Source organism: Dasypus novemcinctus, chromosome 13 (assembly GCF_030445035.2).
Source record: "Dasypus novemcinctus isolate mDasNov1 chromosome 13, mDasNov1.1.hap2, whole genome shotgun sequence".
In the NCBI taxonomy this organism is placed as follows: Eukaryota; Metazoa; Chordata; class Mammalia; order Cingulata; family Dasypodidae; genus Dasypus; species Dasypus novemcinctus.
This window is the reverse complement of record NC_080685.1, coordinates 24088318-24204259: the sequence shown is the minus strand read 5'-3', so window position 1 is coordinate 24204259 and position 115942 is coordinate 24088318. Positions and strand designations below refer to the sequence as shown.

General features: G+C 41.2%; 3 protein-coding genes across 20 annotated transcripts; all 3 read left to right on the top strand.

The window, feature by feature from the left end:
• Positions 1–27469: 27469 nt before the first annotated feature.
• Positions 27470–97396, top strand: OTUD7B (OTU deubiquitinase 7B). 16 transcript variants are annotated; one of them, XM_071207401.1, is made up of 14 exons: positions 33293–33426; positions 36852–36909; positions 60816–61056; positions 68381–68530; positions 70846–71034; positions 72923–73016; positions 80912–81013; positions 81794–81921; positions 87732–87844; positions 89863–89990; positions 90299–90448; positions 91034–91148; positions 92088–92172; positions 93163–97396. In XM_071207401.1, exons 5-14 carry the CDS (start codon positions 70903–70905, stop codon positions 94363–94365), a joined length of 2250 nt encoding a protein of 749 aa, XP_071063502.1. In that variant the 5' UTR covers positions 33293–33426; positions 36852–36909; positions 60816–61056; positions 68381–68530; positions 70846–70902; the 3' UTR covers positions 94366–97396. The 16 variants fall into 16 exon arrangements, with proteins under 16 accessions (XP_058165606.1, XP_071063508.1, XP_058165605.1 ...); XM_058309619.2 differs by having other exon boundaries at positions 72789–73016; XM_071207404.1 differs by lacking the exon at positions 33293–33426 and adding an exon at positions 34475–34587.
• A 3258-nt stretch (positions 97397–100654) lies between these two features.
• Positions 100655–108509, top strand: MTMR11 (myotubularin related protein 11). 3 transcript variants are annotated; one of them, XR_009188538.2, is made up of 18 exons: positions 100655–100948; positions 101302–101392; positions 101807–101928; positions 102131–102191; positions 102364–102506; positions 102972–103050; positions 103182–103317; positions 103566–103653; positions 103813–103901; positions 103987–104111; positions 104766–104832; positions 105061–105131; positions 105672–105838; positions 106140–106313; positions 106573–106755; positions 107244–107537; positions 107837–107999; positions 108262–108397. XR_009188538.2 is itself a non-coding variant. In XM_004461632.5 (18 exons), the coding sequence occupies exons 1-17, from the start codon at positions 100883–100885 to the stop codon at positions 107968–107970; spliced, it is 2094 nt and encodes a 697-aa protein (XP_004461689.2). In that variant the 5' UTR covers positions 100655–100882; the 3' UTR covers positions 107971–107999; positions 108262–108509. The 3 variants fall into 3 exon arrangements, 2 of the variants coding, with proteins under 2 accessions (XP_004461689.2, XP_023445479.1); XM_004461632.5 differs by having other exon boundaries at positions 107833–107999; positions 108262–108509; XM_023589711.3 differs by lacking the exon at positions 107244–107537 and having other exon boundaries at positions 107833–107999.
• A 730-nt stretch (positions 108510–109239) lies between these two features.
• Positions 109240–114080, top strand: SF3B4 (splicing factor 3b subunit 4). The gene is made up of 6 exons (XM_058309626.2): positions 109240–109346; positions 109792–109920; positions 110156–110698; positions 111227–111433; positions 113314–113487; positions 113666–114080. The coding sequence occupies exons 1-6, from the start codon at positions 109313–109315 to the stop codon at positions 113851–113853; spliced, it is 1275 nt and encodes a 424-aa protein (XP_058165609.1). The 5' UTR covers positions 109240–109312; the 3' UTR covers positions 113854–114080.
• The last annotated feature ends 1862 nt before the right edge of the window (positions 114081–115942 follow it).

The window sequence follows — 115942 nt, the reverse complement described above, 5'->3', positions numbered from 1 at the left end:
TCTTTGAGAATAGAGATTTTTTAAAAACCTTTTTAACTAATGCGGTGTCCTGCACACAGTAGATACCCGATGAATATTTAATGTTGCCGATACTCGTTACTAGGCAAACTGCAACGATGGCATGTTACAGTATAGAGTTTTACATGGAAAGAACGGAGATCAATGAACTTATTATGTATTCATGCCAGTAATTTAAGTGAGTAATATGAAATAATTGTGGAAAAATATCATGAGTTTTCTTTTTTAACTCCTAGGTAAGTGACAGATGTAGATTCAACCTCAATACACTAATGGGGAGGGAACTCAAAACTGGTCAGAAAAAAATCAGTTCTGTGCCAAATACATACATTTGTTTTGTTTTGTTTTTCTGACTATCTGCCAGCAGAAATTAAAGAGGGAATCAATTTCATAGAATTGTTGATTAAGAATTTACTCGAGAAAGCATGAGCTCTTAACGTCATTTACTTTGGTTTTAGAGCTTTTTCAGTACTCAGACAGAGGGCGCCTTTGAACCACTAAGAAAGTACCAATAAAAGGCCCTTGGTAATATTGGATGCTAAGCCACTGAGTAGCGATCACGTGAATGAGGGAAAATGCATTGTTTTGGCAAAAAAAAAAGATTATAAAATGTTTGTTTAATATTGATTTTAATCCTTTTTTGGCTTGAAGTTTTTATTGAGTTTTTTGCATGCATTACTTTATTTTTTTATTTCTTAAAAACATGATAAAAGTAACTGTTATAAGGTCAAATCAACAAACATTCTAATTTGGGAGATAGTTTAACAAATATAAAGTCAATTAGTTAAAAATTGAAGGGTGGGGATCTGATCATAGCTTCTATTCATGCTTGGTTGCAATCATTGTCAGTAGATGTGTCAATATGTATAGATATAGATAGAGATTTATAGACATAAGTGCTATAGGCAATATGCTAAGTGCTTTCTAGCATAATTTTTACAGCTCAATGACATAAATAGTGCTGTTACCCTCTTTTTAAAAAATGGGAAAATTAAATCTTATGGAAATTCAGAAGCTTTTCCAAGGTGGGGCAGTTTGATATTATTTATGAAGTTTGAAAAGAGATATTGATTATGCTTGTAAACTGGTCTGTTCCTCTGGGCCTGATACCATGTGATTGTATTAAATTCAAATATTAAATAAAATCATTTACTTGATTATGTTAAGATTAGAGCTTTTATTCAACTACATCATTAGGGCATGCAGGGTTGAGTCCCCGCCCCCTTGGTGGGCTATAGAAATGGACGCTCACTCAGGGATAACTCAGAGATAGACACACAGTAGAAGGTAACAGAGAAAGGAGCTCCACAGACATGGAAGAGGATCCTGCGGCCTCGGAAAGAGAGATGAGTAGTTTGCCTGATAGTTTGTGGCTGAAGAGAACAGAGGAGCTGAGTCCTATGCCCGCCTACAGCTGAGATCGGAAGAAGCTAGACTCCTAGAGCCTTAAGAGGAAAGAGGAAAGTTGAACCCTCAAGACCTTGCTCACCATCTTGCTTCAACACACGGCAACAGTTTGGTGAGGAAGTAACCTTGAGTTGGACTCTTTGGGGCCTTACAACTGTAAGATTTTACCCCAAATAAATACCCTTTATAAAAGCCGACAGATTTCTGGTACTTAGCATCAGCACCTCTTTGGCTGACTAATACACAAGGTCAATAATTAACTGACAAAACTGGGATTTGAACCCAGAGGTGTGAGCACCAGAATGCATGCTTTTACTGAGAATAATATACTGCAAATGACAAGTTCCTCTGTTCATGGTGAAACATACACAATTAGTAGTGAATTTGTGTTTTTTTTTTTCCTTTTAATTTCCAGTTACAGGCATACCTTATTTTATTACACTTTGCTTTATTGTGCTTTGCATATATTGTGTTTTTCACAAATTGAAAGTTTTGAAGCAAATCTATCAGCATCATTTTTCCAACAGCACGTGCTCACTTCATGGCTCTGTGTCAAATTTTGGTAATTCTCACAATATTTCAAACTTTTTCATTATTATTATATCCATTATGGTGATCTGTGATCAGTCATCTTTTATGTTACTATTGTAATCGTTTTGGGGTGACACAAACTGCACCCATATAAGATGACAAATGTAATTGAGAAATGTTGTGTGTTCTGGCTGCTTTACTAATTGGCTGTTCCCATCTCTTTCCCTCTCCATGGGTTTCCCTATTCCCTGAGACAAAACAATATTGAAATTAGGTCAATTAATAATCCTACAAGGTCCTCTAAAGTGTTCAAGTGAAAGGAAAAGTCACTCATCTCTCACTTTAAATAAAAAACTAGAAATGATTAAGTTTAGTGAGGAGGGCATGTCAAAAGCCAAGATAGGCTGACAGCTAGGCTTCTTGTACCAACCAGTTAACCAAGTTGTGAATGCAAAGGAAAAGTTCTTGAAGGAAATTATTATAAAAGCGCTTTCCAGTGAACACAAGTGATAAAGCAAAACAGCCTTATTGCTTATATGGAGAAAGTTTTAGTGATCTGGATAGAAGATCAAATCAGCTACAACCTTCCCTTAAGCCAAAGCCTACCAGAGCAAGACCCTAACTCTTCAATTTTGTGAAGGTTGAGAGAGGTGAGGTAGCTGCAGAAGAAAAGTTTGAAGCTAAAAAATGTTGACTCATGAGGTATAAGGAAAGAAGCCATCTCCATAACATAAAAGAGCATGGTGACATTGCAAGTGCTGATGCAGAATCTGTACCAAATTATCCAGAAGATCTGGCTAAAATCATTGATGAAGGTAGTTACACTAAACAACAGATTTTCAGCGTAGAGGAACCAGCCTTCTATTGGAAGAAGATGCCGTCTAGGATTTCCTAGTTAGAGAGAAGTCAATGCCTGGCTTCAAAGATTTAAAGGACAGGTTGATTCTCTTGTAAGGGCTAATGCAGCCGGTTACTTCAAGCTGAAGCCAGTGCTCATTTACCACGCCAAGAACCCTAGGGCTCTTAAGAATTATGCTAAATCTGCTCTGCCTGTGCTCTATAAATGGAACAACAAAGCCTGAGTGACAGCACATCGGTTTATAATATGGTTTATTGAATATTTTAAGCCCACTGTTCCGATATACTGCTCAGTAAAAGATTATTTTCAAAATACTACTATTCATTGACAATATACTACTATTCATTGACTGCTATTCATTGACTCCTGGTCACCCAAGAGCTCTGGTGGAGAGGTACAATAATATCAGTGTTATTTTCATACCTGCTAGCACAACATCCATTCTGCAGCCCATGAATCAAGGAGTAATTTCAACTTTCAAGTCTTATTATTTAAGAAATACATTTTGTAAGGCTATAGCTGCCATAGATAGTAATTCCTCTGGTGGATCTAGTTCGCTATTCTAGATGTCACGGAGAACATTTGTGATTGATGGTAGGAGTTCAGAGTAACAGCATTAACAAGAGTTTGGGAGAAGTTGATTCCAACCTTCATGGATGACTTTGAGAGGTTCAAGACTTCAGTGGAGGAAGTAACTGTAGGTGTGGTGGAAACAGCAAGAGAACTAGAATTAGGGTGGAGCCTAAAGATGTGACTGAATTGCTGAAGTCTCATGATAAAATTTGAACAGATGAAGAGTTGCTTCCTTTGGATGAGCAAAGCAAGTGTTTTCTGGAGATGGAATCTATTCCTGGTGAAGATGATATGAACATTGTTGAAATGATAACACAAGATTTAGAATATTACATAAACTTAATTGGTAAAACAGTGGCAAGATTTGAGAGGAATGACTTCAATTTTGAAAGAAGTTCTTCTATGGGTAAAATGCTATGAAACAGGATTGCATACCATAGAGAAATCTTTCATGAGAGGAAGAGTCAACTGATGCAGAAACTTCATTTTTGTCTTATTTTAAGAAATGGCCATAGCCATTCCAACCTTCAGTAACCATCAGTTAGCAGCAATCAACTTTGAGGCAAGACCCTCCGTCAGCAAAAATATGACAATTCACTGAATGCTCAGATGATGTTTAGCATTTTTAGCTATAAAATATTTTAAAATTAAGGTATGGACATTGTTTTTTTTAGATATAATTCTATTATACACTTAATAGACTACAATATAATATAAATCTAACTTTTATATGCACATGGAAACCAAAAATAATGTGTGACATTTGCTTTATTGATATTTGCTTTATTGTAGTGGTCTGGAACTTAACCCTCAATATCTCTAAGGTATGACTGTATTATTGAAAGTATAAAGCAACATCCAGACTAACCACAACTTACTTTAGGAATAATATGGAAAAATTTGACTTTTTAAAAAAAGGTTTATTTTATTTATTTCTCTCCCCTTTCCCCTGTTGTCTGCTCTCTGTGTCCATTCACTGCAGGTTCTTCTGTGTCCACTTGCATTATCCAGCAGGCATTGGGAAACTGCATCTCTTTTTTGTTGCGTCATTTTGCTGTATCAGCTCTCCGTGTATGTGGCAACACTCTTGGGCAGCATTGTGTGTGGGCCAGCTCACCACGTGGGCCAGGAGGCCCTGGATTGAACCCTGGACCTCCTATATGGTAGGTGGATGCTCTATCAGTTGAGCCACGTCCGCTTCCCTTATATGACATTTTGTTTCTCTCTTGCAGATTTCAGAATTCTCCCTTTATCTTTGGCATTGAACAGTTTGATTATAATATGCTGCATCATGGGTATATTTGGGTTTATCCTGTTCGGAGTTCATTGAGCATCTTGGATGTATGTTCATGTCTATAGTTAAATTTGGGAAGTTTCCAGCTAAAATTTCTTTAAATATTCTCTCTGTCCTTTTGTTTTTTCTCCTTTTGGAGATGCTAATTTTTGCCTAGAGCTATTCTTCAAATTCACTGTATGGCTAAGAAAGAGAGCACTCACAAAGGCCAATCTGCAAAGACTAGAAAAAGTGTTTGTTTTTTTTAAATCCTTGAATTCAAGGAAATCTCTGTCATAAGACTAACTGGATATAAACTTAAGGAACAGAGGTCCCAGAGTCTCAAGTCCAGCAATACCATATTAAAATAACAAAAACGCCTTGGATTCAACAAAAGATTACAAAACATACAAAGAAACAGAGAGTGATTGTCCAAGCAAAGGAGAATATTAAAGCATTAGAAACTATCAACAAGGAGAACCCAGCTTGGGATATACCAAGGAAAGACTTTTTTAAAAGTTCCTAAATATGCTCAAAGTGTTAAAGGAAAATATCAACAAAGAACTAAAGGACTTTAGGAAAACAATAGGGAATATAAAAAGGAATCAAAAAGGAGAAGGAATGATGAAAAGGAAACAAACAGAGCTGAAGGCCACAGCAACAGAAATTTAAAATTCCCTAGAGGTGTTCAGTAGCAGATTGGAACTGGCAGAAGAAAGAATCAATGAACTTGAGGATAAAGCAATTGAAATAATCCCATATGAGCAGAAAGAGGAAAGAATGAAGTAAACAGGGCCTGAGAAACCTGTAAGAAATGGAAGTGTACCAATACATACATTATGGGATGTCCAAAAGGATCTCACAAAATGTTACATTAAAAAACATAAGAGGTTCCCATATACCCCACTCCCCTCCCCCATCATTTTTTAATTGTATTTTTTGAAGATACATAGATCACAAAAATGTTACATTAAAAAATATACGGGAAACGGACTTGACCCAGTGGTTAGGGCATCCGTCTCCCACATGGGAGGTCCGCGGTTCAAACCCCGGGCCTCCTTGACCCGCGTGGAGCTGGCCCATGCACAGTGCTGATGTGCACCAGGAGTGCCGTGCCACGCAGGGGTGTCCCCCGCGTAGGGGAGCCCCATGCGCAAGGAGTGCGCCCCGTAAGGAGAACCGCCCAGTGCGAAAGAGGATGCAGCCTGCCCAGGAATGGCACTGCCCACACTTCCCATGCTGCTGACGACAACAGAAGAGGACAAAGAAACAAAACGCAGCAAATAGACACAGAGAACTGACAACCGGGGGAGCGGGGGATTTAAATAAATAAATAAATAAATCTTAAAAAATATATATATATAAGAGATTCCCATATACCCCACACACCCCCACCCCACTCCTCCCACATGAACAACCTCTTTCATCATTGTGGCACATTTGGTGAATACATTTTGGAGCACTGCTGCAGCACATGGATAATAGCAGCTACAGTTACAAACGACAACTGAGGGAGCGCTGAGTTCCTACCCAGGGCAGTTCTATCACATTCCCTAATGGAACAGCAACAATCCCCCAAGTGCAACAGCAAAGACCAATGAAGAAGGATGGTCCAATGATGAGCCCTTGGTACTGATGACTATGTTTATGAGACTGCGTGCCTGCAATATGAACTAGGCCTGGAGCTTCAGGCTGCCTAAGAGTTACCTCCTGAGCCTCCATGTTGCTCAAATGTGGCCACTCTCTAAGTCAAACTCAGCATATAAATGCATTACTTTCCCCCCAGCATGGGACATGACTCCCAGGGATGAGCCTCCCTGGCACTGAGGGATTACTTCCAATCACTAACTGGTGATGCAACTAGAAAGAGACCTTGGGGAAGTGGATTTGGCTCAATGGATAGAGCATCTGCCTACCACATGGGGGGTCCAGGGTTCAAACCCAGGGCCTCCTGACCTGTGTGATGAGCTGGCCCACATGCAGTGCAGATGCATGCAAGGAGAGCCATGACACGCAGGGGTGTCCCCCACCTAGGGAAGCCCCATGTGCAAGAAGTGCGTCCCATAAGGAGAGCCGCCCAGTGTGAAATAAGTGCAGCCTGCCCAGGAGTGGCGCCATACACATGGAGACCCAACGCAGCAAGATGGCGCAACAAAAAGAGACACAGATTCCCAGTGCCACTGACAAGAATACAAGTAGACACAGAAGAACACACAGCGAATGGACACAGAGTGCAGACATGGGGGGGGGCAGGGAAGGGGGGAGAAATAAAAATAAATAAATAAATAAATCTTTAAAAAAGAAAGAAAGAAAGAGACCTTGAATAAAAGGGTCAACTCAGACCAGTAGACTATCTCAGCCTACATGTAGGATCATGTTTTAAAAACTGCTTTTTGACCTTGAATAAAAGGGGGAAATGGCAAAGACAAATGAGTTTATTTAGCTAAGAGTCTTCAAAAAAGACTCGGGAGGTCATCAGAGGGGATGTGTTTATGCATGCCTCAGCAGGATCCCAGAGACAGCCAACATAGATACAACCCCAGGTACTGATGCTCCTGAGGGCTATGGAGACACAGAGGTTCTATGGTCATAGCAGATGGCTCTGGAGTTCAGTACCATGTCAGTGGGCCCTACTTTGGAATTTGTATTCCTGAGTGTGGAGTTGGACTCAGATGTGACCTTTCTACACATGCCTCTTCTGTCACTTTTACTGAACCTGTGGTTGGCACTAGGGTTGGTGTATAATCAGGAGACTTGAATCTCTGGACTGCCCATGTGCCAGCTGGGCCCTGAGCATCAGCAGAGTTGCAACTCCTACCCTCTGGTTCATTGAACTTGCCCAGGTCAGCTTACAGGAAGGTGAAGATGATCAACCATCACACCAGGGAACCGAGAGTGCCTACAACGGCAAGCAGGAGAATTGCATCCATCATCCATGTGGGACCTAAGCCCCCTCTCGATATAGAGGTGGAGTGGACATCACCATCCCAGGGTCCACAGGATAGAGGAATAAAATATGGATTAGAGTGGACTTACTAACATTCTACTATAGAACTATTGTGACTAGTAATGGAAGAAATTATAGCATTGATATGGAGAAAGTGGCCACAGTAGTTGCTTATCAGATATATGATTTGCAAGTATTTACTGCCATTATAAATGTTGTCTTTTCACTATTTAGATAAAGTGTTTTGATGCACAAAAGCATTAATTTTGATGAGGTCCAATTTATCTATTTTTCTTTAATTTGTCATACTTTTGATGCAAAGTCTAAGACTCCATTGTCTAATAAAATTTCCTGAAGATTTTCCCTTATGTTTTCCTGTAAGAGTTTTATGGATTTAGCTTTTATATTTAGATCACTGATCTATTTTGAGCTAATTTTTGTATATGATGTGAGATAGGGGTCCAATTTCGTTCTTTTGCACATAGATATCGAATTTTCCCAGCCCCATTTTTTGAAGAGACCGTTCTTTCCCCATTGAGTGGACTTGGCACTCTTGTTAAAAATCAGTTGGCTGGGAAACGGACTTTGGCCCAGTGGTTAGGGCATCCGTCTACCACATGGGAGGTCCGCGGTTTTCAAGCCCCGGGCCTCCTTGACCCGTGTGGAGCTGGCCCATGCACAGTGCTGATGCGCGCAAGGAGTGCCCTGCCACACAGGGGTGTCCCCCGCGTGGGGCGGGGAGCCCCACGCGCAAGGAGTGCACCCATAAGGAGAGCCGCCCAGCGCGAAGGAGGGAGCAGCCTGCCGAGGAATGGTGCCGCCCACACTTCCCGTGCCGCTGACAAGACGCAGCAAAAAGACACAGAAAACAGACAACCGGGGGAGGGGAGGGGAATTAAATAAATAAAAATAAATCTTTTTAAAAAAAATCAGTTGGCCATAGAGGTGTGGCTTATTTTTCAATGCTCAATTCTATTCCATTAGGCCTTTATGTCTGTTCTTATGCAATATCACACAGTTTCGATTACTGTAGCTTTGTAGTACATTTTGAAATTGCAAAGTGTGCCCTCCAACTTTGTTCTTTTTGAAGATGTTTTTGGCTATTTGGGACCTCTTGCCATACCATATGTATTTGATGATTGGTATTTCATATTCTTTTTAAAAAAAGCTGCTGCAATTTTAATAAGGATTGCATTCAATCTGAAGATCACTTTGAGTGGTGCTGACACTTTAACAATATCAAGTCTTCCAATTCATGAACAGTGTATGTCTTTCCATTTATTTAGGTTTTCTTTAATTTCTTTCAGCAATGTTTTGTAATCTTCAGTGTATTAATCATTTTCAGTCTTGGTTAAATTTATTCCTAGATATTTTATTCTTTTAGTTGCTATTACAAATGGAATTGTTTTCTTGATTTCCTTTTTTGGATTGTTCATTGCTGGTTCTGTCATATTTTAAATTCTTATTTTTCTAACTTTATGAAGATGGAATGAATAGAGTTATTTTACAGACAGATCATAATATTGAATTGTTATAAATCATTTTCTTTGCCACGTAGCCTTTATTCTGAATTGATTACATTGGATTTTAAATTTGGGTCTGGGTGGAGACACAATGGGAAAAGGAACCTATACTGCATGAGAAAAAATAGTTTGTTATGGGTTCCAAAGAGAGGAGGGTGCCATGAGGTGTCAACAGGGGACAGATCTGGGGGTAGGATTCCTGAACCCTGAGCCCCATTCCTGAAATGGGACTCAGGAAACTATATTTTTTTTCTTTTTTTTTTTTTTTTTGAGGTACCAAGGCTGGGGATTGAACTTGGGACCTCATCTGTGGGAAGCTGGTGCTCAACCACTGAGCCACATTGGCTCCCTGTTTTTTTTTCTTTTTTTTTGGAGACACTGGGAACCCAACTGGGACCTCCCATGTGGGAAGTAGGCACTTAAGTGCTTGAGCCATATCTGCTCCCCGAAGCTATACTTTTAATGACTATCATTGATGATTTCGATGTAAATGGTCTATGGACCTCACTTTGAGAAACACTTTTTCAAAATCTATTACTAACAGGTCTCAATGTGGAAGGAAAAACTAATTCCTATAAGGCAGAGCAGGATGAAATGAGTGTTGGGGAATTGCAGGCTGAAGAGGGTGTGCTGCTCTCTAGCCCAGTGACGGGTTAGGCTTGCGGGTGGTCTGCTCTGAAGCTGAGGGGCCTGACTCTCTGCATGGAAATGAGCTTGAGGGGTAGGGTGGGAAGAGAAGAACTAGAGTGCCAATAAGTTGCTTAAAAAATGACTGTCTTCTTGTAAATTAAAAAGAACTCTTTTTAATTTCTAAATAAGTTTTGTGTTCAAGGGTAAATGAAAACTGAAATTAAAGACAACCTAAAACCGATCAATACTGAGAACATTACATAGCAAAACCTATAGCATTCAGAAAGTGATATTCAAAACAAACTGCATAGCTTTAGAAATGCTAAAAAAAAAACATAAAAGATTGAAAATCAATGACAAGAATTGAACTCAATAAGCTAGGCAAAAAAACATGACTAGCAACTCTTTAAAAAAAAAGTTGAAGGGTGAAATTTAAAACGATAAAAGCTGGGAAGCAGATGTGGCTCAGGTGACTGGGCCTACCACATGGAGGCTGCTGGTTCGGATCCTGATGCCTCCTAAAGAAGACAGCGAGCTGACCTGCGATGGAGCTGATGCAACAAGACGATGCAATACGAGACATGCGGGGGAAAAACAGAATGAGAGACACTACAAAGCAGAGAGTGGAGGTGGTTCAAACAATTAGGTACCTCCCTCCCACATCGGAGGTCCCAGGTCCAGCTCCCAATGCCTCCTAAAGAAACAAGACGAACAGACACAGCAAGTGAAAAACGACAAGGGGGTGGGGAGAAATAAATGCAATAAAATCTTTTAAAAAACAAAACAATAAAAGCATAAATTAATGAAGTAGAAAAAAATAAAAACCATTACTGATTAGTATATCCAAAATCTGACTCTTTGAAAGACCAATAAAATAGAAAATCTTTGACAGGTCTGATAAAAAGACAAAAGAAAAGGGTAAAAGAGAGAAAATAAGAGAAACAATATTTGGGAATGAAAAATGTAATGTGATCACAGAAATAGTGATGATGGAAAAAAGAATAAGATTATATTATACACAACTTAATAGCAATAAACTTAAAAACTGGGCAAAACAGGAATTTCTAGGAAAATACAAACCAAAATTGACTAGAAGTGAGGTAGAAAATCTAATAGTCCAATTATCATAAAAAATCATAAAAGCAATTTAAAAGGTAGTCAAAATATATTTTAAAAAGAAAAGGCCCTAGGTCGAGGTGATTTTATGGGCAAGTTATAGAAAATCTTTAAGGAAGAGATAAATTCATTTATTATTAAAACATTCTTAAAGCATAAAAAATAATGAAACACTTGCAATATAATTCTATTAAGTTAACCTAACCTTGATAAGGAAAGCAGACAAGGATAGCACAAAAAAGAAAAAAATTTATGTCAATCTCATTTATAAATGTAAAGGCAAAATCCTAAACCAAATATTAGTAATTTAAATCCAGGAAAGTATTAAAGGAAAAGTTGAGATTTTTAGCCAACTGCCAGCATGAATATAAGCTTCACGAGGGTAGGAAGCATTGTTCGTTCTCTGCTATATGCTATGGTGGTTTGGTGTTGTTCTTAATTCATTCCTATGGGTGTGAGCCCATTGTGAACAGGACCTTTTGATTAGGTTACTTCATTAAGGTAAGGCCCAACTCAGTCAGGACGGGTCTTAATGCTATTACTGGAGGCTTCCATAAGAAGGCAATGGAGGGAAGTGGATGTGGCTCAGGTGAAAGGGCCTCTGCCTGCCATATGGAAGAACCCGGGTTTGATCCCTGGGACCACCTGGTGAAAAAGAAGAAGAGAAGGTGTGCCTGCGTGATGAGCCAAGAGCCCGTGCAGTGAGCTGAGTGCCCGTGTGGTGAGCTGAGTGCCCACTGGTGAGCTGAGTGCCTGCGTGGTGAGCTGAGTGCCCATCCAGTGAGCTGAGTGCCCGCGTGGTGAGCTGCGTGCCCACGTGGTGAGCTGAGTGCCCGCGTGGTGAGCTGAGTGCCCATCTAGTGAGCTGAGTGCCCGCGTGGTGAGCTGCGTGCCCATGTGGCAAACCAAGTACCTGTGTGGCAAGCCAGTGCCTGAGCAGTTAGCCAGTGCCCACGTGGCAAGCCAAGTGCCTGTGTGGTGAGCCAGTGCCTACACACGTGAGTCACGCAGCAAGATGACGATGCAACGAAAGAGAGATGAAGGGGAGAGTCAAAGTGAAGCACAGCAGAGACCAGGAACTGAGGTAGCACAATTGACAGGGAACCTCTCTCTACATCAAAGGTCCCCAGGATCGAATCCTGGTGAATCCTGGAGGAGAAAGATGAGAAGAGAAGACAAAAAGAGAAAGAGATACAAAGATCACACAGTGAATGGACACAGACAACAAAAACAGCAGGGCGGGCGAGGGAAGGGGGAGGGGAGGGGAAAAGAAAACTGAAAAAAAGAAGGCAATGGAGAGACAAGCCATGGAGAGCAGTTCGAAGCTGGAAGTCAACAGAACTGGGAAAAGAGAGAAGACACTGCCATGTCCATTGCCATGTGATGAAAAAATCAAGGAACTTCAAATATCATCAGCCAGCCAAAAGGCACCCACCCCAGAAGCAAGCCAGCCTTTAGCCTCTGAAACCATGAATCAATAAATTCCTCTTATTAAGCCAACCTGTTGACACAGGTATAGTTTCCAAGTATTTTTTTTTCTGTTGGTTGACTTTTCACTTTCTTGATAATGTCCTTTGATGCACAAGTCTTAGCAGCCAAGAAATGAAAACACATGCCAAGTGCCTAGAAAAGTGCCTGGCATATATTAGGTACATAAATGCTTTTTGAATTGAATGAATTGAATTAATCAACTAGGGTTAATCCAAGTAACTGAATGCAGAAGCAGATATAAGAGAAAATGTAGTTATCTTCTATTAGGCCATATCATAAAGAAATTTGAAAAATGGAGAACAATGCCATCTTCTCACTAATTTTTTGTTTTGGAAAATACAGTTATTTTTCTTTAAAATGTTATGTTAACATAATTTAACTTGTAATGGGTTTACTTTAAAATGAAATAAATATATTTAAGTATCTCAGTTTTAATTTCTAACATGGTTAAGTATTGATGGATAAAACCCACATAATAAAAAAAAATCTTTGGGATCTCAATAATTTCTTTAAGAATGCAAAAGATTCTTGAGACTAAAATGTTTGAGAACTACTGAAATAGAGACTTAATATGGCATTTTATTGTGTCCAGATTTTATTAAGAAAGCTGCTAAAATTAATTTTATCAAGCAATAAACTTTATTAGTACTTTAAATCATATTGAAGTTTTAAAAAAGGCCCATTAGTCAACATAAAATAACAAAATATCCTATTTTACCATTGATTGTGCACTTTGGATGGATTTATGCTTTATTAATATATATCAATAAAATTTATTTGTTAAAAAATATGCTATTTTGAACAAGTCACAGTCTATATTTACATTTATATTTTTGGCATAATATAATGCCATAACAACTCCCTCCCTCCAAAACTTATACTAATAATCTGTCTAAATTATTCTGACAGAGTCCTATTCTGCTAAAAGCCAGAGGGATGGGCTACTGCAAATATTTGCAGAAATAACTTCTTTTTTAAAAGTAGCTCTGTCAGCTAGAGAGCAGAAACAGAAAAAGAGCAAACTTGCTGAATGAGGATGGGTTGGAGTAGGCCAGAACTGCTGTCATAATTCTGTAATTGGCATTCCTGCTGCAACGGGGAGAAGCCTAAGTGTGTGGGAAAGCGAGAGGGCAGGGCTTTTACCTACATGTAACTCAAAGTGCTTATACGAGTGATTTTTAAATTCTAACTATAAGTATGGTATTGGTTATCACTCTAATGGGTAGCAAAGGATGGGTGAAATTTTCTGTGTTTATCAGTATACTGCAACAGACTTTGCCTGAGTTACCTAATCTATGAATTGATCAGAATCCTTCTTCATTCTTTCCCACAGACTTACATAAGAACCAAACTCTGTATATGAAAGCCTTTTGAGGAATTAAAGGCACTTAATGAAAGAGGTTTATTAGTAATAATATCATCTTTGGGGGCATTTCAGTACAGTGGGTTTGGAGTTAGACTAACCTGGGCTTGAATTCTGGCTTTCCTAGAATTATAGCTTTGCTACTTACTATCATGTAACTTTTATAAAAGTTTCTTTATCCCGTGTGATCCTCAGTTTTGTTTTGTCTGTTATAATACATATAATAATAGTTTCTCGTTATACTTTAATGATAGCATTAGGAGAGCCTAGAGATGTCCCAGGCCTTACTCCTGATACAAGTTTTTTGAGGCACAGAGACACTTGGGTAATATATTGATGTCATTTAAGGACACGACTGAGATTCTTATCTTTCCCCAACTATCCCCTTAGTAGTCTGGGCAGCAGGGAAAAGAATGAGGTTGGGCGGGTGGAGTCTATATTCAGAAGATGCATATTACTATAGTAATAGATCTCTTCTTGGCAAAATTTAAAAGGTGATACCAAAGTCAGTGACTATTTAGGGAAGTGGACCAGTGGAAATGTAAAGTGGTAAGATCTTTTGACAATTTAGCAATATGTATTAATAATCTTAAAAATATTCAAACCTTGATCCAGCAATTCTATTTTTAGTAATTCTTTTCAAAGGAAAAGAAGCAAAGATGTATAAAAAAGGTTTGTGTTTATGGGTATTCTTGACAGTATTACTTACGACAATAAATTGGAAGTAAGTTAAATGCCTAACAATAGAAATTGGTGAAGTAAAGTATGGCCTGGTCATAGAAAGAAAGAATATGCAACTATTAAAAATGATGTTGTTGATTGAGAGTAAAAAACCCTTCAGGTGCTTAGCAAGTAAAAGAACTATGTGAAACATCTGAGTTTAAGACACTACAGAGGGAAGTGGATTTGGCCCAACGGATAGGGCGTCTGCCTACCACATGGGAGGTCCAAGGTTCAAACCCAGGGCCTCCTGACCTGTGTGATGAGCTGGCCCATGCGCAGTGCTGATGTGCACAAGGAGTGCCGTGCCACGCAGGGGTGTCCCCTGCATGGGGAGCCCCATGGGCAAGGAGTGCACCTTGTAAGGAGAGCTGCCCAGCATGAAAAAAAGTGCAGCCTGCCCAGGAGTGGCACCAAACATACGGAGAGCTGATGCAGCAAGATGACACAACAAAATGAGACACAGATTCCAGGTGCCGCTGACAAGAATACAGAAGAACACACAGTGAATGGACACAGAGAGTAGTCAACTGGGGGCAGGAGGAAGGAGAAGGGGTAGGGGAGAGAAATAAATAAAAAATAAATAAAATAAAAAAAAGACATTAGGGAGTGGTGGGACTGTGGTGAACTGGAGCTTTCGTGATCTACCTAAAGGTAAAATTCACATTACAAAACAGCATTGCTGAAGTTTAAGGCTTTGGAGCCAAACAGAACTGTCTCCACTGCAACTTCCTGGTTATATGACCTGGAGTGAGTTACTGAAATTTCTCTGATCTTCTGTTTCTTTATCTGAAAACTGTGAATCCAGGAGAAAGTTACCATCAAATTGTTTGTCCTTAGGACTGTGGAGCCTAAAAGAGTAAACAACTTCTCCTGGAGGTAATTGCACATAAATGTGTTCTTAGAACTTTCTTTGTGTTCATCTGCCTGAAACTCCTCCTCGACTCTTTAGTAAGTTCATTCTTGAACTACTGGTAGTACAAATTTAAAGCAACCTTTAGCAATAGGATCATAAGTGCAGTTATGAGCTGTAATTACTTATCTGCTGAAATAAGTCTTCAAAGTATTGGGAATGACCTCACTTAAGTAACAATTTAAATATAGGCACACTTGTTGGCACTTCACAGGCTGCTGGTGTGAGTCCTAGGAAAGAGGTTTAAATCAATCAAAAGTTTGTGGGTGGATGGTCTCACTCTTAACATACCATGGTGGTGTTTGTTATTTTACCACTGAAAATTTCTTGTTAAACTTGTTACACTTTCAACAAAAATCATTGATGTAACAATCTGCATAGACAAATACATTTCTTCTTTTATCTTTATGGGACTTGGAAAAATAAGCTCGGTTTCCTGACTCATCATCCATTTAATTATTTTTCCCCTAGTTGATACTAGAGTTTATTAATACATAATATTAATTCATAAAAACAGTACAGTCCTTAATTTTTCTTCCACCTTGACATTTCTCCTAATCAAGCTTTGCTCAGATTCTCCTAGGAATTACAAAGTCGTATAGTAGGCCAAATTATCTTGATGGGATTTAGCCCAGTGTTTACTAAGTTTAAGCAGGGTTCCATAGAGCTTGCTAATTCCTGTTTGGCTCTGTGTTCTTAGTTTCACATTGTCTGTTGTCTTAAGGATAATATTGACAACTACAGCATATAGCCTTGCCAAACCTGTTTGGATTAAACAGTTAACTCTTAAGAGCAGAATAGTTATGTACAAGTGATCTGGTGAAAACACAAACATCATCGAATATCACCTACTATCTAATAAATTAATTTTTCTAAGGGAATTCAGATTAAAATTACAGTTTTGTGATTTGGATATTAATATATTATTTTGATTATTTCAGAGGGTTTTTCCTTTTATTTATTTATTTTTGTATTAAAATGTCTGGGAAATTCTTCTGGTGTTGGCTAGTTAGTCATCTCAATAATTTGAACATACCAAGTTAGCTGAATTTCTTTACTTTTCTACTTGAAATCTCTCATGATAGAATAGAAAAGAACTTGTATATTTTTCATAGGGAAGTAACAAGGAAAATAAATATTTCCAATTTGGAATTTTCAGAAAATGCCTTTAGCACTAAGTGTTCTAGTAGAGTAGCCCATTAATTATTAAAAGGGATCTTCTTTGGTAAATAGAGTTGGAAGTTTCGAGGTCATGGCTCCTACCTTCGTCCTGCTGCTTGCCTTTTACATATATCTATAGTATTGTAAATATTTGTTACCTCTCTGCCTACCCTAGAGAGGATGAGCACTTTGAAGTTGGGATAGTGGCATAATTTTGAATCCCCAGAATCCAGCAAATAGGGTGCCTCACACATACATTCATATGGTATTGTAAGCGCTCAGTACAATACAATAAAGTAAATTTGATTTATGTTATCTGAAGCCTGAAAGTTAAATATTTTTAAGTGGAAGATATCACATGATTAATGGCATCCGTTGGTTATGTATATAGCATAGTTTTGCTTAGAAATTTTAAATATAAGCTATGTTAGTCAGAATATTTTTTATTGCAAATTACAAAAATAAAAAAAACAGATGGAATGATCTTAAGAAAGCAGGACTATTGGCTCACATAGCCAAACTGCAGAAAGGGAAGGGTGGAGTTGTTCTCAAGGATGATTGTCTCCAAGGGCTTAAATATCATCCAGAATCTCCTCATTTCTTTTTCTTCTCATCTCTGCTTCTCTCTTTGTGTTGGCATTAGTCTTTTAAGTTTCTGTCACCATGTTTCAACCTTGGTTTTAAATAGCCCTTTTATTATTATATCCTATAACTTCATACCCTGAGAAAAATCCAGTTAGAAAATCCCAGGGGAGGGCTCTGATAAGTCAGTTTGAGTTATGTGTCATCTTTAGACCAATCGCTGAGGTCAAGGAAGATGGGGATGTCATAGTTGAAACAATCTGGGTCAGGAGCTCATTTCTGAAACCAGGAAAATGGGATACTGTTATTGGCAAGTTCCTACAAAATCACATGATTGCAGTAGAAGAGAACTATTCCCCTAAAAGAGAGATGTACTAGTATGGTCCGACAAAATAATAAAACTTCATTTCATGGCCTGTGGCCTATGTTGCTAGTTTTTTTTTTTTTTTTTAAGATTTATTTATTTTTCTCCCCTCCCCCCCACCCAGGTTGTCTGTTCTCTGTGTCTATTTGCTGCGTCTTCTTCGTCTGCTTCTGTTGTCGTCAGCGGCATGGGAATCTGTGTTTCTTTTTGTTGCGTCATCTTGTTGTGTCAGCTCTCCGTGTGTGTGGCAACGTTCCTGGGCAGGCTGCACTTTCTTTCACGCTGGGTGGCTCTCCTGATGGGGCGCACTCCTTGTGCGTGGGGCTCCCCTGCGCGGGGACATCCCTGCGTGGCAGGGTACTCCTTGCGTGCATCAGCACTGCGCATGGTCCAGCTCCACACGGGTCAAGGAGGCCCAGGGTTTGAACCGCGGACCTCCCATGTGGTAGACGGACACCCTAACAACTGGGCAAAGTCCGCCGCCTAGTTTTCTTTTACTATGCATTTTAGTGTTCTTTCTTCCACAACTCCCTCTCCAATCATGTGATTCATCTAGGGGCTTCCATCTTCTTTATGACTCTATTTCTCTGGCCACTGTCATCTGCCTAGGGCTGGACATCTGATCCAATCATAATACTTCACCATCCCCCAGACTGGACATATTTTGTTGGTCTGAGGATGGGCACCTGACTCGATGTGGTCTAGTCAGAGCCCATCTTCCAGGTTGTTGAACGAGAGCAGTGAAAACTGGTCTCAGGTCCTTTCTGGAAGTGAACACTGTGAGACGCGATGTTATTCCCTCTTGTGTAGAAGAAGCCAATCTTTAGTGGGAGGGAGCAAAGCTTACATGCAGAAAGTGGTCCAGATGAAGGCTCTAGAGAATCCAGGAACATTTGAGTCCTTTGTTTCAGTCTTTTCTCAAGTCTACCACACATTTTGCTTTCCTTGACTCAGCTCAGATCAGGTTCTTGTGTTTAACAAAACTTCACTAAAGTCTTATGGTTAAAGGAACAGTTGCTGAGAGGATTAAGTGAGAAAACTATTAGCAACCCGTTAGCTTTATGTGCACCTGGCGTATAACATAAACTCCAAAATGGTACTATTATCGCTATTTATTGAGGGTTTGTTCTCATATTTATAATAATGTCTTTACAATTCTTGTTAAATTTCTTAGATTAACTTCCTAATAGATCAGGAATACTTTCTCTAGCTTTTGTGAAGAATATTGAAAATACCAAACCCTCTTCAGCATATTTCATCAAGCCATCCACCCTTAGACTTTATCACCTTGAACTCAAATCCCTTATCCTTTTTATTTTTCTCTTCCTGTTTCAACTACTGTCCCCACATAAGCCTGTGTGCTCCTTTATTTCCCTGAAGGCAGAGACAATAACCCAGATCTAGATCCTTCCAGGAAGCCTGTTGCCTCGGGTATTGTTATATGCCCTGGTTTCATCCCTAAGAACAAAAATGAAATGGTCTATCTGAAGGAACTTTTACTTTGTCACCTAAAATAGATCATAGGCTCTTAGAAAAGCTATGTGGGGACTAGATTTACCTTGTGGAGTGGGGGTATTTATTCCACTGTCTTGTGCAGATAAGTGAAGTGAAAAGGCCTTTTGTCACTATGTGCTCCACTGAGGGAAAAAAAAATGCCTTTCATGTCCCTAGCGCTGATACTATCTGATGTGTCAAAACAATGAAGGAAATAGTATTGCTGTCGGTTAAGGTAGGTAAATTCTGTCCTGGCTCACTAACTCGTGTAGGAGGAAGCAGGAAGTGCCGACTCCTCTGTCAGAAGTTTATGCCTCTGCACTTCCTGATTCTGCCTTCGGGGCATAAACCAGGTAATAGGAGTTTCCCTTTCTTTTCTGGTCCCCAGTGCCTCCTGCCAGGCTATCCTTTGATTGCAATAAACCTCTTGCCACAGCTGTAGCAAGCAGTACAATCTGACTGGATGCCGATGTTGTAAGCTGTTGCAGCTAGTGGGAATGGTTATGTTCAGGTCTTTCAGTGATGACAATCCTTGGACTCTTTATTAACAGGTCACTTTGAGATGTTTCTTTTCTTTCCCCTGGGTTCTTGAAAATATATACCACTGGACACACGGCGAATCAGGTGAGATACTAGAGAGTTCAACAAAACTGTGTGGGTAAACAGAGTGACTCCTAACTGATTCACCTAGAGGACAGACTTCCACCAGTTGTTACTGATTTGCAGAAGCCTGCCTTAGCGACTTGGTGATAAGTTGTCATGATATGACCGGTAGTATCTCTTTATGCCCTTGATCCTACAGTTTGTGATGGTCTCAGACCCTGGAACATGAGAGTTTATGGTATTAGTCACAGGTGAAAATTGTAAAACTAACCCCATGCATTATTTCTGTTCCCCCCTTTTTTTTCCAGCAGTTTTATTGAGATATATTTGCATACTATACAATTTATCCAAAGTGTATAATCAATGGCTTTTAGTATAATCACAATGTTTCATTACTTCGATTTTGAGTTCCAGACTTTGGGGCTGGGAAAAGGGAAGAATGGTAAATAGAGATGATAGGTTTTTCTACATTTTGGAATAAGAAACAGCTTTGTTTCTAAATGACTAGTTAGATATTCAGTTTGGTGGCAAGAGAGTCCAGGGTAACTACTGCATCTGTAATGTAAGTGAATTTTAAATGTCCATATTCACACCTTTTCCTCCCTTCTGCCTCTCTCCAAGAAAGCTGCTGAAATTAGCTGCTTTTAATAAATCTTATATAGTCTCCATAAATATTGTTTTTTTTAAGTTTCTTACAGTGAAGTCTATATTCACATACTAGTATATTATTTTTTAAGATTTATTTTATTTCTTTCTTTCCCCTCCCTTCTCACCATTGTCTGCTCTCGTGTCCACTCGCTGTATGTTCTTCTGCGTCCACTTGTATTATCAGGGGGCACTGGGAAACTGCGTCTCTTTTTTGTTTCATCATCTTGCTGTGTCAGTTCTCCGTGTGTGTGGTGCCACTCCTGGGTGGGCTGCACTTTTTTCACGTGGGGAGGCTCTCCTTGCAGAGCGCACTCCTTGCACGTGGGGTTCCCCTACATGGGGGCGCTCCTGTGTGGCATGGCACTCCTTGCACGTGGCAGCACTATTCATGGGTCAGCTCACTACACGGGTCAGGAGGCCCTGAGTATAGAGTCCTGGACCCTCCATATGGTAGGTGGACGCTCTGTCAGTTGAGCCACATCCGCTTCCCAGCCATAAATATTGCTGACTGATTAATAAACTGATTTCATCCTCCCCACCCACAAAAAAAAAAGAAAAAAAAAGAATCACTGAGCACTAGAGTCTGGATTCCATTGGGCTATCCTATCTTCTTTCATTAGATCTGAACGGGGCATAGTCCAAGTTGGGTTCTGGGACCCCGCCCATCTCACCCTGGATCCCTGGACCCTATCACCTCATACCTGCCTGAATCATTGTGCTTGAGCTTATTGAATTTCTGATTTCTGACTTCATCTCCTATTTTTAGCTCTGAATTTGCCCCGGTGGACTTGATGACAAGATTTTGCTTCTCCAAATTAATACTTAATCCCTGCCATACCTCCCCAAATATATATAGGTTTTGTACTCACCCTCTGGCTTTGTTTCCTCCCAGCTGCTCTCAGTCAATATTTTACTCAATTCCTCCCAGCCTTTAGGACCCACCCAAGAGCCTGGCCTGCCTCCTCATCCCCCTTCCAGAAAGGCCAGACATCAGAAACCTTAACAATAGGCTATCTGCTAGAGTAAAAGGAACATGTTTCTTACTAAAAACCATATGACCCAAAGGGGGAAAAGTTTTGACAGTCTTATTTTTTAAAGTTTTGCTTTGTTTTTTCTTTTGAAGGAAAAGAATATAAAAAGGTCAGTTCATTTGCTGTCGGAAAAAAGAACATGACAAGTATATGACTCTCATTTCAGAAGAAGGCTGGCGAATAGAAGTGGGGGAGGGAGGCTCTAGGCCCCACAGAGGTGGGCGGGGCAGCATTCTTGAGGCCCTTCCAGCAGCGTCCAGAGCAGTGTCGGGTAGAGCAGATGGGCGAGGACCCACTTCCTGTTTGAAAATTAAGAAGTAAATGAGTGCCGATAATTATTTAATTATGCCAAAGAGTTTTGGGGCAAGTGTCATTTCCAATTATTTGATAAGGGCCTCCTTGGCTTTCAAAGAAAATGTTCACGGCAAAATCAGTGGCTTTAAACAAATATCTAGGCTCATGATAAAGGCTTCTAATCCAAAGCAGAGAAACATATTTTCCCTTATAAAATATATAGTTCTCTAGTCCCAAGCACTATTTTTTTATTTTTTAAAGATCTATTTATTTATTTATTTATTTATTTATTTATTTATTTATTTATTTATTTCTCTCCCCTTATCTCCAACCCCCTGCCCTGGTTGTCTGTTCTCTGTGTCTATTTGCTGCATCTTCTTCTTTGGCTGCTTCTGTTGTTGTTGTCAGTGGCAGGGGAATCTGTGTTTCTTTTTGTTGTGTCATCTTGTTGTGTCAGCTCTCCGTGTGTGCGGCGCCATTCCTGGGCAGGCTGCACTTTCTTTTGCGCTGGGCAGCTCTCCTTATGGGGCACACTCCTTGTGCGTGGGGCTCCCCTACGTGGGGGACACCCCTGCGTGGCAGAGCACTCCTTGTGCGCATCAGCACTGCACATGGGCCAGCTGTACACGGGTCAAGGAGGCCCGGGGTTTGAACCACGGACCTCCCATGTGGTAGACGGATGCCCTAACCACTGGGCCAACTCCACTTCCCACTGTTTATTTTAACAGGCCCACTCCTTACATTTGTGGGGTTTGGGGCAAGAATGCAAATAGAAACCCCTATATCGTATGCCCCCAAGTTTCACACTCATAAATAAAGCTAACAAATTGTTAAAGAAAATACATTCCGGAGGCAGACTTGGCCCAGTGGTTAGGGCATCTGTCTACCACATGGGAGGTCCGTGGTTCAAACCCCGGGCCTCCTTGACCCTTGTGGAGCTGGCCTATGAGCAGTGCTGATGCGCGCAAGGAGTGCCCTGCCACGCAGGAGTGTCCCCCGCGTAGGGGAGCCCCACGTACAAGGAGTGCACCCCATAAGGAGAGCCGCCCAGCGCAAAAGAAAGTGCAGCCTGCCTAAGAATTGTGCCACCCACACGGAGAGCTGACACAACAAGATGATGCAATAAAAAGAGACACTGATTCCTGAGCCACTGACAACAACAGAAGCGGACAAAGAAGACGCAGCAAATAGACACGGAGAACAGACAACCAGGGTGGGGGGGAGGGGAAGTAAATTAAAAAAAAAAATACATTCCATCCTCTTCCCTTGTCAAATATATCTTCACAACAAGTTGGAAGGCCAGGTTCAAATGTAGAATTATTAAACTCCTTGGGGTTGCAGGCTAGAACGAGGCAGTGTGCTGTGGACCCAGGGAAGAGGACACCCAGGCCGTGGCAGTGGGCTCAGGGCACCCGGAGAGTGGTCTAGGAGGGGGTCCCAGGCTCCAGCTATGTATGTCTCCTGATCCATGGGGACAGACATGGCCAGAGGAAGGCCAGAATGGGGCCTTTCCAAGTTCAGGGCTCAGAGCAGGGATGCCCCTTGTGTGAGCTCAAGGGCAGTACTGATGTGTTATCTAGGAATCCCCCTTTATTATTTCTACTCTCCTACTAATACCCTGTCCTTGTCTTTTGCCTCTTTTCCTGCCTACTCTTTTCTTTCTGACCAGAAAGAGGCTAACTATTGCTCTGCTCAGATACTAATTTTACTAAATAGGACACCAAGAGAGTGTCTTCCGTTATTTCTCTCTTTGGTTCCAATTCCCTCTGCTAATTATCTGGGACCTTTTTTATTAGCAATGTTTATCCATGGGAGGCCTGTCAGGGAAAAAAGAGTGTGGGTGGCAATAAGTCTGGGGAGGAGAAATGATGCTTTCTTTTCACTTCGGAGAAGGCCTTAAGAATATGATTCTTCTTAGGGTTTGTGGCAGACTCCACCCCTTGGGGAGAGAGGGAATGGCCCGAGCAGCATTCACACTGGAAAGGAGGGAACACTGCTAACTGCAGAGGAACAGAAAACACGTGACTGGCCAGGCCTCTGAGCACACCAGTCTACATGAAAGAGAGTGGGAAATGAAGGTCAACACCATCGTCACATAAATGTGGATTTAGGGCTCATATGGTGGGCACTGCACACCACACAGGAGCCCTTTAGTACCATAAGGACAGGGAGTGAAAAGGGGGTTCACCCCTCTCATCCCATTGTAGCCCAAGTTTCTGTGAAGGTACCCGGTATTTTGAGACTCAGATAAAATTGTTGTGAGCTCATTTCTCTGTGCGGTAGGAGTCTATCAATTTCTCCAGGGGTTCTAGAGGTGGGGGTGTACCTTATGCGTGCCTTCATTATAGTTGCTGCTTCTGTTGGGTGGTTCACTGGATGGATCATTTCATTGTCTCCAGAGTGTTTTGCTGTTTCACACCACATCGTACCTCTATACGAGATATTTGTGTATTAGGTTTTGCTAAAGATTGGGGGCAATGGAGAGGTCTAATATTGCCATGTTGCTTGGTCCTTTCTCTTTCTTTAAAGACTCCCCATTTTCTTGGCCTCCTTCCATACTTTGATTTTCCTCATTTTATTTTAGCCAAGGACTCGTTAATGGGTCCTGCTAAATAATGGATCACATGTTCCAGTTCCTGTTCTGAGGCCCAGAGAGCTAGCAGTGCCTTGCAATGGCAACCATCCCTCCCTCTTCCAATTCTGTGTGTGCGGGGGAAGGAGGCTATATCAAGAATGATTTCCTTACTATGTGAATTATGTCACCTCCCTTAGGAGGTTTTTGGTTTTTTTTTAAAGATTTTTTTCTTCCCCTCTCCCTGCCCCGCCCTGCTGTTTTTGCTGTCTTTGTCCATTCGCTGTATGATTTTCTGTATCTTTTTCTTTTTTTGTCTTCTAGTCTCGTCTTTCTCTTCTAGGATTCACCGGGATTTGATCCTGGGACCTTTGATGTGGAGAGAGGTTCCCTGTCAATTGCACCACCTCAGTTCACCTTGACTCTCCCCTTCCTCTCTCTTTTGTTTTGTCATCATCTTGCTCTGTGATTCACTTGTGCAGGCACTGGGTCACCACGCGGGCACTGGCTTGCCACGTGAGCACTCAGCTCGCCACGTGAGCACTGGCTTGCCACATTGGCACTGGCTCACCACATGGGCACTCAGCTCTCCAAGCAGGCACTTGCATGGGCACTAGCTCACTGTGCGGGCACTGGCTCACCACGTGGGCACTCAAGTGGGCACTCATCTCTCCACGCAGGCACTCATGCAGGCACTTGGCTTACCACATGGGCACTCAGCTCACCATGTGGGCACCCACATGGGCACTTGGCTCACTGCACAGGCATTTGGCTCACTTGGCTCACTGCGTGGGCACTTGGCTCACCACACGGGCATTCAGCTTGCCATGCAGGCATGCTTTCTCTTTTTCTTTTTCACAAGGAGGCCCCAGGGATGGAACCCAAGTCCTCCCATATGGTAGGCAGAGCCCTTATCACTTGAGCCACAGCCGCTTCTCCACTTTTTGTTTTAAATATTTTCTTTCTCGGTTACACGATGATCCCAAAGCAATCTATGACTCTCTCAATTCTTTCAGTTCCTCAGGAATGTATAGTGCTAATCACATTATTATTGTTGTTGTTAGCAGTAGGTGCATTTCCCTTCAAGAGCTATTGTACACTTTTGAGCAGGGAATTACAAAATCAGATCTTAGTTTTAGGCAGAGCATGAAGGACAGATAAGGGAGAAATTAAAGCAAGAGACCAGTTGTGGAGTTATTTGACAATAGTTAAGGTCAGAGGTAATGAACTAAAATTGTGGCAGTAGGAATTGGGAGAAAGGGATAGATACAATGATTCAATGTATATGCATTAACAATCATGGTTTGCAGACTACAAAAAAGGAACCTAGATTTAAGCAGGGACTCCAGTATGGCGCCTGCGGGGTTACCTAACTGTAGATGTGTGTGTGCGGGTGCTGGGGGAGCCCCACAGGCACGTAGGCTAGAGCAACACCAAGTCACTGCCTGGCTTCAGTTCTAAGAAGTAACCACAGTACTCTCTGACTGAGTGTTAGAAGCTGTTTGTTGCGTAGAGACCTGTAAATGCTATTCATCTAGAGAAGGAGGAAAGGAGGAAATTAAAGATCAAAAGGAAAATTTGGTAGGAAGCAGGAAATCAAGACAGAACGTACTGTAGAGACAGTAAGAATCGGAGCTCTCAGGTTCTTTCAGCAATGAATGTCTTGGTCAAAGGCCAAATGGAACTTTTACAGGCTTCATCACCTTTCATGTTTCATCCTGGATAAGGTAAAGGGCACATGTCAGGCAGAGAAGGATTTGGACTCTGAATGCCTAGTCTTGCTCATGGAAGCTCCTTGAGTGCACTGGTCACATCTTCACATGCCTTCCATACCTTCCATGCATTATTTACTGGCCAGTAAGAGGTGAGCTGTCACTAGTGTGAGATCCATGGCCCAGGGAAAGGCTGTTAGGGAAGGGGGCCCACTTAAAGGCTGGCAGGGCCGGGCTCCTGGTTAGCACTTGTGACCGCCTTCTATCAGTTCTCATTATTCTGTCCTGCAGGTTTTCTTACTCTTCCCATGTCAGTGTTTTCTTTTTCTTTTCTGTCTTTCTTTTTTTTTCTCGAAAAGTTGTGGGTTTACAAAACAATCGTGTATACCATACAGGATTCTCTTATATCACCCCACCACCAGCTCCTAACATTGCTGTGACACGTTTGTTATAAATGATGAAAGAACATCATTACGACATTACTGCTATCTATGGTCCACAGCTTATATTCAGTGTATTTTCCCCTCAAACCATTCTATTATTAACACCATGTATTAGTACTGTATATTTGTTACAGTTCATGAGAGAATATTCTCGTTTTGCACTGTTAATCGCCATCCATCATTCACCATGGGGCCCTCTGCCTTGTACAGTCCATCTAAAGTGTACACTCATTGGCTCTCAGTTTCATCATAGAATTGTGCTGTCATCAGCTCAGTCCATTTCAGAACATGTTCATTTCTCCAAAAGGAAAAATCCCATATCTTCTTATAACAACCCCCCATTATTAACCCTTTGCATTGATATAGTACCTTGTCATTGCTGTGAAAATACTACCCTATTACTGTTAACTTAGTCTACACATTACATTAGTTGTATTTTCCCCATTTATCTCCATATCGTAACACCTTGTAATAGAGGAACATTCCTGGATTTTTACTATTTAACTGTGGTCATCATCCACCACCAAAATCATGATGTTGTACAGCTCCTAGATTATCTTCTAGCTTTCTTTCAATTGAATGTTTTCTTTTTAAATTCCCTCAGTGCTTAAACTTTCCCCTGGGGCGCCCCAAGAATACTTCACTTTTCATTGAATTTCTCCTAGTTCTTGATCTTGGTCCACTAATTTCTTCTGACCTCAGGACTTCATCTCTTCTTAAACTAGGAAGGTTACCTAAATAATGGTAACACTTTACAATTCCATTTTTTTTTTCTTCCAGATTTGCAGGCTTGGCTTGCCCAAAGGCCATAAGCAGCATGGGAATAGCCAGAATGCTGATGAGTTCAGTAATCTGGAAAGCAATAGTCAGAGGATACAACATGAAGAGATATTCTAGTGAATACCAATTGGATATAGTCACTCAACCCAAGAGATCTGATGCAGGAAAAGAAGCATACATTTATAATTTAGGAAAGCATTTTTAGTGCAGAGTAGCCATAGAGGTCAAAGTTGGGCCATGAGACGCATTAAAAAGAGGAGGTGAGAAGACGGTTCAAGTGAATGCCCCAAAGCAGTAGTCAGAGCTCGGTTCAGTCTCACATCTTCTATCCCCTGAATGCACAGACAGTTTCCAGTAGCTCGAGTTTTGGCCTGCCTCCCAGTGCTGACCTAGTCAGCAAGCGCAGTGACTTTGTCATTCCGTTTTCAGGCCTCTCCTCAATGCCTCAGTCAATGTGTTGGCAGTCTTAATTACTGCTTCCCCCAAGCCTGGGGTGTGTCACCTGTGAGGTGCAGATGAAGCTGACCCATCTGGCTGGCATTCCAATCAGGTAAGGTAGCACTTGTTCTCTCTGCAGCCTCAGGAATTGGCTTCTCTTCCTTACCTACCTGCTGAGAGGCCTCTGAGGGCCTTAGAAGCCCATTCTTACATCCTCAGGGGATTTGTCAGGACCAGAATAGGAACATGCCCAATCTTGCCAAGAGCCTTTTAGTTAATGTCCTGACATAACTCTCCTGGGGACTGGGAGCTGATAAATCCTATTTACAATAAGTTACCTCCTGTGATCTTTAGTGTTCATAGGACCTGGAGACAAGGAATTTTTTCCTAAGAGTTCCCCTAATGCCTACTCTAGAAACCCTTTAGGAGGCACAGGAAGGTGTGGTATCATTGAACACTTCTCTGTTTTGCTGTTTTTATTTTTCCTAGGTTTTTCCATTAATGGACGAAATATTTAACTTATAAACAAATACTGTGAAAATTTAATAGATCATGGCAACTGTTAAATTCCAATTGACTAGTAAAGACATTTATAGATTAGTAATTTACAGGAAGACTCTGAAAGGAGGTGATACAGGTTGGTCCTTGAACTATCCAGAGAAAATTTAAAGGCAGAGGAAAGAACGTTGGGTGGTAACAGCAGTCTTTTCCTGTCTTGCTAGAGCTATTTTGCACATCTCTTCCCAATGTTTAATGACATCACATTGGTAGCCTGAAATTGCCAGTGGTAGGAATATTTGCACCAAAGAAATTGGTATATACTACAAACAAACCAGGGATTTTTCCTCCTGGAGAGCTCTTTGTTAGTATTTGCCAGCAAATCAATGGTGGTAAAGTAAGTAGAACAAAATGTAGATGTGGAAATTAGTCAGCCAGATTCTGGAATCAGGTAAAGACGGGGTTTACACAGCAGAAAAGGAATTTTGACTTTGATCTATAGATATCAAGGAGGCATTGATGGCTTTTTATTAGTTAAGATGCTTTTGGCTACAAGTAAGAGAAAAATGGCTTAAACAATTAAGGAAGATACATTATCTCATATAACAAGAATTTCAGGTAGGACCATACCAGAGTTGGTTAATTCAGCAGTTCACCAAAGACCCAAATTCTTTTAATCTTTCTGCTCTGCCATAACTTAGTATGTCAGCTTATCCTCAGACCAGAAGAGTAGTTCCAAACCTAACAAAAGAAGATAAAAATTTCTTCTTCTTTTCCTTTATAAGAGCAAGGAAATCTTTCCCAGAAGCTTCTGACAGATTTCTTTGCATCTCAGATTGATCAGAACCATATCACATGCACACACCTAAACCAATCACTGGCAAGGGGAATGGAACCCCATGATTAGCTTAGATCAGTGTTTCACTCATTTCCCCCACCCCATCTCCTGTGAAGCCCATAGACATTAGAGAAGAATGGCTATTTAGCATAATCAGGATTCTATAAGCAAGGAGGAAGAAGGGGGTGGATGGTTTAGCATGTCTGCTATAGCTTTTGAAAAGGGAGAGAAGAGAGTGATGCAATATTTTAGGAAACATAATCTAGCCATGGTGGGCAAGCAGATAGAAGGCCTGGGAATAGAGAGACCCAGTAATACTATTATAAAGGTCTGGGTGAAATCATAAGCTACCAAAGCAATGGTTCTCAGCCTTGGCTGCCAGTTCATTCATTTATTCAGCAGATATTGAATGAATGCCTGCCATTGGCCCGACATTATGCTAGGCACTATAGATAAAATGGTGACTTTACCTCATGGAGTTTCACAATCTAGTGGGTGAAGCAAATATTAATCAAATAATCCCACAAGTAAATGTAAATTTACAACCTGCTTAAGTGTTACGAAGGAGACCTGGATATTTTTTTTCTTATTTTCAAATTGAGGTAAAATCACATACAGTGAAATGCACAGACCTTAAGTGTACAATTTGATGTTCATGTGTAATCACAGCCCCAATCAAGAAAGAGAACATTTTTATCACCCCAGAAAGTTCCCTCCTGCCCCAGTCCATTCAGTCTCCACCTTCCCCCATAGGCAACCACGGTTCTATCAACAGAGATTATGTTTGCATGTTCTTGAATTTCATATAAATGGTTTCTTTTGCTCAACAAATGTTTTCGCAATTCATCAATGTTGTGTTTAAAGGTAGTTCACTTTTAAAAATTGCATTCTGCTGTATGAATATACCACAGTTTTTAAATATATTTTTCTTCTGGTGACATGTGAAATTTTTCCAGCTTGGGGCTATTATGAATAAAGCTGTTATGAACATTCTTTTTTTTTAATTTTTATTTTTTATTGAAGTATATCATTCATACATAAACACAGATAAACAATAAATGTATAGTAAAGATTGCAAACTTACAAAATAAACATATATAACATTACACATGGGTCTCATACATCACCCTTCCACCAACTCTTTGCATTGGTGTGAAATATTGGTACAAACTCTGCAAGAGCATTATGAACATTCATTGTTAAGTTTTTTTGGTGGACATATATTTTCATTTCTACTGGGTAAATACCTAAGAGTAGAATTGTTGGGTCAAAGAGTAGAAATGTGTTTAAGAATCCTGGATATTTTTAAAAATTGTAGATTCATGAGCCTCACTCCTAAAAATTCTGAATCAGTCAGTCTGAGGTTCCTAGGCATATACATAGTTTCTAAAACTCCACAGAACCACTGGACTAAATTATAGTGGTGGTAGTGAAAAGGAAGTTATTTTGTTGTGGTTCTCTTTTCTACCACAAAAGCACATAAATGCCAATAATTTTTTTTTTCTTAGCTGCCTGCAAATTAGGTTTCTCTGAACATTTCTCTATCCTCTTTTCTTTAGCCCCAGTGTTGAAATAGTCTCTCCTTTTAGTTTCTCTGGTGAAATGGCAAAGTTCTGGATTTTCTGCTCTTGCTTAAGTTGAAGAGAAAGTTTAGTGAGCTCCTTGGAGAAGCCCTTAGAATTGCTAAGACAAGTAAACAAAAGCAGGCCTTTAGGGTGGCAGAGAGCTATGTACTGAATGGCATTTGAGAGTGTGTGGCCCTGGGTGCACTGGTAGAGTTTTCTCTGCTGCTTTTCTTTCCTTACTCTTCTACCTGGCAGCAAAACATGTAGTCAGTTGTGTTTCTGACTAGTTCTGGGCATCCAACATAATGACAGCCAAAATGGCTACATATCATTAGAGAAGAAGTCCCCAATTTCTAGTCAGAGAAACTGACATATAGGAATAGGGAGTCACTTAATGTTCTGGGGGTTGGCTGAGCTGGAACCAGAACCCAGGTGGCCTGGCATGCAGCCTGGCTGACCACACTGCTACCCACACAGGCTGGGCTGACAGAAAACAAGCAACCCATTGAGCAATTACACAAACAACAATGAGTGATGGATGTTCAGAGCAAGAAACAGTCACAAAGCAACTGCAACTCCATCCCTTCCTGACCCCTGTGTTTCCAGGTAAGCCTGTAAAGTGTGGTCACAATTGAATTTGATACAACCTGGCCCAGCTTTCAAATTTGGAAACATTTGGGGGTCAATGCCAGAAGAAAAAGACTGCCTTGTACTAAGGATGGAGAGTGCCTTTGAATGACATACCTGGTGCTAATACGTTTTTGATCAGGGAGTTTAAGGCTAGAAAGACATAGTTAGCAGCCAGTCATAACTTGGCTCTCAGCTTTTGGATTTTTGAGGCTCCTTATTAGGGGAACTGTACTCCAACCTCAGATTTAGCTAGCAAGTGGTGGGTATGAGCAAAGGACTTGAGTTAGCAGCAGTTTAGGAGACCAAATCTCATCCTACTTTCCTATTCAAATTTGCCACTGAATAGTATCCAAATTTTGTGGCCCTGCATGCTTGAAACCCAGGCCAAATGGCTCTACTGGCCAACCAGAGTTGTAGGTCCTGGCATGCTTCACACAAGGCGCTCTGACCTGCTTGGCCTTGCTGTGGTTCCAGGCCTAGTCCCAAATTCTCGACTCTAAACTCTAGCATATTCCCAAGAGATACAGCTGTATAAGAAGTTATCTGGGGAAACGGACTTTGGCCCAGTGGTTAGGGCGTCCGTCTACCATATGGGAGGTCCTCGGTTCAAACCCCGGGAGGTCCGCGGTTCAAACCCCGGGCCTCCTTGACCTGTGTGGAGCTGGCCATGCGCAGTGCTGATGCGCGCAAGGAGTGCCATGCCACGCAAGGGTGTCCCCCGCGTGGGGGAGCCCCATGCGCAAGGAGTGCGCCCGTGAGGAGAGCCGCCCAGCGTGAAAAGAAAGAGCAGCCTGCCCAGGAATGGCGCCACCCACACTTCCCATGCTGCTGAGGACTACAGAAGCGGACAAAGAAACAAGATGCAGCAAATAGACACCAAGAACAGACAACCAGGGGAGGGGGGGAAATTAAATAAATAAATAAATCTTAAAAAAAAAAAAAGAAGTTATCTGTTTTAGGTGTCAGTTTCCTATATGAGCTGGTTAATTCTAATATCTATGTTCCCTTTAGAAACTGAGGACTTAACAAAGTTGTGAGATGACAGCAAAGTTGACTGCAGCAACACATGCCTGACAGGCACAAGTCAAAGATTACTTTGAATATGCAGAACAAATGCCACAATATTAGGAATCTGAATTAAAATTTAGAACTTCTTTAGGCAAACTATAACAGGGACTGACTCCATTTTGTGCTTGTTTTAAAGTAGCATTTATTAAATGGCTCTTCTTACTTGAAATATTCCACATTCTCCTAATATTCATTCATTCAGCAAATATTGAAGTCCTACGATGTGCATGGCTATGCTCTCATAGCCATAGCACACTGTAATATACATAGCATATCTGTGAGTTCTGCTTTATAAGATAGCTTTAAATATTTTACTAAATTGTAAGATCCTTGATGCCTGGGATTATGTCTTGTTCATTTCTGTATCCTGGATACCACTGGACACAGTGCCTTGCAGATACTAGGGACTCAATAATTCTTTGTAGAATTGAATTATGCTGTAACGTAAAAAACACCACAGAAAAGAGCTGCATAACTTTTTTTTTTGTTTACTAACAGTCTAAGGCAGGTGTGTCAATAGTAAATAAAAATTGTTTATAATACAGAAAGGTATGTTCACTTCAAGAATGAAGGAACAAGGGAAGTGTATAACTGGGTAGAGATCGGTCTGGAAGAAGCGTTAATTTTCCTCTGGTGAATTGAGAGTGATTGCGTAGAAGAACTAGAATTTTAGTCTTCTCGTTCTAAAGTGTTTTCATCCCTCTCACCTTTCTAGAACTATCCCGCCCCTTCTACTTCTTTCCAAAGGGCTGTAGCCTACCGACTCTAACCGAAAGTCTCAAGAGTCCACCCTGTACCCTTCGGGCTCTGGTTCAAGAACCCTCTAGACCAGGGGCTTCAGGAACGTGGGCCAGGAACCCACAGGGTCAGGGGCCCCGCCAGCGCCAAACCGGCCGCCGGCGGGGGCGTGGCGCTAAAGGCGGGGCTGCTATGGGGTGGGGCGGGGCGGGGAGGGGCGGGAGGAGGTCCGGGGGCCGTTTGGGTGTCACCACCAACCCGCTCCGGCCGGAAACTGGCTCTTGTTTCCGGCCGGACGGCCGAAATTCACCGATCCTGAACCAGCCGCCGGAGTCGGAGTGGCGACCCGGGTGGAGCAGACAAAAAGCCACTGGGGAAGGCCTGTCCTGCTCAGTCCCGTCTGACTCCAGCTCCTGATCCTGTGCGGAACAGCAGCCACGGCCGCGGACTCCGCCACCGCCACCGCCTCCGCCTCCGCCTCCGCCTCCATCGACGTCGGGGGAGGGGCCGGCCGGACCCCGGGGTCACTGCTGAGGAATGAGGAGAGGCGGCCGGGCCGCGCGCTCCGCCCCGGCCTAGGGCCTGGCCCCGGGAGCTGTGAGGGTAACGGAGCCCCTCGCCCTGACATCCTCTCCCTGTCTACTCCCGCCTCTTCAACCTCCTAGACTCTGACCCTCTAGCTCCCCTGTCTCCCTTTTCCTTTCTGATTGAAAGGAAAAGGGAGACTATCTCCGGGAGCCATCTCTCTGGGCACCCCCTCCCTTCTTGTCCTGCCTCCTCCTTGCTTCAATCCAACCTTTTTCCCCTTTACTCCTCCCTTTCAGTGGCGTCTCACGTTCCTACCCCTTCTCCCTCATTCCTGGCCGCTCTCTCCAAACTGCGCTGGACAGTTTGGAACTTCTTCCCTTGTCAGCTATACTTTCGGAAACGAATGGTAGAGTTTTAGGGTGGAAGGCTTGTTAAGAGTGCAAGCTACTCGCCCCGAGTAGGATAAAGTTTATTTTAAAGTCTCAATATGATAGTAAAATGAAACAAAACAAGCGTGTATTTCCCCAGTGATAGCCAAAATGATGTGCTACCAGTATGGAGAAAGAGAGCGAAAAAGAGACCTGTGTGTTTGTGATTCTAGAGCAGGCTTATGAACTTTAGAAAAGAGAAAAGTTGCCATGAGCCGATGGAAACTTTAGATGCTCATGATGAGTAAGCCGGGGACTGCCTGATCTCACTCCTCTTCTCGTAATTACTAGGTTAACGGTGTGGCTCTAGTGGGATGGAATGGGATTTGTTTACTGGGCCGACGTATTTTTAGCTTGTCGGTTCACGGGGACCAGCGCTCTGAGGCTTTCTCTTGTCTTTCGCTGTCTCCCTCCCTCCGTCTCTTGCAGCCGCACCCTGCCCCCCCCCCTTCCTGCTAGTCTGTCTATTTAATCTAACTGGCTCTATTGGGCACAATACAGGTATAAAAATTAAGTTGAAAGAAGCTGGCTGGTGATTAATTTTATGTAAGAGATACCCCCCCCCCCGCCCCCGCCCAACTCTTCAGGGAGTTTTCTTTTCATGAATGCAAAGCTAAGAATTAATAGGACTTTTCTTTTTATAAGTAATTTATAAGGTGCTTTATTTAGAAAGTCAAAATCTGGTTATTTTTCAGTCTTCGGTTTCTCACACTGCTCATTTTGAAGATCTGTGAGGAGTCTGGATCCCTTTGTCTTTCATAGCCTATCCCAAAGATAGGAAAGAACAAAGTAGAAAGAAGAGGTGGTGGTAAGGCTAGCTGCACCTTGTCCTTTAAAAACATTTTCTGTACTATTTAACTTTTTAAAACATTTAAAGTACTTTTCTTTCTAGTAAAGGAGTTTGCATTCCTGATGAGGTGGAGGGAAGAAGACTGCAGGGGGTTACTATGTACTTAAAGATTGCCTATGAATACAAATATTAGCTCATGCTAGGAATAATTGAGAAGGTAAATAAGCTGAACGCATATATTCCAAAACCAAAAGAGATTGTTTTTCAGCCCCCACCTCATTTTGGATTATCAGCTCCTTTCTGCCAATAATTATCCATTAACATGAATAATTTACAGTGAAACAGATACCCATTTTGGACATTATGCATTCAAGCAGGAAGGAAAGATGGAAGACCATAATTCCCAAACTACTGCTATTTTTTTTTTTTTGCCTGATCTGACTTATCCTTTTCATTAAATGCCAAAGACTCAGAAAAAAATGTAAAGCTTTGCCAAAGAAAGGGCAGTCTGCTGACTTGTGAGGCAGGGTGACCAGTAACAGATGCTGATTTTTAATTTGACTTTGGGTGGTGGTATGTCACCAACAACTTGGAAATTTCCCTAAAGCTTTATTTCCTTAATCTTTTTCCTTTGAGACTTCTATTGAAGAAAAAAAAGATTTAATTTGGAGAGAATATCTAATTTTTAAAAAATCACACGTAACTGCCCCCCCCAGGCTGTTGACTATCAGTAATTGCTTTAATTTTTCTGAGTTGGTTGGTGCCAATATTGTCGTTCTATTTATATCTGTGTTTAGCAACTTCCCCTAGTTGAACTGCATATAATATTTCAGGGGGTGGGGACTGAAGGTGTTGAATAAACATAGGAATACGTGAGGGGTAGTTCCATAGCCCACCACTATTCCCAGTTCTCAGAAAGCTTTGTTTGGAATTTTGAGATTAAGCATGTATTTCATTAGTCAAGGGAATTATGATGGAATAACTCAGTATTACAAATAAATTTGTAGATTGTTATGGGAGCACTCAGTGCCAGTTGTTACGTTGGGGAGCCCCTGGATATCTTAAGCATGCTAAGGAATCGGTCAGAGATCATTCTAAGGGCCCCTTTCCTTACCCCTAACACTTGTTCCACCAAGGGGAAAATCCTGAAACAGTGCCTTGCGATGTGACCTCAAAACTATCTTTACTAAGAGTAGAATAGTATACTGTGGAATCCTCCCAACAGCCCTAACAAATTAAAAATTTGTATAACTGGAATGTAGATATAGGGCAGTTTTATTGTGAATGCCTGATTTCAGTAGGTTTTTAATATGATAGAAGGGATTTTATTATTATATTTTTAAAAATAAGAGGTAATTGCTGAATAATGATTGAACACTCCTGTGGTAAAAGCAGCCTCCAGGCTACAGTGACAGGCCTTGGGAAGATATAAAAGATGTAAAGACAGGTGTCCTTGATATTAGGAGTGGAGATGGGGTATATGATATAAATGGGAAGGCAGATTATTATACTTTAACATTTAGGAAACAACATAAACAAAACCAAGTTTAATGTGCTATAAATGGAGTATGCAAGAGCTGAGAAAATCTGAAGAAACAAAGTTAAGAACCAGTGAGATAAGTTAGGGAAGATTTCTGCATTAGTAAATTTTGAAATGTGGAAGGCTATGGATTAGAGTTATAGAGAGGCATGGGCTATGGAGTTAAGACTGCTTCAAATCTTGGTTCTACCTTTTATGATGTAACCTTAGAGAAATTATTTTGCTATCCTCTATAAAATAAGCATGCACATTCAAGTAAATGAAGTGGTATAGGGCACATAATAGTCATTCAGTGTTAGAAATAAAAGGAAGGATCTTCCAGGCAGAAAGTATAGAATATACAGTGTACAATGATGGTATGAATGACTAATTTGTGCTTGTGGGGGAATAAATGAGTGTGACTGGAGAGAATGTGGGTTGGTCAAGTCATGGGTAGAGCAGGCAAGAGTTATGGTTGGTGGAGAGGACTCAGAGGCCAGACTCTGTTGGATGTTGATAGAAAGGTCAATAGAGTCATTGTAGGTCCTTGAACAAAGGGTGGATTTAATGAGAAGTACTGACCCTCTGGTCCAGGAATTCAGGGACAAGGAGTCAGGCAGGCACCGGTACATTGTGACCTTTCAGCTGCTTTTCTGGACCATCATGGCCTAAAGAGATAGTCAGGAGCCATAAGATTTCTTGTAGAAGTTTATGTATTCAAGCAGCCTTATTATGCTAAATTCTGCTTGTTCCTGTCACACAGTGCACCAACCTGTGGGGAAATCTTAAGACTATGGCTGGAGTCTCCTCAAGTGCTTATGGTAAGGTCAGCATCATGTTTCACATGCATTTAATCCTCAGATTATCTGTCTTTAATGCAGGGAGCTTAATATAGAAATTTCTTGGTTTGAAAATATAGTAGTATTTTTACTAGATTTGTTTTTGCTTGGGTTTATTATTATTATTACTACTACTATTGGCCTTTCTAAGTTTGAATTACCTGATGGTAAGGAGAATATACAGAATGACACTAAACAATCAATCTTGGATGAAAAGTTTTGCTCCAGAAATCAAAAAAGAATAATCCATTTGGGGATAATTAAGACTGGACTGTTCTGGGTACATTAATGAAGACCAATTTCTTTACAGACTCTGTGGGTCTAGTGTGGCATGAGGCGGTCTATCTTACATCTAAGAGTGGTTGATAGGGCCAGAATGAGTCTCCACTCACGATATCAGGAGGAATCCCACCGTATTACGTTGCATTGTTGAAGATTCAGCTGGCTTTCTCAAAGGACTTAGGCTTTGTGGAAGCTCTTCCAGATACCAGCTCCACTGAAAATATGTCATATGTTTTCTTCCTGAAGGAGATTTGTTTGAGAATATGACAAACTTATTAAAAAAAGGGAGAATGGGGTGAGGAGGGGGCATAGGAAGAATTATCTGTGTTTTAAAAATAAATAAAATCACACAGCTGTTCTTCCACCCTTTTTCTTTCAGTTGACATGCACACTGGAATTCTTGCTTTCCTTCATCCCTGCTCCCCTCCCCCATCTGCTCATAATCATTACCAAAGCTATGTGCTTGTGATGTCAGCACATGATTATTATTTACCTCTTGAGTCTGGTGATTGTAGTCTTTCTGAACTGGAAGAGGTGGAAGAGTCAGGAATCTTATACAAAACTTAGTTCAACTTTTTTTTTTTTTGTATTATGTCTTATCCCTATCCCTCTTTTTCCTCTAAGAAATAGTTTTGGATGGGAGAAATTACTAAACTCTTATATTTAGTGGTATACCATGAGTTTCCATCTCTCCTAGGTGTGATAGAAGATTAAGAAAAATGACAACCTTGGCCTTACATAAAGCTTACAGTCCAGTTGGGAGTGAGAGGAATAGGAAGGAATGAATACTTTCTGAGCCTCTGTTATTAAGCCAAACAAATAAAATTTAAAAATAAGAAAGTATATTGTTAGTTGCATAGTAGAGACTCCATACCTTAGGGATTGAGCAAAAAGCCTGGGAATAGGAATGTACCTGGGATGTTCTTCGGGCAGTGATGAGACAGACCTGGGAAGCAGTGAGTGGTAAAATGAAATTGGGTAGGTAAGTTTGGAGCTATGTTTATAGAGTCTTTAAAGCCAGGCTTATAAGTTTAGATTTTAAGTGACAGAAAATAGGGAACCACTGAAGAATTTTGATTAGGATAGTAATGTGGCAGTATGACACAGGTCAGCTTGGAGGGAAGGGAGACTGGCACCAAGGTGTGTGAGGTGATGAATCCCAAGGTGGAGTTGTGGAGGTTGGGATGAAGAAAAAGTAAAAAAAATATGTATTGTGAAGGGAAAATAGAATTTAGTAAGGATTAGATGTGGAAGATGAAGGAGACTAATAAGTCAAGTATGACTGACATTTTAAGCCTGAGTGTCCTAGACATTGACTAAGATAAAGAAGTTAGGAAGGGTTCCTCATTTTGTAGGGACATATAACATGTTTATTTGGGATGTGTTGGATTTAAAGTGGCAAGGAAATGTCCAAGGGAAAGCTCTTTCACTTGTTGGAGATATAAGCCTAAAGCTAGAGTTGAAATGGGGTTTAATGAGTTTTGGAATGCTGTTTTGCAGCTCATCGGCATAGATGTGGTAGCTGTAGCCAAGGGAATGAATAAGTTCTCTGAAAACTAGAGTTTATAGGGAAAGAATAAAATGCCAAAGATAATGGTACCAGTAAACTTGAACCCGCTATATTCCCCACTCTTCAGGCCTCCTACTCTTTTCCCTCGTCTTTCTCTTCTGTCCTGCCCCCCAATTAAATATCTGTTGAATGTTTCCTGTCTTGTAAGCACTGTCCTAGACACTGAGGGAACAGACGAGGCAGAGAAGTTCTCTACCACAAGAGCTTATGGATCTAGAGGGAGGATGTATAAATGTATACATGTATACATTATACAGATGTATAAATAAATACATGGAATGAAGTATGATACATGTAATGATAGAAGTATGTAGGGAGGAAAGTGGGGGCTCAAAGATCAATTCTGCTTTGGGTATACAGAGATTAGAAAGTGCCTCCCAGTGGAGATGACATTTGATCTGAGTCCTGAAAGATAACGCTGAGAGTGTACCTTATACATGAAGGGGAGATGCACATTCCAGGCTGAGGAAATAGCATGAACAAAAACTTAAAGGAATCAAACAGCCAAACTTCTTCAAGTAACTTTTAAGTAATTGTGACTAGGGGGCAGGGTTGGAGGGGCAGGGATGTGGATGGAGAAGTAGGCAAAGCCGAATCATGGATAACTTTATCTTGTATTGCAGTAAATGATGAGCCATTGACAGGTTTTAAGCATCGGATGATAAAATTTTTCACATCTAGAAATATTACTATGTTAGTGATATATAGGGTAGAGTGGAGAGGGACAAAGCAAAAGACTTTTAAACTTCATTATACTTAACCTTAACACATTGGTTGTTGAGATCATCTTGTTTGTAGTAACATGAAATTAGAAGCTGGAGGGACTGTTATAGTTTCTTAGTCTCCCTCATTCACTTTTAGACAAAATCCTTGAGGTTTATTCAGGATCACAGAAGTAGTTTAGCGATAGCTTTGGCTGTAATTCAGTCTTCAGTGTCTAGCATGTGGGAGGTAATAAATGTTCACCTCTTTATTCCCTCCCATGTCCTGTTCTAGTGTTTGTTTCATTCTACAACATTATATTGTGCTAGAAGATGGAAGGACTTCTGTCATTCCATTCCACTTTCCTTTCTTCCAGTCCAAAATGAACAGTGACTGAGGAAGGGCTGCCTGAAGGTACAATGGGGAAGGGACCTCTTTTCGGCCTGGGGGAATTGGGTGCCCTGGAGTGGTGTGAATAGGGTTCTACATCTTTGATGATTCAGATATATAATGTCAAGGTGTTTGTTTTATTCAATGTGTAGATGTATTTATTGCTTCTGCCAAGGTCCCTGCAAGCTGTTTTCTTTTAGACTTGGTTTTAAGGTGTACAAATGAAACTTTTGTTAAAAGCAATGACTATGATAAACAGGACATTGACAAAAACATTCAAAAAACAAGATTTTTCATTATGCTTGGATTCTAAATCTTTCCTGTGTTTTTTAATTTCATTGAGTTTTGTGTGTGAAGAGAAATTGGTTTTGAAGTGAGAATTTGGATTTTTTGTTTTAATCATTTTTGCTGGAGAACAACAGATCCCTGTGGATAGTATACAGTACACTTTAGAGGTTTTTAGATTCCCCTGGGAAGAGTTGGGACACAGGGAAAATGGATACCTTCTATTGATATGCCTTCCTCTAAACTTCACTCAGTTGTGGTTTCTTTACTCAATATTGTGGGCCCTATCAGCATCTTCACCAGAGAAGGGCCTTGGTTTGGAAGCTGTCTATTTCAGCAAAGCTGCCAATTCTTAATTCTTTCTTAAGTGGGCAAGAGTACATGTTGTTTTTGTTTTTGAGTGTTTGGGAGCAGGGAAGGGAGAAAAGAGTCACAGAATAACTACTCACAATGGGTCCTTATCTGAATTCCTATGTAACTGAAAGTTTCCTTGGCTTCGTTTTTGGGGAAATAACTTATTTATACCAGCATTTAGATTATGTGGAAAGGTGATTCTCACTCCCCTCAGATATCTGATTTAGGATGGCAATAAAAACTTCCTTCTTGTCCATTTTCAACAGCCTCCACCCCATATTTTTTTTTAAGATTTTTTTTTTTTATTCCCCCCATTTGTCTGCTCTCTGTGTCCATTTGCTGTGTGTTCTTCTGTGACTGCTTCTATCCTTATCAGCAGCCCCAAGAATCTGTGTTTCTTTTTGTTGCATCATCTTGTGTCAGCTCTCTGTGTGTGTGGCGCCATTCCTGGGCAGGCTGTACTTTCTTTCGCACTGGGCAGCTCTCCTTATGGGGTGCACTGCGCATGGGGCTCTCCTACGCGGGGACACCCCTGCATGGCAGGGCACTCCTTGTACGCATCAGCACTGCGCAGTGGGGCCAGCTCCACACGGGTCAAGGAAACCCGGGGTTTGAACCGCGGACTTCCCATGTGGTAGATTGACGCCCTATCCATTGGGCCAAGTCCACTTCCCTTTTTTTTTTTTTGAGGTACTGGTATGTGGGAAGTCCGTGTTCAACCACTGGGCCACGTCGGCTCCCCCCCACCTTCTCAGTATCTTTTGTGCACACTGTGTGAGCGATGTGAAGGATTCTCTTCAATTTAAAACTGAACTGATCAAATATTTCCCTAAAGGTTGGAGGAACCATTGTATTATTTTGTGTTAATGACTCCACTATTCTCCCAGTGGAGAATTTAACTGATTACTTCATTTAAAATTTTTAAAATAATGAGCTATTTCTAAGACTTAGAAGTTTAGGGAAAAAACCCTTGCAACAGATAACTTTGAGCCCATATCCAAATTTAATGGATATTAACATATCGTCATGCTTATTTTTGATATCTCTCTCTTTAAGATATAAAATGTTATAGATAACTAAAGTCCTACCTTGCAGTTCTTCCTCCTTCCTCTTTCTAGGGAAGTGACTAATGGCCTGAATTGATATATAACGTTGTATTTCCTATTTTATCCTTTTTAAAAAACATTTATACAAAGAGCATGTAATTTTGTTTTGAAATTTTTCATAAGAACTATTGTACTGTACTTATCCTTTGGAACTTTTCCCCTCAACATTACTCTTTAGATGTGTCACATGTAGCTCTAATTCATTTAATCACCCAGTTTTTAAATGTGTTTACTCTGTTGCCCTCTCCATGTTCCCTGTGTAAAAAAAAAACCTACTGATTCTTAAAATCAGTTCAAACCATCAGTTTTATGAAAATTTTCCTGATTTTTTTTTCAATCCAGCAGGCTATCATTTTTCCCACTTCTGAATCCTCCTTGTGATGTGGTACTTGTCATGTCATAGTTGTGTATTCTTATATTTTTGTTTATTTGCCCCCTTGGCATGCCTCTCTCTAATGCTGTAAGCTCCTTGAAAGCAGATAATGTAGTCTGTTTTATCTTTGTGTCCCTCGTGGGACTTGCTATGATAACTTTTACATAAAAGACATTTGGTAATTATTATTAATTATTAAGGAACTAAATGTTAAATAAATAAAAAAGAAGACAATCTTTACGTTGGTGAATTGTCAGCTTAATTATGAATATTGGAGTATGATATTAATGAAAAATAAAACTTGTAAAGAAATATTCAGCACAGAAATTATATGAAAATGCATCTAAATGGTGAGAGCAGTTAGAACTAACTTCCTGCAGAGGTGAGAGCCAACATTTGGTAGGAAATTAAATGGGGAATTGATAGGTGATATAGCAGTGGGAAAACTCCTGGGAATTGATCTGGCTGATTTTTGAGGCAATATGCACCTGGGCCCAAACTCATTTCACTAGCTATCCAATTCTGTTGTCATCAACGTCTTGACACCTTCACTGGAGACTTAATATTGGTGTAGAGAAAAAGCAGCTGTCTGTTCATTTAATAAACGCTGCTGAAGATTAGGAATTCCTTGGCTCCTAAAGAGGAAAACTTCATGATATATATATATATATATATATATATATATATATATATATGCATACACACACACATACATACATACACTTTTTTTTTTTTTAAGATTTATTTTTATTTATTTATTTAATTCCCCCCCTTCCCCGGTTGTCGGTTCTCTGTATCTATTTGCTGCGTCTTGTTTCTTTGTCCTCTTCTGTTGTCCTTAGCAGCACGGGAAGTGTGGGTGGCGCCATTCCTGGGCAGGCTGCACTTTCTTTCGCGCTGGGCGGCTCTTTATGCAGGGCACTCCTTGCGCGCATCAGCACTGCGCATGGGCCAGCTCCACACGGGTCAAGGAGGCCCGGGGTTTGAACCGCGGACCTCCCATATGGTAGACGGACGCCCTAACCACTGGGCCAAGTCCGTTTCCGCATACATACACTTTTAACTGCACTTTCATTTTTTATTGGTGAAGCTAGATTGTATCTTAATATACTATTTTGAAGTTTTAAGTTCTGGATTGTATAGCTCCAGTCTAGCATTGTTTTGCCCTCACAGAAGCTAAGGAATAAATTAAATATTATGCTGAACTATATGAAATTGCCATTTTCAGGGTAAAAAGTCAAATATTGGCAATTTCATATGGTTTAGCCTAATATATTAGGTCTTGGTTTCTTCTTGGGATTCTTAGGAGCAATATCATGGATCTTTTTAAGGTGGAAAATCCCAAGAACCTTTAAACTTCTAAAATGCATTTCTGAACTTTAATTTGCTACAGGTTTTCTTCTGCAGTTATCTTTTGCTCAAATTCAGGATCAAGTCTTTTATTTCTGAGGACATATTTAGTATACTTAGGAAGGTTGGGGGGGGGGGATGTGTGAGGGTTGTAGGCTCTGGAAAATAAACCTGAGATGAAAACTTTTGCTGTAAATATCTACATATGATTGATTGAGTTGGCTTTAATGAGCATACAGTTCCTGTGAGTAAATGACTCATTCCCACCCCCCCATATTTGCTACTACCTCCATGTCTCCTCTCCATTCTTGATAAGAGAGATTTGGTGGTTGATAAGAGAGATTTGGTGGTTGGGAAACCATGGAAGAGAAATTTGATTCCATGACTTTATATATGGGGACATGACAGGGAAGAGGACAAGAACCCTAGCTCCTAGCACCAGACTATTACCTTGTGGTTGTGTGTGTGAGTGCATGTGCATATGTATACATGAAGCAAAGTCAGGGAAAAAGTAATAAACAGAGTCCAAAGCAGAAATTAACAGATATTGTAGGATAGAATTGAGGAACAGGAGTTGAAAAAGGGGAATAGGTATGAACATTTAAAGAGGTTCTATTCTCATTCTTCAAAACCTGACTCAGAAATCTTTATAAACCTTGTACCTTAACCATATCAAAGTTTTTTACATATAGAATGTAGCTTTGACTATCAGTTTTGTGTTCTAAAATAGTTCTTTGAAAAGTCAGGGTCATTTTAAATGAGTTGGTCTATTAGTGCTTTTTTAAAAAAAAATCTTTAACAACTGACATCAAAGGAAAGGGAGAAGAGAATTCCTCTGAAGCTTTAGTATTAGAAAATCCTAATTGATATTTATAGAAAGATAGTCTCATGTGAGTAATTGAGGCAGGACAACAGGAAAATACAATGCTGCTTACAAATATATATTTTAGATAGCAAGTTTTCATTTGTTTTAAAATTGTTTTGCTTTTATGCATTCCTTTGTGAGTATTTTTTTTTTTTTTAATTTTTTGTCTCCTTTGAACTGGAGCTCCCTGGCTGTTAATTTTTTGAAATTTTCTTTTGGTAGTAAGAACGAAAATCTAACATGAGCGAGAAGCCTTGCTCCATCTCGTTTACTAACCAGTGATAGAGACTTCGCATATCTCTTTGAGAGTTAGACTTCAAATTTGCTTCATCCTAGCTTCTTTGGTTGCCTAAAATTAATTCCTGGGTCTTTGATACAAGGTAACTGCTCATTTGAACAATGTTAAATTCCTTCTTTCTCATTTCATTTTTGTAATTTTTTGTAATACGCAGTTCAGGAGTTTTTAACCTTTTTTTTTCCATGGACCCATTTGCCAGTCAGGTGAAATGAATACTACTGTAATTTATTTATTGAATATATTCATAAGTGAAGGAAATGCTATATTTCAGTTGGAGATCAGAAAAAATAAAGGTAATAAGTTGATATTTTTCAATTCAAACTCAACAGACTCCCTGAACTAATTAAGGGGCTAAGAACCCCTGTACTAGTTCATTATGAAAATTAATTTTAAAAATTTATATATGCATATTTCCTCTGATGTTTGCTTCCTTGTTGAGACTATAAATTCCTTTCTTCTGAACATCTACTGTATACTAGAATTAGGGCAGGATGCTACCAAGAAAGAGTTACCCAATAAATAAACTTAACTATAGGAGAATTGGTCCCTCGGGAATTTACCTATAAATAAATATATATAGAAAAAAGAAAGATAAAAAACAAACACAGGCTGTGTAGCAGTATGTATACCATGATACATTTTAGAGCTAGAAGGAAATGTGTATGTTGTCATCATTTTCTGGGTGTGGAAAATAGACCTATAAAGTTTAAACGACTTGTCCAAAGTAGTAGTTACCATCAACAACAAATATTTTATTGGATATCTACTCTGACAAGTTAAACCCCAGGTATATGAAGAGTTATAAGTCATCAAGACACTTAGTAGTTAGTTGTAAAGACCAAATATTTACATAAAAAGATAAAGAGTAATACAAAATAATGGGTACTAAGAGCCACGTCAATAAAATAGAGTTATATAAAAGTTTAGAGGTAGTATATAGGGAAACTTTTCTGGAGCCTTTAAGGAAATCTAGGCCTTGGAGAAGAGAGAAGACGGGAAACATTCAAGGCAGGATAACAGTGAGCTGAGCCCAAGTTACTCTTCTGCAGTTTGCAGAGCAGAGTGTTTCACCTAGGAGAACCATGAGATTAATGTAGTTGGAGAGTTAGATAAATTGGAGAGGGCTTTAACTCTTACACTAAGGAGTTTGGTCCATATCCTAACAGTGAAAAATCCCCTAGCATGGAATTTTATGTGTAAATTGATTCAACAGTGTGGTATAAAATGGGGCAAGAGAGACCAGTTGGAAGTCTGTTACGATGGAACAGGGAAAGGAGAAAAGGAGAGAGATTTGAGTTATTTGAGGAAAAATAAACAGAATTTAGTAACTGGTTGCTGTGGGAAAGGAGTAGATAAGAACAATGTACAAGGAAATGGATTTGACTCAACTAATAGAGTGCCCGCCTACCATATGGGACATACAGGGTTCAAACCCAGGGCCTCCTGATCATGTGATGAGCTGGCCCATGTGCAGTGCTGATGTGCACAAGGAGTGCCGTGCCATGCAGGGGTGTCCCCTGCATAGGGGAGCCCCACATGCAAGGAGTGCGCCCCATAAGGAGAACTGTCCTGCGTGAAAAAAAAAAGTGCATCCTGCCCAGGAGAGGCGCCACACACACAGAGAGCTGATGGCAGCAAGATGACGCAACAAAAAAAAGACAGATTCCCGGTGCAGCGACAAGAATGCAAGCAGACGAAGAACACACAGCGAATGGACACAGAGTAGGAGTAGACAATGGTTGGGGGAGGGGGAGAAGGGGAGAGAAATAAAAAAATAAATCTTTAAAAGAAAAAATGTACACATTTTCAGTCTGGATTATAGCAGTAGGGAAGTTGGGTTTGGATTTCTGATACATCAACCCCAAATGGCATAACTTTGTGGATAGGTTTGAAAAGCACTAAGTCTAGCCCAATATTCTGTTTATACTGCAAATAGGGGTTTTAAGTGACTGGTTTAAGTTTGTATGTTTAGTAAGTAGTAGAATGTGATATAGAGCCCATTCTTTTGAATGTTCTTCAGTGCCCTTTCTATGATATATTGCTTAGGAGGTGGATCAAGTGGTTAAAAACACAGAGCTGATGCCTAGGAAGTGAAATGGGAAGTTGAAGACCACATTATGATGAGGTTTAACCACAAACTGTTTCAGTTCTGTATAGTTTTTCCTTATATTTAGATACTTAATTTGTATACTTCTGTCTGTCAGGTTTATAATGCAGCAGTGGTCTGGGTTCCCTAGAGCTATCACTGCGATTCTACTCTGCGTATTCAAAGAATAAGATTCCTTCAGATTTTGAACTTAATCATACATTCTCTCTGATTCCCAATTTTGAAGATGAAATAGTTTCCCATATGGCATGTGGTTAGGCTGCCTTGGTTGTGAGTAGTAGTTGAAGGAGCCTCAAAGGTCCCATTAATCTTTTTGAAGTAAAGGGAGGAGGAGAGTTTTGTACCCTGATCTTTCAAACTTATTTACCCTATCAGCAATTAAAAACTATTACATACATAGATCTTATTAACTAATAAAGGAAAGTAAATAATGTGAATTAAGAGTATTTTTACTAATGGGAGGTTTTTAGGGTGTTAAATAGGCTTCTAAAAATCCCTTATTTGTTACTTAAATATATCGACAGGCATATTTAAGATGAGGCTCATTTTCACCCCCTCCCTTTTCTTTTTTCTTTTTTTGCCAAACTTTTTGATAATAGATACCTGAGGATTCAAAATAGTATGTTTCCAACTCATCTAACATTTATTATGCATCTACCATAAGGTCCTGGCACTGTTACTTAATTTCATCTGCCAAGATTAAATATTTCTGGGTTTTTTATGACTAGATCCCAAATAGTAAGGATCTTCCAGTGTTTGGCTTCTGTACCCTTATCATGTCTTATTCATTGACATAGCTCTTCTGTCATAATTTCTGACCTGCCTGGTGAGTAAAGAGAAGAAAATTTTACTATTCAATAAGAAGAACCTACTCTGAGTTGTGCATTATACTAAATACTTTATATATTTCTTCATCTGATACTCTTAACAATTCTATAAGATAGATACTCTGTCCCTGTGAAGGCACAGAGAAGATAAATAATTTATTCAAGGTCACATAGCAAGAAAGTGACAGCGTTTAGATGTAGATCTGACTGATGGCAAAGGGAATGTCTGCAACCATTATTATATTATGCCTCTACTTACATATATTGTGTTTTCTATGACTACATTAATAATCAAATCATAAAAATACGTGGAGCTCTCAATATTTCTTTGTTAAAAACGGTTCTTGATGAATCCAAGAAAGATGTCGTGGAGCTGACAAGCAACCTGGCCAATAATGCTTTCCCCTCTCTCCATCCCCTTTCCCTCCTCTCTACCCACTCATGCTTGTATACAGACTGGACAGTGTGACCTGCTTTGGCATTTGGATGCATTTGTGCTTTGAGGACTGGAAGAGTTTTGTTTCTTTGGCTTCCTGAAAGTTCCTTGCCCACTTGCAAGTTCTTTCTTATAGCACAATAGTGAGTAATATGTTGTTAACATTGTAATGTCATCATGCTGTTGGAATATTTTTTCTTTTTCCCAGTTCTCTGATAAGGAGTATGTGAGTGGGGAGTCTTAGGTCTGATAAACTTGCCTTCTGAGGTCATTCAAATTAAAAAGGCTTTCTGACCATCCCAGGGTCCACTGGATGGAGGAGTGAAATATGGATTAGAGACTTACTGGTATTCTACCATAGAACTGTTGTGACTCTAGCAGTGGAAGAAATTGTATCATTGATGTGGAGACAGTGGCCGTGGTAGTTGCTGAGGACAGGGAGAGGGAAGAAGAGATGTGATGTGGGTGTATTTTTGGAACTTGGACTTGTCCTAAATGATATTGCAGGGACAGATGCTGGACCTTATATATCCTGCTATAACCCACTGAATGGACTGGGGGAGTGTAAACTACAATGTAAACTATAATCCATGTGGAGTAGCAGTGCTCCAAAATGTATTGGCAAAATGCAATGAATGTGCCACAATGATGAAAGAGGTTGTTGATGTGGGAGGAGTGGGGGGGTCGGGTGTGTGTGGGGATATATGGGAACCTCTTATGTTTTTTAATGTAACATTTTTTTTTGATCTATGTATCTTAAAAAGAATTTTTAAAAAAGTAAGAGATTTAAAAAATCCATCAAACTATGAGGATTTCATGTATTGGGGGTGTTTTACATTATTTTGGATGGTTTCTTTTAACAGATAAATGAATATTTAGTATCAAACTTTTGTTAGTTAGTGAAGGAGCTATGTAAAACTAAACATATGTTTACATCAGAAGATTGAATAGGCACAGCATTAGAATATTCAATAACGATACTCTGATAGATCAGTTGTCACAGAGAACTTCAGGAACCACTCATTAAAAAAAAGATAAATATACAGCTTTTCGTCTGAAAAAAAATGTATTTGAGGGAATAAGTACTGAATACTGAATGTTATAAAATAAAAAATAGTCCATTTTTTTAAAAAGAATAAAAGGAAGTAGTTTTGAGGTTGGAAAGAATGTCAAAGTCCAGTATCTTCTGCCGAGTATACATTCAGTTTTTGTTAGCATTCTAGGTTTATTCTTCAGCTTGTGTGAGCCAAGAGAGATACTTGTTTTAAATTATCACCTTTATCACCACGTGCCATAACTGGGGTGAATGGTATTTATTCTGGAGTTAGGAACTTTAAAGCAGACACAAGTGTGGAGTGGGTGTAGCTCAGTGGTTGAGGTTACACTTCACGTGTATGAAGTCCTGGATTCAATCCACAGTACCTCCTAAACAAACAAGCAAAAACAGGCACAAGGATGTCTTTTGGTCATTACCTAATAGAAAGCATCTAACATGTTTAAGATTCTGAGAGTGAGGAGTTGAGTTCCAGTAGGGATTGAGTTCCAGTTGAGTTCTAGGGAATAGGTGGGATCAAAGTTGCAAATATTAGAACTGTTTAATGTTCTAATTAAATATTAAATAATGTTGGGAATACAGGAGTATCTGGGTGTGGCTCATTAATAAGATGATTTATGTGGTTGTTTCTGACCCAATGCTTGGCACTTGATAAATATACAATAAGTGTTAGATCTTAAAAATGTGCTTGAAATCTTAGTGTTATCAGTTGGTTTTCCTAGGGCAATTTGCTCATCATTAATTATTCCTTTATCAGAAAAACGTTTATTAAGCATTTAACTGTAGGTAAGACATTTAGAAAAGGGACTGGGGTGATAATGTATGATAAAATCCAACTCTTGCTGAGACTATTATCTTAACATTTACAAATGGAATCAATCAGGCCTAATAGTTAAAAAAAAAAAAGCATTTTATTTTGAATAGTTTCAAACTTACAGGACAGTTGCAAAGATAATACAAAAACAGTACATAGAACTTCAATATATCCCTTATCTAGATACAGATATTTACCAACTTTTAACATTTTGCCACATTTGTTTATTATTCTCTGTTGATCTATCTATATCTTTGTGTCTCTCTGTTTTCTAAACATTTGAGAGTAGGTTGCACTTTAGCACTTAATATTATACTTCCATATATATTTCCTAAGAACAAGATATTTACTTTGTAACCCCATTAAGTATAGTTATCAAATGAAGAAATTTAACATTGATATAAAGCTTACAGTCTACATACCCGTTTATTTTTTCAGTTGACCCAGTAATGTCCTTTTAGGTGTGATGGTCATTAATAGAGCCAGACCCTGGGGAATTGTATTTGTCATCGTCTCTCTAGTCTCTCTCTTTTTAAAACTGTGGTAAGACATAAACAACATAAAATTCCCATCTCAGCCACTCTCAGGCATACAATTCAGTGGCATTAATCATAATTCACAGTGTTGTGCTACCATCACCACTGTACATAACTAAAATTTTTTGTCACCCCAAACAGAAATGCTGTACCCATTATGCATTAACCCTCTATTCCCTCCCCATGCCCCAACCTGTGCTCTGTCACTTTCTGTCTCTATGAATTTGCATATTCTAATTATTTCATATAAGAGGAAACATTAAATATCTGTCCTTTTGTGTCTGACTTATTTCATTTGGCATGATATTATCAGGATTCATCCATGTAGTGGCATTATCAGAACTTCATTCCTTTTTAATGACTGAATAATAATAGTCCATGGTATGTAAATACTGCATTTTGTTTATCCATTCACCTGTTGGTAGACACTTGGGTCGCTTCCATTTTTTGGCAATTGCAACTAATGCTGCTGTGAACATCTGTGCACAAATCATCCGTTGAGGTCCTCAGCTCTTTTGAGTACATACCTAGAAGTGGAATTGTGGGTCATATGATGATTCTATACTTAACTTTTACTGAGAAACTGCCACACTGTTTTCCATAATTGCTGCACCATTTTATTTTCCCACCAATAGTACATGAGGGTTCCTATTTCTCCACATCCTCACCAATACTTGTTATTTTCCATTTTTTTGTTTCTTTTTAAATAATAGCCATTCTAGTGGGTATGGAGTAGTATTTTATTGTGGTTTTGATTTGTATGTCCTCAGTGGCTAATGCTGGAGAAATAATCTCTTTGAAGAAATGTCTTTTCAAGTCCCTGTTTTTTTTGTTTTTGTTTTTGTTTCTTGTTTTTAGGAGAGAACTGTGATTGAACTGGGGACCTCATATATGCAAAGCAGGCCCTTAGCCACTGAGCTATACCTGTTCCATACTTGTCCGTTTTTTAGTTGGGCTGTTTGTCCTTTTGTTATTGAGTTGTAGGCAGGCCTAACATTTAAAGGCAAATTAATTTAAGAGAAATTTGTGATTTACTTTGCTAACATCAGACCTATGCTTTTTTGCTTGAAGTAATTTCTTGTCTCTTTGGTATATTGAAAATGCTTCTTTCAATTCCAGTTAAACTGGGTTTGATATTTTTATGTTTGAGATAGTTGCATATGATTTTTTTTTAAGATTTATTTATGTATTTCCCTCCCCCCCCCCGCTGTCTGTTCTCTGTGTCTATTTGCTGCGTCTTCTTTGTCCGCTTCTGTTGTTGTCAGCAGCACAGGAATCTGTTTCTTTTGTTGCGTCATCTTGTTGCGTCAGCTCTCCGTGTGGGCGGCACCATTCCTGGGCAGGCTGCACTTTCTTTCACGCTGGGCCGCTCTCCTTACAAGGCGCACTCCTTTCGCATGGGGCTCCTCTACGCGGGGATACCCCTGCGTGGCAGGGCACTCCTTGCGCGCATCAGCACTGCGCATGGGCCAGCCCCACATGGGTCAAGAAGGCCTGGGGTTTGAACTGCAGACCTCCCATGTGGTAGACAGAAGCCCTAACCACTGGGCCAAGTCCACTTCCCTGATATTTCTTTTTATCCCCTTTCCATTTTTTTAGTGAATAAGATAATATATTTGAAAGTATTTTGTGAACTGTAAAGCTAGTAGTTGTTGCTATCACCATCAGTGCTACCAGTAATAAAAATAATAAGGGGATAGAACTCTTCTTGCAAGGGTTGGTTTCATTGATTAATTTCAAGGAGAACTACTCAGAGGGCAGTGGGATATTTGCCTCATGACTTGTATACTAATTGGTACCTTTTGTACTTTTCATGTAAAGAAGGAGGAAAAGCAGAAACATTCTACCCTGAAAACTTGGCCTGGTGCTATTTCATCATTTCTTCATGAAGGGTTGTCTATACTGCTTTGACTCACTCGGTATGGCAGCAAGAAAATTTAACAGGATTTGTCACATGCTTGATCTTGAAGCTAATAGTACATTCTATTCTTAACATCTGTCTACATAGAAAACAACTCTTCCCTGTCTGCTGGCAAATCAATCACATTACTGTAATATGAATCTTAAAATAGAAAAAAAATATTGGTCCAGGACGATATCTCCATGGCCTCTCAGAATAGTAATACTAAGGAAACAGTGCCTTTTACCAAAATATTTGGTTAGGTATTAACATCAAAAGCCTTTGCAGTCTACACTTTATGCTTGGCATTCTTAGTGAGGAACGTATGATTTGTATAATGCAAAAGAGCAGGTTGCTTAGTAAATTTTGAAAAGACCTCTCGCCTTTTAAAATTGTCTCATCTTTCTGCTTCTGGTGCCTGGCACTCAGTAAATCTTTATTGAATAAAATAAGTTGACTGATACCTGTCTTGAGGTTTTCTTTGAAATCAGCCCATTAGAGGAACTTCTAGAAAGCAGGGATGATGACTTATTGGTTAATGGTTACTCTTTACCTAGCAGTTTGCCTACACAGAGTGAGTCCTCAATAAATGAGTGGGGAGTGGGGGCATATGGGAATTCCTTATATTTTTTTAATGTAAGATTTTATGTAATCTAAGTATCTTTTTAAAATAAATAAATAATATATATTTTTGAAAAGTGTTGAATGATCAAATGAGGAGGTTAAGATTTTTATCAGGGGAATTGCTGTGACCTGGGTCCTACTATGCTGGTGATGGCCCTTCCCAAGAGAAAGAAGAAATCTAGCTCTCCCACAAATAAACATGAATAAATAACAATGTGAAAGAAACCATTGCTTTGATGCTTTCAGACTTTTCACTTTGGGGCAAATAGAAGTAATATGTTAAAAACTAATCCTTTATTTCTCTCGGTTTTTATTTTATGTTTTGTTCTGTTCAAAATGTATCTATAGCTATAATTTTTTATAGTGTTTGAGGAGTATATTATAATTTCAAACTATCAATAAAAAAGAAAATTAAAAATCTGTCCCTACGTCACATATAATTTTATCCTGTCCTCTTGCTACAAAACTTCAGACCTTAGGGACATAATGCCCAAAGAATACAGTTGATTTATGTTATTCACAGTAGTTATGGTCCATAAAGTCATCACAAATACTGAATTAGCTACTACTGTACCATTGCTCCTGGGGGAAATACAGGGTTCGGTTCATACGAGCTTCTACTCAAATTTCTATCAACTGATCACATAACCCTGCATTATGTGTGTTCCTGTTTAAATACATCTTATTTAATATATATCATTGATTCATTAACATTGAACTCATGACCAATAGCACTGTAACTCAAACCTGAATAAAGCTTATCTAACACTTATTTTCTACATATTTAACACATGTATCTCCATAAGGCCTTCTTGGGCTTAGGAACACTAGACAGCACTTCAGTACTGTACTTGGAAGCCATTGTAAACAGCAAAATCACCAACAAAAAGCACCAAAATGGAAAAACGTGACAGTAAATATACCATGACAAGGATACTTGTTTCCAGTATGAGAGCTGAAATAAGACGGCAAGAGTGTGTTGCCTTGTTCAGCCTTATTTGGAAATATATGTGTTGGGTAACATTTTTTATTTTTTTTTAAGATTTAAAAAAAAATTTTCTCTCCCCTTCCCCACCCTGCCCTCCAGTTGTCTGCTCTCTGTGTCCATTGCTGTGTATTCTTCTGTGTCCGTGGCACTGGGAATCTGTGTCTCTTTTTGTTGCATCATCTTGATGCATCAGCTCTGTGTGTGTGGTGCTACTCCTGGGCAGGCTGCACTTTTTCGTGCTGGGTGGCTCTCTTTACAGGGCACAGTCCTTGGGCGTGGGGCTCCCCTACGCGAGGGACACCCCTGAATGGCATGGCACTCCTTGTGCGCATCAGCACTGCATGTGGGCCAGCTCATCACATGGGTCAGGAGGCCCTGGGTTTGAACCGCACACCTCCCATGTGGTAGGCGGACACTCTGTTGAGCCAAATCCGCTTCCCTAAAAGTGCTGTGATTATTGATTTTGGGGTTACAAATAAATTTTAGTGAGTAGGTGAATTTACAGTATACAGAATTTGTGAATAATAAGGATCAACTACTTTCAAATACAATTTATATCTTTAGTGGTGATAAGCAAAACAAAAATGATTTGATTTTAGGACGTCTTCATGATTTTTTTCTTTTTTTTTCTTGAGGTATGTCATTCATACATGAACACACATAAACAATAAGTGTATAGTAAAGATTGCAAACTTACAAAATAAACATATATAACATCACACAGGGGTCTCATACATCACTCCTCCGCCAACTCTTTGCATTGGTGTGAAACATTTGTTACAAACGATGCAAGAGCATTGTCAAAAGATTACTACCAACTATATTCCTTATCTTACATTTGGTGTATTTTCCCCCAAACCCATAGTATTTTTTTAAATGTATTTTTGTTACAGATATTGTGAACTTGCAAAACAATCATACAGATGTATAGATTTCCCATACAGCTCCACACCCTGGTGGAACATTTGTTATAGATTTATGAGATAATATCATCAGACTATTACCACCAGTCATGGTCCATAGCATACATATGGCACACTTTTTCCATATACCTCCATTATCAACATAGTATAGCTTGGCATTAATGCAAGAATATCATAGTACTGCTGTTAACCACAGTCTATAGGTCACACCATTTGTAGTTTTTCCGTGTTTCTCCATGTACCCATCACCCTGCAATAGTGATGTACATCTGCTCTAGCTAACAGAAAGACTCTTGCATTTGTACCCTTAACCACAATTCTCAACTGCCTTTGGGTTCATTGTTATTCAGTCCCTAGATTATTCTTTAGCTTTCTTTCTATTGATATTTACTTCCCCAGACTGACTACCTTTTTCAGTCACAATCCCATTTATAAACCAGTTGTTGCTATAATGTATTACTGTCAACTCTATCTATCTCTACACTTTTACAGTCAAGTTAATTAAAACTTTTACATACATTAAGCATCCATAGTTCTTCTCAACCCCCTCTTATCTCCTTATGACCTATACTCTAGGTTTTAATTCCATGTGTTTATTATTTGTATTTAGTTCATTTTAATGAGATCATGCAATATTTGTCCTTTTGTGTCTGGCTTACTTTGCTTAGTATAATGTCTTCAAGACTCATCCATGTTAACAAATATATCCCAATTTCATTTCTTATTGCAGCACAGTATTCCATTGCATGTATATACCACATTTGTTTATCCATTCATTGGTGGATGCACTCTTAGGTTGTTTCCATCTTTTGGCAATTTTGAACAATGCCACTATGACCATTGGTGTGCAGATGTCTGTTCATGTCATATAGTTTTCAGTTCTTCTGGATATATTCCTAGTAGAGGAATTGCTGGATCATATCGCAGTTCTGTATTTAGCTTCCTGAGGAACCGCCAATTGTCTTCCACAGAGGCTGCACCATTTTACACTCCCACCAACAGTGAAGGAGTGTTCCTATTTCTCCACATCCTCTCTAGCACTTATTGTTGTCTGTTTTTTTAATAATGGCCATTCTGTGTGGTGTTAGATGATATGTCATTTTAATTTGCATTTCCCTAATAGCTAGTGATGGAACATTTTTTCATGTGCTTTTTGGCCATTTGTATTTCCTCTTTGGAGAAGTGTCTATTTAAATCTTTTGCCCATTTTTAAATTGGATTGCTTACTCTTTTATTGTTGAGTTGTATGATCTCTTTATATAGAATCAAAATCAAACGCTTGTCGGTAAGTGGTTTCCAAATATTTTCTCCCATCGACTGGGCTGCCTTTTCACCTTCTTGATGAAGTCCTTTGAATCACAGAAATGTTTAAGTTTGAGGAGGTCCCATTTATCCATGTTTTCTTTTGTTGAAAGGTTTAAGAATCCACCACCTACCACCAGGACTTGAAGATGTTTCCTTACATTTTCTTCTAGGAGCTTTATTGTACTTCCTTTTATATTTAGGTCTTTGATCAATTTTTACTTAATTTTTGTATAAGGTGTGATTTAGGGGTCTTTCTTTTGGCTATGGATATCCAGTTCTCCCAACACCATTTGTTGAATAAACTATTCTGCCCCAACTGGGAGGGCTTGACAGGCTTGTCAAAAATCAGTTGTCTGTAGATGTGAGGGTCTGTTTCTGAACCATCGGTTTGGTTCCATTGGTCTGTGTGTCTGTCTTTATGCCAATACTATGCTGTTTTTATCACTGTAAGTAGGTAATATGATTTAAAGTCTGGAAGTGAGAGTCCTCCAACTTCATTTTTCTTTTTAAGATGTTTCAGTCTATTCGGGGCCCCTTAGCCCTTCCAGATAAGTTTGATAATAGTGTTTTCCATTTGCTTAAAAAATGCTGGTGGAATTTTTGTTGGGATTGTATTGAATCAGTATATCAATTTGGGTAGAATTGACATCTTAATGATATTTTAGTCTTTCAATCCTTGAGCATGGAATGTTCTTCCAATTATTTAGGTCTTTTTTAATTTCTTTTAGCAATGCATATAGTTTTCTGAATACAAGTGCTTTGCATCCTTGGTTAAGTTTATTCCTAAATATTTGATTCTTTTAGTAGCTATTGTAAATGGAATTTTTTTCCTGACTTCCTCCTCAGATTCTGCATTATTAGTGTATAGAAACACAACTGATTTTTGGGTATTGATCTTATATCCTGACACTCTACTGAAATCATTTATTAGCTCTAGCAGCTTTGTTGTAGATTTTTCAGGATTTTCTAGATATACAATCATATCATCTGTGAATAGAAAAATTTTTAATGCTTCCTTTCCAGTTTGGATGCCTTTTATTTCTTTTTCTTGCCTGATTGCTCTAGCTAGAACTTCTAGCACTATATTGAACAACAGTGGTGACAGTGGGCATCCTTAACTTGTCCATGATCTCAATGGGAAGGCTTTTAGTTTTTCACCACTGAGTACAATATTAGCTGTGGGTCTTCATGATTTTTTTTAAATAGATAATTTATCATGCTTAAGTGGTAAAATCTTGTACGTACACATTTGCAGAAGTATGAGATTTAGCTGGGTAATGGGAAAAAGTAGTTTTTGTGAATAAATTCACAAAGTAGATCCATGGAGAATTGATAGCTAGTTATATATGTGAAGGTCAAGTAAAGATTTTTGGAATGAGAGCAGATTTATGTTCCATATCCAGTTTTGCCACTATAGGTAGCTCTGTGGCATTGGACAAGTCACTTAATCTCACTTTCCTGGTAACTTAGTGTTCTTATCTGTAACTTGAGGGTATGGAATGAAATGATCTCTGATGTCCTTGTCTAAAAGTCTGTGATACCAAATTGTCAAACAGGAAAAATAAACCGATTGTCTGTACCTCACCACTAGTTTTACTCCACATTAGACCCAAATGTGAAGTGTTAATTATGTAAATAATGGAAGTGTGTAGTCTATATTCCCAGATAGACTAGAATTGTCAGGTTGCATTATATGCTCATAAATAGTTTTATCATATGGGAGACTTGGTTGCTTTTAAAAGAAAAATTATTCCTACAAAGGGCATGAACTATACCAATGGAAAAAAACCCAATTAATGCTCAGGATACTTGGGTTGGAGTCTTTGCTTCTTAATTGCAACCTGGAAATAGAAATATGTGTGTATTTGTGGGGGGTGGGGAGGATTGTGGTAGCTAGGGCACAGTGTAGATGGCAAGGAAAATATTTTAAAAGCATAATATTAAGAATTCCTTAGCCTGTGGAATTTGCATGGCTAGACTGATCTGTCTTTGGTCTAAATCTCTGGAGAACGATATAAACCCTGTACTCAGAGTCAGAATACCTAGGTCCAAGCTTATTGATACTTGAGCATCATTTAAGTTTTATAAGGTCTCTCTATGTGTTTTCCATCAGAAAAGAGGGGATTAAAAACCTCAGATTGTGGGAAGTGGACTTGGCCCAATGGATAGGGTATCCGCCTACCACATGGGAGGTCCATCGTTCAAACCCCAGGCCTCCTTGACCCCTGTGGAGCTGGCCCATGCACAGTGCTGATTTGCTCAAGGAGTACCCTGCCACGCAGGGGTGTCCCCCATGCAGGGGTGTCCCCCATGTAGGGGAGCCCCATGTGCAAGGAGCCCCATAAGGAGAGCTGCCCAGTGGGAAAGAGTGCAGCCTGCCAAGAATGGCGCCACACACATGGAGAGCTAACACAACAAGATGACGGAACAAAAAGAAACACAAGTTCCTGGTGCTGCTGATAAGGATAGAAGACGTCACAGAAGAACACACAGTGAATGGACACAGAGAGCAGACAACTGGGGGACGGGGGAGCTAAGGGGAGAGAAATAAATAAATAAATCTTAAAAAAAAAACACCTCGAATTGTATTTAATTTTTCTTTTTATTAAATGAGGCTATATTTGTGAAAGTATTTTATAACAAAAGCAATAGAGAAGCAATGCTCAGTGAACAAACAGCTGTACAAATATGTTATTTGTTAATATAGACCTTGATTATCCATATTGATGGGGTGAATGATGACATTTGAAACCAATCCACAAACCTATTGTAGGTATAGATAACTCTCAATTATCCACATACATGGACTAGAATGAATAACTTAAAACACAAATATTTATTAGATCTCTACTATGGGCTTTTAGAATTTTTAAAATTATGAAAGGTGCCAGCCTCAGGGATCTTAATTCTTTCTAGAACATACTCCTGTCCTCCCATCTGGTGAACTCTTACATATATATCCTTCAAGAACCAGTTAAAATTTTAAGAAGCTTCTATAAGGCCATCCAGGTAAACTGGTTGCTCCTCAGACCTCTTCCTACCCATTGTGCACTGATAACATGTTTACATTTCCTGAGGAGACCCAAATGCCCTAAAGGGAGAGCTGTGACTTATCTTCTTTATTTGTATCTCTAGGCCTTAGCATAGTACCTGGTACTTGTTAGGCCAATTTGGAGCATTTTGAATGATGTCTGGTAGTCTGGTTGGAGAGAGAAGATATGAATATCAGGAAGGCCAATATTATAAGGCAGTATATGATACCAGCAAGTACCAGATGAATGTTTTGCTTCCTGGGCCTGTAGGACTTCAAATGAGATTTAGTTAATGACCAGGAAAAATACAACTGTGGAACTTGAAGATGGATAATTTAAACAATTAATAAAAAGATTCTTCTTTGAACTGCATTACATAGTTTTAGAAAAGGCAAATTTCTTTTTCTAATTGTTTTAGGCTTTGAAAAAATATAAATAAAATTTAAAAAAACTCAAAAGAACAAAAGTCATATGCTAAGTGGTAGTTAGGATTAGGGAAGTTAATTCACTAGGAAGAATTTATAAAATGAATTAATTTCCTATGGATAACTAAGAACAGTAAAATAATTTGAATTCTTTTCCCTTCTCTGCTATTTTTCCCCTTGAATGGAAATTCTGCCATTGACAGTGAAATAAATGACTAATGGTTAGGAATCAAGAAGGGGAGAGAAGGTTGTTAGCGACTGAAAGTTTGAGAGTTGATTCTCTAGAGAAATAATGTGTTTTGCTAGTATGCTAGCTTATGTTAATTTGCAGTATTTATTTTTTCTCCTCTGTCAAAAGTTCAATAATGAGAATATTTAAAGGCTCAAGTAGAACTTTTGTTTTTGCAAATTATTCCTTAAAATGTTGAATTTATTAAGAACTCAAATGTAGGGCTATCTTTGGCTGTAGCTAAAGGTAAGAGAAAAAATTCACCATCTTTGGCAGACATGCTGGTCTGGATCTAAAAACATAAGCACTAGCCTAATTTCTTTTCTGTGCAAACTACTATTATTGTACTAGTATTTTAACAGGGTTCCTCTATGATCTCCATTTTTCCAAAGGTCACTTCCCTTGTAGCAAGTCTTCCAAATTATTAAATTTCCCAAGCATCTTTAATTCAAGGATCCTTTTAAAAAGCGTTGAAAATACAAATGCAAATGCACAAGTTCTCTATGTATTAGCATTTGGCTGTTAGGGGATTTGTCTCTTGGAGATTTGTTTTGCTGTCTGTAGGCCTGATATAAAGTTGGGAACTCTTAAAAAAAAATTAAATCTTGTTCAGACATACACATATATACCCACACACCCACATGCATGCTCATATTCCAATGGTAGCATGAAGCCATGGGGCCAGTTCTTAAGTCCTTACTGTTGGGTATCCACAATAGCATACAGTAAATGAAAAGTTTGTTTTGGGAATTGTTAATTATATGATTAGATTGAGTTTTTTCCCCTCAAAGTTTGATTTGGGTTGGTAGGAAGAGGGGCTTGAAGTAGATATTCCCTGAGCACACACTGTAATGAAGGTAGAAAACAACCTAGAAGTGAGTGTGGCAGTTTGAAATGATTTTATGAATCCCAAAAAGAGAAATACCATGTTTGTAAGCTAATTTATTCCTCTGGATATGATATCCTTTGATTGCACTCAAGGATGTGATATCCTTTGATTGTACTCAATTCAGTTGAGGCTTTGATTAGATTACTTTATATGGCCACTTTAGGGCTTTTGATTGGCTATGTCAGTGAAGCATTACTCAGGTTGAGTCTCTACCTCCTTGCTAGGTCTAATATAAACGGAAACACAGAGTCACTCAGACAGACACAGGAAAAGGAAACCACCATATTGATCCTGCCATGTAAGAGAGAGGATTGCTTAAGCACGAAGCCCCAAAAGACTGGGCCCACGGAGCTACTAAAGAGGAGATGGTGAGCCCAGAGTGTAAGGCTGAAACCTCGGCAGAGATCAGCAGCCATCTTGCTTCACATTGTGGCAACACACCAGGATCAACAGTGGCTGATTTTGGTGAGAAGGCATCTCTGATTGTGTCTCAGTTTGGACTTTTCACAGTCTTGGATCTGTAAGCTTTTACTCTAAATAAATACTCTTTATAAAAGCCAACACATTTCTGGTAATTTGTTTCAGCAGCCCTTTGGCAAACAAACCGTGAGGTTGACAATACAAACCTCTTAGAGTTGTTTGGAAGTTTAAATGAAATAATATGTAAAATTTTAACACATATTCCTTTTTCTTCTCTTCCTTTCAAACTCATCTTGTTGTGGGTTGTAACATTTCCATAAGTCCTTTTAGTGTGGGATTTGGTCAATTCATATTCTTTTTCTGTCTAAGATGGTTTTATTTTGTTTCTTTGACTTGGAAGGACAGACCCATATTCGTTAAAAACAATCTACCAAGACAATTATTCATCCCTTCCTCCTACCTAATCAAGAATTGTGTGAAATTTCTAAGGACCTCTGTCTCTCCTCTTTCTCCCTGTCTGGATTCCTTGGGACTGAAATCACAGACATGGAGGAGTCTCTGACATTTGAAAATTCCTGACAGCCTTGAATGTTGTGGTTTTCCAGTGACTTTTGGGAGGAGTTAGAGAGGATCCAGATGCAGCTGTAATGCATCAGTGGGACCAGGAGAGCGGGTATAGTGGAGAATATGGGAGCTTTTTGGGATATTGTAGATGAGATAATGTAAGGCCAGTTGTTTTTCAGGCATTTTAATACAGCTCTATTGACTACAATTAACATTTAATTTTGGGTTATTTTAAAAATTATTATTAAGTAGTTGGGCACTTAGGACATGTAGGCTGATTTTTTGTTTTCAGTCTGATTTTAATATTAGTCTGAGAAACATGTTTAGAAAGTAACAGTCTGTTGCATATAAAATTAATAAAAACAATAAAAAATTATATAATAGTTGTAAGCAAGTGTCTTGGCAATAAGCCACTGTTTTAGACTTTCCTGTGAACAACACTGACTGACTACCCAACAGTACTATTTGGTGTGTACATGTGCGTGCATGTGTTTGTGTGGTAGGGAACTTTACAATTACAATTCAGTTTGTCAGGACAAAAATTTGATTGGTGCTTGGATGCTAGGGATAGAAATGAACAAGCCAAATTCCTGTCCTCAAATGGCTTGTGATTTAGTGGGAAGACAAACATGTAAATAAAGGCAAATACTATGCACTGTGATAAAATAATATGATAGAAGTGGAGTATATATTTTCCATTGAGTTAGTATTCAAATTAATTTTTTAAAGGAGGTGAGAATTCACCTGCTAGAGCAGGAGTCATGCCAGGTGGAAGGAACAATATAAGCATGGGGATTGAAATTTGGAACCTGTACTGTACTTAGGGAACTGTCAGTACAAGGAGGATAATGGGAGGTAGTAAAGGCTGGAGAGTTAGGTAGAGCCAGATGTTGAGGGGGTTTATTGGCAATTTGGGTCTTAAGCTTTAAGGATCCATTGAAGGTTTTTAAAGCATTTTAGACTGATCACAGCAGTTGCTTGTGGAGGTTGATTAGTGGCCAGAGAGAGAAGTTAAGAAGCTATTTCTTGAGCTCCAGGTTCTGAAAACCTGAGATAGAATAATAAGAGATATAGCTGTGGAAGGTGTTGGATGGGTTTGAGAGGACTTTAGGCTAAAATCAGAAAGACTTAAGGAAGGATTATTTGTGGGGATAAGGCGAAAGAGAGGTCCAGGTTGTCTCCTAGGCTTGTTGCTTGGGTAATTGGAGGAATATTGGTACCATTTACTTGAAAGGCAATATTGGAAGAGGAATAGGTTGAAAGGATTAAGAGTAAAGGTGAGAGAATGAGTTCATGTTTTTATATATTGAATTTGAAGTGCCCATGAGATTCCATCAGGTGAGTTGGAAAGAGTTTGTGGCTGGGGATACCAGTTTTGAAATCATCAGCGTTTGGATCCTCAGGGATGTGAATGAAGTTTTTCTTGGGGGTGCTATAAAATGAGAAGATGGAAGACCTGAGGTTAGGACTATGCATGGATTAACTTTTGGTGCAGGCATTGAATGAGGAATGGTGGTTGAAGGTGTTCACCAAAGGCAAGCAAAAGACAGCAGTGTTTCAATAAAAGAATGAGACTGAATACCATATATTTGTAGGTATATGCCTCTACAAGATTATTTAATTTTGTCTTCTCAACAGCTTCATTTAGTGGCAGATCCAGTGTGGGATCCATCTAGGTTGGGAAGATGAAGTAGAAGGATAAGGGAACTAGGTTCTTAGAGAAAAGTAAATGAAGTGATCAGTCATTGTGTTCACTTTCAGTTAGGCATGAAGGGACAGTGGAATCCATCCATTTTTCTCAGTCTCCACTGGTATCCTGGTGGAGCTTACCATCATTTCTTTGGCAATAGCTTTCTAATCAATTCTCCCTAAATCCACTTGTGTACCCTCTAAACCAGGGGTTCTTAACAAGGGGTCCGTGAGCTTGAGTTGAAATTCAAAAAAACATTATTCTGTGGGGATGTGTTAAATAATACACAGTATAATGTGGACTTAGTAAGGGGTCCGTGGTTTTCACCTGATTGGCAAAGGGGTCTGTGGAACAAAAAATGTTAAGAACCCCTGCTCCAAACTAATCTCATGGTAACCAAGGTGATTTTTTAACACTTCAGATCTGATCATGGCCTGTCCCTGCTTACACCTTTCAGTGGCTTCCAAGTGCTTTTAGGATAAAGTCTTAAATCTTTAATGGAATCCACTAAGCCCTCTCTTCAGCCTCATTCTGCATCATTTTCACCAATATGTTCCTTGTTTTTCCTGCCCAGAGAAATCTTTTCCTATTTTTGTCTTGCCAGTTCCTACTCATTTTTCAGTTCTTAGATTATTATCACTTCCTTGGGGAAGCTTTCTCTGACTCCCTATAGGAAATAACCTCCCCTACCCCACCATTTCATTATTATAATTGTGAAATTTTGTGGATTTCCCCCCCATACTGGGAGCTTTGTGAAGACAGGCATTGTATTTAGTTCACTGTTGTATTCCTAATCCTGAGCTCAGTGCCCAATATAGAGTAGTCACTCTGCGAATTTTTGTTTTAATGAATTAAGGTAGTTAAAGGATTGGATGTCTTAATGAAATGAGAAATCAGATTTAGTGGTAGAGAGGAAACCCTGGAGGATGAGGTTGTGATCAGAGTAAGATGTTAGAGTCTAAGATTTAGAGATTTCAGGGTCCAGGACTGAGTTGTTAAAGTGGGTTGGATGGAGGTCTTTGCCTTTTATAAAATTGTAAGACTCTCTTGGATGGGTTGTCCAGGGTAATGTTGAAATTGCTCAGGAAGATGGTAGAATTTGAAGTGAGAAAAACATAAGGCAAGTGTCTAAGTCTTTAATAAATAGTAGAGAGATTTTCCTGCAGTGAAACAATTAAGTGGGTAAGAATCAATATAGTCCTGGGAATCAATAACGTTCTAGTCCCTTGGGACAGAGTATGGTACTCTCAAAAGAGCTTAGGTTCAGGATATCTGGGTTCAGACTTTGGGTAATCTACCTGACTTTTCAAGCCTTTTTTGCTTCTCTACTTGTAAAATTGGAATAAAGAGTTCTGCTTTAGTTTTGCCATTAATGAATAAGATACTATTTTGAAAGTACTTAATGTTCACTTGTCCGTTTTCTATCTGGATTGCTATCATCACTTCAAGAAAGTACAAAAATGAAAGGAGAAGCAAAGATAGAAGTGAATTTTGAAGAAGGTACAATACTACACTTATTCAGCACATTGAGTTTATATTGTAAAGTCAACACATGAAAGATGCATGTCCAAATGTTTATGAATGAATATAGATACAAAAAAAGTACTGATATTAGGAATGATTTTTTAAAATGAGGCCACTAGCTGACTTATGATTATATTGCTATGTTGATCTACAACAAATTTTTATGTAAAGAAATGCTTTAGCTCATTTTTTACATGAAAATTCCATCATGTCTGGGAGTATATTTTATTGTTCTTGAGAAAAGAATGAAGACTGGTATTTGAAAGTTATAGGGGCAGAGGGGGTAGTGACAGCTTTTGATTTAGTTTAGAAAAGAATTTTCTAACAATTGGAGCTGTTCAACAATAGAATGGACATCATGGCAAAGTAATGAGTTCCCTGCCAGAATATGATTTCACCCAGTTTTCACTATCTATCAGAGAAGTAATAGATTCCTTCATGGGATGGGCACTGGATTAAATAATTGCTAAAGTCCCTTCCAGTTGGAGTATTAGGGGATTTTGGCTCCAATTAATATTTGTTCATACAACATTCAGTCAACCAATATTTGGGTGCCTTCTCTTTTATTTGAAAAGTTGCAAGCCAGTGTTTTGTTGTTTTGTTTTGTTTTGTTTTCCTCCCTGTATACTGGGACAGAGCCAAGGACTGTGAGTTTTAGTAAGCCAAGGACTGTGAGACTTGGTAATTGGCTTGGATATCCCCATGTGGAATTTGAGAATCTCAAGCCAGGTGTTGGTAGTAATGTAACAAAAGCTGCTGTCCTTACCTGTTGGGTGGAGTGAGGGCAGTGTCCATGGCATGCACTTGGAGATATCAAATATAAGAATGTGCTGCCAAGAAGTTTGGTTTAGTGGTTCAAATTTTTGCTGAACAGCAAGTCATTATAGATAATACCAGGCCTCTAAAAAAATTTTTTTTTTAATTGTTCACATGTGAGATCTATGATGCCGTGCTATTGATGATTCTCATTGGCCAGTGTCTTGTGGGGAAATTGACCACGTCACTGTGGCTTTGTCAACTCTTCTGTCTTCTACTGAGCCCTTTTTTGCTTATTGTAATTTGCTTGATTATTGTATATTTCCCACATTCTTTCAGTAAGTTATTAAAGTGACTTCACTGTTTCTTTGCATCCCCCCCCTTGCGTCTTGCTTGCTGTCTGCTCTGTGTCCATTCACTTTGCGTTCTTCCTTGTGTCTTTATTTATTTATTCCCCCCCTTGCGGCTTGCTTGTTGTTTTTTGCTCTCTGTGTCCATTTGCTGTGCATTCTTCTGTGTTTTTTACTTGTTGCCCTTTTTGTAGGATCATTTTGCTGAGTTGGCTCTCTGTGGCGCTTGCAGGCTGGCTGCTCTCTGCATCATGCGGCATGTGGGTGAGGCTGCCTTCACAAGGAGGCCCTGGGATGTGAACCCAAGGCCTCCTACATGGTAGATGGGAGCCCAACTGATTGAGCCACAGCCACTTCCCTGCATGCATGTTTTTTAGAGAGAAAATTAAATTCATTTTACAGCTATGCTCTTGGTTTTGGATTATTCATGCATTTAAGGTTTTTGAGGTGCTTCTACCTCCTACAACTTAAAATGAATCTGGAGAAGGAATTCTTTCCTGTGATAGGGGAGGGAAAATCCATTCATTCACTTATAAATTCTGAAGGAATTAATTCTTCAGTATTGAATGATAGGAATGAGTTTATTTTATAACTTGTCATTTTGAATTTGAGGTTTCTTAGGCCAAAAATCCTTTATGTATTAGTAGTATTTTCTGAGAATTGTGATTTGAAATGGAAGTAAATTAGACTTTGGAAATACCTATCCTGAAAGAGAATTTAAGAATTACAGCTTATGGCTGTGTGTTGAAGTGAAGATATACATTTTTAAGCCTGGAAAGAATCTTAGAAATCATATAATCCTAGTCTAGGTAATAGAAGAGGCAGCTGAAACCCTGTAGGTGTAAATATTTTGACCAAAGTCACCAAACTAGTTGTGAAATTCACAGGTCTAGGTAAAAATCCTATGCAACAAGGATGGTGGGAATAATGACAGTATTTTTGATCTATCTGTAGAAAGGAGAGTTTCTAAGACTCAGAGAAGGATTGGGCCCAGTACAGACTGTTAAATACATAGAGGTGATATTAAGTCCACTAGAATTTCTGATCTGCTAAATTAAGCCTCAAATGATTGGTTTGGTGGTGGCTGATTTGGAGGTTCATTCACATAGTCATTTAATCATTTATTCATCAGGCATTTGTTGACTGCCTACTATGTTATAGACCTATTCTAGATTTGGGGGCTACAAATAAATATGAAACATGTCCCTGCACTCATGGATCTCTTTTACTAATGGAACATACAGGAGAAAGCTTTCTATTTTGTCATCTCTCAAATAAAACATCTAGTGTTTAGTAATCAGATTAGTAACGTATTAGTTACATCCTAATAGTTACCACTAAATAAGCTATTTGCTGGAATAGGGGGAGGTGTTTAGGAATCACCGTTGGACTTTTGGATGTTTAAGACGAAATGTTTCTGAAGAGACAGTTACCTGAGTCAGCTGTTGCCTCCAAGAATTCTACTTTTGGACTTCCCCCAAAAGGCAGTGCATTGGTGGGGGCAGTTGGGCAGGCATGTACCTGGTGACTTTATGAACAAGTCCTCTTCTACAGAGAACTATAAACCTGTCTGAGGTAGCAGAATTTGGTTAGAGAGAATTTTCCAGTGTTATTGCTTCCTCAGTTGAGACTGCTAGCCTCAAGGAATGTGAATCGGTGCCAGGCTGTTAGGTCAGGGACATGATTTCTGCCAAAGTGAGAGCTGAAAGAAGAAATCTTTTTTCAGGTGAACTTATTTGGCAGTCACTTATCTTGGGTGGGGATGGGCATGTTTGAAGTAGACATGTTTCCTAGGTTCATGAAATTAGGAGAGGATGAAGATTGACTTTTTTGTTATAAACCTTTGGGATCCATATCTACTTTGCAGAATAGCTTGTTTTATTTTGAGTAGTTCTGGAATATTAGCTACCTATTTACTTTTCCCATTTCCACTGGTAGCAACAGAACACAAGTCAACTCTGAAGTTATCCAGTGTATGTGCCAAACACTGTACTAAGTGGCAAATGATACATGCTGGGGATATGTTAGTGAACAAGACATGCAAGGTCACTGCTTTCAAAAAACTTACATCTTGGATGAAGAAGCCAGGCAGCAACTAATTAAAATAGTTCTAGTATATCAAGTGCAAGGAAGGAAATAAAGAAGGTACCATGTGTGAGAACTGCATAGGTAGAGAGTCTTTAGGGTGGTAGTCTGCTGTTTCCTTCCCTTAGTTTGGATAAGCAATACCCTAAAAAGATAAGGAAAAGCATTATTTGTAATGGTTTTATGGATAATGTAGGAGGTAAAAAATTAAGATTAATGAGTAATTAGGAAATTAAACGTTATTCTCCATAATACATTTTAAACTGGTTTATTTTAAAATTCCACTGAAATGAATGAACTAGGATAGTTTTCCCCATTTGGTTTGGAAGCTGCTGAAATTGGGCTGTGATCATCCTGTTGCAGCATAATTTGAGCTTTATGCTTTTATTTCTTCCTTAAGTGGAGGCCTGAATTTTGATCTATGCCCTGCCTACATCCGTCTGCCTGAAAGTCCTTAATGATCACATGACCCTGGACATGGATGCTGTCCTGTCGGATTTTGTCCGTTCTACAGGAGCAGAGCCAGGGCTGGCTCGAGATCTCCTGGAAGGTAAGGAGTCATTGGGGAAAAAATGAGAAGAGAGGAAATGTGATATTTGTTGTGAGGAAGCCTTGGAACATTTAAGGTGATCAGGAATCTACTTTGTGTATGGTAGGCCTTAAATTTCAGTTACTTCCAGTGATCTAATTAGTGTATGACCCACCATGATACACATAAATATGAATGTTCTAGATTTTAGGGTCCTGGGGGATCAGGATCATATGTGTATGGATCTTTGTTTAGAGCCATAAATAACAGATACTTTTAAATGATGAAACTTTATAATGACAAAACAAGTAAACCTGTGGGGGAAAGAGCATGTTCTTAGCATATCTAAGTAACTTTTTAAATTGTCAGCCCTTAGCAAGGTGTGGCAATTTGACATTTGCTTTGTTACCTTTGAGAAGAACATAAGTTTGGATAATGGAAGATCAGGGTTTAAATTCCAGTTTACTAATTCAGTACCCAATTTGCCCTTCACTTACAGTGGTAGCAATAAAAATAAGTAGATGGATTTAAGATAGAATTTTAAAATGGAATAAACAGGATCTGATCCTCATTTTTTCTCTTCATTTTTTTTTTTTTAAGATTTATTTATTTATTTATTTCTCTCTCTTCCCCGACCCCCCCCCCCCCGGTTGTCTGTTCTCTGTGTCCATTTGCTATGTCTTCTTTGTCTGCTTCTGTTGTTGTCAGCAGCACGGGAATCTGTTTCTTTTTGTTGGCATCATCTTGTTATGTCAGCTCTCCGTGTGTGTGCGGTACCATTCCTGGGCAGGCTGCACTTTCTTTCGCGCTGGGCGGGTCTCCTTACGGGGTGCCCTCCTTGTGCATGGGGCTCCCCTATGCGGGGACACCCCTGCGTGGCAGGGCACTCCTTGCACGCATCAGCGCTGTGCATGGGCCAGCTCCACACGGGTCAAAGAGGCCCGGGGTTTGAACCGCAGACCTCCCATGTGGTAGATGGACGCCCTAACCACTGGGCCAAGTCCGCCGCCTCTCTTCATTTTTGTATCTTGTTTTTTCCTTTAAAAGTTAACTCTAGTTGTAGTATTAAGTAAGTATAAAGAAAATAGAGAGGGGAGAGGTCAGGAGTAAAGTGACCAGTTAGAGAGCCCCTTCCTGAGAGACCAAAGACTAGGTGATAGGTTATGAGGGCCTGAAGTGAGGCAGTAACAATAAAAATGCACAAGAAAGAATGGATTTGAGAGATGTTTCAGGGGTACAAACATCTAATGAATGACTGGATGGTGAGGGAAAAGAAAGAATAGGAACTGAGGAATAATGAGGCTCTGAAAATGACTGAAGTTCCTGACCTGGAAGGAATATGAAACCCTTATTAATTTAGGGAATGTAGGAGGAGAAGCAATAAATTTTGGAAGGGAGCATGATGGACATTCAATTTTAGACATGTTGTTTGTTAGGATGACCTGATTTCTAGGAGTTTAGCAGATAACTGTAGATAGAGATCCAATTCCCAGGACAGATGTTATTCATTCATTAATTGATTCAGACGAAACTCCTTCATTCATTCAGCAAATATTTATTGAGTGCCTAGTACTGTTCTAAGTCTTAAACAAAACATACAGAAATCCCTGCCCTTATATTCTAATGGAACAGACAATAAACCTGATAACTAGAAATTATAAATTATATTATTAGGTGTTAAGTGCTATGGAAAATGGTAAGGGAAATGATGAGGTGGGTTATAATTTTTATATGGCATGGTCAGGGTAACTCTCATTAAGAATATAACATTTGAGCAAGTACCTGAAGGAGATGGAGTATAGATATTTGGGGTTAGAGCCAGGCAGCATGAGTAGTCAGTGAAAAGACCCTAAGATGGGAGCAATCTTAAGATGTTTAATGTAGGGAATGTTTTCTAGATCCTTGAAAAAGGCCTTATCTCAGTAGATTGCAAATTTAAAGTAATACCACCAGGACATCCTAAGTGCCAAAATGAATCCATAATATAAGGAATGTTTCCTTTATTCAGTAAATTCATTAAATATTTATTGAGGGCCTTTTATTTACTAGGCAGTGTTCTAGGTACTTGTGATATGCAATTGAACAAGAGAGAAAAAGTTTTGAACCTCATGGAGCTTATTTAGGAGATCGATAGTAAATAAGTAAATAAAGAAATTAGTAATATTTTATATTGAAGCATTTTGAAGAAAATTAAAACAGGGAAAGGGGAATGATTGAAGTGTGCATGAGTGTGTGTTTATTATTTTAGAATGGTTAGAGTTATCTTTCTGTGTCTTTGCCCAATTTCTCTGTACTCTACAGTGTCCAACTTGTTTTTTGCCTTGTATCCTGACCAGGAAAGAATTGGGATGTGAGCGCTGCCCTCAGTGATTTTGAACAGCTACGTCAAGTTCATGCAGGAAATCTGCTCCCACCCTTTAGTGAAGGGAGTTGTAGCCCCAGAACCCCTGAAAAAGGGGTTTCTGATAGAGAATCTACTCGCCCACCCCGACCCACCTTACAGCGGCAGGATGACATCGTTCAAGGTACTGGGGTGACTGAGGGATGTTTCTGTTTATGGAATAAGAAGGGAGGGGACTGCTAATGCAGTCAGAAAGTCTAGTGGCCTTTTGGAGATCATTTCATTCCTCCTCCCCCTCTTACCCAGCTGAACTGATTAAAGGTGGCTTCAATCCATTCAGGTGCTAGAGCCCCTCACTTTCTCTTTAGGTCTTCTTCAGATACTGTGAATGAAGTAGAGAAAGGAGGATAACAATATAATTGTTGAAATAATGGTGAAGGTAGAATGGAAAAGAGCACTACTATCTATCTCTTAAGGACAATTTGTTAATATTTGTCAGGATCTATCAAAATTGAAAAATGCACATAAACTCTGATTCAGCAATTTCATTTCTAGGCATTTGTCATATATGTAGTATATATGAGAGATCCTTTAAAAATAAGCAAATAAGTTAAAAAATAAGTAAACAAAGTGAATAAGTAAAAAAAATAAGTAAACAAGCATGTGCAGTGTATAAGGATATTCACTGCAGCATCGTTTTACAATAATAAAATATTGGAAACAACTTTTTAATATCAGTCAGTAGAGGAGTGGTTAAATAAAGTACAATCGTCCATATTGTGGAGTACTCTGCAGCCATTAGAAAAAATTAGGTAGATCTTGACGTTCTGTTCTGGGAAAATCTCTAAAATCTCTTGAGAAAGGTAATATACAGACAATGTATATAGTGTGCTCCCATTTGTATTTTAAAAAATGATTTAAAATGCATTTGTTTCTTTGTACATAAAAATTTCTAGAAGAAGACAAAAGTTTGCCTCTAGGAAGGTATCAGGAGTTTTGAATGAGAGGGAGGCTTCTTTTTAAAAAACATTTTATACCTTTTAATAGTATTTGGGCTTTTTTCCATGAATATATGGTACTTTTTAAATACCTAAAAAAATACTATAAAAATAATATCACTATTAATAACATTTGGTGACTCTTGATTTATTGTGCATCATCTCTGGCATATATTTAATGGAGAACTGCTCCCCAAAATGATTTTTAGCTACTGTCCCCTTCTGAGAATTATTATATAACTCAAGTCATCAAATGAATTGTAAAATATTACACTGAGCAAATTATGATCAGAATGGAGTATCTCCTGAGGAACTGTAAGTGCTTTGTATTCAAAAGGCAAATGAAATGATTTGGGGACTATAGTACTGTTTTCCTCTGTTATCATGTTAATCAAGAATCAAGTATACTTAGAAATTTCTGATAAATACGCATATCAAGATAAATTGTAGTAAGTAATATAAATAGATGTCATTAATGGTAGGTAAGAAAGTTCCTGAATGTGTAAGATTTGTCATTAATTTTCTTTTTATAATGGAAATCTTTTTCTACATTTTCCAATACCCTGAAAATTAACAGAAAGATTCTTTGATTAAATCTAACCAAGTGAAACTTGATTTCTCTTCCTCTCACCAAACAATTACCAAGTGGCTAAATGAGTGGGTTGCTATCATGTTGGGAAATGGAAGAGGAGGAAGACATAGTCATAGGGAGAGGAAGGTCAGATAAATTACATCAAGGGAGTGTCTACAAAAATAACACTTTCTGTATTTCTTTAGTTGTATTTGGCTTGAGAAGAAGGACTGTGAAATTCACTAGCCAGTTAGATGTACAGTTTTCCCCTGACTGGAAACCCTGTGGAAAGATACCCATCATTATATCAGTGGAGAGTTCTCTGAGTGGCCTGTGTATATTCTAAGGTGACTCCATTTCTCATTGCAGAAAAACGCCTGTCTAGGGGCATCTCCCACGCCAGCTCCAGCATTGTTTCCCTGGCCCGGTCCCATGTCTCCTCCAATGGTGGGGGTGGGGGGAGCAGTGAGCACCCCCTGGAAATGCCCATCTGTGCCTTCCAGCTCCCAGATCTCACTGTGTACAATGAAGACTTCCGCAGCTTCATAGAAAGAGACCTCATTGAACAATCCATGCTGGTTGCCTTGGAACAGGCAGGTCAGTGATGCATCTCTCCTATGTTCTTCCCTCTACTCTTCACCTATAGGCAGCCATATTGAGGGAGTTTTGGAGGGGCTGGGCTTGGTCAATGTCTTCTAGTCTAAATGGGTGGTCTAAGTGTAGTCACTGTTAGCAGTCAATATGATAAGCATGTAGTGAGCTAGAAAAAGGACACAAATTAAACACTTCCCTCTCAAAGTTTCCTGTTTAATGGAGGGGAAACCAGATATCCATGTGAAAGGCCTAGGAGTACTTAAAAATCAATCTATACACAAATACAAACTAATTATAATTCGCTCTGGAATACCCATGTGAACAGAAAGGAACAGTGCTGTACATGATGCACAGTCATGATAATATAAAAGACACATTTATTTATAAGAACCTTCCCCAAAATATTTATTTACCTTTACAATTGTATTTATTTTAAATTATTATTAAAATTAGTTGTATAATGGGACGAGGCAGCTGAGAGTTCTGGAAAAGCTAATTGGGTATTTAAAAACTTCTATGGCAAGAAGAAGAAATAAAAGACATCCAAATTGGAAAGGAAGAAGCAAAATTTTCCTCATTTGCAGATGATATCTTATACACAGAAAATCCTGAAAAATCCACAATAACACTCCTAAAGCTAATAAATGAACTCAGCAGAGTGGTGGGGTACAAGATCAACAACCAAAAATCAGTAGTGTTTTTATACATAAGCAATGAACAATCAGAAGAAGAAACAAGAAAAAAATTTCATTCACAACAGCAACTTAAAATAATCAAATATCTAGAACTAAATTTAACCAAGAATGTAAAGGACATACCTGCAAAACTACAAAACTTTGCTAAATGAAATCAAAGAAGATTTAAATAAATGGAAGGACATTCCATGCTCATGGATTAGAAGACTAAATATCCTTAAGATGTCAATGCCCAAAACAATTTTAGATTCAATACTGCTAAGATCAGCTCAGCGATAGGTTGGCTCAAAGGGAAGACAATGCAGAACTTACAGAAATAAAAGAACAGAGAGAAAGACACAAGAGAGGAGATAAAGATGTGACCAGGGGACTCACAGCTTCTGGAACTGAGAGCCTCGACCCTAGTTTCCACATCATATTTATTAGAAACTACCGAGCAGTTGTTTGCTATCAGAACTGCAACATCATCTACAATAATCAGGAACAACTGCAACATCTACAATAAGGAACAGGTCATACAAAGTTCAAATACAATTTAAACTCTTTTTCCCCACACAATGCAATCCCAATCAAAATTCCAACAATTTTCTTTGCAGAAATGGAAAAGTCAGTCCTCAGATTTATATGGAAGGGTCAGAGGCCTTAAATAGCTAAAGGCATCTTAAAAAAAAGAATGAAGTTGGAGAACTCATACTTCCCTATCTTAAAACATATTACAAAGCTACAGCATGGTACTTGCATAAGGACAGACCTATAGACCTATGGAATAAAATTGAGAGCTCAGAAATCAACACTCCCATTTATGGCCAACTGATTTTTGACAAGGGGCCAAAGACCACTCAATTGGGAAAGAATAGTCTCTAACAAATGATGCTGGGAAAACTGGATTTCCATTTACACCACATACAAAAATCAAATGAAGGGAAGTGGATGTGACTCAAGCAATTGGGCTTCTGCCTACCACATTGGAGGTCATGGGTTTGGTTCCCAGTGCCTCCTGGAGAAGGCGAGCTGGTAAGACAAGACGATGCAACAAAAGAGACATAGAGGAAAGACATTGAGAGATACAACAAACCAGTTAGCTGAGGTCGCTTTGGTTCTTGGTGCCTCCTTAAGAGAAGACAAGCAGACTCAGAGAGCATGTACTAAATGGACACAGACAGCAGACAGCAACCGCAAACAGCAAGGGTGTGTGGGTAATAAATAAATATAGATCTTTTAAAAAAATCAACTGAAAATGGATCAAAGCTCTTAATTTAAAAGGTAGAACTATCAAACTGCAAGAAGGAAACGTAGGAAAGCATCTTCAGGACCTTGTGTTAGGCAGTGGTTTCTTAAACTTTACACCCAAAGCACAAGCAACAAAAGAAAAACAGGTAAATGGAAACTCATTAAAATTAAAAACTTTTGTTTCTCAAAGGGTTTTATCATGAAAGTAAAATGACAGCTTACACAATGGGAGAAAATATTTGGAAACCACATGTTGTAGTTTGATATTGTTCCAAAATTAGATAGTGGATTATGTTTGTAAACTGGTCTTTTCCTGGGCATATTATATTGTATTGGATTCAGAGGTTTTAGGTTTACTTGATTAAATTATGATTAAGGCTTTGATTGGGCCACGCAAGTAGGACACTGAGTCCCTGTCCAACTCATAGAGAACAGTACACAGCAGGGCAGAGGAGCTAGTTGGAGTTTGGAGCTGGGGCCTGGGAAATAAGCACACAGAGGAGCAAAGCAGCTGAGCCCAGAGAGAAACAGGCCCTGGGAAGAGAGGAACCCAGGAAACCCGAATCTTGGCAGACATCGACAGCCATCTTGCTCCAACATGTGGCAACAGACTTTGGTGAGGGAGGTAACTTATGCTTTATACCCTGATAATTGTATTCTTCTACCCCAAATAAATACCTTTATAAAAGTCAACAGATTTCTGGTATTTTACATTAGCACCCTTTTGGCTAACTAATACACAATTTGGTACCAGAGAGTGGGGATGTGCTTTTGCAATTATCAGAATGCTGGAATGGTTTTATAAATGGGTAAGGGGTATTTTTTGGAGGAATTGTGAGATGCTTGGTAGAGAAGACCTACAGTGCTTTGAAGAGACTATTGATAGTAATATGGGCTCTAAAGAGACTTTATTAGGCCTTAGAAGTAAATGATGAAACTATTGGAAACTGGAGGAAAAGCAATCCATGTTTGTTTTTTAACATTTCTTTATTTATTTCTCTCCCCTCCCCCCCACCCTGGTTGTCTGTTCTCTGTGTCTGTTTTTGCCGCATCTCCTTTGTCCACTTCTGTTGTTGTCAGCGGCATGAGAATCTGTGTTTCTTTTTGTTGCGTCATCTTGTCGCGTCAGCTCTCCGTGTGTGTGGCACCATTCCTGGGCAGGTTGCACTTTCTTTCACACTGGGCAGCTCTCCTCTCAGGGTACACTCCTTGCGCGTGGGGCTCCCCTATGTGGGGACACCCCTGCGTGGCACGGCACTCCTTGCACGCATCAGCACTGTGCGTGGGCCAGCTCCACTCGGGTTAAGGAGGCCTGGGGTTTGAACCGCGGACCTCCCATGTGGTAGATGGACGCCCTAACCACTGGGCCAAGTCCGCTGCCAGCAATCCATGTTTTTAAGTTGCAGAGAACTTAGCAAGAAACTCCTGGTGTTTTATGGAAGGCAGAATTTGAAAATGGCAAGCCTGGGCATTTAGCTGAACTTTCCAAAGTAGACTCAGAGAAGTGGCTTGGCTTTTCCTTGCAACTTATAGCAAAATGCTAGATGAGGGAGAGAAGCTGAGGACTGAACTGTTGGGCACGAAGAAACAGGAACTAGTTTGGGAAATTCCAAGCCTCTGGAAATGAAGTGCCCCGTTTGAGGACTTAACAAAACTTGGAACTTGTAAATCAGGATTGAAGATGCAGTTATCTTGGAAAGACTTGTGGAAAGTCTGGCTGTCTGATGAATTGCACCCCTGCTTCTTGCATGCTAAACGAACAGGGTTTTTGAGAGCTGTATGAACAAAAACCACTGTCAGCTTGCACTAAAAGAGACATGGAAAGGAGAGATGGAAAGAGAAACAGCTTTAAGAGGAAAATCATGGAAGCTGAGATCTGGAATTAAGACATTGCCTTGGGCCAAGGGAGGAACCCCACCCATGTGTACAGAGAGGAAGGTGAGTTTGTCCCAGCAGTTGAAGAGGGTGGATGTTCCTGTCCCCGGTTGGTTCAGGGAGGGTTTTGCCACCCCACAGTACAGAAAGGGTGGAGCACATTCCTCAAGGATTAGGGCAGTTAAGGTCAGCACCCCATATGTCTGAGAGGGGTGTGCCTGTCCCCCATGGATTAGGGAAAGCCAGGTGATCAACTTGTTGCCCTGAGAGGGTTGAGCCTGTATGTATGATTGTTGTCTTCACTTTCCAAGGGGTTTTAATATAAAGGTTGGGTAAAGTGTGGCAATCATCCCAATCCTCTTGGAGGGTAAGGTCTGGAGCTTGGTGGACACCCAGATGCTTGATGAGGGTGGAACCAAGAAAATGGCTGTTGGGCAAGCCTGTGGAAAGGATGGGTCCTCATGAAACCTCAGGGAGAAGAAACCACCCTCTTAAGACTTGGACATCTAATGAAGTATGTTTAGGTTTACTGAACTGTAGAGGGCCCAAGACTCGTTTCCCTCCCAGTTTCTCATTGTAATGAAAATGTTTTCCTTTGTCTGTCCTTTTGTGTATTGGAAGCAGATAAATTATTTGGTAAGTTTCAGAGGTCTACTGCCATCCAGGTCTTTGCCCTAAGACAAACTGTATTTTTAAAATTGATTATGATATGATTTTGTAATTGCATTGTTACTGATTTAAGGTTTTTTTGACTATTGTAATATATTTTTGGAATTCAGAGGGTAGAATGTAACAGTTTGATATTGTTTATTAATTCCAAAAATAGATATTGGATTATGTTTGTGAACTGATCTTTTCCTCTGGGTATATTATATTGTACTGGATTCAGAGGTATCAGTTTTACTTGATTAAATTATGATTAAGGCTTTGATTGGGCCACATCAGTAGGACATTGAGGGGGTGGGGCTCACAGAGAAACTACACAAAAGAGCAGAGGAGCTAGTTGGAGCTCTGAACTGGAGCCCTAGAAGTAAGCACACAGAGGAGTAGAGTTGCTGAGTCCAGAGAGGAACAAACTCTGGGAAGAGAGGAACCCAGGAAGCCTGAATTTTTGGCAGACATCAAAAACCAGCTTGCTGTTGCCACCACATGGCAACACACTTTGGTGAGGGAAGTAACTTATGCTTTATGGACTGGTAACTGTAAGCTTCTACCCCAAATAAATACCATTTATAAAAGCCAACAGATTTCTGGTATTTTGCATCAGCACTCCTTTGTCTGACTAATACATCACATATCCAATAAAGGATTAATATCCAGAATATGTAAAGAAAGCCTTCAGGGAAGCAGATGTGACTCAACCAATTGGGCTCCTGTCCACCATATAGGAGGTCCAGGGTTCAATACCCAGGGCCTCCTGGTGAAGGCAAGTTGGCCTGTGTGGTGAGTTGGCCCATGCAGAGTGCTGGCCCACGTGGAGAGCTGGCGCAACAAGATGATGCAACAAAAAGGGACACAGATGAGAGATAATGAGAGATGAGCAGATAATGAGGTGGTGCAAGAGAATGATTACCTTTCTTCCACTCTGGAAAGTCCCAGGATCAGTTCCCGGAGCCGCCTAATGAGAATACAAACAGACACAGAAGAACACACAGTAAATGGACACAGAGAGCAGACAATGGGGGTGGGGAGGGGGGGATTAATAAAAAAAAAATCTTAAAACCTTCAACTTAACAAAAAAACGAACAACCCAATTAAAAAATGGGCAGAAGACTTGAACAGGGGAAGTGGATGTGGCTCAAATAATAGAGCATCTGCCTACCATATAGGAAGTCCAGGGTTTGCTACCCAGGGCCTCCTGGCCCATGTGGTGAGCTGGCCTTTGCTCAGTGCTGGTGCGCACAAGGAGTGCTGTGCCACGCAAAGGTGTCCCCCACATAGGGGTGCCCCATGCACGAGGAGTGTGCCCCACAAGGAGAGCCTCCCCACGTGAAAAAAGCACAGCCCACCCGGGAATGGTGCTGCACACATGGAGAGCTGACGCAACAAGGTGATGCAACAAAAAAGAGACACAGAATTCCGGTGCTGCTGACAAGAATGCAAGTGGACACAGAAGAACATACTGCAAATGGACACAGAGAGCAGACACTGGGGAGGGGGGGTGGAATAAATAAGAAGTCTTAAAAAAAAAATACTTGAACAGGCATCTCTTCAAAGAAGATATCCAAATGGCCAGAAAGCATATGAAAAGATGCTCAACAGCTTTAGCCATCAGGGAAATGCCAGTCAAAATCACTATGAGATACCATTTCATACAGTAGAATGGCTGCCATTTAAAAAACAGAAAATAACAAGTAGTTGGAAAAGATGTGGAGAAACATAAACAGTCATTCATTGCTGGTGGCAATGTAAAATGGTGCAGCCACTATGGAAGACAGTTTGGCAGTTCCTCAGAAAGCTAATTATAAAACTACCACTACTAGTACATACCCCAAAGAATTGAAAACAGGGACTTGAACAGATATTTGCACACAAGTGTTCATAGCAGGATTTTCACAATTGCCAAAAAATGGAAGCCATCCAAGTATCCATAAACCAATGAACAGATAAATAAAATGTGGTATATACATACAATGGAATATTATTCAGCCATAAAAATGAATGGAGTCCTGGTACAGGATGAACCTTGAAGACATCAGGTTGACTGAAACAAGCCGGACACAAAAGTACTAATATTGTATGATCTTACTGATATGAAATTAGAATAAGCAAACTCAGAAAGTCAGAATCTAGAACATAGATTACGAGCGGATGGGATAGGGGTTGGAAATAGGGAGTTAAGGCTTAAACTGTAAAGAGTCTCTATTTGGAATGATGGAAATATTTTGGTGATTATGGTAGTGATGGTAGCATAGAAGTGTGGGCATGATTGGCAACACTGAAATATATCTCTGAGTGTGATTGGTGCAGGGGGAATGTTGGATTATATATGTGGTAACAGAATAAAAATTGAAAAAGAAGAATTCATGGAACTGAACTACACAAACAGTGAACCCTGGGTTAAACCATGGACTTTAACTAATAGTATAATTATAAAAATGTGCTGTTGTCAATTTTAACAGGTGTTCCACACCAGTGCAGGTTGTTCTTGGTTGGGTGGTATATAGGAGGCCTTTTTATTTTTTGTTTTGTATCCCTCTATTCTATCTTGCAGTTTTTTAAACCATGTACATCTATTTCTAGGTTTTTTTTTTTAAAGTTTAGTATGTGGCTAGTGACATTGTAAGCCAGATTTTCTTTTTGTAGACTTTTGGTAGTTAAAGAAAATTAAGGTTATTTTTAAGTGTCATTCATAAAATATTTTCCTTGGATAAATAATGGGTTGGCAATTGGGGGATGACTACAGAATTGAGGCTAATTTTCTTGAGTATTTTATGTACTTTGTCTTTTTATTGCTCATGTCTTTAAAATCATGCATGTACTTGCCGACTGTTATATAAGCAGTTGATACTCAGGACTTTTTGAATATGTGCTTTTAGTTATTTTTCTGTTACTGACAGTGGAGTTGTGCTGAGCTTTGTCACTACAGTAGTTAATGGTTTCCTGATCAGAGTGCAGGATGCAGAGCCAGACTAATTAGCCAACACAGGATTTGGACCTGCCACCTTGGCCTCATCATCTAACCCAGGATTTCTCAACCTCAGCACTATTGACATTTTAGGCAGGACAATTCTTTATTGTAGAGGCTGTCTTGTACGTTATATTATGTTTAACAGCATTCCTGGCCTCTACCCACAAGATGCCAGTAGCACTCCTCCCCAGTTGCAGCAACCAAAAACATTTCCAGGTATTACCAAATGTTTCATGGGGAACAAAATAATCCCTACTCAAGAACCATTGATCTAACCAATCATGCACACTAGATTCTGACACATTAAAGTGAAAAAGTTATAAAAAATTATGCAATCAGTACTGACAGTGTTTATTCCAGGTAGGCTTCCTGGAAGAGGCAAATTTGGAGTTTGTTTTTGAAATAGGGAAGTGAGAAGGGCTTCTTGGATAATCTCCTCCTTTTCCTCCACTATCATGTTTCTGCAGGGCGTTTGAACTGGTGGGTGAGTGTGGACCCCTCCTGTCAGAGGCTGCTTCCTTTGGCAACTACTGGAGATGGGAACTGCCTCTTACATGCGGCTTCTCTTGGTGAGTCTAGAAAGCAATTCCTTCCATTCCCCTGTGGAAGGGAGTCAAAAGTCATGTGCAGGAGTCGATCTAACCTTGATTTTAGGCAGAAGTGATGGTTTAGAGCAAGATCGTGTGTGTGTGTGTGTGTGTATTGGCAGGAGAGGAAATGGGAAAGAGCCCTACCCTGGTGTTTCACTCTTGTTAAGAGATAGTAAGGAGAACGCATGCTTTAGTATGGGCTCTACTCTGAGAGCTGAGCTCCAGAAGCAGTATAATAAGCAGTAGTATATAGCTATCTGTATCTGTATCTATAATTTGCTTAATATTTATTCTTTTGGGGCATAAAAATATGTTTTCAGTAGTCCTTTGTGAGTCCTATTTATTTTAAATTATAAAGCCTATCTACAATTCAATGTGTTATTTGCCTTAACTTTAAAAAAAGAGTCCCCACTTTCCAATCAACTCTGACACTGATTGCTGTGCAGCAGACTAGTCTTGTTATCCATTGCTACACTGAATTTTAGTGTGTTAGATTTACTTCAGGAGTAAAGTTTTCCTGTCAGGAGTTTGTGGGATGTGGCATATTCTCCACTTTCAAATTCTTGAAGTTTCTGAATTTGCAGAGTAGGAATATCCTCTCATTTTTTATTAACTACTCCCCTAAATCACAGCAGGAGTTTCTTTGAACCTGGTCTTCAGCCTTCATGCCAGGATCTGTGTACCATAATTAACAAGTGCAGTGGTGTCAGGATAAGTCATCTTTGTTGTCTGGGTAACCACCGTGCTTTCTTGCCACAGGGATGTGGGGTTTCCATGATCGGGACTTGATGCTACGGAAAGCTTTGTATGCACTGATGGAGAAGGGGGCAGAAAAGGAAGCATTGAAACGGCGCTGGAGATGGCAGCAAACACAGCAGAATAAAGAGGTGGGGGAGCTTGGGTGGGAGCACCTTTTTTCCCAAAATTACCTAGGAGAAATGCCCAGGACAGATCAGCAGGAAATGTCTCCAAGTGCTTAGGTCAATGTGTTTCCCTTGTTGACCTGGAAATTGTAGAAAATGCATATAATGCCATAGGGTAAAAATGCCTTCTGATACAGTCATGAGAACTGGTGTGAGGCAGCTGATGAGACTTATAGAGGAGGCATCTAACGTTGTACTTTTCACCTGGTAGGTACTCAAGAGGCCTTCAGTGGCAGTCTTTTGTAAATTGAAATATGACAGAATTTTTGCTTTTTTTTTTTTTTTCCAATTTTTCAGCTCTTAGAAATGTAAATAATATTTCTTTGGACATATATACCATTTGTTCTTCATATACTCAGTTTTAGTGTAGAATTTTTTTTTTTTTTAAGATTTATTTAATTTTCTCCCCTTCTTCCCTTAACGTCTGCCAGTTGTCTGTTCTCTGTGTCCATTCGCTGTGTGTACTTCAGTGTCTGCTTATATTCTTGTCAGTAGCACTGGGAAACTGCATCTCTTTTTTGTTGCATCATCTTGCTGCATCAGCTCTACATGTGTGCAGTGCCACTCCTGGGCAGGCTGCACTATTTTTGCGCAGGGCACCTCTCCTTATGGGGCACACTCCTTGTGTGTGGGGCTCCCCTATGTGGGGGACTCCCCTGCGTGGCATGGCACTTCTTATGCACATCAGCACTGCATGTGGGCCAGCTCACCACCCTTGTCAGGAGGCCCTGGGTTTGAACCCTGGATCTCCCGTGTGGTATGCGGACGCTCTATCAATTGAGCCAAATCTGCTTCCCTGTATGTGTTTCTGTATGTAATTGCTTTCCTCCTTCAACAGCAGGGTAGAGTTACTGCACATGACCCACAAATCCTAAAATATTTACTATCTTGCCCTTTATAGGAAGAGTTTGTGGATTACTTCAATAATGACATTATACATTTACATAAAGATAGTGGGCCTCCCTGTTTCCTTTTCCCCTGGTTCTCACTATCATTTCTGTTTATTTCTCCTGCTCTTTGTGTATATATGTATTTTTTAATATGTATTTTCCCCATATGTATATTTGGGTGCTTCTGTCATCAAATCTGTGAATATCTCTTCAGAAGTTTTCCTTTTTCTCTCCATCTTTCTAGTTTTTCTTTTCTTCTTTTATTGCTCTATCATAACTGGTTATAATATAAGAATTTTTTTAAGTAATAGAATTAATTAATTAATTTTTATTTAATTATTATTTTTGAGATACTTGGGCTGGAGATCAAACCTGGGACTTCATACCTGGGAAACCCACACTCAACCACGGAGCTACACTGGCTCCCCGTGTTTTAGTTCTTAGAATTTAATGTCCTGACGTTTTAAAACATGTAAGTAGAATGTGTTATGCTTTCTCTAAAACAAAGTACCCAACTGTTAAAAGTAGGATGATATTAAGATCAGATTCTTATTCTTGCTCAGCCAGTCTATCCTAGAATATTCCTGAGGGAAATAAATCCCCAGAAGCAAGACCAAGGGAATTGCATTCTTTATTACTACCAAACCCAGTGTAGCTGCCTGGTGAGCCAGGATGGATCTTGTGGAGAACTTCTTTTGCCTGAGCTAGCCAGCCTAGAGTTTAGAACCCAAAGCAAATCAATAGTGAGCTTTATTTGCTTCACTGTTGAGTTCACACTATACCAGAATCTTAGTTTTGACCACTTAAGAGGCATAAAAGAATCAAACCAGAGCATGCCACCTATTAAGTATAACTGATATTAATCAGAGAATAGGTATGCTCAATTGCAGCTTTAAAGTTATTGTAGTTATTATTTTAAAGATGGGTTTAGATTATGATGGTAAAACACCCTTGGTCCGCTACCCCTTCCCTGTCAAAGTCCCCAAGAGAAATACATGTTCAGAGAATTATGGCTAGTGAAGGAACAGTATTTTTACTCCTTTAGACTTTTTGTTCAACACAATGAAAGTTCCATACTGGAAATGTGGCCTAGGTAATTGTCCTAGCTCAGCACAGCATTATACTCTGCCTTAGGAGTGGAAGAGGGGGCAGCGCAGGGCAGGGCAGGGCAGGGCGGTAGGATGGGAGCTTCTTTTTTTTTTTTTTTTAATATTTATTTATTTCTCTCCTCCCCCCCTCTCCCCTGCCCCCCCCCCACCCGCCACCTGTCTGTTCTCTCTGTCTGTTTGCTGCATCTTCTTTGTCTGCTTCTGTTGTTAGCGGCACGGGAATCTGTGTTTCTTTTTGTTGCGTCAGCTCTCCGTGTGTGCGGAGCCATTCCTGGGCAGGCTGCACTTTCTTTCGCACTGGGCGGCTCTCCTTATGGGCGCACTCCTTGCACGTGGGGCTCCCCGGAACACCCCTGCGTGGCAGGGCACTCCTTGCACACATTAGCACTGTGCGTGGGCCAGCTCCACACAGGTCAAGGAGGCCGGGGGTTTGAACCGCGGACCTCCCATGTGGTAGACAGACGACCTAACCACTGGGCCAAGTCCGCTTCCCAGGAGCTGCTTTTACCAGTATCAAATACTAACCTAAATTAGTTTTGATTGCCCAGGCTTACTTCTTTATTTTGTGTTGAAATTGGTGGTGAAGCCCAGGAAGAACGTTTTTCAGGCTAGAAGCGTGCACCACCTAGTGGCTGTGCTTTTAAAAACAGGAAGCACAGATAGGTGCGAGAAGAGAGATCTTCCTGAATTTGCCAGCACCCTAGGTATAACCTGTGTGTTTTTTTTTAACAGATTAATTTTATTTACACATATTAATAAAACATACAATTTATCCAAATTGTACAGTCAATGGTATTTGGTATAATCACATAGTTGTGCATTCATCACTTCAGTCATTATTAGAGCATTTTCATTATTTCGATAATAATAATAAATGAAAAACAGGCAAATAAGAAAATTCTTCACCTCTCAATCTCTGTTTTCTGTGCATTGTTCTCTTTAATTTTAATTTTTTTAACATTTATTTTATTTATTTCTCCCCACCCCATTGTTGTTTGCACTTGCTATGTCTGTCTTCCTTGTGTCTTTAGGAAAGAAACTGAAACCAGGACCTCTGATATGGGAAGGAGGTGCCTAATTGCTTGAGCCACCTCTGTTCCCTGCTTTGTTATGTCTGTTGTGTTTTTCTTATTGTGTCTCTTGTTTCATCATCTTGTTCTGTCACCTTGCCACGCCCGCCCGTTGTGCCAGCTCATTGTCTTACTAGTCCTCTTTAGGAGGCACTGGGAACCTCCACTCCCTGCTTTTTTGTGTCTCTTGTTATGTTTTCTTCTTGTGTCTCTTGTTGTGTCAGCTTGCCACGCCTGCCCGTTGTGCCTGCTTGCTGTCTTCTTTAGGAGGCACCGGGAACTGAACCAGGGACCTCCTGTGTGGTAGGTGGGAGCTCAGTCGCTTGAGCCACATTAGCTTCCCTCTTTTTATTTTTAATTGGGAAAAAAAACCCACAAAAATTTGTGATACCAATAATAAGTAGCCTTATGAATTTTTTTTTTTAAAGATTTATTTATTTATTTAATTCCCCACCCTCCCCCGGTTGTCTGTTTTCTGTGTCTATTTGCTGCGTCTTGTTTCTTTGTCCGCTTCTGCTGTCATCAGCGGCATGGAAAGTGGGCGGCGCCATTCCTGGGCAGGCTGCACTTTCTTTTCACACTGGGCGGCTCTCCTTACGGGGCGTACTCCTTGCACGTGGGGCTCCCCTATGCAGGGGACACCCCTGCGTGGCAGGGCACTCCTTGCGCGCATCAGCACTGCGCATGGGCCAGCTCCACATGGGTCAAGGAGGCCCGGGATTTGAACCGCGGACCTCCCATGTGGTAGACGGATGCCTTAACCACTGGGCCAAGTCCGTTTCCCTGAAATTTTTTTTTAAGGTACCAGGAAGTGAACCCAGTACTTTGTACATGGGAAGCACATGCTCAACCACAGAGCTACATCTGCCCTGCAATGACAGTTGGTTTTTTCTTTGTGTGTTGTTTTCAGGAGGTACTGGGGATTGAACCCAGGATCTTGTATATGGGAATCAGGCACTTAACTGCTTGAGCTCCATCCACTCCAGCCTTGTCAATTTTTATTCTCAAAGTAAAACATGCTTATAGTAGCTCCAATCCCAATCAGATTTATGCTTGATGCCCTCCTCTTTCCAGTGTGATTCCTTCTGCTCTATCAATATGTGTTTAAGCAATGTAAATTCATGTTAATATTATAGTAAGCCAACCAAGTGAGGTAAAGTTGTCTTCCAAATCATCAAATATGTCCTAAAGCCAATATATTTTTAAATTGTTTGAACCACTGTTCCCTCTCCTTTGATAAAAATTATAGTTTGATTCAGTGTGTATTTATTAATTACTGATAACAGAGTTAAGCATTAGAGATATTTCCTAAAACATGGTCCTGGTGCTTAAGGAGTTTTTCAGTGTAGTGGTGGGAGATGGTTATGTAAGTACGTAATTGCTGTAAGTTTAATAGGTATGACTTCCATGAAAGAAGTTTGTATAGTGGTTGGGATGGGAGGACACAAAGGAAGGAGTGGTTTATCTACCTGGGACATTTAGAAAAGGCTTCACAGAGGAAGTGATATTTGTGTCCTATCCTGAAAGAGAAAAATTATCCATTAGATGGATAGGGAATGGGCTGCTCCAGGGAGAAGGAACAACCTAGACAAAAGCTCAGAGATATAAAATAGCATGGTGCATTCAAGGAACTATAGCTAAATCAATAAGATACCAGACTAGAAAGGTGGGTACAAACCAGGAAGTAGGCTTTGTATGCTACACTTGAGGAATATCAATTATAACTAATAGGCAATGGGGAGTCTTAGAAGAATTTTTAGCAAGGAAAAAATATCAGATTTTAATTTTAGAAAAATATTTCTGGTAGCAGTGTAGAAGGTGGATCAGAAGAGTATGTACCTGGAGGTAATAAAACCAGTTAAGAGTTCATTGCAGTAGTACATGCTTAATATTTGTTGACTGAAGGGATCTAGGTATGGGGTGAGTGACAGAAGGAGAGGCAACTTAGGCAACTTGGCTTTTAGCTTGGGTGTTTGGGTGGATAATTCACTAAGATAGTAATATAGGAAGCACATAGATTTTGGGAGAGATAGGAATTCTATAAGATTTTGACTCTGTGATAGTTTGAAGTGGCCATGACAGGAGTTATTCTTCATTAGGCAGCTGGATATATGAATCTATAATGATCATCTAGGATGATGTCTTAAGATTTGCTCTCCAGGGCTGGAGAGGAAAATTTTAGAGTCATAAGCATGTAGTAGTAGTGGATGAGATCATGGCAATAGTAAAGCTCACCACCCAGAGGGAACAAGGCTAAAAATTATTGACACAGCTCCAATATTTATGGGGTAGACAGAATTCAGAGAGATAGGAGAAAGTAGTATTGTGAAAGCTAAAGGAGAAGAAATTTTAAAGAGGAGCTCATATGCCACATGAAGGTAAAGAAAGATGAGAACTGAGAGTCCACTGAATTTTGCAATTAGGTCTTTGGTATCCTCTGCCAGTTAAGTAAAGTGGTGCTGGGAGGTAGATGGCAGAAACAGAAGCCAGATTGCAATGGGTCAGAAAAGAATGGAAGATAAAGAGCAATTTAAGAGAAATCATAGAGTGTTCTTTTGTGGATCTTAATTGTAAAAGGAAAAAGAGATTTGATTTTGGAGTGCAAATTGTAAACCAAATGCTAATAGAATAAGGAGTGGGGGTAACCTTAGTGAGTTGGAACCTAGCCTCTAATTGCTTTATGTCCCCTGCCTATCTTTACACAGTCAGGGCTGGTATACACAGAGGATGAATGGCAAAAGGAATGGAATGAGCTGATCAAGCTTGCTTCAAGTGAACCCCGCATGCATCTAGGTACCAATGGCGCCAACTGTGGTGGGTAAGTATAGCTAGGGCTAAAAGGGGAAGCAGGAAATAATCTTCACTGAGGACTCCCACAACCCAGCATTTAGTAAGCTATGTGCTAAAAGGATGTTAGAATGAAAGAGAGGAGACATGGCAAAGGTACAATTGTGTATAACAGCATGGTATGTTCTAGAAACTACAGGTAGTTCAATATTGCTGAAATATAAAGTACAAAGTGATAGATGAGGCAGGGTAATCCAGATTTTTGTGTGCCATGCTAAGCCTTCTCTTGTACCATGCTAGGGAATTAAAGTTGTATCCTATCCAGACTTTGGGAAACTGCAGGACAAATGACCAAGCTTCTTCAACAAATAAATTGAAAGAGAAACAAATAGGGAGAGGGCATCTATGTGTTTAAGAGACATATCTACCAATTGAAATGTATGGACATTTATAAGGCTATTAGGGAAATCTGAACAATGTCTACGTATTTGGTTGTTAAATTTTTAAGTATGATGTTAATGGTATTGCTGTTTAAAAAAGGACTCCTTTATTTTTTAGAGATAGAAACTGACATAATTATGGATGAAATGAGATGATGTCTAGGATTTGCTTCAAAATAATCTGGTGGAGTGAAGGGGTGGTATGTAAAGTAGTGACCATAAAGATAAAACAAGATTGACTATGAGTTTATAATTGTTGAAGCTGAGTGATGGATATATGAGAGTTTAATATAATATTCTTTCTGGTTTTGAGTTATGTTTAAAATTTTGAAATTTTCCATATTAAAAAGTTAAAAATGATAACCTGTCCAAACTTTTTTGTGCATAAGAGGGAGGACTGTTTAATATGCAGATTTCTGGACCTCCACACCTCAAAAGTAACAATTGGAGGGGATTATAGTAATCCAGGAAAGGACCTTGGGCATGAAAAAGGGTGGTGGATTGAAGATAGGCTGGAGGAGATGGATACAAGAGACACTTAGGAGTTGGAATTAGTCAAACCAGGTGATTAATTGAAGGTGGAAAAAAAAGTAATATTCAAAAGTTTCTGATTAGGCTACTGGGTAGATGGTGAAACTGTTCTCCAAGCAAGGGAACATTTTTTTTTAAAAGACATTATGCTTGTAATTTGTGATGGGTAAAATAAGCAGGATGAGAGTCTGCAGTTGTATAGTGAAGTACTGGAAAAAGAGAATTGAGGAGGCTCTTGAGCAGGATGAGTATTAAAAGACAGAGATCATCTCTACATTCCTAACACTAGTGTAATTCCCAGAGCCTTCAAATCTCTGTTTTTGGATTTCCCCATCTGTTTTAGTTGGCCCAAGAGGGGCTGATGCAAAATACCAGAAATTGGTTGGTTTTTATAAAGGATATTTATTTGGGGTAGGAGCTTACAGATACCAGACCGTAAAGCATAAGTTACTTCCCTCACCAAAGTCTGTTTTCACATGTTGGAGCAAGATGGCTGCTGATGTCTGCAAGGGTTCAGGCTTCCTGGGTTCCTCTCTTCCAGGGTCTTGCTTCTCTCTTGGTTCAGGGTTCCTCTCTTCCCAGGGCTTGCTTCTTCCTGGGCTCAATGTTCCTCACTTCGTGGGGCTTGCTTCTCTTTCCTCTGTGAACTTACTTCCTGGGCTCCAGCTCAAAACTCCAGCATCAAAGCTCCACCTCTGTCTTTTGCCATGCCTTTTATCTGTGAGCCCCTATCTACCACGGGGCAGAGACTCAACGCCCTACAGACATGGCCCAAACAAAACCCTAATCATAATTTAATCACACCTAGGTACAGATCATATGACAAACATAATCCAGTATCTATTTTTGGAATTCATAACCATATCGAACTGCTACATCATCTGTGAAATAGAAGTTGAAATGGCCATGGCTATAGCATATCAGCTGTGTTAGCAGCAGCTGTAAACCTAGAAAACAAGGAAAGGATGTTCCTCTTTGCCCCTGGGAGTTTCCCTCTTTGCCCCTGGGGATTTCTTGTTTGTTTTCTTCCCTTTTTCTAGCACCACACCCCTTTCACTCTCTCCTCCTGTAACTCTAGGGTGGAGAGTTCAGAGGAGCCTGTATATGAGAGCCTAGAGGAGTTCCACGTCTTTGTCCTTGCCCATGTGCTTAGGCGGCCTATAGTCGTTGTGGCAGACACCATGCTGAGGGACTCCGGAGGGGAAGGTGAGTCAGTCAGTCAATCCTCACTCCTCCCTCAACACTACCTATTTGCTCAGTCTTGGGCTAAGCAAAGGAAAAGGGGGTATATGGACCCTTGGGGAAAAAACAAGGCATAAATTAGAAGAATGCAAAATTTCTAAATGATTCATAGTACCAGCAGTTGGAGTTAATCAATGAGGTTTCTTAGGAAAGAATTATTAAACAGGGGTTAGAGTGAAAGGGGGGGGTCAGTTGGCAGAGTGGTTTGGAGGAATTTTTCCACTAGGCAGGGAGCATAGCCTTAATAATAATCTTCTTTTGGTTTCCTGCAGCATTTGCCCCTATTCCCTTTGGGGGGATCTACCTGCCCTTGGAGGTCCCAGCCAGCCAGTGTCACCGTTCCCCTCTGGTGCTCGCCTATGACCAGGCCCACTTTTCTGCACTTGTGTCCATGGAACCAAAGGAGAATGCCAAGGAACAAGGTCTGAGTGCAGTGTCTTTTTGTCTCTGGTGTCTTTTGTTCCACTTTATTTTCACTTAGAAAAATTGAAATGAGAGATAATATAGGAGAAAAGTATTAAGCAATATGCAAGTCCAGATAGTGCATGTTGTAACTGTCTTACTAAGCTATAAAATATACCAGGATTTTTAAATTTAAAAAAATTGAGGAAAAACATGGTAGCCTATCTTCCCAGCTTCCTGTTCTGGATTAAAGGTCTTATGTATTAGGGCCATTGGACTGTCCAAATGATGATTTGCTGTGCTTGTCCTAGTAATGACTTCGAATTCCCTGAATACACATTAACTGGCAAGGACATCTTGAGTGTTATCCAACTGATTGGTGGGATGTCATGGAGATTAGTGGCCTAAATTATATTCTGGGTGTTAGAAGAAATCCAGTCTGATTGGTTTGTAATTCCAGTGGTAATCAAAATGTAAAATTGAGAAGCAACTGCAGTTAGAGACTGATGGTATGATTTTGCCTCTTTTTTAGTGAAGACAGTCTTTGTTGAGTTGCCTTCCTCTCTCCTTAAGGAAACTCTTAATGACATGTTTTTCCTCCTCAGCTGTGATCCCACTTATAGATTCAGAGCGTAAGCTGCTGCCATTGCACTTTGCTGTGGACCCTGGAAAGGGCTGGGAGTGGGGCAAAGATGACAGTGACAATGTCCGATTGGCCAGGTGAGGAAGGCCTAGCCTGGCCATCTACTTACAGCATCCGTCTCCTGGGAAATTTTCCCCAGCTCAGAGGTGTGACAGTCACATTCTGTCTCAAGTTTCTTTGGGAAGATGCAGAGGTGGGAGACAGATGTTGGGACCTGGGCTCTTGGGTTGTGTAGCTGCTTTACCCCCCTGTGAAAGAGATGGGGATCTTGGGTTCTTGACTTGTTTTCATGTGGGAAGTGTTCTGCCTTGATATATTCCAGAATCCCCAAAACAGTACTCAGAAAATTAAGAGAGATCATTAAAACTTGCTTCTTCACACAACCCTAGTGAGACAGGGTTCCAGATCATTGAATGGAGTAGTCCACTCTGGGTTTTTGCCTTTCTGGAATTTAAAAAGAGAGCCCCCTCCTCTGCTGAGCTTGTTTTAGCCTTCCTCCTGCCTCCCTCCATATCTTCCCTGTGGAGAGTATATGGATGTCAAAGCTCCTTCTTTGCGTCTTAACCAGCGCTTTCTTCTTTGGGCTCCTGCACCTGAGACCCACCTGAGAGGGGTTTGACTTGAACTCTCCAGAGTTTATGACTTTGTAAATTAAATTCTCATCTGATTATCAAAAGCCCCCTCTAAATAATACTTACAAACAAGAGCAATAATAATGATGGCTTCTGTTTAGTATTTCTTATTTCCCAGACTTTGTGCTGGGTACTTTCCAAACATGATTTTAACCTTCACAACAACCCTACAGGACAGATAGTATTACATAATCAACCCAGTTGAGTTTCTGGGATGTTTCAGGAACTTGCTAATAGTCATAAAAACTATATTGGTAGGGCTATAATTGAAACCCAACCCTATCTGAGTCCCAAGCCATGCTGTCCTCTCTTATCCTACCTCTGAACTATATCACTGCTTTGTCTTTTAAGGTCACAGTAAGTTTTTAATTATTTTTTTCACAGTGTAATTCTGTCCCTAGAGGTCAAACTGCATCTGCTGCATAGCTACATGAATGTGAAATGGATACCACTGTCATCTGATGCACAGGTAAAGAATTCATCTACCCCTACCCTGGTATGTCTGGATTTTCAATGACAGGGGAGACAAGGAGATCTGGTGGTGGTCTCCTTCTGAATATATTCTGAGTAGAGGGTTATGATTCAAGGTCAGGAAGGCTGAAAGATATCAAGTAAGTTCCCAAGGACAGTTTTTTCTGCCTTTCTAGACCTCCCTGTTTTCTACATCTTCTCTCTAAGAGGCTCTGCTTTCTGATACTAAAACATGTTCTTTAAGAAAAGTTATCTGGTGAATTTGAGGTTGTCATTACTGTGTCCTAAGCCCTCTTAGGACAATATAGATGTAGACCTCTATATTGGGCACTAGAGGGAGACAAAATAGCTTGGCTCCTGATGAAGTGGGTTCTCAGGAAACCACCATTGTACATAGAATGGGAACACAAGAGCAAAAACAAATTGATGGATTCCAGTGCTGAATATATAAAAGCTGAGGGGATAAAGAATGACCAGACTTGGTTGGTAGTGGTTCATTAAGATTAATTTTGAGAATTTTGCATAGAGAAATTTATAATAAATGACATTCTAGTGTTTGTGAAATGTTCTCCCTCCTCACCCAGAAGCCATATTGTGTGCTTATTCATTGTTCTAGAAGAGCAGTCAGGTTTTAATCATCCTGTCACCTTATTACAGAGGAGAGTCAAACTGCAGTAGGTGACATAAAAATTAGATAATAACCTGACTGGAAATTGGCCCATGGTCAGAGAGCTGACTGGAGATGGGAAAGACAGTGCCCTCCTGGCGTGGCCCTTACTCCATCATGACAGCAGTCCTTTTCTGGAGCTAGGTAGTGACTTGAAGGCTGGAGTTCATAAGGGTTTACCACTCCTCTTCCACATGGCTAATTCCTGTAGCATCAAATGCAGGGAACTCCCAGAGTTAGGTGGATGGACTAGAGGTCCCTGGGGGCTTCCCCCAACCTAGGGCAATGGGATAACTGTCACCACTCTTCTTGTCTTCCCAGGCTCCCCTGGCCCAGCCTGAGTCTCCCACAGCCTCAGCTGGAGATGAGCCTCGGTCTACTCCTGAGTCTGGGGAATCAGACAAGGAGTCAGTTGGCAGCAGTTCAACCAGCAATGAGGGCAGCAGGCGGAAGGAGAAGTCAAAGCGAGATCGGGAGAAGGACAAGAAGAGAGCAGATTCCGTAGCTAACAAACTGGGCAGCTTTGGCAAAACCTTGGGTAGCAAGCTCAAGAAGAACATGGGAGGTCTAATGCACAGCAAGGGTTCTAAGCCTGGTGGGATGGGAGTGGGGACAGGGCTAAGCAGTGGCACTGAGACACTGGAGAAGAAGAAGAAAAACTCACTGAAGAGCTGGAAGGGTGGCAAGGAGGAGGCAGCTGGGGATGGGCCTATATCTCAGAAGCCCACAACTGAGCCTGTTGGTAATGGAGGTAGCAAATATAGCCAGGAGGTAATGCAAAGCCTGAGCATTATGAGGATCACAATGCAAGGAGAGGGCAAGTTTATTTTTGTTGGAACTTTGAAGATGGGTCACCGCCACCAGTATCAGGAGGAGATGATCCAGCGATACCTTTCTGATGCTGAGGAGAGATTTCTGGCAGAGCAGAAGCAGAAAGAAGCAGAGAGGAAGATCATGAATGGAGGAGTAGGGAGTGGGCCTCCTCCAGCCAAAAAACCAGAGCCAGATGGTGGGGAGGAGCTGCTGACTGCCCCTGCAGCAGAATCCAAGGCAGTGGCGTTCTCTACTGGCTACCCTGGGGGCTTTACTATTCCTCGGCCTTCTGGGGGTGGAGCCCACTGCCAAGAATCCCGAAGGCAGTTGGCTGGGGGTCCATGTGGGGGTGGCCTGCCACCATATGCCACTTTCCCCAGACAATGCCCTCCTGGGCGACTCTACCCCCATCAAGACAACATCCCTTCTCTGGAGCTGGGCAGTCACTCCAAGGATGTTCACCGGGGCGCATTGTTACCACCTTCCTTCCGCATAGCTGATTCCTATAGCAACAGCTACAGAGAGCCCCCTGAGCCAGATGGATGGGTTGGAGGTCCCCGGGGGCTTCCCCCAATCCAGACCAAATGCAAACAACCGAACTGCAGCTTCTATGGACACCCTGAGACAAACAACTTCTGCTCCTGCTGTTACAGGGAAGAACTAAGGAGGGAACGAGAACCTGGTGGGGAGCTCCTGGTGCACAAGTTCTGAATGGGTGGACCTGTGGAGGGCAAGGGGACTAAACAAAGTTAAGCTCAACTAACTGGCTGATCAGGACCCAGACCCCGTGTTGACCGGGCAAATGCAGTAATGTTTTTCAGAGCCCGGCTGAAAACTTTTGAGTGCGTGCGTGCAGCTGGAGTGCTGCCGGGCTGGTGAGGGCAGGTCAGGGCCGGCTGGTGCCTCAAGTGCTGTACTCTTCCTTTGCGGAGCTGGACTAGATGGGGTCGAGGAGACACAATGGGGAAGGATGGTGGCTCTGTCTCATAACCCCTTGGTCCTATGCCAGGACCTAAGAGAAAGAAGTGGGGGAAAGCTTGCTGTGCGTGGGGGTGGGAGGTGGGCAGAGTCTGGGGGAAGGAACAGGCAAAGGAGGTTCTCAGTCAATAAAAGAAAAAAATAGACCAAAGTTCTTCTAGGTTGGAAAAAAGTGCATGGTGGTGGAGTTGGGACTATGAAAGGTAACTGGGAAATTAGATAAATTTGCTATTGATTTGAATTAAGGTAGAAATTATGTTTGGGTAAATTCTTCCTCCTGGAGTTTCTAGAAAGTGCAGAAATGTCTGCTCATGGGTGCGTATAAGGAGAGGGGAGTAGTTTAAATCACAGTTTATTAAGATGGGTGGGAGAGGAACTTAAAAGGAGAATCCTTTTCCTCTTAAGTTTTTTTTCCTTCTAAAAAGCGATCTGTCATCTGTTCTAGTTTGAGAGGAGATTGCTGATTGCCCCCTGTCTTTTCCTCATATTTTTGAGGTCTGAGCTCATTTAGGAAGGTTGTGATTTTAAAAAATGAAAAAATTTTAATTTTCTTTAAAAAAAAAGTTACCTCTGGAGAAGGGAAGAAAGTGAGGAGAGAAGCCGCTCTATGTGGTGAATTTTCTCCAGGTGAATTGGTGCAGAGGTGATCTTTGTTTAACTACTTAGCAATAACCGTACATTGGGGTTGATTGCACCTTGGGAAGGGTGGGAAAATGATAGACATTTGGCCAGACTGTTTCAAACAAAACCAAAAACCTAAATAGGGCACCTCCATCTTCTGCTGCTACTTTTCTGTAGAAAGCAACTTATTTTATGGATTAATTTTTTTTTTAAGGAAAAGAAACAAAAAGACCCCAACAAGCAAAAACAGTTTTTTGTTTGTTTCTCCCCCTATTTAAGTGATTGTTTCTCTTTCCTCTCTACTTTCAGAGAATGAATTTAACATCCCGGCTTCTTTTGTTAAGCCGTAGCTGACCTTAATCTGTGGTTAGTTTATTAAAATAGCAAAAAAATACTTTGTAAGAAGAGATATTTTTGATATTAGGACTGATGTTGAAACATGGGGTGGGGGCTGGGGGCAATTTATAAAAAGGTAGGTAGAGAAATGTATTTTAGTGAACTACAACCACAGATCACAGATTACTCCCAATGAGCTAATCTGTTTTTGGATTTCTCCCTTTCCCTGACCCAACCCTTTTTTCCAGGGGTGGGAGTGGGAATACAGACACAGTAGGGGGAACTCCTTTGCATTTTGCACAAAGCACAAGTCTGGACAGCCTATGCTCTGGCCAGAGCCATTTCTAAGAGCTTTAAACCTCTGATGACCTATCCTGGGCCAAGTTTCCTTTTTCTTTACCTTTTCTTGGGGTGGGGGTGGGGGTGGGGATCAACTATGCAATATATACACTCCTGGGTGCAGAGAAGGGAAAAAGTGTACTTAAGTGTCTGGAGTGTTAATTGGGGCAATTTTTCTGTATTTGGATTTCTATAACCCAACCCACGAATGTAATCTCCACACTTGATCTAAAGGAGACCCGGGGCTGGGTGGGGTTGGGAGGGGTGTCTTACTTGCATATATTCCTTCTGCCCCATCAGGAGAGTTTTCATCCCATTTCCCCCTTGGTAAACGAAGCCAGCCAAAACTCTGATCTTCATTGGGACTGTTCATAATTTGGATAGGTTCCTTTCTCCTCAACACATTTGAAAGTCACTTATTTTCCAGCTCTGATGATCTGTTGATTTTATTATTTCCTATGGCTATTAAAGCTTAGGTTTTTATTTGGAAATGGATTGGTTTTAAGGAAGCAGTGAGGTCAAAGAAGATAGTTAACAAAGGAGGAGAGTTACATATTTTTGGGCAGGATTGAGATTAGGGTGAGACAAGCACCAGACTCAGGTGTCTGATACACAAGGGAGCAGATTTGGCTTAAGTAGTTGAGCTCCCGCCTCCCACATGGAGATTCAGTTCCCGGTGCCTCCTGAAAAAAAACAAAACAAACAAGCAAAACAAATGAAAAAAAAAAAACAACTCAGGGAAGCCGATGTGGCTCAGTGGTTAAGTGCCGGCTTCCCACATATGAAGTCCTGGGTTCAATCCCCAGGCCCTGGTACCTTAAAAAAAAAAAAAAAAAAAAAAAAAAAAAAAAACCCAAAAAATCAATAGTCAAGCTAAATACTATTATAATGCAGTTTGTAATTTTAATTAATGAGAAAGACTCCATGATGAACAAAATACCAAAATTTTAAATAAAGGCAGGATCTGACAAGACAGGGTAAGGGAAATGAGGGCAAAACAAGATTTGTTGGAGTTGAATCTTGTCAAAACTTAAAATTTTGATATTTTGCTCATGGAAATTTTGCATTGATTTTTATTTTAAAGAATACTCCATTTAAAATAGTATTTATTTTGGTTACTGAGCTTTTTAGCACCCCTTAAATTTTGTGTCCAAGTGCCGGTCTTTTTGCTGGAGTTAGAACAGTACTGATAAATCCTCCACCTTGTGAGCTCGGCTCCCTACAACACACCCAAACACCACTTTGAATTTGCACAGTTTACCTGGCTTCCCCTTTGGCCTCTATCCTATAGCATAGGATTCCAGCCTGGACCAATAGGAATGAAAGGAGACCAGGGGTTTTCCCAGCAAATAAAACCAGGAAAGTTTTGATTCTCTTCTGGACTGCTGTGTTTGGATTTGATTTGTATTAGATTCTAGTGACATTTTGTTTTTAAAAACAGGACAAATGAACAAAAACTGAAACCTTGTATCATGTTTGTTTTTATTTCTATTTATAAATTAACCAATCTCAATTCCTTGTGCCCTCTCTTTAAATAAAAAAGGTTGAAATTCAAGGGGTAGTCTAGGGGTGAGTATGATAAGATAGGGCTTTAGACCCTATATCTTTTTGTTAAGAAAAAAAAAATTTTTTTTTTTAATTTGGGAAGTTAACTATCTATTGAGGTAAGGAAAAAAACTTTCCATTCTAAGGATGAGGGACCCTGGGACAATGATTGTTTTTCTGTAGGGGATAAAATAAGTTTATTTTGCTTTATTGTTTTCTTTGAAAGGGTGGTGGGGTGGGAGGAGTGAAGGAATAATACCTGGGAAATTAAGGTGGACTCTGGTTGGTTTGCGGTATTTGGGGAGAATGAGAGGGTGGAAGAGGCCAGCCCAGGGAATTACGTGTTGGGGATAAGGGAGGGAGGGGTACATGGTAGGTACTCAACAAGGCATAAAGTCCTTGGGCAGGGGTATGTGGATGAAGGGGAGAGGTAGACCCTGCAGCCCTAGATGAGGGATCTCATCTCTCAGGCTTAAATAAGTGCACTTACTTTCTTCAATCCAGGGCTTCTAGGGCACTTAGTGAAGTTTTTATTGGAGAGGACAGATGTTCAGCATTTTGACTTAAAGACAGTGCTACCCCATCCACCCTACCCCATCCCCAGTAGAGCAAGAATACTATAGGATGGACTTCCCATGGTAATTTGATTGAGAGTTTAAAAATTTAACCAAAAGTTTTTCCCTTATACTGGTTTTTATCAACAAAATAAAAGATTATATACATTTTTTTTTTAAGGTTCAATCTCTTTATGGAGTTGGGAGGGTGTTAAACTCTGCTGTACAGGGCCTAGAAGGGAAGTACCTTCTCTTCTGTTGGCTCAATTTCTTCTGAAGTGAAACTAAAGCTCACAGATATATCGATCAAACCAAAGTTAGCAATGACATTTGGTTAAGTGTTACTGTGCCCAGAAGAATTGAACTAGTTCTGAATGACTTAGAACCTAGTTTTTGCCACTCTTCTCACTCCTTTCTAAAAACCCACACATCCAAGGTCCAGTCACATTTTTTTTCCTTCCAGAAAGAGAAGCATTTCAGAAATGATTCTCCCTGAGTTACTCAGACACACATTCTCTCCTTTTCCAATAAGTCAGTGCCCCAGACATACAGCCACAGGTGAGAAGACAGTATTAGATGCCCTTCCCTGCCTGAGGATCACCTGCAACCCCAATTTTTCTAATTTCCTACTTACCTTCCAGGGCCTGCGACTGCAGATTCAGTGAATCATATAAACACTTTGCCTCTTTTACTTTGCAGATACCCAGTCTGCGAGTCACAGGGTATTTTTGCCCCCTTCGCTTAAGTAGATTAACAAAAATATTTATTGTGATGTCCCCTGTAGACATTCTCCGTGCCACCTCCTTTCACCAGCTACCTGGGTAGGGGTGGTGGAAAAGAGGAGTAGGAGCTGGCTGACAGTAGCTGAGAGAAGTGGGGGTGGGGTGGACTTTGGCCTCTTTCTGTGCTTTTAACTGGATCTGTGACTCATCCTGTGAGTCACTGAGCTCCACCTCCCTCTTCCAGCTGCCCCTCCCAGCAGCCTTCACTTCTGGCATAAACCTGCAACCAAACCAGGATTCTGAAAATGGAAAAATCTGATACAGTCCCTTGCCTCTCTCCACCCTTACTTTCATCCACTAAGCCTCAACTAGTGGGGGTGGTGTGTGTGAGAGACCGTCCTCCTTACTTAACCCTCAGCTGCTGCCCCCCTTTGCATTCTGGTTGAGTGCTGATCCAAGTTACCCAATTTATTTCCCCTTCTTTGACTTTTCTCCATTCCTCTTGTTCTTTCTCTCTATTCCTCCAACTGCTCCCATACCTCGAAGTATTAAAGTATAGAAGGAGAAAGAAATGGATAATGGCATTTTAAAATTGTGGTACACCCCTCTTCCTGTGCTCTTACTTGTATTCTTACTGCAACAGACCTTGAGAACTATTCCCTTTCTCTGTAGTTTGAGGCCCACAGAATACAAAGAGGTGAAGTGGGGTGGTGGTGTTGGGGACGTTTTAGGACCTCTTCAATCAGGCCTTCAGGCCACCTTCCTAGCAGATGTGTGCCTCTGTCCCTGACTGGCTCCCTGTCTCACAATATCTTCACAATGTCCACAATTGCAGCCAAGACAAGGAACTTTTAGAGCTGATAACGGAAGGGTGTGGGTGCTGGGGGAAGGGCCAGTTGGATGTCACTTTGGAAAACTGAGGCCCCCACCTAAGGATTGCTGCCTCTGTATGGACTCAAAAACAATAAAACAGCAGCTCATTTAACTCTTATTTTGTATTTTATTTCCTGTCTTTTTCATATCTAAATATAGAATTTTTGTAAAGCTACCCAGTTCTCAGCTGCAGTTCCTTTACTTCCCTCCTAGGGCCTCTCCTTACCCACCCATCTTTGCTTCTTGAGTTGCAGGGGAGGAGGGACAGGTTGAGATCTCTTTGAGCTGAACCGAGGTTTCTAGCCCACTGCTTTCAAAGTCCTGAAAATGAATCATTAATTAGGAGATCTGGTGTCTGGAAGTGGGGGGGGGGAGGGGGAGAGCTCATGTACCTAGAAGTGTCTCTGGTTTCCAGTTAGTTGGGGTGGGGTGGGGTCTGCGTATATAAGGGGCAGGGTTTTTGGTAAGATCTTCCACCCCCAAGACTTGCACGCATTCACACCTGTACTTGCATGTACAATCTGAACATATTTCAGCCTTCTGCTTCTCCATACGTAGCACCTTTCGCAGGTATGTTTCATACTTTCTTGAGAAGGGTGTACAAGAACCCTTCAATTTGCTACCCTCCCCAACTCTTGGGCCTTCCCTAGCAAATATCCGTTGAGGTCCAATTTCCATTTACTTCCCCTTCTCAACCATCTTGTTAGGTTTGTGGGGAGAGACATTTTCGCATTCCTCCCTTTCTTTAAGAAGACTCAACTGAGCTGCCCAGAGAAACCATCACTGCTACAGTCCAGAGAGATAGCCCAAATGATTCCAGTTTAATAATTGGTATTTGCTCCCCTCAAATAGTCTTCAATGCTTATGAATAGAAAGAGACTGGGATCTAGGATTGGGTAAAGAAGGGAGTCTGGGTATTTTCTCCAAGTTCCCCCATTTTCTTCCAATCTTAGGCTCCTCTACTTCCTCACCACTTTTCCAAAATTGTGTGTATTCCCCTTTAAGGGGCTGGGCAGCTCTCCCGCCCTCTCCAGAGTCGACTGAAGTTTCCGTGGAGCCTACTCCGGCTGGATACACCTTTCAAAAGACCCCTAAATTGTGTTTGGTCTACGTCAAATGCTCCTTTCCCTTATGTCCTCCCCTCTGCCTCGCCCTTTCTTCCCACTTCTCAACTCCCAAGATTAGCCTGTCCCCAAAGGGTTTAAGCATCCTAGAGGTTTCTCAACCTTTACTGCTCTGTCCCTGGATGGAGCCAGAGAAATGTGGTGGGGGGGCCGGGGCCAGAGTTTCAACATCACCCCTCAGAAGGCGGAGCCAGAGATGGGGGTAAGGAGAGGGAACTGGGGCCGGGGGTTGGGGGTTGGGGGTGGGGGGTTGGCAGGAGTGTGAACGGGGATTAGGTGGAGATAGAGGAGGGAGAAGAGAAGGATCTAGTGGAGGAGGAGGGTGTATCCCTCATATCCACTTCAGTTGATGGGGCTTGGTCTGCTTTTTTCAGTCTCAAGTTCATTGTCTCATTATCCATTAACTAGCCCCTCCCTTTACTGTCTGCCAACACTGGTCCTGAGCTCCCCACAGCCAGGGATCTCAGTTTCCCCTGAGTCTGAGGATAGGCCTTTGCAAGCAGCTGTTGAGGTAATCCCGGAGAGAACTGGGGATTAACCCTGTGCCCTTCTCAGCTCTCCCGGCCAAAATCTGTCCAGAGGAGCAGGATGCCAGAGCCCAGGAGTCGTCAGCTTGGCAGTTGTTTGGCCTCTGGATGCCTCCCAGGTAACTCCTGACCTCCGAAGACTTCTCCAAGTTTCATCCTACTTTGTTTCATCTTCTCCCCAAAGATACTCTTCTCCCTCTGTATTACTCTCCTGGTTCAAAATGCTTCTGCCTGGGGCTTGCTCTCTGCTTTGTCCGGAGTTGACTGGGAGCTTGGACCCTTATATTTTCTCTATATTCCAGACCTGGTACCACTTCTCTCATTCACTTAGTCACTAAATATTTGAGTGCCTACTATGTGCCAGGTATTGTTCTAGAGTATTGAGGTAAAGAATACAAACTCTCTTTCCTCGTAAGCTTACATTTTAGTGGGGTTAGAGGAGGATCTTAATCTTCCTTCTTTAGATCCTCCTGCCTCAGAGGAGTGGGCAACACTGAGAATAATCATGACCTGGTTCCCTTCTTCCCCATTAGGGGAGCAGATCCTAGCATGGGCCCCAGGGGTAAGAAAGGGGCTGGAACCTGAATTGCCTGGGACCCTGATCTGCACTAACTTGAGGGTCATCTTCCAGCCCTGTGGATGGCAACGGAGTCAGGTGAGATGGCAAGGGCAATGGAAAGGAAGTGGGAAATGGGGGAGAAGGGCTGCCTGGAAGGATTAGACAAATGTTACAGAAAGCGAGATAGAAAGTGTTATGGGTTAAGGGCTGTCTTTTGAATGTATCAAGGGTAGCCAATGGGGACTATCTCTAGGGAGGCTGGGACATGTCTTTAGCCTCAGTTGTGTGCTTCCTCTAGGACACTCCCCTAAGCAGCGAGTACGATTTTGCCCTGGTCAACATTGAGCGATTAGAAGCTGGTAAGTGTAGGAGTTTGGTGAAGGGGCTGGGGGGGGGGGCGGTATTGGAACCCCTTCTCATTTTTCCTCTATTCTCAGAAGACAGCAGGGATTGGGGTGGAATGTCCTGGAAGGGTTCCTCCTAGAGGGACCCTGATTCATGGTTACACTGCTCTCTGATTCTTGACTTCAGTGAGTGGCCTGTCCCGAGTCCAGCTCCTCCGTCCAGGGTCCCTGCTTAAATTTATACCTGAGGAGATTCTGATTCATGGCCGAGACTTTCGGCTGCTCAGAGTTGGTTTTGAGGCTGGAGGACTAGAGCCTCAGGCCTTTCAGGTAAGAGGCCCCCAACCCAAGGACCCCCCTTTCCTTATGCCCTTGAGCTCCTTTCCCCAACAATTTCCAATTCTCCCCTGGATTCCTCTTATCCCCCCTGCTTCTCTTCTCAAGAAGTGGCTAAAAGGCTGGGAACTAGGATGTATAATGAGAGTAAGGGGCCTGAATTCTAGCCTGGCTTTGCCAATGACCAGCAGGGTGACCACGGGCAAGTTTCCTCCTGAAAAATGGGAGGGGTGGATGAGATTATTTGGCTGATTCCTCCCAGAATTAACATTCTGTGATGCTGTGGTTCTAGATTTGTTCTGACTCCCCATGACCTGTAGAAATCCTCTTCTCTAGGTACTGCCTTCACTGTTCTTCCCTATTGGTAACAAAGACATTTGAGCAAGACATGAGCCTCATTTCCTTCTTTTCACTTCTTCAGTCTGAGCCAAAAGGATAGGAAATTCCTTTCCTCCACAGGTGACCATGGCCATTGTCCAGAGCAGAACTCAGAGCAGTCAAGCCCAACAGTATTTGGGGATAGCCCTGAGCAAGACTGGTGAGTAAGGGTGATTTAGGGTAAGGAAAGGGTAAGGAGTCTGAAAAAGCAGAGGCAGGCTGAAGGCAGAATTGCTGAGAAGCTGTCTCTGATTCATCATCTTCCTTCACTGTGTCTCACTCCTGCCCCAGGCCAGGGTTCTGACCCCAGAAAACCACCTATTCCCCTCTTGGAGACTTCAGAAGACTGGGAGGCTGAGAGGAAGAAGCAGGGGGCCAGAGGTTGGAGGGTCAGCACCATCAATGAGAGATTCGATGTAGCCACAAGGTGATCTCCCAGTTCACCCCAACCCTGCTACCCTCCCAATCTTCCCACAGTTCCCTGATCCTCTAAAGCTAGAACCTACTACAAACACCAGTCCCCTAGTCCATCCACAAAGCTCTCTCTTACCTCCTAGACCTTTAAATCCAAGATCCGTTGGAATGGTCCCCTCCACAGTAGCTTCCTTGTAATAACAGCTTTGCATTATAATGAAGTCACTGAGCCAAGCAATAACATAACTCTCACTCTCACAGCCTCCCCCGTTACTTCTGGGTACCTAACCGAACTTTGGACAGTGAGGTCAGGAGAGCATTTGGCCACTTCCATCAGGGCCGTGGACCGGTCAGTATGAGGGTCAGAGGCATAGCTGGGAATGGGGATCATGGAGTGGTCAGGGGTCAATGTGGACAGAAGGGTCCCTGTGAGGCCACTGTGGCAGCAAGGGTAGAATAGAGCCAGGAGTTTTTCCCACAATGTTCCTCTTCTCATCCCTGTTTGAAGCGCCTATCCTGGCATCACCCTGGGGGCAGTGATCTTCTCCGATGTGGTGGCTTCTATACAGCCAGTGACCCTAACAAGGAGGATATCAGGTGAGAGAAGGTTTGATAAGAGGAATCAAAGGTTAGGTGTTCAGGGCAGACTCCTTCCCTTACTTTCTGACTCCCTCCCCTTCAGAGCAGTGGAGTCGATGCTCCAGGCTGGGCATTCTGATGTTGTTCTGGTAGACACTATGGACGAGCTGCCCAGTCTTGCAGATGTCCACATTGCCCACTTGAGGCTGAGGACCCTCTGCTTGCCTGGTGAGAAGAACCTTTGATCCTCCACCCCCATCCTTAGGTCTGCTGTCCCTAACCTGGCTTCCCCTTTTGTTTGCTATAGATGAGTAACCCTTCAGCTAATGATCTTTAGTTTTCTAATTTAACTCCCATTTCCCACAGATTCACTGATTTTGTCTTCCTGAACCCAATTTATTTTTAATTTCACTGAGATATAATTAGCATACTATAAAATTCATCTGTCAACTATTTACGATTCAATGAATTTTAGTATATTTATAGTATTGTACAACCATCACCACAGTTGAATTTTTGAAACCTCATGGCCATTTCCAGTCACTTCTCATTCCTATCCTAGCCCTAGGCAATCACTACCCCAACTTTTTTTTTTCTTTCTGATTGCATCATCATCTTTTCTTTGGGTGCCCTGCTTTGCTATCAGGGGGTGGGGGGGGGGTGCCTCTCCATGCTGGTCTGGGATGCCTTTCCTCTTTTTTTTAACAGGAGGTCCCGGGATCCAATCGGATTCTCCCTATGATAAATGGGAGCTCAATTAATTGCTTGAGCCACAGTTGCTTCCTGCCCTAACTTATTCTTAACCCATCAAGCTACAGACTGAATCCTGAATCCTGAGTTCTCTGATCTCTTTCCCCTCTTAACCCCTCTATGCTCTACCAGATGCATCTGTAGCTGAAGATAAATGGCTCTCAGCCCTGGAAGGAACACGGTGGTTGGACTACGTCAGGTATTCTCCCTTTGACCCATAACTTACAATTCAACACTCCCAACATTTTGCTAACTTGGATTCCTAAATGGCCTGCCATTAACTCCTCTCCTCAGTTTCCCAAGACTATTTGCTGCTCCTTCGGAGAAGGGGCAGGAATTTTGAGTCTGCTTCTATCCCGTCCTATGATCTATCACTCCTTTCCTTCAGGATATTTATTCTTCTCCCTTTCATCCCCTCCTCCTCAAGGTCTTGTCTCCGAAAGGCCAGTGACATCTCAGTCTTAGTGACCTCCAGGGTTCGCTCTGTAGTACTTCAAGGTGAGTTCCTTGGGCCATCCCACTCTACTCGTTGTCTTTTTCCTATACCCACCTGACTGGATTCTACCCAGGGAAGGAGACCTGTAAATTTCCCTTGTCTCCTTCTAGTGCAAGGTTCCTCTCCAATTACTGGGACGTTCCCATGAGCTCTGTCTCTCACCCTTCAGTGCTATCTCTACCTCCCCATTATAGCTGTGGTCCCCAACACTAGGATTCTTGGCCCCTCTGCTCCCTCCTTCCATCAGTGAATGGGGACTGGGGTTGGGGTGGGAGAGGCAATGTGGAAGTGGATTTGAGAATTGTGATCCTGCCTCCTATGTGTGAAGCTGGGTTTTTCTGTCCAGGTGGAGTCTATGAAGTGAGTTACTCAAGGTCTTTGTTTTCTTTTCACTTCTTCTGTGTGCCCTGGCAATCCTACCTACCCACAACTCTTCACCTCTGTGCCTCTCACTTCTCCTTGCCATGTTTCCTCTTCCCATTCTCTCCTGCCCTAGTTTCTTGGCCCTGCTTCTTTGCCCCTTCTCCCTCTTTATCACCCAGAGCGCGGTGATCGTGATCTCAATGGCCTCCTCTCTTCACTCGTCCAGCTGCTCTCAGCCCCTGAAGCCCGAACTCTGCTTGGCTTCCAATCACTAGTGCAGCGAGAATGGGTGGCAGCTGGACACCCCTTCCTGACACGGCTTGGGGGAACTGGGGCCAGTGAGGAGGTGAGAAGGATTTGGGAGGGTATCAGGGGGTACTTCTCTAAAGAAGTAAGGGGATAAGAAAATTATATGGTATAATCCATGGAGGAGAATCAGACCAGAAAGTTTCCAAGGTTAGGCTGAGGCAGGGGGGAGACTCAGACGGGTGAAGCCCCACAATCCCCTATTACCTTCATTCCGATTCCCATTCCCTGACCTCTTTGGTGCCCCTTGGTCCCTGTGTCCCTCATCCCCCATCATTTTGTGATCCAGCCCCTTTAGGTCCCCATTATTCCTTCCAACCTCTTAATTTCTCTCTTCTCAGGCCCCAGTGTTTCTCCTCTTCCTTGATTGTGTCTGGCAGCTCCTACAGCAGTTTCCAGCCGAGTTTGAATTCTCTGAGTTTTTCCTTCTTGCTCTTCATGACAGTGTCAGGGTTCCTGACACCCTGACTTTCCTGAGAGATACACCCCGGGAGCGTGGAAAGCAGAATGGACAGGTAAGTGACTTACATTTTTGACTTATCTTTTTTTTCCCCCATTGAGAAGTACTCTCAGAAGTTGAGTCTTGATTTGTTTTATACGAAGAGGAGTAGGGAAGGGGTAGGTTGATACTCACTCAAAGGACTGGACTTATGCCCTACATCTGATTCCTGGAGTTAAGAGGTGAGAGTTTCATGACTTCTCTCTAGGTTTGGGAGGATTATAGTTTTTGTTTGCTTAATCATTTTTTTTTTTTTTTTTCATTCCTCTGTCCAGTTCAACTCCTACACACAAGTATACACCCCAGGGTACACCGAGTCCCCAGCTGGGAACTCTATTAACTCGCAGCTGTCTGTCTGGGACTGGGATTTACGCTACAGCAATGAACAGATACTGCAATTCCATAATCCTGGCTATGACCCAGAGCACTGCCCAGGTTCCTGGCTCCCTAGGCAGCAGGTGAGTTGTCTAAACTTCCTGAATTCCCTTGACTTTCCTACAGGTTCATCCTAACAGACGGGAAGAAGTAAGAAGATGCAATGTCTGAGTTCCCCAAGGGAAGCTATCCCACTTCTCTTCTGTAGCTGTCACCTATGACCCCTGACTGTCCCAGGAAGACAGAAACTGTGGAATAGCACAGGAGGCATCCTTTCTTTGTCCTCCTTATCTCTGAATCTTCCTGTCTTATCCACACATTTTAAAATTTTCCCTAAAAATCAACTTCAATCAGCTCTAAGGCCTAGTTTGAAAAGTAATGAGGAGAGTAGACAGAGTTCTCAGGGGAAGACTTGTAGTTTCAATCACTAGTACAGCGAGAGTGGCACCTGAACACCCCTTCCTGACCCAGCTTGGGGAAACTGGGTCAGGAAGGGGCCACATCAACTGAACCCATAGAAACTGGATTATTTGATTTCCAGGTTACCAGTTGATTTCCCTTTCCCCCTTAGTCATGCTTCATGGTTCCTGGACCACCCAGTTCTATATGGCTCTTCTCTAGAGGGGCCCTAGCCCCCCTGAATCAGCTCTGTCCTTGGCGGGACAGCCCTTCCCTGCTGGCAGTCTCTTCTCGTTGGCTCCCTCGACCTGCTATCTCCTCTGAAAGCCTGGCTGACCAGGAGTGGGGGCTCCCCTCACATTGGGGGGCCTGCCCTTTGCCCCCGGGGCTGCTGTTGCCTGGACTTCTGGGACCTCAGATCAGGCTGTGGAGAAGCTGCTACCTGAGGGGAAGGCCTGAGATCCAGGTGAGAAGACAGAGATTGAGGGTGGGAGAAGGGGCTTGATAGCCAAACTAGAGGAAAAGGAGCTGAAAAGGCAAAGAGCTGGGGAGGAGTGGAAAGTGAAGTACCATTCTTGCCGGAACGAAACTGGATAGATTTGAGAGTGGAGGACATAGGGAACCTGCTTGTGGTTTAAAGTGGAGCCTAGGGCACAGTTGGCAGAGAAAAGAGAACTGAAGACACCAGAAGTGGACAGAACTTAGAAATAGCCTAGAGTTGCAATAATATTCCTCTCTGTTCCTTTTCACCCTCTTTCCAGATAGGCCTTTCAGCTTCCACAATCTGTGGCCTCCAGGATGAGCTAGCCCATCTTCAGGAGCTATTAAGGAAGTGGACAGCAAGAATATCTCCTGAGGATCACTCCAAGAAAAAAGAACCAAATTCCATTATCTCCTAATTCCATTGAAATTGCTGGTACTCTTACAGGTGGGACAAAGGAAGGTATAGGATAAGGGAAGGGTCTGTTTAAACTTTCCATTTTTCTTATCTGTTTTTGCTGCTCCAGCCCTTAAACAAGCCATTAGGACCGAGTTTTCATTGCAAATGGATGGTGCTAACCTTCTTTAACTCTTATGTTGTCCTGTTTGGTCCTAAAAGACCTATTTTCTATTTCTTGTGATTTGAAGAATTAAAAGGTAAAAACAATCAAAGCAATACATAATGTGATTGCCTTTTTCTTTTTTTTCAGGGCAATTCTACCTCCTTGAGAAAACCAGCTGTTAAACTGAGAGATGATATTCGCCAGTCCCCAAAAGATGGCCCAGAGATCTTTCCTACCACCTTCTTCCTCCCTCTTTAATTCCAATTTCCATTTCTTCTCAGAGTTTTCCTGGGGAATGGAGTGGATATGGAAAACACACTGCCTCCTCCAACTGTTTATTTTTGTTGTGACATTTCTATTTAGGGAGTTAATTAAAGCAAAGTATTTATACCCGTCGCTAGCGGTGTTTCTTGCGTTTAAAACAGGGGCTTCTAGAGTGGTAGGTGGAGGGTGGGTGTGTCCCAGGAGCGGAAAGCACCCATCATATTATTGCTAAAGAAATAAGGGAATGAGAACGGGTGAGGATCAGCAGAATTCTTAGGCAGGGTTCTTGTCTGTGATTCCCATTTTACGGGCAGGTGGGGCAAGAGCTTGGAGCTTATAAAGACTTTGTTACGGGGGCCGAGGTTTGGTCACGCCCCACCTCTGAGCCTCCCGTTAGCGAACTCCAACGTCACTCCCAGCTCAGACATTTCGCAATCCTCTGCTTTGAAGGAAAACGAAGTATCTCAAGCCCAGGCTGGGACTGTGAGACCGACGTGCATGAAAGCTGCGGGCCGGGATGGAGGCTGCCTTCGCGGCCTTGGGCTGGGGGAGGGGAGGCGTTCCTCAGCACACCCTTCGCTGAAGAAAGATCATCTGTCTACAAGATATATGGTCTTTTAGCTTTTGAGTTCACATTTTTCTGGGAGCAGTTTAACCTTCTAACGTCTGGCACTGCCTTAAGAGGGTCTGTTCCGCCCACCGCGCTATGGCCGCTCCAAGTACCGCTCCGGCCCTAAGCCGAAGGCCCAAGAACGTACCCACGAAGCCACGACACGTCTCAGTGGTTCCTAAAATGGCCGCGACCGCTTCCGGGCCCTCCGCCACCGCGGCGTCCGCCCCGCCGCACCACGTTCACCTCCGCCCCGGAAGTGGAAGTAGTGACTGAGGTCAGAGGGCGGAGCCGCTGCTTGGAGACGGCGGGAGCTGCTTCGCCATGGCGGCTGGGCCGATCTCTGAGCGGAACCAGGGTGACTGGAGGGGACGGGCCCAGAATGGACCCAGCGGGGCGGGGAAACCCCCACTGGGGCCAGCAGGGGTTCTGCCGGGGTGGATGATTGGGTCCCCCCGGAGGGCCCGGGGCCGGCCGCCATACCTGCTGGGGCGGGGTGGCCTGGTGCAGCCTGAGGCCCACGATGTAAAAGCCTTCTCTGCCCAATCCCCTGCCGACTTCTCACTCAGAAATCCACAGAGAAAAGTAGAATTTTCAGCAGGGCACAGAGCTAGACTTAAGATTCTCTAGGTCCTGTGAAGAGGGGGATTTAAGGACTTAATCCAACGTGGTTTTTTTTTTTTCTTTTTGCTCCTATCCCCCACCCCCATCCCCAACTCCCCTGCCTGGATTCCATCTTCTCTTTTCTGTCACCTCCTTTTCTGTCATATTTTCCTGCCTAACCTTTTATGCTCTACCTCCAGATGCCACTGTGTACGTGGGGGGCCTGGATGAGAAGGTTAGCGAGCCATTGCTGTGGGAGCTGTTTCTCCAGGCAGGGCCAGTGGTCAACACCCATATGCCAAAGGATAGAGTCACTGGCCAGCACCAAGGTGAGTATAAGACAAGAGGTGCTGGGAACAAACCGCTCCTGGCTACAGTATTCATACTGTTTTGCAATGAACAGACTCCATTGTCTTAAACCTCAACTCTCGGTTTGTTTCTGGAACCATTCTCATTGAAATGAGGTTTTTATTTCTTGTTTTTGTGCCTTGGGGGATGGGTGAGTTATATCGCATTTGAATCTCTTCTCTTCAGTTGTTAACCTCCCCTCTTTCACCATCCCAGGCTATGGTTTTGTGGAATTCTTGAGTGAGGAAGATGCTGACTATGCCATTAAGATCATGAACATGATTAAACTCTATGGGAAGCCAATACGGGTGAACAAGGCATCAGCTCACAACAAAAATCTGGATGTTGGGGCCAACATTTTCATTGGGAACCTGGACCCAGAGATTGATGAGAAGCTGCTTTATGATACTTTCAGCGCCTTTGGGGTTATTTTACAAACCCCCAAGATTATGCGGGACCCTGACACTGGCAACTCCAAGGGTTATGCCTTTATTAATTTTGCCTCGTTTGATGCTTCGGATGCAGCGATTGAGGCCATGAATGGGCAGTACCTCTGTAACCGCCCTATCACTGTGTCCTATGCCTTCAAGAAGGACTCTAAGGGTGAGCGCCATGGCTCAGCAGCTGAACGACTTCTGGCAGCCCAGAACCCACTCTCCCAGGCTGACCGCCCTCACCAGCTCTTTGCAGATGCACCCCCTCCACCCTCTGCCCCCAATCCTGTGGTATCATCATTGGGGTCTGGGCTTCCTCCACCAGGTAAAGTTTTACTTTTTCTTTCTTTTTAATGGGGGAAGTTGAGAATTTACAGAAAAATCATGTATAAAATACAGAATTCCCATATGCCACCCTATTATTAACACCTTGCATTGGTGTGGTACATTTGTTACAATTGGTGAAAACACATTTTTATAATTGTACTGTATACCCTAGTCCGTTGTTTGACTTAGGGTTCACTATTTGTGTTGTATAGTTAACTAGGTAAAGTTTTTGATTCAAAATCTGTTTGGTGGGAAACAAGGGGAATGACAGAGCAAGGAAAAAGAATTGAAAAAAGGGTAAGAGTGAGACAGTGGGCATTTAGAACAATTGGGGGTGATGGCTGTGGTGAGGAAGAAATTTATATTGGGTTTCTCCAGGACGTTGAAGTTGTTTGAGTTGTCTTTAGAGAGCTGGGAGGATAGGAAAAGAGATCATCTTGCTTGGAGAGACTAAATTGGGATAGGCTCTCTAAAGACATTCCCTCCCCACTAACATTAACTCTTCTTTTTTCTGTTTTCTCTATAGGCATGCCTCCCCCTGGCTCCTTCCCGCCCCCAGTACCACCTCCTGGAGCCCTTCCACCTGGGATACCCCCAGCCATGCCCCCACCACCTATGCCTCCAGGAGCTGGAGGACATGGCCCCCCATCAGCAGGAACCCCAGGGGCTGGACATCCTGGACATGGACACTCACATCCCCATCCATTCCCACCAGGTGGGATGCCCCACCCAGGTAAGTGTTTGCTGGGAAAGGGAGGAATGAGCTTGGCAGAGATGCTCTATCATTGTTTCACTACTGCTACTACCCTTTGTTCCTCAGCAGTAATAGATCATTCCAAAGCTCTCCTTTCCTTTAGACATTCTTTATTAAAACGGAAATAAAATACTTCACTCTGCTTGCCTTAACAGCTATCACCATTAAAAAAACAGTGACCTAATTACCAAATCTAGGGGACTCTTCTGTCCCTACCTGGTTTGACCTGTGCTGTGTGTGAAACTGGCCATGTGTCTGTTTGAAATTCTTGTCTCTTTTGGTTTCTGTTTTTCTGAATTCTCTGCCTGTCTTTCTGACTCCTCAATCTCAGCTACCGTAATAGTTTCTTTTTTGTTTGTTTGTTTATTTCTCTCCCCCCTCTCCCAGTTGTTTGCCCTCTGTGTCCATTCACTGTGTGTGTTCTTCTGTGACCACTTCTTATTAGTGGCACTGGGAATCTGTTTCTTTTTGTTGCGTCATCTTGTTGTGTCGGCTCTCCATGTGTATGGCACCATTCTTGGGCAGGCTGCACTTCCTTTTGTGCTGGGCAGCTCTCCTTACGGGGCGCACTCCTTGTGCGTGGGGTACCTCTACGCGGGGGACACCCCTGTGTGGCACGGCACTCCTTGCGCACATCAGCACTGCACATGGGCCAGCTCCACATGGGTCAAGGAGGCCCGGGTTTGAACTATGGACCTCCCCTTTGGTAGGCAGAAGCCCTGTCCATTCGGCCAAGTCCACTTCCCTAGGTTCTTTCTTTGCTACCTGTACCTAGGTTTTTGTGCGTGGTTTTATTTTCTGCATATTTCCATAGTTTTAATTACTTATTCACTCGCGCCTCCTAGATCTGTTTCTGTAGTCCATGGTTGTTAACATTCCAGACCCGTAATCCTCCTGCTGCTTCCTGGACAGCTCTACTTTGCTTCCCCTTGGGCCCTCCAACCAAACATGATTAAAACTGAACCTATTTTCTCTCCTTCAAACCTACTCTTTCTCTAGTATTATTTGTTTTCAGGTGCTTAATTAAGAAACCTGGGAGCTGTGTTTGACTATTCCCTGTCACTCCACTCTTTAATACTAAGTTGTGTTAATATCTCTGGCACCATCCCCATTGCTGGTACCCTAGTTCGGGTCCCTCATTCCCTTGTTATTTCATACGAGTTTACGTAGTTAGTAATCTTCTAACTGGTCATTTTCACTCCATTTTTCTCTACCATCAATCCATCTTTCAGAGTAATTTTTCTACAACACAGATGTTCATACACCGTTGCTCAAAACCCTTTTATTGCTCTCTTTTTATCTATAGAGTAAGTTAAGCTTGTTACCATAGCACAGCATTCAAGGCTTTTCATGACCTGTCTCTTGCTCTCATAGATGTACCTTACGCCCCATTACAGAGTTACTGGTCTTGCCTGGAACATACTATGCTGTTTGACACACCTGTGTTTTGCACATGCTAATCTTTCTACCTGGAATGGTCTATTCCCACTCTGCTGTCCACCTGAAAAATTCTTAGTCCTCCTTTAGAACTAGAATGTTGTTCAAACGCTATCTCTGCCACCCCCCCCCCCGACCCCATCAACAGAGCAATCCCTCCATCTGTTCCGTACCTTTGTATTACCATTACAGCAGCCGAGTCATGGAAAGGGTAAATGAGGTGGGCAAGGAGCTGATTGGGTAGCTGATTTGTTTGTACCTTTGGAATGGGGTCAAGGATGGGGACCCTATTTTCCATACTGTTCTCTTCTTAATGCCTCTTCCTTTCTTCCTCCATTTTGCTGTCTTCCTTTCTCCTTTTCCATTGTCCTCTTCTGTGTCTTTCTCTTGTCTCCTTTCTCACGTTTATTTCATTCTTACAGGGATGTCTCAGATGCAGCTGGCTCACCATGGCCCCCATGGCTTAGGACACCCCCATGCTGGGCCCCCAGGCTCTGGGGGACAACCACCACCCCGACCACCACCTGGAATGCCTCATCCTGGACCCCCGCCAATGGGCATGCCCCCCCGAGGGCCTCCATTCGGATCTCCCATGGGTGAGTAGGTTCTAGCCACCTTCCTCATCCTCACATATTCTTGCAGCTTTCTTTGTCACATCCCTTGGCCCCTGTTCTTTATTTTACTTCTTAAATTTCCCCTTTCTCCCTGTCTGTCTCTCCCAACATCACCTGTCTCCTATTTCTTTTTTACTAACTTTTGTTTTTCTCCTTGCAGGTCACCCAGGTCCCATGCCCCCACATGGTATGCGTGGACCTCCTCCACTGATGCCCCCTCATGGATACACTGGCCCTCCACGGCCTCCACCATATGGCTACCAGCGGGGCCCCCTCCCTCCACCCAGACCCACTCCCCGGCCTCCAGTTCCCCCTCGGGGCCCACTTCGGGGCCCTCTTCCTCAGTAAATACTCTTGCTTCTTCCTGTTTTATCCTCCCAATATCTTTTCAATTCCTTGGACCAGTCAGAGTTGCCATTGCTCCCTGGGGCTAAGGCACCAATCCCTCTCAGGCTTTTTTTTTTTCTTTTTTTTTTTAAGTGTAATTTTTTCCATAGAAGGTATTTTTTTTTCTTCCATTGGTCCCATGTGTTGTGCAGATGCACAGAGAAAATAAAACTAAACTTTTTATTCTTCATGGTGTTTTCCTTGGCAAAGCAGCTTCTCTCTTTGCTCTAAGAAGAAATATCGGTGTATTAGGAGAGGCATTGTAAGGTAGGAGTGAGGGTATTTACGCCACGATTTGAAGGCTTACTCTGTAATGTGCTGTTACAACTGCTGGATTCTGCTGTGTAGTAGATCAGTTGTTTCCTTACATTGAACTTATATTTCTAGTTTTAAGGTCCCCACCCAGTATCTATGGAATAGGACTGTTGTTGAGTATTAAGTGAGAGCAGAAGTAAATACCTGAATATATGGTGTCAAAAATATAAAGTGACATAGGCACAAAGCTATTCATTGCAACACTATATGTAATAGCAGTAATTGGAAACAACTCACACATCCATCAGTTAAGTAACTGGGTTGAATAAACTGTTAAATGCACACAGTAGGTTATTGTGCAGCTGTAAAAAAGGAATGCAGATCTCTTTTGGGAAAATCTTCAAGATATATTGTTAAGTGAATCCTATTTTCTCATTCTCAGTCCTTCCAAACCTGATTTCTATCACATATCTATGATCAAAAACTTTGAGTAACTAGACCAATATTCAATGGCCCTTTTTTGTTTGTTTTTTGCCACATTATTTGCCTGTTAATTATCACCTTCTTTGGCATCTGTAACCATGAACTATCCTAAACTAGCTGAAAGTGAGCCTTGGCCCCCTGTGGTTTTCTTGACTCATTCCCATTCTGATACCTAGATAGGCTCTGTGCTAGTGGTGGCTGAGGATACAAAGCAAGACAGTTCTGTCACGGAAATAATCACCAAGGGGGCAGACTAATGCCCAAGAAAGTATTAGGAAACAAAATATTTTGAGAGCACAGGGAAGGGTAACTTAACATGGCATGAAAAGTCCAGGATAATACCTTGGAGTCGGGGAAAGTGATAACTAAATTTAATCTTAAAGAGAAGAAGTTGCCCAGATGAAGATGAAGGGGGAACTCTTCCCAGGTGAATGGGATGTTTCTGAGCAGAAGCAGAGGGTTGATAAATCGCATGGTGTGTAATGCACTAAATCTGTTTGGTATTGGAGGCTGCATGAGGCCAGAGCCAGTTAGGGAGCTGAGTGCTTCTCATCCATTTCACATGGCAGGGAATCCTGCCACATGCGACAGCACACTGAAGTCAAGGGAGGAGGCTGCTGCAGGCTGTGGGCTATTGGCTCAGGGATTCTGGCTCCCTCAGGCTCTGCCCAGCAGCCCAAAGCGCTGAGGGTATTGTACCTGAGCATATTGTCAAGGCACACTGACTGGGAAACTGCCATCCCTAATGGGGAGCCATGGAAGCAAGGGAGTCACAGATACACATTTTAGAATATGGTAGCAGTACACAGATTTCAGGGAGATGACTGGGAGCAGCGTAACAAACTATGTGTCTAGGAATAACTCAGGTGAGAGATGAAGTCCTAAATGACCATGGTAGGAACAGGGAGGAAGACGCAGCAATGCATTTAGGAGGTATTTTAAGGGCACGATAGACTTGGTGCGCTTAGACCTAGTGAATGAGAGAAAAGTGGAATCAAGGGTGAAAATATGCAGCAGGAAAGATTTCTAGGACAGGATGGGAATAAATTCAGTTTTGGATATGTTCAGTTTGATTTGAGCTGTGGAACAGGTGGAGATTATCTAATGGGTGGCTGGCTGTGTATATGTGAAGACTGGGGATGTTTTAGATATGGTATTTCACACTGTGACTAAGGGTACCAAGGTTTCTATGTCATAGTGTGATTAACTGACCTCAATTTCAAACAGAACTCTGCTAGTAAGTTCCTCACATGTGGTTACAAACTGAGCAGTTGAAAGCCTTGCACAACTAGCAGCTGGCTCCTACGTGCTG

Bases quoted from the DNA above. Each gene is read 5' to 3' on its own strand.
- OTUD7B (XM_058309623.2), top strand. From the start codon at position 68,446: ATGACCCTGGACATGGATGCTGTCCTGTCGGATTTTGTCCGTTCTACA. The intron at 73,017-80,911 runs GTCAGTGATGCA...ATGTTTCTGCAG, and splicing joins GGTTGCCTTGGAACAGGCAG to GGCGTTTGAACTGGTGGGTG. The intron at 90,449-91,033 runs GTCTGAGTGCAG...TTTCCTCCTCAG, and splicing joins GGAGAATGCCAAGGAACAAG to CTGTGATCCCACTTATAGAT.
- MTMR11 (XM_004461632.5), top strand. From the start codon at position 100,883: ATGTGGTGGGGGGGCCGGGGCCAGAGTTTCAACATCACCCCTCAGAAG. The intron at 101,929-102,130 runs GTGAGATGGCAA...TGCTTCCTCTAG, and splicing joins GTGGATGGCAACGGAGTCAG to GACACTCCCCTAAGCAGCGA. The intron at 106,756-107,243 runs GTGAGTTGTCTA...TTTCCCCCTTAG, and splicing joins CCTGGCTCCCTAGGCAGCAG to TCATGCTTCATGGTTCCTGG.
- SF3B4 (XM_058309626.2), top strand. From the start codon at position 109,313: ATGGCGGCTGGGCCGATCTCTGAGCGGAACCAGG. The intron at 109,347-109,791 runs GTGACTGGAGGG...CTCTACCTCCAG, and splicing joins GATCTCTGAGCGGAACCAGG to ATGCCACTGTGTACGTGGGG. The intron at 109,921-110,155 runs GTGAGTATAAGA...TCACCATCCCAG, and splicing joins AGTCACTGGCCAGCACCAAG to GCTATGGTTTTGTGGAATTC.